At 42.8% G+C, this 136,600-nt stretch overlaps 1 protein-coding gene across 1 annotated transcript; it reads left to right on the forward strand.

The window, feature by feature from the left end:
• Positions 1–24,774: 24,774 nt before the first annotated feature.
• On the forward strand, positions 24,775–103,380 carry vps9d1 (VPS9 domain containing 1). Its single transcript, XM_033035753.1, has 15 exons — positions 24,775–24,891; positions 31,384–31,456; positions 33,497–33,589; positions 36,392–36,551; positions 37,847–37,958; positions 49,674–49,736; positions 50,539–50,591; positions 54,199–54,286; positions 55,439–55,524; positions 58,402–58,991; positions 66,603–66,732; positions 71,595–71,800; positions 74,233–74,317; positions 92,168–92,272; positions 102,781–103,380. Exons 1-15 carry the CDS (start codon positions 24,799–24,801, stop codon positions 102,860–102,862), a joined length of 2,019 nt encoding a protein of 672 aa, XP_032891644.1. The 5' UTR covers positions 24,775–24,798; the 3' UTR covers positions 102,863–103,380.
• The last annotated feature ends 33,220 nt before the right edge of the window (positions 103,381–136,600 follow it).

The following is a 136,600-nucleotide window of genomic DNA, read 5'->3' on the forward strand; positions in this document are numbered from 1 at the left end:
TGGACATTTCTTGTCCCATAAATATCAAACTAAACATTGAACATCAAATGAAGGATTTTCTATGGCTCTCCGAAAAATGATATATGAAAGCAAGTTTTCATGCAAGCTGTTTTGTTTGATTTTTCATTTATCTTCTTTACTATCAGTGCAGAATCTGGTAATTTAAACCTTCTTAACAAGAGATATGGATATAATGGGATCCATAAGATTTGTTTATCCGAACATCGTCTTCAATTAAGGTAACTTTCTATGCAAACTGGGTGTGAGGAGGAAACAGAGTTTTAAATCAAATCAGGTAACAATAGACAATAGACAATAGACAATAGGTTCAGGAGTAGGCCATTCGGTCCTTCGAGCCAACACCGCCATTCATTGTGATCATGGCTGATCATCCCCAACCAGCCATTCCTACCTTCTCCCCATTTCCCCTGGCTCCGCCATCTTTAAGAGCCCTATCTAGCTCTCTCTTGAAAGTATCCAGAGAACTGGCCTCCACCGCCCTCTGAGAGTAATTATTTTCTGTTTGGTAGCACTAAAATAGTAATTATTTTCTGTTTGGTAGCAAGCAGTCTTCAAAACTGAATAGTGACTGAAAATCAGAGTAGGAAAAATAATAATACTTTAAATTGAATACCCCCAACAAGTTTTGATTGAGATAGTAACTGTGGATACTGTTACATTCCCATTTGTACCAACCATACAATTAAAGGAGCAATAAAAGGAGGAATACTGTTTCTCCACATTTGTGTAATTCTGCATCTACTAAATGCTCATGAGCAGGTAGAGTTGTGGCTTCCAGACTGCAGGTCCACAGGCATTGAAATGTGATTTCTGCAACAAGAGCTATTCTCATCTACGCAAGAGTTGAAGCACCACATAATGTTATGTGATGGCACGACAGTAATGCCACACAGTAATGATTGCAAAGAGGCAGTGAAAACTATCCCTTCCCGACCTCAAAAATGTGAAATAAATCTGACAGCATGCATTCCCCCGGACTTTGCTGGAACTGTTGTACACTTTAATTTACATAAAGGATTTAAACACTCAGAAACATGAAGTAGCATTTAAAAGCTTTCAAAACTCAAAAAACTGAAACAATTGGTAATACAAATGTCCAGAATTAAGATACAAATATTAGATTTGAAAAAAAAGTGAAAGATTTTATAATGAGCAAAGGGGAAGTCTCCTTCCTTTAACAAAATATCACCATGTTCCCTAACAGGCATTTCTTCCTTATGTCTCGTCAGACACAGAGTAGGGTGTTTGAGAGAATTCTTTGTGTAAACAATAGCATTTAGCTGAGGATCTCACTCCTTTGTTGAACTCCATGTTCAGCCCATCTTCAGGCAAACATTAGATAGATACAAAAAGCTGGAGTAACTCAGCGGGTCAGACAGCATCTCTGGAGAAAAGGAATAGGTGACGTTTCGAGTCAAGACCCTTCTTCAGAAATGTGACCTTTTCCTTTTCTCCAGAGATGCTGTCTCACCCGCTGAGTAATTCCAGCTTGTTGTGTCTATCTTCGGGTTAAACCAGCATCTCCAGTTCCTTCCTACACATGAAAGTAAACATTGGTCACTTTTCTGGCCATGATATCCAGGTCATATGAGCGAATGTAATTTCTGGTCTTTAACAACCTCACACGAAAACATCCCGCATGGTTTGTAGGTTCTACATTGTTATCTGCATTAAGATAGTAGGTCCAAATTTAAAGTTGATACAAATATAATTAAATTAATAAATATGTTCAATATGGGTTGTAAGATAAGTCCAAAGCATGTTTACAGCATTGAAAGAGGTGATCATATCCGTGTCTGCTCTTCGATGGAGCAAATCAAAACTAATCTCCCTACTGCCCTGTTTCTTCAGCCATTTCAAGATTTTTCCTGACAGAACATTCTTTCTTCTGCTCAATCATGCTCTCTGGCAAAATATCCCAAAGCTCCAATAACTCCATGCAGAGAAATGTCTCCTAATCACTCTTCTTGTTACTGGTGTGGAACTTAAACTGATAACTCTTCATAAATGGTCTCCCTAGCCAGAGAAAATAGACAGTCTTCTAACTCTGCTTGCAACTGAGGGATTTGTTGATGAATGCACTCTCAATTCATTGGCAACTATGAAGAAGACATCGGCTCTGAAAGCAGATTTCTGCTTTCAGAGCCGATGTCTTTTTCACAGTTGCAACGATAACACCTCCTCTCAAACAATTTTAGTCCAGAAATTATTTCACACAGCTCCCAAACAAATTCCAGTGCCATGTACTTGAAAATTGGCTCAGCCCAGCCAGAAACAATGGTGTGTACATTTCTGAGTGCCTTATTATTTGTCAGGAAATTCAACACCTTCCGTTACTGCAGCTGTTTCTGTTTGGCCTTGCCATTTTTTTCTGGTGTAAATCTTCCTTGAATTGCACCAACAATCGTGCAACATGCACATTGCCGACAGTAGGATTTTCAACCTCACTGCTAGGAAAAAGTCCATCTCTTAATTACTCGCATAATAAACAGGTTTTCCTCACTACATTTTCCCTTAAAAATAAACGACGACTTGAAGCGAGAAGCTACGGAGGATATTCAGTAGAAGGTTTTACTCTCGGAGAAAGAGTAGGAAATAAAATAACTCAAAGCAAAATTTTAAGACCCAACAGGATTATGGCACGGTGGCACACCAGTAGAGTTGCTGCCTTTCAGCGCCAGAGACCCGGGTTTGATCCCGACTACTGGTGCTGTATGTGCAGAGTTTGCACGTTCTTCCCGTGGTTTTTCAGGTGCTCCAGTTTCCTCCCACATTCCAAAGACATGCAGGTTTGTAGGTTAATTGGCTTCTGTAAAATTTTCCTTTGTGTGTAGGATAGAACTGGTGTACGGGTGATCGCTGATCAGTATGGACGTGGGGTGGGCCGAAGGACCAGTTTCCACGCTGTATCTCTAAACTAAACTCAACTAAACATTCAAACTACATTCATTGTCTTCACTGAGATCTCTTTCCTCTAAATTTCAATATACGTGCTCCCTCAATTTGGAAAATGGAGGTAAGGCCATGGTGATCCTAAGATTCCTAACCACAGGGCCATTCCAGACTGCTGCTGCTGATCTATGCTACTTAGAACATACAACATTGCACAGGAACAGGCCCTTCGACCCACAATGCCTGTAAGGAATATGATGCCAAGATCATCCCCAATTTTCGTGCACATAACCAATATCCCTCCAAAGATAGACACAAAATGCTGGAGTAACTCAGCGGGGCAGACAGCATCTATGGAGAGAAGGAATGGGTGACGTTTTGGGTCAAGACTCTTTTTCAGACTTGGTTTCGACCCGAAACGTCATTCATTCCTTCTCGCCAGAGATGCTGCCTGTCCCGCTGAGTAACTCCAGCATTTTGTGTCTATCTTGGGTTTAAACCAGCATCTACAGTCCGTTCCTACACATCAATATTCCTCCATTCTCTGCATATCCATGTGCCTATTCAAATGTCTCTTAAATGCCACTATTGTATCTGCTTCCAGCATCACCCTGACAGCACGTTCCAGACACTCACCACCCTCTGCATAATACCTTGCCCTGCACATCTCCTTTAAGCTTTGCCCCTCTCACCTTAAAGCTATGCTTTCTTGTATTTGATATTTCCATCCTGGGGGAAAGGTTATGTCTGTCTACCCTGTCTATGCTTCTCATATTTTATATATGTCTATCAAGTCTCCTGTCAACTCCAGCATTCCAGAATTACATCTCGTACTTTGCTTCTCACTTTTACATTAGGGAGGTCACTGAACTCCATACTCAAGGATAGAAGACGTTGTCCACTTTCCATCACCTCATGGGAGCAGGCAGAATGGGACTGAGAGTCATAGAGAGTGGAAACAGGTCCTTCAGCCCAACTTGCCCACACGGACCAACATGTCCCAGCAACACTAGACCCACCTGTGTTTAGCTCATATCCCTCCAAACCTGTCCTATCCATGTACCTGTCTAACTGCTTCTTAAAGGTTGCGATAGTCTCAGCCTCAACTACCTCCTCTGGCAGCTTGCTCCATGCACCCACCACCCTTTGTGTGAAAACGTTACCCCTCAGATTCCTATTAAATCTTTTCCCCTTCAACATACTTATGTCCTCTGGTCCCCGATTCCCCTACTCTGGGAAAGAGACTCTGTGCATCTACCCGATCTATTCCTCTCATGATTTTATACATCTCAGTAAGATCACCCCTCATCCTCCTGTGCTCCAAGGAATAGAGTCCCAGACTATTTGCTGGTGGAAAATTCCTTAAAGATCCAGCTTCCATAGATGGCGCTCATAAGTGCTCAAAGACATCCCTGATAACCCTGTGCGAGGAACCTGACTATGGTCCTGGAGGATGGACATGGACCCTTTGTACAAATGTCACACCATATTATCCAAGATAATCTGAAAACACTCTTCATTCACCCCAATTCCAATCACTGTAGCAATGATTTACCCAGTAGCAACAGTTTCTTGTTGCTGGAAGAGTGTTGCGTCTATTGTTGGATTTCATTTCAAGGGCTTGCTATAGAGTTCACCCCTGCAAGGTTAAATCCTGACAGCAGAAATAGCTCACTATATATCAATAGAAAGCACCATGACATCAAATCTGAAATTTCACAGTTGAAATTCTGGTGTTTCACCACAAGGTCACAATTCAACAATACTGAGATACTCGTGGTAATGAATAACAATACTCATCAATCCAACAATACTCATTCCCCCTGAGAGGAACAGATCGGGTAGACGCACAAAGTCTCTTGCCCAGAGTAGGGGAATCAAGGATCTGAGAACATAGGTTTAAGGTGAAGGGTAAAAGATTTAATAGGAATCTGAGGGGTAACTTTTCCACACAAAGGGTGGTGGGTGTGTGGAACAAGCTGCCAGAGGAGGTAGTTGAGGCAGGGACAATCGCAACATTGAAGAAACAATTAGACAAGTAGATGGATAGGGCAGGCCTAGAGAGATATGAGCCAAATGCAGGCAGGTGGGACTAGTGTAGCTGGGACAGGTTGGTCGGTGTGGACTAGTTGGGCCAAAGGGCCTGTAAGACTCCACTGTTTCTGGAACCTTGTAATCTTTATGCTACCTTCACAAACAGTTGTCAGTAGTTTTAGTGACAGTAATCAGGAAACTACCGTATTGTTATAAAAACATCTCCGGTTCACTGATGTCCTTCTGGAAAGGAAAACTGTCATCCTGAATGGTATTGACTTGATACAAGGTCTACCAATGTCATTGACTCATTGACACTTAACTGCTCCCTGACTTCAATTAGAAATGTATAATAAACCTGTGAATAAATACATAAAAAACTTTCCTGACCAGCAATTGTCATTAACCATATGAATTCTATACTAGTGTTGCAATGAAAGGATATCAAATGATAGACTTGCAGTAAACACCTAAATTCCTAAAGGAATTTTGGTAAAGTACCACACAAGAAGCTTCTTTGCAAAATCAATGCATCCTAGATTTGTAACAATCAACTGGCTGAAAGCTATTATGAAGAAAGTAGTTGTAAATGAATTTGTATTGGCATGGAGATTAATTGCTGGTGACATCCTGTTGACGTTGACATTGCTACCATTGCTGTTTATTGGTTTTATTAATGGCAATGATGTAACTGTTAGGGAAATGATCTACAAGTTCAGACATGACGTGAAGGTGTGTGAGAAAGAGCTGTTCAAGTACCTGAGAACAGCAGGCAAGTACTTGGAAATTCAGTTAATTACTGGGAAATAAGGCTTCATTTAGAAAACGGTGGATGCAGATGGAAATTGAATATTCAGGGCAGTACATTAGGTTTACAACACTGAAATGCAGGCAGGTGCATCAATATATTAATGATCTGGATGAGGGAATTGAAGGCAATATCTCCAAGTTTGCGGATGACACTAAGCTGGGGGGCAGTGTTAGCTGTGAGGAGGATGCTAGGAGACTGCAAGGTGACTTGGATAGGCTGGGTGAGTGGGCAAATGTTTGGCAGATGCAGTATAATGTGGATAAATGTGAGGTTATCCATTTTGGTGGCAAAAACAGGAAAGCAGACTATTATCTAAATGGTGGCCGACTAGGAAAAGGGGAGATGCAGCGAGACCTGGGTGTCATGGTACACCAGTCATTGACAGTGGGCATGCAGGTGCAGCAGGCAGTGAAGAAAGCGAATGGTATGTTAGCTTTCATAGCAAAAGGATTTGAGTATAGGAGCAGGGAGGTTCTACTGCAGTTGTACAGGGTCTTGGTGAGACCACACCTGGAGTATTGCGTACAGTTTTGGTCTCCAAATCTGAGGAAGGACATTATTGCCATAGACGGAGTGCAGAGAAGGTTCACCAGACTGATTCCTGGGATGTCAGGACTGTCTTATGAAGAAAGACTGGATAGACTTGGTTTATACTCTCTAGAATTTAGGAGATTGAGAGGGGATCTTATAGAAACTTACAAAATTCTTAAGGGGTTGGACAGGCTAGATGCAGGAAGATTGCTCCCGATGTTGGGGAAGTCCAGGACAAGGGGTCACAGCTTAAGGATAAGGGGGAAATCCTTTAAAACCGAGATGAGAATAACTTTTTTCACACAGAGAGTGGTGAATCTCTGGAACTCCCTGCCACAGAGGGTAGTCGAGGCCAATTCATTGGCTATATTTAAGAGGGAGTTAGATGTGGCCCTTGTGGCTAAGGGGATCAGAGGGTATGGAGAGAAGGCAGGTACGGGATACTGAGTTGGATGATCAGCCATGATCATATTGAATGGCGGTGCAGGCTCGAAGGGCCGAATGGCCTACTCCTGCACCTAATTTCTATGTTTCTATGAAAGAAGGCATAGCTTTCTGATAGAGAATACCTAAGATTTCATTGCCCACGCATCATGTTTGAATGGAACACGTTTTTCTGTTCTGTTTTGCTCGTGTGCTTCTGATCAATAAAAAACATACAAGAATGGAGAAAAGATTAAATTAACAAGCTTGAACACATGCAGAACAATCTTTAATCCTCAAGTCTAGAACAACGTTCATGCCACCAATATGGAAAATCATTAGGAACATGAACCTTCGTTGTGCTTTTCAAGCTTCATCAACACTTCATGACAACCCTGCTCGACTAACCTTGAGAAGTTAGAAAAAAGATTTTTTTTCCCATTGGATCATGAAAATCAGGTTTAAAATAATGATGAACTGCTGAGAGTTAAAAATATTAATTTATTCTTGTTGTGTGGGTAAAACAGACAAGCCTTCAATTATTGACATTATCCTATGCCCAAATTGAGTTATCTTAGGACTCCTTGCACCACACTGCATGAAGAATTCTAGAGTATTAACACAACAGTGATGAAGGATCAGCAATTTATATTCAAGCCAAAAATGGTGGGAAATGTGTTCTCATGGCTCATTGCTCTGTCATGGAGTTTGAGACAGAAAGCTTTGTTTCTGTGCTAAGCCATGGCCGGTTGCATTAAAGCATCCTCCTGTTCATATAAACCCTTGATCATTCAACTGCAGGACTGTTCAGATATCAATATAACGTACATGGAAGATAAAATGGACAAACTAAATAGTGACTTGAGATGCAAGTTACGTCTCAGGAATAGTGGCATAGAAAGACAATTACCATCGAGACACAATAAGCTGCATGTGCTGGAAACTTGAACAAAACACAAAGTGTTGGAAGAACTCAGCAGGCTAGGCACTATCTTGAATGGGAATGGACAAGTGGCAGGTTCCTCATGGTCATCCATATTGTGCTGGCATGAGAGTTTACAAACCTGTTCCAGACTTGAAGGCTAAAGATCGTTCTGTATTATTTAAGCTTGTTCATTTAATCTTTTCTCCATTCTTACATGATTGTTTTGGATCCTTCATCAGACTAATAAAGGGTTGTAACTTAAAATGTTGTCTGCCTGACCCACTGAGTTCCTTTAGGGATGGTACGGTGGTGCAGCAGTAGAGTTGCTTCCTTAAGCGCCAGAGACTTGGGTTCGATCCCGATTATGGGTGCTGTCTGTACGGAGCTTGTATGTTCTCCCCGTGACCGTGTGGGTTTTCTCAGAGACCTTCGGTTTCCCCCCACACTCCAAAGACATGTAGGTTTGAAGGTTCATTGGCTTGGTATAAATGTAAATTATCCCTAGTGTGTGAAGGATAGTGTTAATGTTGGGGAATCGCTGGTCGGCGCTGACTCCGTGGGCCGCAGGGTCTGTTTCCACGCTGTATCTCTAAACTTTAAACTAAACACTTTGTGCTTTGCTTAAGCTCTTTATCATGATGCCTTTGCCGCTGGATGGCACTGCAAATTATTTTGTCCCTGGGTAGCTACAACACCTGCCATGTCTTTGTTCAAAACAACAACCTTCACCCAACACATCATCAGTGATTTCCCTTGGCTGTTATTGTCCAAGGGTTGAAGGAGAAAGTAAGATGGGAAACAAAAATGTTTACTTCCATTTAAATCAATGACAACTGCAGTGGAACAGACAGAAAATGTAAGTGGAGTTCATCCAGGCACAAAGCTAGCTGTTCTTTTTCTGTGATTTAATCTTGCCATTAAAACTGTTCACATCAGGGCAAGTCCTTCCATAATCAAATATTCCCTGCAAACGGCTGAGAATCCAGTTACAGAATGGCACAATTGTTGTTTGGACAGCAGCAATGAATAATGAGCAGTTCTAAAGCAAGCCCATCATAGTTATGAAAGGAGATATTCCCTTTGAGCTTTTCACAAATTGTTGTGTTCCTGGAATTCTTTCCTCTGCACACTCCTTTCCTGAAGTAATAATAAATGAACGTGGAACGCAAGGGGAACGTCCTGCTCCAGTGCACTAATCATTACTGAGGTTGCAACTTGGATATCATTAAGTGTTTCGGGGGATTCCAGGACCAGAGCAAGGAACTCGTTATTCCTTTTTTTGTAATGTTTATACTTGAGTCAATTTTAGTGGGATGCCTAAGCAAATTCATATATTCAACTAATCTTTCACATTTAACCTAAGAGAAACCAGTTGACTGACTTTGACTGACCAAATGAATAACAAGTTGTTAGCCCAAGCAAACCTTCCCATCTAGAAATGCTTTGGGTAGCTGTTAAGTTCACATACACTCCTATCAAATGCAAAACATTTGTTTTTAATTTGCAAGACAATCATGAGACAAACCATAATAGCAGATAGCATGTTGGCTCTGTGGCAGCACATTTCAGTCATGTTGACCAAATTTTAGGTTTTTATGGAACGTGCCCAGATTGAGAACACTCTGACTCACCATTCTCATAGATAAGATTAGCATTTTAGTTGAAACCAGAAGTGTGGGAATGTGGTAGACAAAAGAACATAATTCAAGCAGCAAACGGCAAAACATCATGGCCGCATAGATTCCTTGAAGGAAGTTTTGTTTGGGTTTTATCATTGAACAATAATGGCAGATACTGCTTACTGGGAGATAAATTGAGTTTAGTCCAATGTTTCCACAGCATCGACCAATCTGAGACCCCTCTGATTCTTCCTTCAAATGAGGCCTAACTAATCCACCTTACACCCCCTTCTCCCCCATTCACATGTCATAAATTGTTCTCACAATGAACCAGTTCCGCTTTCACTCCATGCACTTCCCCTGAATCATATGCGACCCCACAGTGTTTGTTTCTGTAGGATGTCTGCACACTGTTTTTCAGTCCCGTGCAGGCCTCCTCCATCACCAGTTTTCCTGGTTCCTGGTGTTGCTTCATGCTCTCCTACAGAATATGAAACCTCCATCAGCTTGGCTGCTAATCTCCACCCAGTTCTCATTTACTCACGGGTCCATCTTTGACTTTTCCCTTCCATCTCCATTTATATGATATCCAAAACAGATGCAAGGACTCCCACAGCTGTCTTGACCACATCTCCTCCTACCCACTTCCCGTCAGAACAGCACAGTGGTGTAGCGGTAGAGTTGCTGCCTTACAGCCAGAGACCCAGGTACGATCCTGACTACGGGTACTGTCTGTACGGAGTTTTTACGTTCTCCCTGTTACGTTTTCCTCCAGGTGCTCCGGTTTCCTCCCACCTTACAAAGACGTGCAGATTTATAAGTTAATTGGCTTCTGTAAAATTGTCCCTGGTGTGTAGGATAAAACTAGTGTATGGTTGATTGCTGGTTGACAAGGACTCTGTGGGCCAAAGGCCAGTTTCCACATTGTGTCTAAAACTAAAAACTAAAACTCTATTTCATTCAGCCAGTTTAGTTTAAAGATGTAGCATGGACATAGACCCTTCAGCCCATCAAGTCCACACTGACTATCAATCACCCATTCACACTAGTTCTATGTTATCCCACTTTCCATTCCACTCCCGACACATTATGGGCAATTAACAGACAGATCCGAACATCTTTAAGATATGGAAGGAAAAGGGAGCACCCAGAGGAAGCCCAACCAGTCACAGGAGAATGTGCAAATTATACACAGACAGCATCTTAAGCCAGGATCGAACCCCGGTCTCTGGTGCTGTAGGGCAGCAGCTCTACCAGCTGCGCTACTGTGCCGCCCTTATCCAGCTCCATCATGTAAGTTTTGATAACAATACTTCCAACACCAGTGCTCCTAAAATGTATACCTTTTTCTTCAATCTTGCTTTTCTTCCACCACAGACACTATCACAACTTCCCCCAGTAAACACAGGTGATATTTACAGGAACATCCTGATAATGGAGAACCATTAAAAACAAACTCAGTCACTTAGTGTGGAGAAGTCACCAAGTTTGATTTGCAAAGAATTCTCCAATCACATCGCAATCAGGGCAGCACGGTGGCACAGCGGTAGAAACCCAGGTTCAATCCTGACTGTGTGTGCTGTCTGTACGGAGTTTGTACGTTCTCCCCGTGACCCACGTGGGTTTTCTCCGGGAAACGCCGGTTTCCTCCTGCACTCCAAAGACATACAGGTTTGTAGGCTAATCGGTTTGATATAATTGTAAATTGTCCCTAGTGTATGTGCGGGGATTGCTGGTCGGTGCAGACTCGGTGGGCAGAAGGGCCTGCTTCCGCGCTGTATCTCGAAACTAAAAAATCTAAATCTACTTTTCCTATAAGGACACTATCAATATAAATTTAAAATTGAGATGCTCATGCACAAAAAATTAGCACAGCTGAGAAATAAATAACAATCTCCAACTATTTATCTCTGCGTTTATTGATTGCCGGAGCATATATTAAGTCAAGACCAAGCCTAAACAGTAATGAATAGCAGTGTAGTTCTCATATCCTACAACTTATAACCATTTTTCTCACAGAACCTCAGGTTACGTAAACAAACCCAGCAGTTACTTCCTCAGTTCATAATTTAGGTTCATTTTGGGGATGGTTTTTATCATTTTATTATCATCAACATAATCATCCATTTGTGGTTCTTAAAGAAGTTTGGTAAAAAGACGCAACAACATTCAGTCTCCAACAAGAAGATACCTTGATTGTAGAACTTTATTTAGAAGGAGATTAAAAAGGCTTCATTTTCTCTGCAGCATTGAGACTGAGGCTATATATAGAGATGTATTGTATCTACACTTCTTGTGGGAAGTGTAGATAGAGTAGATTTCGTTTCCCCCATGGTGGGAGTGTCAAAAACAAGAGAGCAATAGGTTTAAGGTGAGAGGCAGAAGATTAAAAGGGGATCTATGGGGATAGATTTTCACACAGAAAGTGGTTGATGTCTGAAAGTTGCTGTTAGAGGCAGGTACAATCACAATATTTAAAAAATGTCTTGCAAGGTATGGAGGGATCTGGACCTCCTGGGAATGGATGGGATTAGTAAAAATGGGCACAATAGTATGTAAGTATGTGGTGGCCGAAGGGCCCATTCTTATGCTGTATAACTCTCTGACTTAATGGCATTGCTGAATTTAACAATGTTTAGTTTAGAGATACAGCATTGAAACAGGCCCTACGGTTCACCGTACCCATAATGACCTTGGATCACACTAGTTCTATGTTATACCACTTTCTCGTCCACTCCCTATATATCAGTGGCAATCTTACAGAGGCCAATTAATCTACAAACCTGCACGTCTGTGGGATGTGAGAGGAAACGGGAGCACCCGGATAAAATCCCAGGAAGTCACAGGGAGAATGTGCAAACTCCACACAGACAACAGCAGAGGTCAGGATCAAATCCGGTCTCTAGCGCCATGAGGCTGCACCTCTACTAGCTGTGCCACTGCCCCCCACTCGGAACAAGGGCAGAGTCCCCCTAGTCCTCACCTTCCACCCCACTAGCCGTCACATACAACAAATAGTCCTCCGTCATTTTCGCCACCTCCAACGTGGCCCCACCACTTGCCACATCTTCCCATCTCCCCCTCTGTCTGCTTTCCGCAAAGACCGCTCCCTCTGTAACTCCTTGGTCAATTCTACCCTTCCTACCTGCACCACCCCCTCCCCGGAGACTTTCCCTTGCAACCGCAGGAGATGATCCACGTGTCGCTTCACCTCTCCCCTCGACTCCATTCTAGGGCCCAAGCAGTCGTTCCAGGTGCGGCAGAGGTTCACCTGTACCTCCTCCAACCTCATATATTGCATCCGCTGCTCTAGATGTCAGCTAATCTACATCGGTGAGACCAAGCACAGGTTTGGTGATCGTTTCGCTGAACACCTCCGCTCGGTCCGCATCAACTGACCTAATCTCCCTGTGGTTCAGCACTTCAACTCCCCCTCCCATTCCGAATCCGACCTTTCTGTCCTGGGCCTCCTCCACGGCCAGTGAGCACCACCAGAAATTGGAGGAGCAGCACCTCATATTCCGCTTGAGCAGTCTGCACCCCAGCGGTTTGAACATTGACTTCTCCAATTTCCGGTAGCCCTTGCTGTCTCCTCCCCTTCTCAGCTCTCCCTCAGCCCTCAGGCTCCTCCTCTTCCTTTCTCCTTCCCCTACCCTGCATCAGTTTGAAGAAGGGTTTCGGCCCGAAACATTGCCTATTTCCTTCGCTCCATAGATGCTGCCGCATCTGCTGAATTTCTCCAGCACTTTTATCTACCTCCCATCTAAAAATATGGGTATGAACATATAGTGTGTTTTCATGAAGATTTACCTATTTCCAGCAAACAATCAGATTGATCCAGAGTCCATGAGAGCATTTGAAAGCCATGCGTGCCATTCCCAAATCAAGATTAATGAAAATGAAAATTCTGTGCGGATGACAGTAATTGCCAGCATGGAATTTTATTGGGGAAAAAAATTTCTAAAACAATTTTTCCAACTATGCCTTTGAGGGTGTTAATTCAGTTATTATCAGTTTAACTGAGACATTCAGGGTCTCAATAACCACATTATTTGATGTAAATCTTCAACCACCTGTCAACTGAATGAAATTTTAAATTACAATACAGTATTTGAAACAATGGCTCACAAATTGCTTCAAATAAATAGTAAAGTGCATTTCTGATGTAGTGTCACTTTCAAGTTCATAATTTGAACCGAAAATCGAAAAATAGCCTCCCAATTCACATTTTGTTGTATAATTCTTCATACCTTTGACTTAAACCATCCATATTTGTTTTGCTTATAATACATCATATGATCAATATTTATGAAAATGCTTGGTTTATATACTGCAAACCACGATTTAATCTTCTTGGGCAGTCCCTCCGGTTCAGGTATAACTTGCTTTGCCTCATTCTGGGGTTTCTCAGGAGCTGAGGGATCAAGAGATTCTGCCTCATATGATTGTAGGAATGAGTGGGTTAACATATGATGAGCGTTTGACAGCACTGGGCCTCTACTCGCGAGAGTTTATAAGGTTGAGGGGGGACCTCATTGAAACTTACCGAATACTGAAAGACATAGAGTGGATGTGGAAATGATGTTTCCACTAGTGGGAGAGTCTAGGACCAGAGGTCATAGCCTCAGAATTAAAGGGCGCTCTTTTAGAAAGGAGGTGAGGAGGAACTTCTTTAGTCCGAGGGTAGTTAATCTGTGGAACTCACTGCCACAGAGGGCCGTGGAGGCCAAGTCAGTAGGTATTTTTATTGGAGAGATAGACAAATTCTTGATTAGAACGGGTGCCAAGGGTTTTGAGAGGAAGGCAGGAAATGGGATTAGGAGGCAGAGATCAGCTATGATTGAATGGCGGAGTAGACACGATGGGCCGAATGGCCTAATTATAACTTGTGAACTTGTGAGGCAGGTGGAGTGTGATAGGATGGGTGGATAAGGGTATTGATTGCTTCATTTATTGTGTTGCACATTGCCCGGATGTGCTCCCATTGTAGAGACTCGAGGAACTCTATGGCTTCCTGGATGCTCTTTCCTCATTTTGAACTGTCAATGGTCAGTGATTCTCATAAGGCACTGAGGATATATTTTTTTTTAATTCAGGAGACTTTGAGAACGTTGTTTTGGAAATTACTTCCCATAATGGACTTCTGTGTTGGTTAAATACTTCAGTTATAGAGTAGTCATCGGGTAGTCATGGAAACAGGTCCTTGGCCCAAGTTATCCATGCCAAGGAAGTTGGTATTCCAGGCTAGTCCTATTTGTCTGCATTTGGCCCATATCCCTCTTAACCTTTCCTATCCATGTATCTGTCCAGTCTCAAAGTAGTGTCAAATATATATGGGAGAATCTATTGATTTCAAACCACTACAAAATTGGTAAATTCCTGTTGGCACTGCAGAAATGCAATGAGAGGTAACTATTCTCCTCATCGTCACTGACTGGAACTATCTGCTTTTACAAGATTTGAGCCACCTCACTTACTTTCTTACCAGAATGAAGTCTAGGGGAGTCTAGGATCAGAGGTCATTGCCTCAGAATTAAAGGTTGTTCCTTGAGGAAGGAGATGAGGAGGAATTTATTTCGTCAGAGGGTGGTAAATCTGTGGAATTCATTGCCACAGAAGGCTCAGGAGGCCATCAATGGATATTTTTATGGCCAAGATAGATTCTTGATTAGAACGGGTGTCAGGGATTGTGGAGAGAAGGCAGGAGAATGGGGTTAGGAAGGAGAGATAGATCAGCCATGATTGAATGGCAGAGTAGACTTGATGGGCCAACTGACCTAATTCTGCTCCTATCAATTATGAACGTATGAAATGTTTTTTGTTTCATACATAACATTTAACATTCTGAGGATTGTAGAAATAAAAATGAAATTTCTCCTTTATGATAAGAACTTCGTACATTTTTTAAAAAGCAACGTTGCAGAGAAAGTTAAGGTTAATGATCGTGTTTATCTCATTGACTCTCATTTCAAGTCAAGACGAATTTATTGTCATATGCACATGTACAATGAGCTACAGGTACAATGAAAACCTTGCTTGTAGCAGCATCACAGGTACGTACTCAGATAACACACATAAAACATAAATTGTACATGAATTACGCATACAATCTCTAAGTCAGTAAAAAGGAAAAAAGATGCAGCAAAAGTGCATTAGCACAAAACACGATTTTAAAAAACCCGTGTCTATCGTAGTGCAAGTAAGTGGTTGCCCATAGTGTTCCATTGCTGAGATAAAGTTAGGGTTGTGTAGGTCGGTTCAAGAACCTAATGTTTGCAGGAAAGTAGCTGTTCCTGAACCTGGTATCTGTACCTCCTGCCCTAAGGTAGCAATGACTAAAGGGCATAACGGTTGTTAAAATTGATGCTATCTTCTTGAGGCAACACCTTATGTAGACGCATTCGATAGATGGGAGTGCTATGCCCATGATGGAACGTGCTGTCTTCACTAATCTTGGTAGCCTCTTGTGTTCCTATGTATTGGAATTGCTGTACAAAGCTATAATGCGCACAGTCAGAATACATTCTCCAGTGCATCTGTGGAAGTTTGAGAGATTACCCAGTGACATGCCAAATCCTTTTAAATTTCTGCAAAAGCAGAGGAGCTGGCGCACCTTCTTCATGATCACATCCAGGTGCTGGGCCCAGGAGAGGTAATCTGAGATGTTAATGTTAGAAATTTGAGGCTGCCAACCCTCTCCACCGCCGACCTACCAATGAAAACTGGTGACATAGACACAAAAGGCTGGAGTAACTCAGTGGGACAGGCAGCATCTCTGGAGAGAAGGAATGGGTGATGTTTCGGGTCGAGACCCTTCTTCAGACTGGTTAGGGATAAGAGAAACGAGAGATATAGACGGTGAGGTGGAGAGATAAAGAATAATGAATGATATGCAAAAAAATAATGATGATAAAGGAAACAAGCCATTGTTAGCTGTTTGTAGGGTGAAAATGAGATGCTTGTGCGACATGGGTGGGGGAGGGAGAGAGAGAGGGAATGCCGGGGCTACCTGAAGTGAGAGAAATCAATATTCATACCATTGGGCTGTAAACTGCTCAAGCGAAATATAGATGCTGTTCCTCCAATTTGCATTTAACCTCACTCTGACAATGGAGGAGACCTAGGACCGAAAGGTCTGTGGAGGAATGGGAAGGAGAGTAGGGAGGGGATAGAGTCTTTGCACGAAGCAGGGTGGGAAGAAGTGTAGTTGAGATAGTTGTGGGAGTCACTCGGTTTGTAATAGACATCAGTCACAAGTTGTCAAACTTCTGCAGTTGGAATAACTCAGGTCACACACAGTGATTAAGATCCAAAGACTTTATTAGCGTTTAAGCATAGGTAACTTCATCCTAATACGTAACTCAAGACTGAGGGAGAAAGGGCTGAGAAGCTTTCTGGTAAACTAGTGGGCATGGCTACAAAGTATGACTCATAACATGAGTGACACTGATTGTAGACCGAGCACGTCTGTGGGTGCTGGGAGCTCGTTGATGGCACTGGTTTTCGCCGTATCAGTTTTTAGGCCGTCCTTAGTGAACACATGGCCTATGTATTTCATCTCACACCCTGAATTTGCATTTTTGAGGGTTTCGCTTGAGGTTAATGGCCTTGGCGCGATCCAGGACCTTTGTCAGATTAGCATCGTGTTCTTCGACAGTTCGTCCAGCAACGAGGATGTCATCCACTACAATGGAGCATGGGTAACCCGTAAACAACTGCTCCATAGCTTGTTGAAATACTTCACTGGCAGAGCTTATGCCAAAAGGCATACGAAGAAATCTGTATCGCCCGAACGGTGTGCTGAAGTGGGTTAATATGCTGGAGTTGAGTTCCAGTGAAATCTGCCAGAATGAACTCTTGGCATCTAGTACAGTGAATAAAGTTGCCTCAGTCATCTTGATCTTGGAGTAGGAACCATCTTGGGGAACGGCTGCTAGCCAGCAGCCGTCCGTTTTAATTCGCTTTTTTTAAAGTTTTTAGTAAGTCCTGTGTTTCGTCCGTTGGAGATATGGACTTTTTAATGTGGGGGGTAGGGGTCAATTTTACTTCGAGGTCCCTACCTGGTCGGTGAGGCAGCTTTTTCTCCGGGCTGCCCGTCGACCCGTCCTCGTGGCCTACCAGCGGGCTTGGAGCGCCGTTTCCTGGCGGGGACCGCCCAGCACCTCGGCCTCGGCGGCAGCACAACGCTGGAGCGCTGTCACGGAGCGGAGCGGGCGATGCCTTGCCTGGGTCGCCGCGCTGGATCGACGCGCTGGAGCTCTGGTGAGCTGTGACCGCCGAGATCAACACCTCCGGGCTGCGGGTCTGCGGAGCGGAGCGGGCGGCGCCGATTTCAACATCGGGAGCCTGGGAGCTCCAACCCGGCGCGGCCTTGTCGGCTTCGGAGGTCTCCAGCTAGGAAGCGGCCGTTCCAGGTGGCCCAGCCGCTGAGACGACTCTCCCGACGCCGGGGCAAGACCACCCGGTGAGAACGGCCAGGAACATCGGTCCTCCGTAGAGGCCACTGCGGTGGCCTCAATAGGCCTGACTTTGGGGTGAACTTGGGGTGGGGACTGGACATTGTGCCTTCCCCCACAGTGGTATCCATTGTGGGGGGATGATTTTTTGTCTGTAAGGTAATCCTGTTAGTCTTTGTCCAAGATGGCTGCCGTGAAGAGAGAGTGGACGCTGGCGCGCTTTAGCTGCCGCTGCTCTCTCTTTACATTGTGTTTTTGATTTTTGTTTTTGGACTGAATTCTGTTTTTAATTTGTGTTTCTGTGATGTCTTTATTATTTATTTTATTCTGATTATATGTTTATATTCCTGTTAACCTATGTAAGGTGTCCTTGAGATGTCTGAAAGGTGCCCAATAAATAAAATTTATTATTATTATTATTATCTGCGCTGCAATCTCATCCACAGTGCGCATGGGATAGTGAGGTTGTTTAATGACTGGGTTTAAGTCCTTAGGGTTGATACAAATCCATGTTTCATCTTTATTCTTCTTCGTTGCCACAACCATGGTGGAGACACAATCTAAGGGGTCAGCAACGGGAGCAATCACACCTAGAAACACCATTCTGTTGAGTTCACTTTGAACATGGTCCCCCAGAGCATGGGGAATCTTGTGTGCTGGACAGACAACTAGGATTATCTCAGGGTTAATGGTAATTGTGTACTTATCAGGCAGCCTGCCCAGCTTGTCATCAAACAAAGTTTTGTATTGTGTCAGGATTTGTTGGCTAAAGTCACAGGTTGTAGTCAGATGACAAACATAAGGGCTGAAAGAGACAACTCCCAGGTCGTGACAAGCGTTGGCACCCAGCAGAGTTGGCACATCCGCACGAACAACATAGAAACTCAGGTTGTGGACACGTGAGTTAAGACAGCAACATAACTCGACTTGACCGATAGGATGCACTGGACCTCCTGCAAAAGGGAGAAGGGAGGCAGCCGGAGGAGTGACAGTCTCTGGTTTTCGTAACTTTTTCAACACAGCTAGACAGATCACATTACATCTGGCCCCTGTGTCAACTTTCAGATAAACGTTCTTGCCATTAAAGCGACCTTGGGGTCTAGTTGTTTGTGTATTGAGTCAGACAGGGAATGCACATCCAAGTCAAAACCTTTGCTAGCAGCCTGCAAATCCGTGGGAGCTGGTTGAGAGCATTCCGAGAGCAAGTTCTCATGGCCAAGTGAATTAACAGATTGCCTTGTTTGAAGTCTGTTGCTACGCAAGCGGCAGCATTTTAAGAAAAGATTCCTTTTGTTACAAAATCAACATAATTTTCCATACGCAGGGCAACAGTCATGAGCAGCAGCATGCGAACTCCCACAGTTAAAACAATTGTTTATTAGTCTCACAATAGAGTTGTCGGGCACTTGAGGAGAACGGCGAGAGATTTGATAAGCCATGCCGGCAGCATTACTTTCACGACCAGCAGAGTGCCCTAAAACTTTTGTATGAGCATCAGCCATTTCAGCAATGTGTCAGCGGTTTTCAGCAGTCTCTAGAGTAAGCTCAGCAGTCTCTAGAGTAATCCCGCAGTAACTCACCGTGTAATTTATCATTGCGGACACCATAGACCAAACATTCACGGACTAGGCTATCATATATATCCCTGAAATCGCATCGACTGGCAATGTGCTTCAAGGCACTGACATACATCTCCACAGGTTCACCCTGTCTCTGGCTTCGGGAAAAGAACAAATGTCTCTCCATGACCAAGTTATTGCGTAACTCACATAACTGTCGGAATTTGTGTAGTAGGCAGTCAGGGTCTCGGATACTCAGCGGGGGCGATCTGGACACCAGCTGGGTCAAACCTAGCCAGTTCACAATGAAATCCTCTGGCACGTCAGGCAGCTTCTGTGCCTGCTAGATTAAGAAGAATTGACGCTCGAACACCGGGAGCAGCAGTAGGGTGAGCTGCTTCAATGTAAATTGAGAAATCTTCTTCAAATATGCGCCGCCATTCTGCGAGGTCTTCGTCAAGCACCAGGATCTCCATCCTGTATGGAGACTGTGAGATCAAGAAAGGGGAGGGAGGTGGCGGAGATGGTCAAAGTAAGTTTGAGTGCAGGATGAAAATTGGTGGTGAAGTTGATGAAGTCAATGAGTTCTGGATGGGTGCTGGAGGTAGCACCGATGCAGTCATCAATGTAACCGAGATAGAGTTCGGGGATAGGGCCAGTGTACGCCTGGAACAGGGATTGTTCAACGTATCCTACAGAGGCAGACATAGCTGGGGCCCATGCGGGTGCCCATAGCTACGCCTTGGACTTGGAGGAAGTGGGAGGAGTCAAAGGAGAAGTTGTTGAGGGTGAGGACCAGCTCCGCTAGGTGGAGTTGAGTGTTAGTTGAGGAAAATTGGATGGTTCTGCGACCCAAGGAAGAAATGGAGGGCTTTAAGGCCTTCCTGGTGGGGGATGGAGATGTAGCAACTGAATCTCCATAGTAGAGATGAGAGAGTGGTGGCTCGGAAAGTGTTAGTTGTTAAAGAAGCGAAGGACATGTGAGGTATCATGGACATAGGTCGGGAGAGATTGGACCGGGGGGATAGGATGGAGTCGAGGTACGTGGAAATCATTTCAGTGGGACTGGAACAGGCAGAAACAATGGGTCTGCCAGGGCAGTTGTGTTTGTGGATTTTGGGGAGAAGGTAAAGCCGGGCTGTACAGGGCTGGGAAATGATAAGGTTGGAGGCTGTGGAAGGCAGACAGCCAGAAGTGATGAAATCAATAATGGTGTGTGATATAAGGCCTGGTGCTTGTCTGTGGGTTCATGGTCCAAGGATAAGTAGGAGGAGGTATCTGAGAGTTGTCGCCTGGCCTCAGCCCGGTAGAAGTCAGCTGAAAAAACTGGTCTCTTGTGAATACTCGTGAATCTCACAAGTCCTTAACAGTATATGTTGTAGGAAGACACGGTTGACATAGGTGAAGACCGATGCACCATATCTTTTTAATTGCCATAGCATTACAGGGCAAGAGACCTGGGCCATCATCGTGATATGCAGCAGATTCCGATTCCACCATGCCAAATCATGCAGTGGACCCTTGAAATGTGTAGCCATTTGCTACTGTAGAAAAACATTTGATTATAATAACAACACAGCCACTATGATTGTAATTATAATCCAAGAGTCCGTTGCCATGGGCAAGCTAGAGTATACTTACCAAGGACATTCGCAATTTCAAAATTGTTATCATACCTGCCTCAACCAAGTGGAGGCAAATACCGTAACAACATTGACAGGTCCATGTATAGGAATGATTTAGAGGGATATGGGCCAAACACAGGCAAATGGGTCTAGCTTAGGTGGGGTATCTTGGTCGACATGGACAAAGTGAGCTGAAGGTCCTGTTTCCGTGCTGTATGACCCTGGTAAAATAGCTAAAGATTGTAGGCTACGTGAGTAGGTATTTCACTTCATGCAACGGTAACACCATTTTCTGCAGAAGGAGGTGAAATTCCCGCAACTGTTGGCCTTGGATGTTTTGACCTGTAATGATGGGCTGCAGGAAACGTGCGGTTAAGTTGCAAGAGGTTCCTATTCAACAACTCCTGAGGGAAGACTGAAACAAAGCACGCATCTGGTGTGTTTAACCAACTGAGCATGGGATTTATGATTGGGGGCATCACATTAAAAATGCCAGCATCCCACAGTTTAATACTTGTACAATACTTGTACAATTCACCCTTCACAGGAAAGATATGATTGAACTGGAGAACGTGGGCACATGATCACACATGGCCAGCACCTTTGTCTGAGTTACTCCTGGTTTTTGTGTCTAATTTCCATTTAAACCAGCATCTGCAGTTCCTTCCCATCTACCAGCACCTTTATGGTCTCCACCATCCTGCTACATATAAAATATATCCCAGTTCTCACCTCAACACTGAGTGATAATCCTGGAACCTCATCCCAGTGACTTCTCCACAATGACAGAAATGAAGCTAGAGGCCTATGCTCGGATATTGAGGGACAATGAACAATGGACGGCTGAGACACCCAGATATTGTGAGTGAATTAAAACAAAAAAGCTCCCAATAAGCACCGGAGTTTCAGCTAAGTTTACAGGTACAACCTGAAACTATAGCTTGTCTATTCTGCAACCCATTCTTACAACTGATAAAAAGGGATGCGACAGGTTCACCAGACAGGTTGCTGGACCTTTGTATGAGGAGAGGTTGGATCAACTCAACCTGTATCCATGACAGCACAGAAGTGTGAGGAGAGATCTGGTTGAAATGTAGAAGATTTGGGTAATAATAACTAACAACTAAAACCCATTCAAAGTATTTTGTCCCACCCGAAAGCATCTACAAAACAAGCTCATCCTAGTGGGCCCTGTGGTCATGTTTAGTTTAGTTTAGTTTAGAGCTACAGCATGGAACCAGTCCCTTTGGCCCACCGAGTCCACACCGACCATTGATCAACCATTTCAACTAGTTCTATGTTATCGCACTTTCTCACTCACTTGCTGTACACACTGGGGACATTTTACAGAGGCCATTTAAACGACAAACCCGCACTTCTTTGGGATGTGGGAAGAAACCAGAGCACCCAGAGAAAACCCACGCGAGTCACAGAGAGAACGTGCAAACTCCACACTGACAGCAACTGAAGTCAGGATTGAAATCAGGACTCTGGCGCCGTGGGGCGTCTGCTCTACCAACTGTGCTACTGTGCTTGGTGTTTGAACTCCATATGTGGGGCAGATATTCCCCAAAGCTGAGCCAGGTCAAGAACGCACAGAATAATGGAAAACTGTTTTTTGGAAACAATTAAAGATGCACCTGAGGGCCAAACCATTCGAAGATAACAACAGGTCATAGGTTTGTTTGGTTTTCATCTCAAGACTAATCATCTGGTTTTTAACAGCTGCGGTAACACTGGTGGAATGTTTGTATAGCTGGATTTTACATTTTCGTTGACAACAGAATTTTCTATCCATTTTGCTGTCATTTGAGATAATGGCAGGCAATGAACTGAAATCTGATCCCAACAGCCTTGGAAGATTTAACTGCCCTCTTTATAACAATTTTCTGGCACATTTATTTTCTCTCTTTATTTTAGTGCATTCAACCTGTGGTTGTTTTTACTTCATAAGCCAAGCTGATTAGTTGCTTTCATTACATTCACATCGAAATATACTCCGAACTACTTAAAGAGGAAGTCTTACACATCATCTTTCATTGACGCATGATGCTACGATGACAGAGCTTTGTTTTTTGAAGCATAAAAGTGTGGTCATGTGACTGTGCTGCTGAAAGATTATCAACTCTTTGGTCAGCCCGAAACTTGTTGGTCTCCCAGTACAGTGGGATGTCTGTCAGGGAATGTTGCTGACTGGCTATTTCCAGACTGCAGGAGTACATGGTTAGGAATGCGTTGAAGCTTGGTGCAGCCAACGGCAAGGCTCTGAGGGGGAGGACCACAGTCTAGGGTTTGACGGTACTGGGCCTGTACTCGCTGGAGTTTAGAAGAATGAGGGTAGACCTCATTGAAACGTATAGAATAGTGAAAGGCTTGGATAGAATGTATGTGGAGAGGATATTTCCACTAGTGGGAGAGTCTAGGACCAGAGGTAATAGCCTCAAAATTAAAGGACATTCTTTTAGGAAGGAGATGAGGAGGAATTTCTTTAGTCAGAAGGTGGTGAATCTGTGGAATTCATTACCACATAAGGCTGTGGAGGTTGTCAGTTAAGGCAGAGATAGATAGATTCTTGATTAGTACAGGTGTCAGAGGTTATGGGGAGAAGACAGGAGAATTGGGTTAGGAGGGAGAGGTAGATCAGCCATTGTTCAATGGCAGAGTAGACTTGATGGGCCAAATAGCCTACTTTTGCTCCTATCACATGATCTTATGATCCACTGTTGGATATTGAGGGGCAGAGTCTGGTGGGGCCATCCCTTAAATGAGAAAGGGATATTACCCCAGGGGCCACATGTGCTGCAGTAAGTAAGAATGTCATTGTTCTATCTGGGATACATGACAATAAAACACTCTTGATATGAGTGGCCAGAGTATTTTGTTTAAAGACAGGTGCAAAAACTACTGAGTATGATACTATTGAATGTATAAACAATATATGAAGAGTTTGTGGAGATTCTGTTCTATATATATTTTTTATTCTGAACAAAGTTTAAAAAAAATATGGGAAATAAGTTATTTCTGTGAAGAATTTTTCTTCCTATAATCATTTTATCACTTTCTGAAAAGTTCTCTAATTTTCCACTGTTGGCATTTGTTTAGATCAGAACCATTGCACTTCAATTGTTTTAGAAAATGTAAACATTTCCTCTGCATCATTTCCTTTAGCATTGTATAACTCAAGTTTTGAACTGCAGTCAAAAACCACAAGATTAGGAGGAAATGGACTACATCACATTATCTTGGTTCATTAACAGCCTCAGAATGTTCTTTGAAATCAACTGCAGGGGGTTGGCATAAAAGTGGATTTTGAAGAATAATACGACTGAATGTAAAGTTTGATTAGAAAAGTCCTGCATCAGCTTCACTATATACAGTTAGATACAATAAAATTCTCCTCTCAATTCAGTTTAAGTTTTGAATGCAGCAAAATAACACGTCTTTAACATTTGGGACTGTAAAACGAGTTAAATGACACATGGGTTAGATGTAAAGGTGCAAAGTGGTGAGAACTGCTTATGGGGAACAAGAGGCTGTTAGTGATTTGGTTCCATCCCACACCTCAAGCTCTCCAAAATTGGTGGAGGAATTTAAAAAAAAGATCTACGAAGTGTTTCCAGCATTTTCTAAATGTATTCCATATTTCCAGCTTTTTCATGGTTTTATTTTACTCGCTTTTCGTTGCAAAATCATGAGCAAATGTACATGTTGATTGACTGCAGAACTGGGACTTGGTTCCCTCACCTGCCTGCAGGTTGGGGCCCGCTCCACCAGGTGGCGCGCCGGGTGCAGCCGCAGCGGGGTGTCCGCGGGTTAAAGTGTCCGGCGGTCCCTGGTCCCCGCGCGTCAGGTCGTCCGGGTGACGCCCAGGTCCCGCATCTAACGTTCCGCCAGGCGGCGCCATGGCGTTCCCGGAGCCGGCAGGGAATGCGCTGCAGAACGCCATGAAGATGGCGAGGGTGGCGATCCAGCTGGACACCGACTGCCGGCTGAAGGTACAACTTGGCCGGGGGCTTCTGTGGGGACACAGGCGGACTGACAGCGCGTACAGGGCCGGGAGCTGCTATGGAACCGGGCTCCCAGTGAGGGGGAGATGGAGAGATGGGGATAGAGGGGGAGAGGGGGAGAGAGGAGAGGAGAGGGGGAGAGAGGTAGAGATTGGGGGGGAAGGAGAAGGGGAGAGGGGGGGAGAGGGAGGAGAGAGGGGGAGAGATGGGAGAGGGATGAGGGGAGAGAGGAGAGGAGGATAGAGGGAGAGGGGGATAGATGGAAGAGAGGGGGAGAGAGGGGATGGGAGAGGGGAGAGGAGAGGGAAAGAGGATGGGAGAGGGAAGGAGAGAGGGATGAGGGGAGAGAGAATGGGGAGGGGGAGAGGGAGGGGAGAGAAGAGAGAGGAGAGAGGACGAGATGAGAGGGAATGAGGGAGGGAGGGAGAGAGGGATGAGGGGAGAGAGGGAATGAGGGAGGGAGAGAAGGAGAGGAGAAGGGGGAGAGAAGAGGGAGGAGAGAGGACGAGATGAGAGGGGAGAGGAAGATGAGAGGGAGAGAGGGAATGGGGAGGGAGAGTGTGGGGAGAGAGGGGGTTGGTGGGGTGAAGGGGGAGATAGAGGGGTAAGTCAGGGAGGATGGGGAGGAATAGCAAGGAAGAGGCGAGAGACGGGATGGACGGTGAAAGGGGGAGAGGGGAAGAGGAGATGGAGGGAATTGAGGATGGGGAGAAGAGAGGGAGGGTGAGGATGGTGAGGGCTGAGGGAGAGGATGAAGTGGGGAGGGTGAAACGAGAGAGAAGGGAGAAAATAGGGGGAGAGAGGAGGACTATGGTGGGAAAGGGAGGGAGAAGGGGGAGGAATGAGGGGGGGAGAGAAAGGGATGGAAAGAGACTGAGTGAGAGGGAAGGAATGAGGATAGTGGGAAAGAGTCGGGGAGGGCATGTTGGGGAAACGTAGGAGGGGCAGTGGAGGTGGAGGGAGGGAGGGGGAGTAAGAGGGAGAGAGCAGGATAGGGGATAGTATGGGTGTGCGGGTAAGGGAAGGGGAAGAGGAGGAAGGGGCAAGAATGGAGAAGGAAGGGATCAGAGGGAGGAGGTGAGAGAGGAGGGGGAAGGGGGAAGTGGCAAGAGAGGGAGTGGAAGAAGGAGAGAGGTGGAATATAGGGATGAGGCGATGGACAGTGATAGTGTGAGATGGAGAGATACATGGGGTCCAGGGGATGAGATGAAATAGAGAGCGGAGATTGAAGGAGACAGTGGGGAGGGTGTGAAGTGTGAAGATGCTGGTCTGAAGTAACAAGGTATTCTACTTGAATGTTCATGAACACCTGGAACAATAAGAACCAGGAAAAGTTCCCTAGTGTTTGCAAAGACGGCAAGGAGACTACACTTGAATCGGTTCCGCGTGTGTCCGATATTTAAAATTGTGACATATTGCAGTGCAGAATGAGGCTATCGGCAGCAGAGAAGGGAATAGGCTTCACTCAACTCTGAGTGTGTCTCATCCGAAATTCGTCATCTTTGTCCACCGGAGTATGGGCAGACAAGTTGCTACAGTCTCTCCTGCAGGATGTGGGAAGTCAGGGTCACTGCTGGTGCTTCTGACAAGTACACCTGTGGAAATTGTGTCCAGGTGCAGCTCCTGAATGAAGGTGTCAGGGAACTGGAGCAGCATCTGGATGGCCTCAGGGCCATCTGGGATAACGAGAGTTTCCTGGACCGGACCCACAGTGAGGTTGTCACACTGAGGGTACCGGAAGAGCGAAGGTGGGTGACAACAAGGAGGAGAAGTAAACATGGAGTGCAGGAGCCCCCGGTGGCTGTACCTATGAAACCAGGTACACTCCCTTGGGAGCTGTCGGAGTGGATGACACGACAAGATTGAGTGGTAGCCAGGTCTGTGATCCCAACCCTGGTGCCGAGGCTCAACGGGGAAGAGTGACGTCAGGCAGAGCCGTAGTGGGGGGGGGACTCCATCGTTAGAGGTGCGGACAGGAGATTCTGCGGCAGCAGGCGAGACTCCAGGATGGTGTGTTGCCTCCCTAGTGCCAGGGTCCAGGACGTCTTGGAGCGTCTGCACGGCATCCTCAAGAGTGAGGGGGAGCAGCCGGGGGTTGTTGTGCATGTTGGCACAAATGATATAGGTCGGAAGAGGGAGGAGGTTCTGCAACAAGAATTTACGGAATTGGGCAGTAGACTGAAAAGCAGGATCTGCAGGGTGGTGATCTCAGGATTGCTTCCAGTACCTCGTGCTGGTGAAGGTAAGAATAGGAAGACAGGGGAAATGAATGTGTGGCTGAGGAGTTGGTGCAGGGAGCAGGGATTCAGATTTCTAGATCATTGGGATCTCTTCCGGGGCAGGGGTGACCTGTATAAAAAGGACGGGTTGCACCTAAACTGGAGGGGGCCCAACATCCTAGCGGGAAGGTTTGCTAATGCTACATGGCAGGGTTTAAACTAGATTGGCAGGGGGGTGGGATCTCGTGCAGGACAGAGGTACGTGAGAGGCTAGAAGTTGGTATGGAGGGTGGTGTGGGAAAGGTTAGTGGACAGAATAGGCAGGTGAAAGGTGGAGAGCGAGGAAGGAGGGTTGTTTAAACTGCATGTATTTTAATGCAGAGGGCCTGACGGGTAGGGCAGATGAGCTTAGGGCATGGATAGGTACGAGCGACTGGGACGTTGTAGTCATGACTGAAGCCTGGTTAAAGGAGGGGCAGAACTGGCAGCTCAATGTTTCGGGGTACAGGAGCTTCAGAAGAGACAGGGGTGAGGGAAAAAGTGGAGGGGGGGTTGCATTGTTGGTGAAGGAGGATGTCACAGCTGTGTTCAGAGGTGACATTATGGACGATTTGTCTGGTGAGGCTATATGGGTGGAGTTGAAGAACAAGAAAGGGATGATCACCTTGTTGGGGGTGTACTACAGACCCCCAAATAGTCAACGGGAATTAGAAGGTCGAACCTTCTGCGGCGTTGAAGCCCCTGACTAGCCTCTCCCGAGACTGCGAGCCCTTGATGGTAAGTCCGCAGGCCACGGTGGGAGCGATCCCAGGCAAGGAATCCGCTCCGATGGTCATTCCGCGCTCCGGGGTGGGGCTCACGACAGTCCATGGAGGCCTCCAGCTCCAGCGATGGTAGGCCGCAGAGCCTGGAGAATGTTATCCGAAAATTAATCACATCTCCGGGAAGGCAAGTACCTGAAAAAAAGGTTTCCCCCGATTTCCCCCCTCCCCCCACATAAAACAAACCAAAGTACATTAAATCAAACTTTTAACAAATGCTAAAAATAACAAAAGGATGAAAAAAGCGAACAGACTGCCGGCAGGGCTGCCATCCCCCCCGGCGCCCCTGGTGGCTAGTCATGGGGTACCAATGCACCTACACTGTGGTCAACTGCTCTTGCGCTCTGCTACTCTGCTGCAGAGGATGCTTGTCCTGTTTGGGAGAGATCATCTCATGCGAAGAAAGTTGATGCCGCCCTTAATGACAGCTGCAGATGCATCACTGGCTGCATAAAACCAACGGATGTGGATAGCTTGCATGTCTTGGCCGGTATTGCTCCACCAGGAATCCGCAGATCAGTTGCTGATAGAACTAAATGTAGTAGGCAAGTTGGGGACACCCGCCATTCGCCATGTTCATTCCCATCACCCAGCCCCAAAATGGCTGAAGTCGAGGAAGAACTTCCTTCACACAGTCCAGCCACTGTCATAGTCTCCTCAAGCAAGAAATGCAGTGAAAACCACCACCACCACGTAAAGATGCCATTCCCAACCAAGGAACAGCTACCACCTGGTCACAGAAACAGACATACTAGCCTGGTAGACACGAGCTTGAACAGCACCTTGCGAGCCATCACTGGGTGCCTTCAACCTACTCCAGTCGAGCAGCTCCCTATCCTTGCAGGCCCTCCGTCTGCAGGGATCCAAAGGCGAGCAGCAAATCTGGCACTTTATCGTCCTGCCATGGACCTAGATCACCTCCTCCATCAGGCTATCAGCAGAGAGCAGAGGCCACCCCAATGGAAAACAACTCCTAGCATCCATCCAGCCAACCGAGACAAAAGCACACTGGATAGCCACCAAGTGGTCACAGGAGTGGAAGGCAACCTCATCCCCATTATACAGCTACATCTCTTCACCAGATAAAAGCTGTCCAGGGTCTGACCTCCCCAGAGGTACATGGGTGAAGCTCAACAGACTTCGTACTGGAGTTGGACGTTTCAATGCCAGCATATGGTGATGGGGGCTCCGCCAGAGCCCAGCCTGTGAATGTGGAGCAGAACAACAGACAGCCAACCATGTCATCTCTGAGTGCCCGCTCCACCACTCGCCCAGAGTAGGGGAATCGAGGACCAGAGAACATAGGTTCAAGGTGAAAGGGAAAAGATTTAACAGGAATCCGAGGGGTAACTTTTTCACACAAAGGTTGGTGGGTGTATGGAACAAGCTGCCAGAGGAGATAGTTGACGCTGAGACTATCCCATCGTTTAAGAAACTGTTAGACAGGTACATAGATAGGTCAGGTTTGGATGAATATAGACCAAGCGCAGGCAAGTGGGACTAGTGTAGCTGGGACTTTGTCGGCCGGCGTGGGCAATTTGGGCCGAAGGGCCTATGACTATAAATTATTCAAATATGTATAAAATTGGAGTGGAGTCTTAAATATTCACATATGATCACATATTTAATAGTACCAGAAGATAGACACAAAATGTTGGATTAACTCAGTAGGTCAGGCAGCTTCTCTGGAGAGGAATGAGTGATGTTTCAGGTCAAGACCCTTCCTCAGACAGGGGAGTGGGAAACTAGACATATGGGAGGTTAAGGTGTGTAAACAATAGATCAAAGCAGACGATGATCAAGGAAATGTAGAATGGTTAATTGTGGGCTGAAGGTAAGGTGACAGGGAGACATCCAAACATAGTTGGAGGACTAGGGTGGCGGAGAGAGAGCGAGAAAGAGTTGAGGAGAGAGAGAGAGACTTGAAGAGAGAGAGGAGAGAGAAAGAGACTTGAAGTTAGATAAATTAATATTCATAACATTGGGTTGTAAGCTGCCCAAGAAAGTTGCCTGGGGAATGTGCCTGGGGAGGGGGAGGTTTGGGTGGGAAGGGAGGAGTTAACCAGGGAATTGTGGAGGGAACGGTCTCAGCGGAAAAGGGTGGAGATGGGACTTGATGGGGATCCCGTTGGAGGTGGGGAAAATGTCAGAGGATTATGAGGTTAGCTTTGTAATTAGAGTTTGCTGTTGATGTAAGAATTCACATGAGTTCAATTAAGTGCATTTGTACTGGGTGAAGTGACTTATAAACAATGTTTTCTTGTAGCAGGCCAAAGACAAGACACTGGTGACCTCACCACATTTATAACATTGTTTTTTTTGCATCTCATTTGTGCCTTAACCACACATCAATTACTTTGGTCATTGCTGCTTGCAATCGGTGCATCATTTAATCTTTCCAGCATGTTTGTTCTATATCATATTTGCGTGGTGCAGCTGGCAGAGATGCTGCCTCACTGTGCCAGAGACTGGGTTTGATCCCGACCCCAGGTGCTGTCTGTGTGGAGTTTGCATGTGTTACCTGCGTCCACATGGGTTTCCTCCGGGTGTTCCTGTTTCCTGCCGCATCTCAAAGGCGTGCGTGTTGGTGGGTTTATTGGCCTCTGTAAATTGCGCCTAATGTGTAGGGAATGGATGAGAAAGTGAGATAACATAGGACGTGTGTGAACGGATGATCTTGGTGGGCCGAAGGGCCTGTTTCCATGCTGTATCTTTCAATCAATCAACCAAACATTGTATTTCAATGTTCAGTGAGTGTTGGCACATATCGAGTGCGCACGCACTGTTTTCCATTACTACTTGGTATCACAGTTTTTAAATAAAATCAGATTTGTGGGGAACAAAAAAGGGATTTTATCTGGTGCATGGTAGATAACAAGTTATCGTTGAATCAACAGAGTAGCCTGGGGTTTTATTTTGGACCCACTCTTATCGTTCTTGATCTCCTCTGCTACGTGTGATTAAATTTGTTGAATTGGGAACCAATCAAGATACATGAATCACAATGACTCAATGAGCAGAAGCATAAACTAATTTTCCGTCTTCCATTTTATTGCATGATAGCAGTCCTTCCCTAACTTGTTTTGTTTCCAATCTCTCCACTTCAGGTCAATGAGATGAGCAATGAAACCTGTTTCTCTTTCCACAGATACTGCCTGACCATTAACACTGCAACCATTTGCTCCTTTCAGTTGAGAATTCCAATATCCATACTATTTTGCTTGTGTCTGAAGAAGAGTCCCAACACAAAACATTGCCAGTCCATGTTCTCCAGAGATGCTGCCTGAGCTGCTGAATGATTATTGTTTATTTGCAAACCAGCACCCGTAATTCCTTGTTTCTCCATTCTAACATGGAAATTGTTACCTTTATCCATTCTGGCTGCATTCAACACCCGTAACAGCATAGATTATTGATCCATTCTCTTTTCTTATTGACAGGAAGCTTATTGCGAATACCTTAAGAGTATACACTTTATCACACAAGCTTTGATAGAAGATGCCCAAATAAAAGGTAAAATTGTCTTATTTGTTGTCATTTTCTATGTATAGTATATTTCATGGACATTTTTGGGTCTCGACCCGAAATGTCACCCATTCCTTCTCTCCAGAGATGCTGTCTGTCATGCTGAGTTACTCCAGCTTTAAGTGTCTATCTTTGGTTTAAACCAGCATCTACAATTCCTTCCTACAAACTCATGGGCATTTTTAAAAATGTAAAGCTTTGCCTCACAGTTAAGTTCAGTGCCACATTCCTGTGCTGTATAAGAGTAAAGACCAAGATTGACAAGGATTTTCAAGTGAATTTTGTGAAAATCACATCACGTTCACTTCCCCCAATCTAGTGAATTTGGTGTATGCATTATGGTCTCCACTTGTTGGAGAATCCAAACACAGATTGCATGGCCACTTTGTTGAGCACATGCATTCAGTCCTTAGGGGCAATCCTGAGGTGTCACATTAATTGTCCCATAGTTCGCACTTTGACCTATCAACCTGTAGCCTGCTGTACTATCACAGTGAGGCCTAACACAAGCTAGAAGAGCAGAACTTCATTTTCTCTCTGTGGCCTCTGGATCTAATACTGAATTCTACAATTTAAAACGTCTCTACTATTTATTTCATTCCGCTTACATGTTTTTCCTCTACTTGCTAAATTTTTGTAAGGTGTCCTTGAGACTCTTGAAAGGCGCCCATAAATAAAATGTATTATTATTATTACAAGTGCAGGTAACTTGCTTTCTGCCTACATCAATAATCCATCTGTGATATTAGCTTGTTTACTAGTAGTTATCTCCCATTTTGTTTCCTTCTGGGAGTGGAGAAGAGCCCAGACTGACCTTCCAGGCATGTCATTCTGTTCTGCATTTTGCAACTCCTGCATTCTTTTACTATGTCCATCCTCTCTAACTGCTTCCCTTCTCTCATTGACCAAGTTTATAGCTCATCGCCACGTCACCCCGTTTTACCCTATCTGAGACATCCCCATCCCTGCAGCTCAACAAGCTTCTTTTGACTCCTTCCCAGTCTGTCAAGCGATCTTTGACCTGACTGTTTCTTTTCTCATGGATGCTGCCTGACCTGCTGAATGTTTCCAGTGTTTTAAGACTTTAGGACAGGGGTCGGCAACCTTGTTCTACATAGGGGCTGGGACGCATGTCTGTGACCGGATGGTGGACCACATCTATCACGTGTACACATGGGTCCCTCCCCGGATGGCAGGCATCAAATCATGAGTTCACAGACAAAAATGCTGAGGTAACGCAGCGGATGAGGCAGCCTCATGCAATTCTTACATGTCTCACCCACTGAGTTTCTCCAGCATTTTTGTCTACCTTCGATTTTTCCAGTATCTGCAGTTCTTTCTTAAACGTGTCCACAGAAGGTGCGTGGCCGTGCCGGCAGGATGCGGTACAGCCAGACCTCGGCCGCGTTCGGGGCGGGCTCACGGCGGGCCAGATGATTACGGGGGAAAAAATCCGCCTGCGGGCCGGATTATTTCGGTTTACGGGCCGCATTCGGCCCAGGGGCCGTAGGTTGCCGATCCCTGCTTTAGGACATAGAGGCAGAAGTAGGTCAATCAGCCCATCAAGACTGCTCCACCTTTCAATCATGGCTGATCCAATTTTCCATCTCAACCCCATTCCCCCGCCTTCTCCCCTTAACCTTTGACACCCTTTCTAATCAATAGCCTATCAATCTGCACTTTAAAAATATCCAATAACTTGGCCTTCATTGTGTCTGTGGCAATGAATTCCACAGAATCACCACCCTTTGAGTAGGAAATTGCTCCTGATCTGCTTTCTAAAGGTACACATTTTTATTCTGAGGCAGTGTCCTCTAGTTCTAGACTCTCCCATTACTGAAAACATCCTCTATACATCCACTCTATCTAGTCCTTTCATTATTCGGTAGATTTCAATGAGATTTTCCCCTCACCTTTCTAAATCCCAGTGAGTACAGGCCCAGAGTGATCAAAAGTTTCTTGCACGTTAACCCAATCATCCCCGTGATTGTTCTGTTTTCATTAGTGTGCATTTTGTGTTGACTGCAGATGAGAGAGAGCTGGTAACACCTGAAGTGCAGAAAATGCTCAAATTGGCAGACCAGTGCTTAGAGAGGATTAAAACCACAGCTGCAAAACTTGGTGAGTAATGGAATACTTTGTAGTGGAACAATTATCTTTTCAGAACATCACAGTTTTACATGGAGTTATGCACATGATCTGGAAAAGTAAAATGATTAATGAAGCGGATTTTATTAGCAGTTTTTGATAAAAAGGTACTAATCTTACAATGACCGTCAGCGACTGAATTTAAATGCTCTTTTTGAGGAATTGCAAGCTGGATTTGGAGGCCAATGATATTTGCATTTTGCAAAGCTATGTTGGAAGGGCAGGCTGGTATTGGTTATTATTGTCACATATACTGAGGTACATTGAAAAAAACTCTGTTTTGCATGTCAATCATAACACACATCAGGTAAAGCACAAGAGAAAATAACCAGGGGACAGAATACAGTGTTACAGCTAAAGAGAAATGCAGACAAAAACAAGTGTAAGAGCCAATTAAGGTATAGGAAGAAACTGTAAATGCTGGTTTACATTGAAGATAGACTGGAGTAACTCAGCGGATCAGGCAGCATCTCTGGACAGGAGGAATCGGTAGTGTTTTAGGTCAAGATGTAGGGGGAGTCCAGGACCAGGGGCCACAGTTTAAGAATAAGGGGTAAGCCATTTAGAACGGAGACGAGGAAACACTTTTTCTCACAGAGAGTTGTGAGTCTGGAATTCTCTGCCTCAGGTGGATGCCGGTTCTCTGGATACTTTCAAGAGAGAGCTAGATAGGGCTCTTAAAGATAGTAGAGTCAGGGGATATGAGGAGAAGGCAGGAACGGGGTACTGATTGGCAATGATCAGCCATGATCACATTGAATGGCGGTGCTGGCCCAAAGGGGCGAATGGCCTACTCCTGCACCTATTGTCTATTGTCTAAGACCCTTCTTCAGACTAAGAGTCAGGAGAGGGAAACTAGAGATGTGGGCACGGTGTGAAAATGACAGATCAAAGCAGACGATAATCAAGGAAATGTAGAATGGTTCATTGATGGCTCATGGGAAGATGATATTGAGGCATACAAACAGGAAAATTAATCAGAAGGACAGTGAAATTAGTCAGAGAACTAGGATGGGGGAGGGATAGAGAGAGAGGGAAAGCAAGGGTTACTTGAAGTTAGAGAAATCAATTTTCATATAGCTGGGTTTAACCTGCCCAAGCGAAATATCAGGTGCTGTTCCTCCAATTGAGGATACAATACAATATACAATACAATTTTTATTACATGTCATTTGAACCTCAGTGAGGCTCAAACGAAACTCCGTTTCCACAGCCATACAAACAAAGACAATTTCCTACAAGACACACACACAATTCAATTTACAGAAACATCCATCACAGTGAACCTCCTCCTCACTCTGATGGAAGGCAAAGTCTTTTCTCTCCCCTGCACCATTTCTCTCCCGATGTCGAAGCCCCAGGCGGGCGATGGTAAGTCCCACGACCATTTTAGGCCGCGCCGGGCGATGTACGGCCCCGTTCCAGGTCTAAATGTCACGCAGTTGGAGCCCCCGGCGGGCGCTGGAATGTCCCGCGGCCATTAAAGCCGCGCCGGGCGATGTACTGCCCCGCTCCAGGTCGTTCCAACCCCGCGATACGGGCTGGAGAAGTTGCGTTGCGGGAGCTCCGGAAAGCGGTCTCTCACCCGGACCCGCGAGCTCCCGATATCACGGTCCACCGGACCTGCGGCTGCAGCTGGAGCCTCCGAGCTCCGGAGTCGGGCCGCAGCAGCGAGCCACCACAGCTCCCCACGCTCCGAGGGCGGCCTGCGCCATGATGGTAAATCCGCAAGCTCCGTGACTGGAGCCCCCAGGTCGTTCCGGCTGGAGGCCGCTCCACGGTGCTAGGCCCCAACAACAACGGAGACCCGACAGGGAAAAGGTCGGGTCTCCCGTGCAGGGAAGAGATTTTTTTAAGTTTCCCCCTCCCCCCCACATATACACAGTTAAAAACAGTATTAAAAAACACGAACAACTACATTTAACTAGACAAATTTTTTTTTTTAAAGACAGACAGGCTGTAGGGGCCGCTGCGACAGGTGAGTCGCGCCGCCATCTTACAAATATATTACAAATGCAGTGCCGCCATTATTGGCGCCATAATTCAAAGACCAACGTCTGCTCAGCCCGCGCGCTCGGAGTACTAGAGCAGTTCTAACCTGCTGAGTGATTCCAGCATTTTCTATTCATGTTATGGTTAACTAATTCTTTATTATACACAGGGGGAAATAAATCCTGCAGGGAACTGCAGACATGTTTCATTTGCTGTTGAGTTTCTTACCGAATACTCTAACCAACCTTTGCAGATGCACTGTAGAGAGTATCCTAACTGATTACATCATGGCCTGGTCTGGCAATTCACAGCAAAGCTACACAAGCGGTTTCAAATGTGGTGGACTCAGCCTGGTTGATCCCCACCACCTGCCTCAAGAAGGCGACATATCATCAATGATCCCCCTAGCATTCAGTCCATGCCTTTTTGCCACATCCATTGGGCAGGAGGTAGAGAAGCCTGGTCCCACACCACCAGGTTCAGGAACAGCTACTTTCATGCAACCATCTGGATCTTGGAACAAACCTGCACAACCCTAATCCTACTTCCACAGTGGAACACTATGGTCCACTTCCTACACTACCATCAACTCGTTTTCTAATTGTGTTTTTTCACTAATGTCATGTTTTTGCTCTGATTTTTTCTTTCTATTGTCATGTACAGTATATTCTATGTGCCTGTGATGCTGCTGCAAACAAGATCATTTTATGGTACCTGCACTTTACAGTACTTGTGCATATGACAATAAAGTAGACTTGACTTGACCTGGTGTGTGTCTCACAGGTGAAGTGGAAAGGCAGCCTGCAGCAAGCCAAGTCACCAAGCCCTCATATACTCCAAGTCATCGTAGAGTCGTCTCGGATGGGGGTGGCACCAGAACATCACTTTTGCCTCCTGAAGTCTTTGAAAAAAAGCAAATTCCAGAAACATTCATTACAAAAAGGTTAGAATCAAGAACGCCTGGAATAATTCCACCCTCTTATCATTGTTGTCATCCAAATGATGGAAGTAGACCAGGGAGGGGGATGGTGTTTGCTTTGTGCCACTGACTAAGCTCCGGTGATGCAGTGCTCCATTTGGCAACAAAGGAGAATTCCACCCATGCACTAGCGGCATTTTACAGAGGACATGCAACCGATAAATTCGCACGTCTTCGGGATGTGGGAGGGAAGCAGTCCCCGAGCAGCCGGAGGAAACTCACGTGCTCAGAGTGAGAACGTGCAAACTCCACACAGACAGCACCCGAGAGCAGGATCAAACCTGGGTCACCGGCGCTGTGAGACAGCAGCTCTACCTGCTGCGGCACTCCACCACCCAACAGTTATATGTTATTGATGTTTTCATGTTATTTTACAAGTCTGGATTTAACTCAATCCACACAATGCTAAAACACAGTATTTAAAAGAATACATTTCTTAATGAATACATTAAGCACCTTGTATATTGTACTAAATTCACCACTTCAAATTTACTGGAAAGAGTATCAGAATATCAGAATACCACCCGGCCAGAACGGCCAGGAACATCGGGCCTCCGTAGAGGCAATAGCGGTGGCCTCAATAGGCCTGACCTTGGGTGAACTGGGGATGGGGACTGGACATTGTGCCTTCCCCCACAGTGGTAACCACTGTGGGGGGATGATTTTTTCCTGTGTGTAAGTTAATATATTAGTCTGTGTCCAAGATGGCTGTCGGAAGGGAGAGTGGACGCTGGCGCGCTTTAGCTGCCGCTGCTCTCTCTTCACATTGTGTTTTTTGAATTTTCTGTCTTTGGAGCGATTTCTGTCTTTAATTTGTGTATTGGTGATGTCCTTATTATTTATTTTACTCCGACTATATGTTTTTTCTCTTCTGTTAATTTTCTGTAAGATGTCCTTGAGACTTTGAAAGGCGCCCGAAGATAAAATGTATTATTATTATTATTATTATTATTAGAATTGGATTTGAAGGCGGCTTTTCTGTTAACGATTTAAAGGCTGTTCATTCATGACAAATAAAACAGCTTTAGTAACTAGCAGGAAACAGAAAGCTAGAGTAACTGAGTGGGTCAGGCAGCATCTGGAGGGAATGGATAGATGACGTTTTGCGTCAGGGGAAGGGTCCCAACCTGAAACGTCAGTTATCCCTTCCCTCCACAGATGGTGTTTGACCAGCTGAGTTCCACCAGCCTTTTGTTTTTTGCTCGAGATTCAAGCATCTGCAGTTTCTTATGTCACCATTTATAACTACATCCATTTAGAGAACTTACGCCATTGGAAGAAGCTTCAAGACAGAACCAGAAGTTAAAAGCTGCTTATGAGGCACGGATGGCACGGTTAAACCCTAATCAGGGCATACAGAAAACATCACTGGTGAGTCGCACTCTATATGCTCTTCCAACAGTGTAACAGAAATATGGAAGCAATGAATCAACACAAAAATAGGATGCATTTCATCATTGATGTGTATGCAATGAAATGTTAGTGTACAAGGCTGATTTGATAAGGGCATAACCAGTAAATTGTGGTTTGCATAAAAGGTTCAGTTAGAACAGAAGCAACGGTTCTTTGGCTTGTATGGAGTGAGATTACCTGTTTCACTGCTGAACGTGCCAAAAATCATTCACGCGTTCAAGCTCAGCTTAAAAAAGGTAAAGATTTTTCTAAAGTCGGTGGTATCGTAGATGGTGAAAATTGTTAATAAAAATTGCTGCAAGCTGTTCATCGGCTGGGCAAGTGGGCTGAGGAATGACTAATGCAGTTTAATTCAGATAAGTGTGAGATTTTGCATTTTTGGAAGTCAAACTAGGGCAGGACCTTCACAGTGAATGGTAGGTCCCTGGGGAGTGTGGTAGAGCTGCGGGATCTAGGCGTAAACGTACATAGTTCCCTGAACTGGTGTCATAGCTCAAGAAGGCTTTTGGCACATTTACTTCATCAGACGGGGTATTAAGTATAGAAGTTGGGACATTATGTTACAGTTGTACAAGATGCCGCTCCGGCCATGCTTGGAGTACTTTGTTCAGTTTTGGTCACCCTGCTATGGGAACAATGTAATTAAGCTGGAAAGAACGTAGAGAAGGTTTACGAAGATGTTGCCAGGGCTTGAGAGGCTGAGCTCCAGGGAGAGGTTGGGCAGGCTTTCTTCCTTGGAATGCTGGAGGCTGAGGGGTGATCTTATAGAGGTAAATTAAAATAATTAGTGTGATTTGCCCAGATTAGGGGAATCAAAAACAAGAGGATATATGTTTAATGTAAGAGGGGCAAGATTTAATAGTAAGATTAAACGAGAACTTACCAGTTTGAAGTTTGATCGTTATTTTATGAGGAATAACATTGAGGGATTACGTGAAGAACCCCGCCAGGACGCATGCGTGTCATTCTTCAAAGCAGCGGTGTGAAATCACAGATAACGGTAATGACTAAACATAGTAAGATTAGAGAAGAGATACCAGTTGAGTATATGATCAAGGGTGGGAGCGGAGGGCACGTAATCCCTCAACGTTACTCCTCATAAAATAACGATCAAACTTCAAACTGGTAAGTTCTCGTTTAATCTTACTATTTTACTTCGGAGTCACGTGAGTGACTACGTGAAGATTTTAAAGCTCTGTGATTTCATGCCGTGGAAATGAGTCCATGCATCACATCTGCCTTGATTATGGGGAGAATAGTGTTAACATCATTAGACATCAATACGATATTGAAAACCCAACGATAAATATATTAACACCAATTATTGCCCCTATTTATGGGGTAAATTATATTACAGAACTTAAATTTGTTTCTGCAAATGTTCCAGGTTCAATGACTGGTTTGTTATAAAGTCGTTGGAAAGTTACCTCCGTTGACCATCCTGCTGTCTTGAGGATTTGGTCCATAGGAACGTCCAACTTCATAGCTGCCGGTGTAGCTGCAGCCCTGGTGGAGTGAGATTTAAAAATGCTAGTGTCTACTCCAGCCTTTACTAGGACCTTTTTTAGCCATCTAGAGATGGTCTGGACTGTCACTGTTTTGAGTGGCTGTTTGTAGCTGATTAAAGTGACATTTCTTTCCCTCTGATGATCTTAGTATACTCCATATATAATAGTAAGTGTGTTACAATACAGAGACGACCATCTGTCGGGTAGGCCCTGAATTCTGTTTTTTAGGCCTGCTGACCCCTCTCTGTTCTGTTTGACTATTTCATTGATGTGAAAAGTTAAATTTCCAGATGAAATAATCATGTTGTCCAGCCTTAGTTTCTGTAGTGACTGGACCCTTTGTGCCGTGACCAAGGCCATCAGCATGACTGTTTTCATAGTCAGTTTCTGTAGGGACAGAGCTGTAGCTGGAGACCAGTTTCTTAACATGGTCAGTACAATGCTCACATCCCATATTTGGGAGTACCTGGTTCTTGGGGGATTAACATTAAAATGCCCCTCATGAGTTTGGTTACCAGGGTGTGTCCCAACAGAATGCCGCTCTGTTCCTTGCTACAGGTATGTTGACAGAGCACTTCTGGCGCAGTTGATGGCACTATGACTGAGCCTCTCATCGTAATGGAGGCTTGCCAGGAATTGCAGAACAGACGGGATGTTCATAGATCTGTGGGTGATGTTTATTGTTGTGACAGTACTTCCCATTTCTTGATGACACCAAGTACTGTTTTTTGGTGGACTGTCTGTGGGCCGCTGAAATAATATCCACTGTTCGGTCCGTCAGTCCCAGGTGTAGTAGAGGTGCTTTCAACTCTATAAATTAATAGGTTTATATAATTATGACATGGGTAACTACCCCTTGTTGCGGGAAGAACCAGTAAATTAGGTCTATGATGGATGGTGATGCATGGTTCTAAAACTATGTCGTGTATCACCGGGACCCATGGTTGAGTAGGCCAATCGGGTACTATCAAAATACCAGACACGGAGTCTACTGTATATTCCTAAATACCCGACTGATGAGGCAGAAGGAGGGAATGCATAAATAAATAATCCCCCAATGCAGCGAAAATGCATCTGTACCACTGCCCCAGGTTCTGGTTCCCATGAACATAATTCGATAACTGGTGAGAGCATGGATGCGAATAGGTCGATATCTGGTGTTCCATACCGTGCTGTAATTTCAGCAAATACATTTTTTATCCAACATCCATTCAGTGTTTTCATAGAATTAGCGTGACCTGTTGTCTGCCACTAAATTCAGTTTACCTGGTAAGTAGGTAGCTGATATCCAAATATCTCTCACTGGATACACTATTGCCAAATTGTGTTGGCCAGATTGTCACATGATGTCAATATGTTTCCACCCATATGGTTGATATATGCTACCACGGTGGTGTTGTCAATTTGTAGTCTAACATGCTGGTGATATAACCCAGAACAATATGACTTAAAGTCATGGAATGCACTCAACATTCCCAGGTAGTTTATGCCCAGTGTTTGTAATAATGATGCCTCCTGTGCATTCCATCTCCCCCACAGCTGGAGATGGAATTGGTAGCATCCCATCCAAGTGCACTGGCATCAGTATGTAGTTCCATAGATGGGTAGCTGATAATGTTTGGATCGGAACAATGCCTAATGTTATGTTTCCACCATTTTAGTTCCATTGTGGCCTCTGTTGGTAGCTTCATTGGTCTGTCAGAATGACCCCCATAATTTTTGAGTGCACGAATGTGTGCCCTCTGTAATTTTTGATAATGTAAAGGTCCGATTTGTGTGGCTGGAAACGCAGCCACTATAATGCCAATTATTCTTGCTACCAGTCTGATGGATGGTTTTGTTTTGCTGCAAGCCTCCATTAAGGCTGTAACCTTTTCTTTCGGCAAAGTCACTGACATGTGCACTGTGTTAAGGGTGTACCGCAGATGATCCATTGTGTTAAATAACATCTGTGGTCATCTCTAATGGGTACTGTATAGTAAGCATCTTTTAATATGATGCTTGCCATGTAGTAACCTAGGAATCAATTGCTTAGCAGTAACAAAGGTTCCCATCTAGTAATGAATATATAGTACGAAAGTATTCAAATTAGTCAAATCTATGATGATGTGGTAACCACCATCTAGTTTATGATAAAGATTTTGGACACGAATTCCTGTGATTCGTGTTGGATATCCTCCATTACCCCTTTTTTATATGGGCACTGTAGTTCAGCATGCGCTATTGATTTTTTCTTTGCCTGTAAGCATGAACATTCGGTTCGGTACATGCTGAACTGGAGGATTGTGTTTTGTATAAATTCTATGGTATAACCCTATACTTCTGAAAATATAAGTGTCGGTAGTTAATTTATTCCATGCATCCAGATAGAATTGTAATCTCCCACCAACCTCGTAAGGAACCAGACCCACCTACCTCCATGGTTACTATTGGTAGGTTTGTTACTTTTTCGGCATCCTCCGTGGATGTTGAGGTGCCGGTGTCTGGATCTGTAGTTGGGTCGGTGTTGAGGGTTAGCGCATTCCCCAGGAAGTAGTTTTTAGACATTGCTTTAATGAGCCCCAGGGTTTTACCCTCTTTGTCAAGTTCTTTTACCTGTTTTGATAAGTTGCCTCCAAATAGTAATATTGGTGGTTTGGAGGTTCCAGGTTTGCAAAGGCCTGCAAATTAGGGTCTAAAGCCAGTTGGATGGCATTTCTTCTAATGCTGTTTACTCGTATTGGTAGTTGCAAAATAAAGCCAGTGCATCCTGGTGATCTTGTGTCATGTCTTTTTTGTTTATTGTGCGGGCGAAACCCGTAATTCCCGCTGTTAGGACTTTCAGAACTTTCTGTTGTTTCAAGTCCCTGGCTCTGCCATGTTTTCAAATACACTGGTTGACACTGGGAACATTCAGTGTTTTGCAGTTCCCTGATGGTAAGTGTCTTCCAATAGGTTTTCTTGCACCCCATGTGCACTAGGAGTATGTTCTGCACCCCTCTTCAGGTTCAGCCCAGAATTGACACCCTATACTCCCTTCTGATGAGGGAGAAACACTGTGCAGCCCTACAAGAGGTACTGCTGTAGGACTTACTAGCTGCCCCCTGTGACTAGTCTCCATCTCCCGGAGCCTGCCACTTACCTGCTCCAACAGCCGCTCCAGCTGGCTCCGATGCTCTCCGGCACTGGCCACTCGCTGCTGCTTCAGTTCCTGCAGCCGCTCCAACCGGCTCCAATACTCATGGTCACTGGCCGTCGTGGCTGCTCCTGAAGCCGCTACTCCTGAAGCCGCTCCTGCTCCAGTTCCTGCAGCCGCTCCAACCGGCTCCAATGCACATGGGCACTGGCCGTCGCGGCTGCTCCTGAAGCCGCTCCTGCTCCAGCTCCTGGAGTCAGCCCAGGATTGACCCTCCGTGCTCCCCTCTGATGAGGGAGAAACACTGTGCAGCCCCACAAGAGGTACTGCTGTGGGGCTTACTAACTGCCCACTGTGGCTAGCCTCCATCTCCCGGAGCCTGCCACTTTGGAGTATTTCCTCCAGCAGCCGCTCCAACCGGCTCCAATGCTCACGGGCACTGGCCGTTGCGGCTGCTGGTCATCCTGCAGCCGCTCCAACCGGCTCCAATGCTCACGGGCACTGGCCGCTCGCGGCTGCTCGTCATCCTGCAGCCGCTCCAACCGGCCCCGGTGCTCACGGGCACTGGCCGCTCGCGGCTGCTCAAAGTCAGACTCATCGGAGTCTGGCATTCGGTCCGTTTTTTGCTTCGCTTTCCCGCCCGGCTTCGCCAGTGCGGGAGCGAAGTCGGGCACAGCTGTTCCCATTTCGGGAGATTGGCGTGCCGTTGGCTGCTGCTGCCAGCTGCCCGCAACTCCGCGGTTCTCCCCCGCCAGCTTTTCCGCAGCCTTCGTGGATCTGGTCCATGTCTCCACCTGTAAGGTAAGTGGAAGGAACGCAGTCTCCTTACCTGCTGTTCTCGGCTTTCAAATTCTGCCGCTAAGGGAACGTCGTTCCCCCTGCTGTGACTCGTTGCAATGCGTGTAGCGATATGACACGCATGCGTCCTGGCGGGGTTCTTCACGTAGTCACTCACGTGACTCCGAAGTAAAATATGAATATGAGGGGCAATTGTATTAACAAGAGGGTGGTGGGAGCATGGAAAAAGCTGCCAGAGCAGGTTGTTGAGGAAGATATTATTACAAGATGTAAATACACTTGCACAGGTACATGGATAGTAAAGGTTCAGAGCAGGGTTGGGGAACCTGCAGCCTTAAGGCCGCATGTGGCCTTCTAGGCCATTAAGTGCGGCCTTTTGTATGAATCCAAATTTTGTAGAACAAATCCTTTTATTTTTATTTAAGAAGGAACTGCAGATGCTGGAACATCGAAGGTAGACAAAAATGTTGGAGAAACTCAGCGGGTGAGACAGCATCTATGGAGCGAAGGAAATAGATGCTGCCTCACTCGCTGAGTTTCTCCAGCATTTTTGTCTACCTTTTATTTATATTAATATGTTTTTGTTCATCTTTTATTATTTTAATTTTAATCTTGAAAAGAACGTATTTAAAATACCAAAGAGTAAAAGAAGATTCAACAAAATAATACCCCCCGACTGACGGCCACAATTAAAACATCAGTAAGTCATGAGGGCTATTTTAACAAAATAATGTACATTTTGAAGTATATCTAATTGAAGTTTCTTGGATGCGGCCTTATTAGATTACAGCTAACTTAATACGACATTCCAACACGGAAAGGTTCCCCACCCCTGGTTTAGAGGGATATGGGCCAAATGTGGGCAAATGGGACTAGCTTAGATTGTGGACCTTTGTTGCCATGAACGAGTTGAGCTGATGAGCCAGTCTCCATCCATTGTATGACTACGACTTTGCCTTTCTTGTTTGGTTCATGCACAGCTTTGTTTTATTCAACTCTCGGTTTGACAGAGCAACAATACAATTTGTGTCCATGCAACATTTTGTAAACAAATGCACTTCACTATTGTACCTGAAATTGCATTTTCTCTTTGGCATGAATGCTGAAGTTAACGCCAGTCTCTTGTAAAGAGTCGTCTGCAAAACATTTGCAAAACATTCTTGGCACATTTATACAGATGTTATCAATTCCTGTTGTGCAAGCAGAAGGCTGGAAATGGCATTTCTCAACCAAGTTGAGATTGATATAGATGGAAGGAGGAGGGTTGAAATGGGTGGGAGTTCAGGGGACCCAGGGAAGAAAGACAGAGGAAAGGAGGGGAGGGGAGATGAGGTTTATAGGTTTAGTTACCTATAATTGGAGAATTCAATGGAAACTGGAGGAACAGTATCTCATGTTCCACTTGGATAGCTGACAGCCTAACAGTGTGAACATGGAATTCTCCAATTCTAGGTAACTAACTACATTCCCCCCTCCCCTTTTCCCCCTCTTTCCACACTCCCTCGCTAGCCTGTACCCCACCTGAACTCCTACCCATTTCCCACCTCCCCTTCCACCTATACTCCTTCCTCTGGCTTCACAATTTGTACCTCTTCCATCCTTATCGCTCACCTTTTGACTTTGCATCTCGAACCATCTGCCTATCAAAAACCTCCCTCATCTGTATCCACCTATCACTTGTCAGGCTTTGTCCTGCTCCTCCTCTCCTCCAGCTTTCTTCCCCACCCCCATCACAGTCTCAGGAAGGGTCTCGACACGAAACGTCACCCGTCTATATTCTCCAGAGATGCTGCCTGACCTGCTGAGTTACTCCAGCACTTTGTGTCTGGTTTATAAACCAGCACCTGCAGTTTCTTGTTTCTCCAAGTACGCCATGTTCATTAATTTATCTTATTTAATCTGCCAGTTACAACTATAGATACATCCAACCGATTTGATCAACAGGATATCTCTTGCTCTCTATAATAAATCTTCATTGACTCTCTTTAAATTTGTGGCATATAAAATTGGTCAAAATAAATTTCTGAATATTTTACTTCACAGAATTACTAAATTTGTCGACTTTCATCTACTATTCGCTATCTCTACTCAAACAGTGTAGATTTTGTAAAGCTTAACTTAATGATTTTAGATGGATGTTCCTACAATTTGCACATTTGACAGTTAGATTTAAATATATTGGTTTGAGTCATAATGGTACAGAAAGAGAATATTTAGTCCAGAGAAGGTAGACAAAATGCTGGAGAAACTCAGCAGGTGAGGCAGCATCTATGGAGCGAAGGAAATAGGCGACGTTTCGGGTCTGTCTGAAGAAGGGTCTGTCTGAAGAAGTATTTCCTTCGCTCCATAGATGCTGCCTCACCCGCTGAGTTTCTCCAGCATTTTTGTCTACCTTCGATTTTCCAGCATCTGCAGTTCCTTCTTAAACGTTTAGTCCTTTGTAGAACAATTCAGTCAGTCCCAATTCCACTGCTCTACATCCATAGCCCTGCAAGTTCATTTCCAACAACTGCTTATTCCATTTCATTTGGACATCATTGATCAGGTCTACTTCCACCCATTATTGTTGACAGCAACTTCCAGTCAATAACATTTGCTGCATAAAATCACACATTTTTCCTCACATCACCTTAGGATTCTCTTATCCAAAACTTTACATATGTCATACCGTGTCCTTATAGTTCACTAATGGGAACTTGTCTGAATCTGTTGTGACCTTGTATAACTATGTTATTTGCAGATTTTCCCACCAGTAGATTGCTGTCAATATCTTAAGTAAAAGGCAAGTCCTGACAAGATGGTTTGTAATTTGCCTATGGTCAGCTGTTGTCATGCTGTGCTTGCTTTATAAAAGCTTATCTGATGAAAATCAAAACTGCTTAAATATGAGCTTCTCATCTCGTGTTGAGGCATGCAGTTTGTTTACCATTTCAATTTGCCAGCATTCCAGACCGGTAAATAAAATGCAGTTGGAGCATTTACAAGTCGCCATTTTATATCTGTGGGATATTTATATTCCACAGAATTCAGTACATTTGTAAGATTAAATTGATTGACTAATTGTTGCAGCATACCATTTACAGTATATTGCCAAAGGCAATGTTTGGTTACTATATGGATGGATGCTGTATATAGCCTTGTGTCGACTGTAACATTCAACCACTTTACTAGACAGAAGAGGGCCAAGCTCGAGTGAGTTTATGAACTCTGTATTGTAATTATCTGTCATTAGCATTCAATTGTGGCTTTTGAAATGTTTCCTTTCAATTAAAGAAACAATTATCATTAATATTTATCCATCCATTTGATATTTATGCAGTCATTCAATATTCTATCGCCTTTTTAATTTGTGGGATGTTTATAACATCTGATCTATTATGAAGATACCAACATTTAAAATTACACCATTATTTCACAATGTTAAGGGCATGTCCCACTAAGGCGATTTTTTTTGGAGACACCCGGAAAGTAGGCTGTCGCCACATGGTCGCAGGGTGACGCCTGTATTGTCATGAGTTGTCTCCTCAAGTGTCGTAACTTTTTTCTTGTCGCCGCTAGATTTTGAAATGTTCAAAACCTTTTGGTTGACCGTGGGCTTGATGTTGCCTGTCTTCTCCTGTCGTAGGTGCTATTGTAGGTTGTCGTAGGTTGTCGCCAGGATGACGCCCGGTGACGTTGGTTGTTGCCGGGTGATGACCTCGGTGAAGTCCACTGGCGACAACCTACGTCATCCTACGTCAACCGGCGACAGTACCGGTGACTGAATTGTCTTCAGTTGTCGCCAACAAGGTCGTTGCTTGTCATAGCTTGTCGCGGGTGGACGTAGGTTGACTTCGGTTGTCGTAGGTTGTCGCCTGTGTGGTCGTAGGTTGTTGTAGGTGTGGTCATAGGTGGATGTCCTAAGTCGCAACGATTGGGTTGCCGGTTGTCGGTAGTTTACCGTAGCTTGACGTTGACTAGGTGGTAGGTTCTGGTAGACATTGTCGTAGGGGCTTTTTCGGCGACCTGCTACGACTGTGACAGTCGCCATAACAGCTTCTCAACTAGCATTTGGTCTCACTCTGTCATTGCTGTTCCCTTTAATCCATATCCCAGTTCTGATGAGGAGACCCAAATGTGAAATGTTAATTGATTCTCTTTCCACTGATGCTGACTGACCTGCTGAGTGCTTCCTGTATTTTCCAATCAGGCTATTGAACGCTACGAACACCAACTAAACTATGAACTGTCCTGTCCTGTTTGCACTAGAGATTTTGTTTTGTTTTCCACTCCATTCGAGATTTTTATTTATTGCATTTTTTTGGTTAATTTCCACCTAGAGCAGTGTTTACAAAACGGTTATGATGCAGCAAGTTAGAAAATAATTATTCCTTTTCAGTACATATGACAATTAAACCATTTGGACTTTTGATTAAGAATCTTTAACATAAATATTAGCAACAAATTTAAGAGACCCCCCTAAAGATATTATTCACTCTTAATGCATTCATAAAAAGGATTTGCAAAACCACATTGTTGACTGAGTGGATCCCATTACAGTGCAGCAGCTTCCATTTGGTGCATTTGTCATGAATCTTAGTTTGACCTGACTAAGAAGAGTATTTGGTTCACTGAACAAATGCTATAGAAATAGAATGTCTCCTTCTCTGCTCCATCTTTATGTTTTTTTCTGATCTTTGAGAGCAGTTGAATATGTTCTTTCAGGTACAGTAACATTGGTGATAATGTGGTTATTTGCTAATCCGTCCTTTTTGGTAATTGTCTATAATTAGAACTGTTTGCTTTTTTCAGATTGCATTAAATGAATCTTAACATTTTGATATTTTCTAAAATTTGAACATGATATGTGGATCGTTGGATGTCTGGTTTAAAACAACATTTAAACTAGTAAATATGAACTAATCAGGCAAAGCATTTTAGACTGGTTACTGCAAGATGTCAATACTGATTAATTTTGTTGTAATTTGGTTATAAATGGTCTGGATGCTTTTTATGAAATAATTTTATGAATGGAAAATTTTAAATTGACTCAATGGTTCTTGAGAGCTTTCTTGTTTTTAACTGAAGGATGTGGATGAAGGATGTGGATGAATTTTAGTTGCCTTCTGAGGATAAAGCAAAAGCAAAAGACTATAGAAAAAAGTTGAGACTGTGAAGAAGATTCAAATATTGCACTGAGCTACGGATCTCTTAAAGCATGCGTTAGCAATTTATTATTAAAATAATGATCTATTAGAATATGGCCACCTTGATTCCCAAAACACCTGTAAGACCCAGCATTTTAATCTTCGCTAATCTGTGCCATCTTTTTTTACTTTGAGCAAGACCAGACCCTAGTTTCTGTTGAGCATAAATTCTGTCCGACGGCTATTGATTGTTCATTCACTTAACATAGACAGATGCTCGCCCTGAGTTGGAGTCTTTGATGGTGAACCATCTTTTTAATCGACAATGATGCTTGGTTAGATCGCTGTACTAAAATGCTGTCATTTACCGAGTTACATTAGTTAATAGATTTCATCACTTTACTGTATCTTGCTATTGCCTCTGTAATTGCAATTCCTTTCTTTGTTTCTGCAATTTCTTTCGACTTTGTTGATTCAACTTAAAGCATCATATCTCATTTGCTGTAAGATTACAAAAGGTCGCATACTCGATAGAAATATATTCAATACATTTTTGCTCAACCTCAGTCCATTCAATGCACGGTTTTGAATTGGCAGCAATATTCTTCCTCACTAAATATTAAAATAATTGTGTGTAATAGGCATTCTGAATTTGTGTCAACCTTTTGGACTGTAACTTCACAAGATTTTTATGCAAGATTTCAAAATAATGAATGATCAAGACAATGTCCAATGAAAAGTATATTGGGATAATTTTGTATCTTTCTGTCATGCTATTTTTAAAAGTGGATTTTAATCTTTTGGAACTCCAAGGCAAAAAGACAAAATAATGGAAAAAAATGTAATTGTTTTGTTTATGAATTTGGGCAGGGCAGTGGATCTAAGGTTGCACGACCTTTGAGAAAAACTTTTACTTCAAATTAGAATATGAAATAGAAGTGTAAAGAATCTGGAACTTAAAACAAGGTAGAAGTGTAACTGAAACCTGCAAACATAGTGAGATAGAAAGCTGATACCTCCTGACACCCTCACAGATACAATTACAGTTTGCTTTAAACTTTGTATAACCAACAAAGCAGAGATGTTTTTTAAGAGTTTTCTTGCCAAAACTTGTTCTTGTTTACAGACCTTATCTCTCCAGCGGCAGATGATGGAAAACCTGATCATTGGACAGGCAAGGCAGGCAGCGGTATCCTTTCATTGCAGAGACTCTCTTCAGAACAGACAATTACCAGAGATATTTTGGATAGGTCTGTTTAGTTTGTATCATCGTGCACGTTTTGATGTTATCACTGACAAATCTGCATGTAGAAATACCCTCTGAACATTGGTGCCCAAAACATGCTGCAAGGGGTTTAAGAGGCTTTTGGAGAGGCACATGGATATGCAGCGAATGGAAGGATTTAGATTGTCTACAGTCAAAGGATATTAGTTTCATTTGGCATTATGTTTGGCACAGACATTGTAGGCCATAGTGCCTGTTCCTGTTGCTGTACCGTCCTGTGTTCTACGTAGAACTATATTTGAATCATCTCCAATATTAAAATACACATTCTCCTGCTCAAATCAATTCATGGTCTTTCCCCTTCCTTTATCTGTACTTTACAGCCCCGAAGGAAAGAGGGAAAGATTCCTTAATGTAGAAATCCCTCTGAAGTGTAATTGAAAAGTCAGCATTGTATAAGAATCTATTTTTAATTTAGCATGTCAAATGTGCAAACATAGAATTTTACTTTGGATCTGCCTTTGGAAGGGCAAAATCATTGAAGAAAACAAACTTTATCAGATATGAAAATGTTCCGTTAATTTCTCAACTACTTTTAAAATTATTTTCCAGACTGAGTGATAGTGCTGTGATGTTTTAGGTTGTTTATTAAAGAATAGAAGGTGTTTTTCATTATTATGTTCTGTTGTATGCATTTAAAAGTTCTGGAAATGCAGTTGTAAAATCAAGGAAAGGAAGCAAATATCCATAACTAAACCATATACAGCTGCAAAGAAAGATGGAAGAACGACGGCTGAGACTTCAAGAAGAAGCCAACAGGTGACAAACAAAACAGATTGCTTATCTCACCTTCTCCACCTCCACGTGTGCTTGCTCAACTAAGTCTGCGTCCCTTCATTTTAGTCTGAAAAATCAGTTAACGTATCCTCTGAAATCCACAAATGCAGTTAAATCCTCGGCTCCAACACTAGGGAGGGAACAAATCCTCTATGAAACATGTCTGTGTCCATGTTCCCTAGGGGAACCCAAGCCAGGACAGTGGTAATAAATTTCTGTTCATCAATTCATGTCATAGGAGCCAAAGTAGGCCATTCAGCCCGTCGAGTCTACTCTGCCATTCAATCATGGCGGATCTATCTTTCCCCCTCTCGACCCCAATCTTCTGCCTTCTCCCCATACGCTTGACACCCATACTGATTAAGAATCTGCCAATCTCTGCCTTGAAAATGCCCAATCACTTGGCCTCCACTGACGACCATGGCAATGAATTCCACAGATTCACAAACGCACCAGAAAACCTTTCAGGCGAGTCCATTCCATCAAAATGAAACTTTTAACAGCAGACTTAATTATGTAGCACTGAATATACATTGGCTAGATTGCATAAACTGATTTTACCCTTACACTATTTTCAAAGTCACACTAATCTTTTCCAGCCCTGTGACTCAAATCAAGCTCCAAATCTCACTGTTGGAGGTTTCAAATCAGACCAGTTCTCTTGGTATCTACTGCTGTATCAGTGGATCTGAGGCCCTTCAATGAGAAACATAATAATATTTGAATTTGATTTGAATTTTTTTTTAAATTACTTTAAATAGTGAAAGAAGCATTTTAAAATAAATATATTTACTTCAAGAGTGCTTAATCATCATACGGATTGAAACACAACAGTGCAATTCTTACTTGCTGCAGCACAGCAGGTTTGTAAACACAGTACCTAATAGATGACATCATAAACAAACAAAAAAGAATCTCAATAAATAATAAAAACCCAAGATAGTACGGAACAAAATAAAGCTTAAAGTCCCCAGTGCAGCCAAGACAACTCATAGTTCGGAGTTCAGTTGGACTTTGTAGTGTTCAATATCCTGGTGGTTGTTGGGAAGAAGCAGTTCCTGATTCCTGACGTCACATTATTCAGACTCTGATACTTTCTTCCCGATGGTAGGAGTGAAATGAGAGTGTGGCCAGCGTGGTGTTGGTCTTTAATGCTGGCTGCCATTTTGACTAGTAGCAGTGTTCACCACTCTTTGTAATCTCCTGCGATACTGGGCATTCAATTTGCCGAACCAAGCTGTGATGCAACCAGCCTCTCTACTGTACCGTATTTGGAAACTGGCTTGTTAAAGAAATTAAGGTTGATTAAAACATAACAAAAACTAGCTTCAGAGACAAAATGACTTTAGTCCTCTCGCTCAAACCTGTATAAATGCTGAGAACAGTTACAGTGCAGGAGGACAGATGCGTTTGCATGTGATATTCCTGTTTGCTGCGTTGCAATGTACAGGCATGGAAACAGAAAAAATGCTGACGTTGCTCTACATTTGGTTGGCAGTTCTCCATAAAAATGTCGGCTTACTTTTAGCACAACCCAGCCCAACTATGCAAGGGCCGACTCTCTCCTTCACATTTTCAGCTTGGTGAATTTACATTTTTATACTCTCTGAACACTCTGGCTGACATCTGGGATGTCCTCTTTCCTTAGTCTTTCCATTCTAGGTCCTCCGAGATATCCCCTTTTCATATGTCACGTACACTGCCTCGAACCTTATCTACTGCATCCAGTGTACCAGATATGGCCTCCTGTACATCAGCAAGACCAAGCGTAGACTAGGCGATCGTTTTGCTGAACATTTGCGTTTGGTTTGACAAGGCCGACTGAATCTCCCAGATGCTAACCACTTTAACTCCATTTCCCATTCCCACGCTGACTTTTTTTATCCTGGGCCTCTTCCTTTGCCTTTTTGTGGCCACATGCAAGCTGGAGGAACAGCACCTCATATGCTGTTTGGGGAGCTTACAACCCAACAGTATGGACATTGAACACTCCAATTTTGGGTAACTCCTCCCCCACCTTTCGCTGCAACAACCTCTGGGTAACTCCTCTCCCCCCTTCTTTCCCCAACCTCTGTGTCCCCCTCCTGGACTCCTGCCAATTTCTCCCCTGCAACCCAACACCACTTTCCTAGCTCTGGATTTACAATCTGCATTTCTTCAAACCTGCTTCACACCATTCTTTCTTATCTCTGGCCTTTGTTCTGATCATCTGCTTTTCAAACCCTCCCCATTTGCCTATGTTGACCTATGATCTGCCACACTTTCTGCTTCTCCCGTTTTCTAGCTTTCCCCCTTTTCCAGCTTTCTTTCCCCCCCCTGCCTCCTGCAGTTAGCCTGAAGAAAGGTCTCAACCCAAAACGGCATCAATCCACGTTCTCCAGGGTTGCTGCTTAACCCGATGTGTTATTCCAGCACTTTGTGTCCTTTTGTGAACCCTTGCTTTCCTTTGTTAATTTTCCTTTGAACACAATTTGGCAGAATATTTTAACATACAGTCTTCTTCAGACTTCTACTCATTAATGATACTTCTGTTTATTTGGTAAAGGAGATGCACTGTTACTTGTCCATTTTATTCAAGCTCTAGTTTCCCAATTTCTTGTTGAAGTGCTGTGCACCTCACAATAAATTCTTGAGCAAATTCCTAAAATAAATTGCCCAAAGCTGTGTAAATATAATATATTATTCGTTTGCTACTGATGGTGAAATCCAACCGAATAACACGTTGGTTTAGTGATCCTTAAAGCTTAAGCGTCAAGATTGCAAAGTTGGCATTTGTTTTATCAAATCGTTTGATGATTTTTATTTTCAATGATAGGCCTTCAGATGGCATCTAAAACGTGGCAGATCATGTGTATGGACTCAGTGTGGTCTACCACCTTACACTCTTACACTTAGTATGACTGTGCCGAATGTGCAGCAGGATTGTCACTGAACTGTAGGCAAAACAGAATGCCACTGTAGGTGGTATACATAGAAACATAGAAACATAGAAATTAGGTGCAGGAGTAGGCCATTCGGCCCTTCGAGCCTGCACCGCCATTCAATATGATCATGGCTGATCATCCAACTCAGTATCCCGTACCTGCCTTCTCTCCATACCCTCTGATCCCCTTAGCCACAAGGGCCACATCTAACTCCCTCTTAAATATAGCCAATGAACTGGCCTCGACTACCCTCTGTGGCAGGGAGTTCCAGAGATTCACCACTCTCTGTGTGAAAAAAGTTCTTCTCATCTCGGTTTTAAAGGATTTCCCCCTTATCCTTAAGCTGTGACCCCTTGTCCTGGACTTCCCCAACATCGGGAGCAATCTTCCTGCATCTAGCCTGTCCAACCCCTTAAGAATTTTGTAAGTTTCTATAAGATCCCCTCTCAATCTCCTAAATTCTAGAGAGTATAAACCAAGTCTATCCAGTCTTTCTTCATAAGACAGTCCTGACATCCCAGGAATCAGTCTGGTTCCCAGGAATCAGTCAATGAACCATTGAATCAGTTTAGTTAAGTGGGATTTTTTGAACAAAAAATGATGGTTCTGTGTGCCATGTTGCGAATAGAGAGAGATCACTGCTCACGCTTTTGTTTGCTTTTAAGGAGGTTTTCAAACAGCACCATATTGACCCCGGAGAAGGAGGAGCAGAGAAATGTGTACGCGAGCATTTTAGAGTTTGAGCAGGACCATGTAAGTGTCAATAGAAAATAAATTGCCAATGTTTTAATGCATGTGTGTTTTAATGCACTAATACAAAATAAGTGTTGATGGTTCATGTTCCCCTAAACCTAGCAAAAATGACCATTTGAAAAGTGAGAGTCTCATGTCCTGCTTCTCCTTCTGGATCCCTTTTTAACATGACTATGCGTGTATCATTTCAGCAGTAGACAATAGACAATAGGTGCAGGAGTAGGCCAAACGGCCCTTCAAGCCAGCACCTTCATGGCTGATCATCCCCAATCAGAACCCCGTTCCTGCCTTCTCCCCATATCCCCTGACTCCGCTATCTTAAAGAGCCCTATCTAGCTCTCTCTTGAAAGTATCCAGAGAACCGGCCTCCACCGCCCTCTGAGGCAGAGAGTTCCACAGACTCACAACTTCCTGTGTGAAAAAGTGTTTCCTGATCTCCTTTCTAAATGGCTTACCCCTTATTCTTAATCTGTGGCCCCTGGTTCTGGATTCCCCCAACATCGGGAACCTGTTTACTGCCTCTAGAGTGTCCAAACCATTAATAATCGTATATGTTTCAATAAGATCTCCTCTCATCCTTCTAAATTCCAGAGTATACAAGCCCAGCCGTTCCATTCGCTCAGCATATGACAGTCCCGCCATCTCAGGAATTAGCCTTGTGAACCTACGCTGCACTCACTCAATAGCAAGAATGTCCTTCCTCAAATTTGGAGACCAAAACTGCACACAATACTCCAGGTGTGGTCTCACTAGGGCCCTGTACAACTCCAGAAGGACCTCTTTGCTCCTATACTCAACTCCTTGTTATGAAGGCCAAAATGCCATTTGCTTTCCTCACTGCCTGCTATACCCGCATGTTTACTTACATTGACTGATGAACAAGGAACTGTTTCATTGACTGATGAACATGAACAATCAGTGAACAAATATGGAATAAGTCTGTTTAAACGTGCACCTTGTAGGGCACCATGGTCTCCTTAAATATGTAACCTAAACACTTGATTTTAACCAAGACCTTGGGAAAGTAACTTTTCATACATTACATTATTTTTTTTCTCTGCACAATTATATGTTAATTGCAATGATTGTATTTTAAATAAACTATCCACAGCCATTGGCAATTGTATTAAAGATGTTTTATTTGTATTATAGGAGTGGCCCAAACAATGGAAAATGAGATTGAGATCACAACCTAATGATCTCGTGCTGGTGGCAGGTCTTGTATCGCAAATACTGAGGTTTGGAGAGATTTTTATTTTTTGTTTAACAAGTAATGGAAATATTGCAGACAGATAACTGTGATGTTATTCTCACTCCCATGGAAGATTAGGACCGTAATTTATTTCTATAAACAGTAAACATTTCCAAAGTTGCGAGTAGAAGGGAGCATTGCAGACTTGGTAAGATGAGTTCCGTGACTGTTCTTCTTTCCTGCAGTTTTCCGAAGGGACATGCTGTAAATGCTCAGCAATTTAAATCACAGAGAACACACAAAGTGCTGGAATAACTCAGTAGTTCAGGCAGCATCTCAGGAGAACATGGATGGGTCACTTTTCGGGTCACCTATCCATGTTCTCCGTGACGCTGCCTAACCCACTGAGTTACTCCAGCACTTTGTGTCTTAATTTGCAAAGCAGCATCTGCAGTTCCTTGTTTCTTCATGTTGGTTTAAAATCTGATCTGTGATGTGAAAATTGCTACTTTCTTTTTCTTTTTTGAATTGGTTTATTCTCATGCTTTTGAATGCTGATTGAAACACTTCATAAATTGCTGTAATCTTGAAAAAATACACTTATTTACTAATTCATTACTTTCAATTTGTAACATGGGGAGTTTGTGATGCATAATTGTTTGCAAACTCATTACAAATTTTGACCTAGCATGTCGCAAATATCATTCCTTGTAAAATTCCCATCAGTTGATTTAAAGATAACAATTCCGCCTTCCTACACCTATTCCCTGTATCCAATCATGCCCCCGCCACACACAAGCACATACACATGCCAAAACACAAATACAAGCATAAACATGCACACACACCAGATGTTTGATTGTTGAAGATTTCAAAGAACAGAAAAGTTTAGCATCATGACTACATAATCCACTGACAGAACTGTCAAATTTAATGCAATAAAAAAATCAGAGGAAGAATGCTTGGGGGAGTTTTTTAAACTTTATCCTAGCACGCTCCCACCATGCATTCTACTGTTTTGCATGAGGTTCGAGCAAGTTTTATCTTGCCCCATGAAGCTTGATTTCAGTTGAAAATTCTAGTGATTGGCTTTGCAGTTTTCCTGTGGAATACCAAGAAATTATGTCAATGGAAATTATCTAATATGTTGGTACTGTTTATACATATCCTTCAATTTAAGAAATTGTTACCACACCCTCTTAAAAATAAATATTTGCCTCCACTTCAACAATGGACTTATTTTTAGGGGATTATCCTTACCACAGGTTATTAATAATGGATCCTTCTTGCCTCACGGAAATCATTTATCATTTGTACGAAAGCTGGAAATTTATACTATTTGTTAGACTTGTTAGACATTTCAAACTGTTTAATTCTAACTTTTAAGACTGGTTATTTTTTGCCCTTTTATTCACCTGTAACTGTTCAAGTTTTCTCGTTTCAGTTGTCTTCAGTTTATTTATTGATAACAAAATAGCAGTAAGATGATCCCAAATAATTCACAGCCACACTTAAGGGAGGATTTGAATGTCTGACAGTGGATGCAGAAGGGATTTACAAGCATGATTACAGGAAAGAGGGACTTTCGTGCAAAAGGGAGATACATAACATTAGACTGGAGAATTAGGGGTTGCCCTCATTTGAGTAGATTAAAGGTATAATAAGGTATAATAAATGGAAGTGGTGTACGGCCATCCAACATGTTAACATTGCTTTGCCATTTAATAGGATCTTGTTGTTTCTGCTACTTGGCCCTATTTTCCTGCCCTATCCCATCTCACTTAATTCCTCTAATATCCCAAAATCTTGATCTTTGTTTTGAACGTAATCAATAACTGACCTCCTCAGCCAACTTGAACAGTGAATATTCAAGCTGCGAATAATGAAAGGTTTGGATAAAGTGGATGTGGAAAGGATGTTTCCACCAATGGGAGAGTCTAGGACCAGAGGTCATAGCCTCAGAATTAAAGGCCGTTCCTTTAGGAAGGAAATTAGGAATTTCTTTAGTTAGAAGGTGGTGAATCTGTGGTATTCTTTGCCACAGAAGGCTGTAGTGGCCAAGACAATGGATATTTTTAGATAAATAGATTGTTGATTAATATGGGTGTCGGGTTTTGGGGAGAAGACAGGAGAATGGGGTTAGCAGGGAGACATAGATCAGCCATGATTGAATGGCAGAGTAGACTTGATGGGCCGAATGGCCTAATTCTGCTCCAATCACATGACCTTATGAGTAAATAATTCAAAAGGTTAAGCATCCTGCGAGTGAAGAAATTTCTCCTTGTTTCATTTCTAAATGGCTTGCTTTATTTTGAGACACTGACCCTGACTTCTCGAATTCCCACCAAAGTGAAACATCCTCTCTGTTTCCACCCTGTCGAGCTCTATAATAATTTTGTATGTTTCAGTATGTTACACCTCACTCTTCTGAATTCTAGTGAATAGACACCTATTCCATTCAATCTCCTCATATGGCAATCACTTTTGTTTAAATTACTTCCAGACACTATTATTAATTTGATTATTTTTGTCTTTAGATATAGTTGCTTTTGAATAAAGATCTGCAGGGTTTTGAGATGTGGGATTTATATGGCAAAACATGGAACATAAATTAGTCATTTGTTCTGGGGTTTTTTTTTAAAGACACAAAGTGCTGGAGTAACTCAGTGGGTCAGGCAATATCCCTGGAGCACATGGATAGATGATGTTTCAGGCCAGGACTTTTCTTCAGACTGATTGTGGGGGAGGCATACATCTAGAAGACAGGAGGGGCAGGACAAGGCATGGTAGATAATAGGGGAACATAGGCAAGGGGGGGGGGGGGGGGGCTTGGAGGGAGTTGGAGTTGATAGGCAGATGGTTGGACAAAGGCCAGAGTTTTATTCTCCTTATGACGAGCTAAAAATTAAATTCCATTCTGCAGCTGTTCAGAGCATCCAATCACACAACTACTGAAGAAGCTACAGTGCAGGATTTACAGCAAGCTCTACCCTATTGTGAAGTCACAGTTTTCAGATCTGGCTGGCATTACTGAACTGTGTCCAGGTACTGCATTGTACTCCTTCCATGCCCAGTGTCCACTGAAGACGGATGTAGCATCCTCATTTAACAGAGGAAGCAGATTAAAGTCTTCGAAAAGTGCGTGTTGTTTGGGCTCTATTCAAGATCAGAATAAATTAAATTCTGGTGAATTAAGACACAGTTCCTCTGTCAGCACAGTGGCATTAATTGAACATAGTAACGCAACCTCAGATACTAGCAGTCAGAGTGGACAAGGAGAAGATGCTGCAGGTCGACAGATCAACCCAGCAGCGACTGATGGAACAGATCCAATGGTTGACAAAAATAGCCCTTTTGAAGATTTGGAACACTACATAACAAAGTTTGAGCCACAACCGGGAAATGATAAAGACAACTCAACACTACTGACAAATACTGAACATCATCAAATGGAAGATATTGAACTGCAAAATCACCTGAAGGATATTGTTACTGATGTGCATAATTCAATAGGTAATATACTCAATCATTTCTTGACTTTCACAATGTATTCCAGTGCATGCTTTAGAGAAGGGATTTGTGGGTCAGTTTGAGAAAAGTCACTTTGGGTTATGCTTCTGAATCATACAGGTATATATATAAAATCGCTTTGTTACCACACTGGGTTTACATCAGCACAGTATCAAAATATTGTTGGTTTGTAGCAAACCTTGGCAATGATTTTAAGCCCCACCCCCCCCTCCCCCAATCCCACAGAATTGGAATGTGCCTTATCATAAGGCCATAACTTAGTTGTGTTTTTAACCTACACCTTGAGCAAATAATTCCAGGAAATGTTGAGAGTGATTTAATCAAACTCCTATGTGAGGGAGCTGTATTGGTGCCACTATTGGGAAATAATATCATTAATTGTTTTCTGGAGCAGAAACAACCCAAGACTTATATTTCTTTAAACTTGCTCGAGGTGGAGTGTTCCTCCAGGCCTGTAAAGGAGATCTTCTCATCATTCTCCCAGGCTCCCATCCTGAACGTTTTTGACATTGTCACATCTCAAGGCACCACCCGTCTCCAGGCCTATCGTTGCCTGCAGGAGACTATTCCTACAGGTCAAACCCCACTCCAGGGCTCAGAACAGATTATCTAAAGTGATGCTGGAAGTGGCATTGTGACATGAAATAAAACTGAAGCTAATGAAAAAGATTAATTGGTGTTATTCCAGATGAGCAGCAATCGTTTCATGGGGCTTGTGGAGTCAAGGGATATGGGAAGAAGGCAGGCACGGGTTATTGATAGGGGACGATCAGCGATGATCATAATGAATGGCGGTGCTGGCTCGAAGGGCCGAATGGCCTCCTCCTGCACCTATGTTTCTATGTGTCCTGTCATTCACTCAAATCTGTCAGTTAACAATTCAATAGTTTCTTTTATTTTCACTTCTGAGGCATACCTTTATGACAAATATGTCGACTATAAGGGATTTTGTGGCATCCCAAAATTTGGAAAATTATAAGGGATTTTATACTTTTGGTTTCTCCTTCTCCTTCCTGTCCATTGTCTCATTTATATTCTCCACCTTTTCCCAGTCATTGCTGAAATTTTTGAGACTTCTGGTGCCATTGCAGCCATCTCATGCTGTAACTCTGCACAGCCAGTTATAAGCCACAAAAGCAATTATTCAGAAATTACCTGGAGCTATAACATTCTTCTGGCCACGTTTCCCCAAAAGAATGTGCATTTTAACGGGAGATAGACACAAAAAGTTGTAGCGGGTCAGACAGCATCTCTGGAGAAAAGGAATAGGTGACATTTCGGGTCAAGACCCTTCTTCAGATTGGACAGTCAATTTTATACCCCTGACTCTCCAGTCTGAAGAAGGGTCTCGACCCAAAACGTCACCGGGGGGGGGGGGGGGGTCAACATGGGGGGATCTTATAGAAACATATAAAATTATAAAAGGACTGGACAAGTTAGATGCAGGAAAAATGTTCCCAACGTTGGGCGAGTCCAGAACCAGGGTCCACAGTCTTAGAATGAATAAAGGGGAAGCCATTTAAGACTGAGGTGATAAAAAACTTTTTCATCCAGAGAGTTGTGAATATGTGGAATTCCCTGCCACAGAGGGCAGTGGAGGTCAAGTCACTGGATGGATTTAAGAGAGAGGTAGATAGAGCTCTAGGGGCTAGTGGAATCAAGGGATATGGGTAGAAGGCAGGCACGGGTTATTGATTGGGGACGATCAGCCATGATCACAATGAATGACGGTACTGGCTCAAAAGGCCGAATGGCCTCTTCCTGCACCTATTTTCTATGTTTCTATGTCACATATTCCTTTTCTCCAGAGATGCAGTCTGACCCGCTGATGTTAAGGGCCTGTCCCACTTGGCGACCTAATCCACGAGTTCTGGCGAGTTTGCCCTCGACTCATACTCGCAGCATGGTCTATATAGGAGGAGGTCTTCGTAACTCTCCTTCATGCTCGACAGTGGTCTCCGTATACTCAAGGCCTCAGCTAGGACGTGGCGTGTTTTTCAATGTGTTGAAAAATGTCCGCGAGTAAAAAAAGGTCGCCACGGAAAAGATCAATACTTTTTTTACTCATAGGTTTAGTAATAGTAGGTCGTAGTAGGTCGGCATGTTAATCGTAGGTAGTCGAGGGTAATCGAAGGTAGTCATAGATGGTCTTCATCATAGTCGAAGGGAGGTCGAAGGAGGTCGGCTTCACTCTCCACTATTCGGTGTCCAATTTTCCCGAAGTTAGTCGTAGCTAGTTGAAGCTGGTCTTCAACATAGTCGAAGGAACATGTCATTTTTTCAAACTCTACTAAACTCACCAATTAGGTCGCCCAAATGGGACAGCCCCTTTACTCCACCTTTTTGTGTCTCTTCGCTTTAAACCAGCATCTGCAGTTACTTGCTATGCATTTTAATGGGGTTCTAATTCATGTTTCATGTACTTAAAATACTAAATTTATAATTTAGCCAATTATATGTTTGTTTCAACTTACTATGTAAACATTGTTAAGTTAGTGGGTCTGATATTGCCATTCTTTAGAAACATGTAACTAACTAATATTACTTTTGGTTGAGATCCTGTTGGCAAGAAATGTTAATGATTTACATAAACTCAGTACATAGACATTGCATCTCTTTTGGTTTTATGCTGAAGTTTGAATAATGGGTGGTAATCTTGCATTAAAGGATAGATTAGAATGTAAACTAAATTATTTTATCTTCAAAGTAAACTTGGATTGCTCAGGGTGAGTTTGTTATGAGCAGTTTTATTAAAAGCCCCATTCGATAGTGTAGAGCGTATACCAAAGATCTCGCTCCGCTATAGGATCTTTGGCGTATACGAGGTAGCCTGAGGAACACGTAAATATGGGGAATAAGACAACCACTAGGTGTCAGTGCACTTTCGGGTTTGTAAATCAAAACAATTATATCTTCACCTGGTAAACTGAATGAAGAAGACTGTTAGCACCATTAATCTACTGTATATGGAGTGTTTAGTTATTCGTCCCTCACCTTGTCATCAATTATTTCTTAAATGATTCCAGTACTGTGCCGATTATACTCATATTCATCTCTCTATGATGTGGAGAACAACCTGCCCATACATGGGACCTGTATTCTGTTGCTGTACTCACCTTGTTTTTTAAAATAATTTTGTTTTTCTCTACTATTCACCATCATAATATCCTTCTCAAATCATAACTCAGTTGTCTTTATATCACGTTTATGTCTTTATATCACGTTTATTAATACCAACTTTATCCTGTCTTCACAAACTAGTCCTTCAATTTGGGGGTCTATCCCATCTCCAAGGATTGTGTAATTAGTCACCAACACTAGATAAAGTATCCAAATGATGTCTCCATTAGGACAGTTTGAGAATGATTCAGCATGGCTTGAACCCTGCCCTTTTGGTTAAACAGTTTAGAGTTCTTACCTATGTCACTGGGCACATGGAATCAATTGAAACTTATACTGTTTTTTAGTATGATCCCTGACCACTTCTCCAACATGCATTGAACATGCTACAGGCTGGGCATTTTATTTTTCTAGTTAGCATTACGCCACAATCCCCCTTGCCTTTTTTAATATTTAGTACCCGTTGGGTCCCAGTCACACAGGAGGCCTGGTCCCCCAATGCAACCCATTCCCCAACGCAATATTCTACCACTCATCCATAGCCCCTAACTGCGCAGGCGCGGCTCATTGGGGAAGGGGGGGAGGGAAATGGGGCGTGTGGCGGTGGGGAGGGGGTGTGGGGTCGGAAGGGAGGATGGGTGTGTGTGGACGGGGATGTGTAGGAGGGGAGGGTGGTGTAGGGGAGGGGGGTCGTGGGGGAGGGGGGTGTGTGGTGGTGGGAGGTGTGTATGTGGGTGGGAGGGGAGTTGTGGGGGGTATGTGGGCAAGAGGAGGGGTGTGTGGGGGAGGGGGCGTTGTGGGGGCCGGGGGGGGGGAGGGGGGTTGTGGAGGCGGGAGGGTTAGGCTGTGGGGGGGGGGGGGATTGTGGGGGAAGGGGGGTTGTGGGGGCGGAGGGGTGTGGGAGGGAGGTGTGTGGGGAGGGAAGGGTGCATGTGTGTGGGTGGGGGGGTGGGGGTGTGTGGGCAAGGGGGCTTGTGGGGGGAAGAAGTGTGAGGATGGTGGGGAGTTGTGGGGGGAGAGGGTTGTGCTGCCAAGGTGGGAAAGGGGTGTGAGCTCGGAGAAAAGACGGGGGAAGAGCCATGGGGAAAAGGGGGGCATCAAGGGGGAGGGGGGGAGGAGCCAGCGAGGGAGGACCAGAGGGGTAGTGGCTGGAATTGGCGTTGCGATGGGGACTCGCAGCGAGCACTGGTCGCTGGTCGTTCTCCTCCGCCGGGATCAGAATCTCTGCTTTCCGTTTGGTGACATTGGCGACATCTCCGACTCCAGGCTGGGCTGGGTCTCCGACGCTGGGCTGGGTCTCCAACGCTGGGCTGGGCTGGGTCGGGTCTCTGACGCTGGGCTGCTTGGGGCTAGGCTGCTTGGGGTTGGGCTGCTTGGGGCTGGACTTCTTGGGGTCCCTCCAAAAATTGTGTCCGGTTGGATACCTTCGCCGGCCATCCACCATTCAGTAAAGACGCGATGGCGTAGGAAGGGGCGGACCGTCCCGGGGAGTGACAGGGGAAGAGAGTAATCCCCAGGAGAAGAGAAGGATCTGTGCACGCACGGTTTTTAAGATTTTTAAACCTAACTAACTTTTACGAAATCCAACCGATCGGAACGAAATTTGGTGCACTTGCAGCACAAGAGAGCGGTGAGTGAACTGGCAAAAAATCCTAGCGCTATCGCGAACCATTTTTGCGCAAATAGAAAGGCCATGAAACCAGAAGACAACAAGATCAGAGTTTTAGTTATTTATAGATGAGTCAGTACATATAAGAGCTGAAAAGAACTTGGTGTCAGTTGTAACTTCAAAATACATTAAAAAATTTGCCACAGATACTTATGCCCAACAATATAACTGTGCAGTCTCTTTTGGTGATGTTGATGAAGAATAAAAATGAGCTATTACAACGGTTAACCCAGCGCTGAGCTAAAGGCCATTGAGAGAGCTGTGGAATGGTCCACCTGTAATATGTGGGAAATCCAATGTCACTGGTGATTATGTGCACAAGAAGTGTGTTCCACTGCAGCTCCTGACTGGCTGCATGCACAGTTGGAACTGCAGGTAGAATCACTGCAGAGCTATTGTTATGCTGAGGACATAGTGGATGTTACATTTAGCAAGTTGATCGCGCTGGAAGCAACGACTGCACATGTGGAAGAGCGGTGGATGAGTGGTAGGTGCAGACAAGTGGTGCAAAAGACTCCTGTGACCATCTGCCTCTCAAACAGATATATCCGATGGATTCTGTAAGGTGAAAAACATCAGCGACCAAGTTTGCAACAACGCAGTCCTGGTACAACTTTATATAAGATTGGTTTGGCCACAGATGGAATATTGTGTGCATTTCTGATCTCCCCACTATGGCAAACACATGACTGTGCTGGAGAGGGTGCAGAGTAGATTCACCAGCGTATTATTTGGAATGGAAGGTTTTATTTCTGATGAAAGACTGGACAGTCTGGGTTTGTTTTCCCGAGGGTGGAGGAGGCTGAGAGGGAGCCGATAAAGCGATAGCAAACTGCAAGAGGAATAGGTTGGTAGACATTGGAACACTTTATCCATGCCAGGGCTGTCCAAGACCTCAGTACATGGGTTTAAGGTGAGATCTGGGGACGGTTGCGTCTGGAACGTGTTGACTGGGAACGTGATGGTGGCAGGTACTCTCACAACAGTTAAGCATTTGGAAAGCTCATAATTTCTGAGGTACAAAGGACCACAGACAAGTGCTGATAAATTAAATTGGTTTAGATAGGAGTCAGCTTAGAGATGGTGGGCCGAAGGGTCTGTTTCTGTGCTGAATGATACTATGACTTGATGAAGAACTTACCCATGCCCCAGACAATCCAAGGGGCCAACGTACATGAACCCAAAAATACAGGTTTTGGATTAATTGCTCACTAATAATAGCTCTCCTTCATTGTTATATTGGAATTCCAAAGATTGACTACTCTCTGAGGTAAGAAATGTCTCCTTATTTTAGTCCTAAATAGGTTATCTTTCTTTTTGAGACTGTGACTCCCCAGTTGTAAACTTCTCCACGGAAACGTCCTTCCCATATCCTCCTGTACACCCTGTCTAAGGTAATTTTCAATCAGGTCATCTCCCGATTCTCCTGAATTGGAGAATAGAGGCCCAATTGTTTTCATTTGACCAACCTGCCATTCCAGAAGCCAGCCAAGTCAATCTGCATTGTACTCCTCTCAAGCAAATATATCTTTCTCGAGGAAAGGAAGTCAAAATTGTTTACATTTCTCCAGGTGAGCTCTATAACTGAAGAAAACTATTTTTATTCTTGTACTAAAATCCCTATCAAGAAATGCCAAATTCCTCATTCCCAGCTGCATCGGCACTTTAGATTTCAGTGACTTGCGCTCACTGAGTTCCAAGCTATCAATAAATTTGGTATTGTTATACTTGATCCTCTTGCCCAATTTGTTAATTAAGATTGTGATTAGTTGGGGCCCAAGCACTGATCCCTATGATGTACCATCAGACACAGCTTGCCAAACTAACTCATTTATTCTTCCTCTCTGTTACAGGTGTTAAACCACTATCCACCAAAAGCTAATATTTTTATGCCTGAATACCTGTGTTCTCATCCTCTTTGCCAACTTTCTGTGTGAAACACTTATCAAAAAACCTTGAAAATCCAAACACCCCACATCCACAGATGTTCCTCTTCTTCAGTTCTAAACTAAATAAGTCCTCAGAAATCTCCTTTAGATTCATCTACCATGATTTCCCTTTCATAAATCCATCTTAACTCTGCTCCATCATATTCTTTTCAAAACATCTTGACATTGCACCCTTCGTTAGAGATTCCAGTATTTTCCCAATTACCAGCCAAACAGATTGGTGATTCATGTTTTTTGGTTTCTCCCCTTAACTATTGGAGTCTCTTTGCTTACCTTCAATCTGCAGGAGCTATTTCAGAATCTGGAATTTTGAAGATGATAACCAGAGCCAACATTATCTACTATGTCAAAGTTTCCAGAAAGATTGGAGTCAATTATACATTCTCACTGAATAAAATAGCAAACAGAAACGGGATGGCCAAGAAAACAGGAGTGCAAGAAGTCAAGAGTCAAGTCAAGAGTGTTTTATTGTCATATGTCCCAGATAGGACAATGAAATTCTTGCTTGCTGCAGCACAACAGAATATGTAAACATAATACATAACGGGAGGGAAAAAAAAGCTCAGTGTGTATATATACACATTCACACATACTCAATAAATAAACAAATATAGTGCAATAATAATATAGTCTGTTATAGTTCAGAGCATATTTGCTGTTGTGTTTAATAGCCTGATGGCTGTAGGGAAGAAGCTGTTCCTGAACCTGGTCGTTACAGTTTTCCGACTCCTGTACCTTTTTGTCAGCAGAGCAACAGAACAGAATCAGAACAAATCATATGTAAGTCAGATAATGTATTTTCAGGTAGTTGTGCACTATTTTAGTTTAACACTTTTGTCCATGTTTTTCTAACAGACAAATTACTGTCCTTGTGTATTCTGGCTTTTGAACCTCTCAACACTGCGACAGGCAAAGACCAGTGTCTGGCCAGCATCGAGGAGACTTTGTTCCAGCCTATCTGGGTGTTCCTTTTGGCTCTCTTTAGGTATTGCAATGAGAAGAATGAGAATCTGTTTGTTTGTTTTTTAATTTCAAACAGTTTAATGCTTTAGAGATTAAATTAATTTGGTTATGAACATTGTTGTTTAAAAAAAAGTGTTTGAATATTTGCTGTATAAGTTATATACAGTCATACAGCGTGGAAACAGGCCCTTCGGCCCAACTTGCCCACACCGGCCAACATGTCCCAGCTACACTAGTCCCACCTGCCTGCGTTTGGCTTGTATTACTCCAAACCTGTCCTATCCATGTATCTATCTAACTGTTTCTTAAACGTTTGTATAGTCCCTGCCTCAACTACCTCCTCTGGCAGATCATTCCATACACACGCCACCCTTTGTGTGAAAAAGTTATCCCTTAGATTCCTATTAAATCTTTTCTAAATCTAAACACATGTCCTCTGGACCTTGATTCCCCTAATTTGGGCAATATCTACACTTTTTTCTATTTCCAACAAAGAACATGATGCACAGGCAGCTACCAAATTGGAAGCATTTGATCGTGTAATTCCATTTAACAAGAGTCAAAGCAATGTGTTTCCCCACCATTGATCATGTTACCAATAGCTTCATCCCCAGTTTTCAAAGGTTCTTTCCCACACCACTTCATCTCACAGGTAGACTTCAGACTATTGTAGTCTTCAGACTAGTCTGACGAAGAGTCTCGACCCGAAACGTCACCCATTCCTTCTCTCCAGAGATGCTGCCTGTCCCGCTGAGTTACTCCAGCTTTGTGTCACCAGCATCTGCAGTTCCTTCCTACACAATTTGTCTGCCCCCACATCTCCTCAAGGTATGTCTATTTTGAAGAAGTTTCCCTTCTCACTCATACGAGAGTTCTGCAACATCTTCTAGTTCGAAGAAGGATCTCGATCCGAAACGTCACCCATTCCTTCTCTCCAGAGATGCTGTCTGTCCCGCTGAGTTAACCAGCTTTGTGTCGATCTTCGGTTTAAACCACCATCTGCAGTTCCTTCCTACCCACTTCATCTCACTGTTCTTCAGCACATGTTTCAAAATCTGCCTTAATTAAGACTCATTGGTCATCATCCCTGGTGTTCAGTTGTGATCAGTCAGAGCTCCTGCCTCGCAGCGCCAGGGACCTGGGTTCAATCTTGGCTTTGGGTTTAATCGAGTGGATTCAGCAGGTCATGTGGCAATCGTGGCAAGATTAGAAGAATCAGTGTTTTAGATCATAACACGACTATTATGATCTCAGATCCAGACATTCTGTAAAGAGTATTGATAAAAATTCACCTTCATAATTGTCTTTAGTATCTCCAGGGGTGTGTGATATTTGGATCAGATGTCTAAATTTCTCAAATCTGTCTTCATCTTGCTCATGTTTGAGTTAAACCGAGGAGCAAGCAGACAATCCATTTTCAGTTTCAAATATTTTAAAGAGGCTGATGGTATTTTTTATTTAATGATGGCAGGCTAGGTTTTCCTCAATTCTGGGGTCCTCTGACTAAACAGAGATAAAGAAGATTCATTCCTTTACAGCACTGACTGTGTGTTAGGACGTCAAGGAAGAGTTCAATTTCTCTTCTTGTCATCATCCCCCAACCCCATGGGACAGGCAGCATCTCTGGAGAGAAGGAATGGGTGACGTTTCTCTCCTTCTTTCCAGAAACGCTGAATTACTCCAGCTTTTTTGTGTCCCTATCTTCGGTTTCTAAGGTCTGTTTATTGTCACGTGTACCAATTGAGGTACAGTGAAACTCGAATTACGATACAGCCATACTAAGCAACAAGACATACAACAGCATACAGTGCATTCAGAAAGTATTCAGACCCCTTCACCTTTTCCACATTTTGTTACGTTACAGCATTCTATTTTTTTTGTAATCATCAATCTATACACAATACCCCATAATAAAACAAAGCGAAAACAGGTGGTTAGAAATTTTTGCAAAGTAATTAAAAATAAATAACTGAAATATCACATTTACATAAGTATTCAGACCCTTCACTCAGTATTTTGTTGAGGCACCTTTGGCAGCAAATACAGCCTCAAGTCTTCTTGGGTATGACGCCACAAGCTTAACACACCTGTATTTGGGTAATTTCTCCCATTCTTCTCTGGAGATCCTCTCAAGCTCTGTCAGGTTGGATGGGGAGCGTCAATGTACAGCTATTTTCAGGTCCCTCCAGAGATATTCACTCGGGTTCAAGTCCGGAATCTGGCTGGGCCACTCAAGGACATCCACAGACTTGTCATGAAGCCACTACTGCGTTGCCTTGGCTGTGTGCTTCAGATCGTTGCCCTGATGGAAGGTGAACCTCCGCCCCAGTCTGAGGTCCTGAACGCTCTGGAGCAGGTTTTCAACAAGGATCTATCTGTAATTTGCTCCGTTCATCTTTCCCTCGATCCTGACTAGCCTCCCAGTTCCTGCCGCTGAAAAACATCCCCACAGCATGATGCTGCCACCATCATGCTTCACCGTAGATATGGTATTGGGCAGGTGATGAGCGGTGCCTGGTTTCCTCCAGACGTGACACTTGTCATTCAGGCAAAGAGTTCAATCTTGGTTTCATCAGACCAGAGAATCTTGTTTAGGTTCCTTTTGGCAAACTCCAAGCAGCTGTCATGCGCCTTTTACTGAGGAGTGGCTTCCGTCTGGCCACTCTACCATAAAGGCCTGATTGGTGGAGTGCTGCAGATATAGTTGTCCTTCTGGAAGTTTCTCCCATCTCCACAAAGGAACTCTGGAGCTCTGTCAGAGTGACCATCGGGTTCTTGGTCACCTCCCTGACCAAGGCCCTTCTGCCCCGATTGCTCAGTTTGGCCGGGTCACCAGCTCAATGAAGATTCCTGGTGGTTTCAAAGTTCTTCCATTTAAGAATGACGAAGACCACTGTGCTCTTTGGGACTTGCAATGCTGCAACACAATCCTGTCTCAGAGGTCTACGGACAATTTCTTCGTCCTCATGGCTTGGTTTTTGCTCTGACATGCACTGTCAACTGCAGGACCTGGTGTGTGCCTTTCCAAATCATGTACAATCAATTTAATTTACCACAGGTAGATTCCAATCAGGTTGTTGAAACATCTCAAGGATAATCAATGGAAACAGGGTGCACCTAAGCTCAATTTTTAGTGTCATAGCAAAGGGTCTGAATACTTATGTATATGTAATATTTCAGTTATTTGTTTTTAATTACTGTGCAAATATTTCTAAACACCTACTGTCGCGTTTATATTATGAGGTATTGTGTGTTGATTGATGATAAAAAAAATAATTTAATCCATTTTAGAAAGGGCCTGTTCCACTTTCACGACCTAATTCACGACCTTTTTTACTCATGGGCATTTTTCATCGGGCTAGAAAAAAAATGCCCCAACCTACTTGATGCCACGAGTACCTACGACTAGCATCACGACCTACCTACGACCTCGTGACAACCATACTGCAAGTATGAGTCAAGGGCAAACTCGGCAGAGGTCATGAATTAGGTCGTGAAAATGGGACAGGCCCTTAAAGCTGTAACGTAATAAAATTAGAAAAAAAAGTGAATGTGTCTGAATACTTTCTGAATGCACTGTAAAAGTTAACATAAACATCCACCACAGTGGATTCCCAACATTCCTCACTGATGGAAGGCAATAAACTCTAAGCTTCTTCCTCTTCCTCCTTCTGAAGTTCCTTCCGACACATCCCCCAACTCCAATCAGTTTGTATATTAGATCTGTCAAATCTGGTGTCTGAAGGAAAGAAACAAAATATCAGCATGGGTTCTTTTCAGAGATCCCAGAATTTTTTTTAAAAAAGCAAGCCTGAACATGAGGAAAATAAAGAATTTTGGGACCCTATCCAAAACATTACCTCCTGGACTGACCCATTAATGTCAATAAACAATAGGCCATAGGTGCAGGAGTAGGCTGTTCGGCCCTTTGAGCCAGCACCACCATTCACTGTGATCATGGCTGATCATCCACATTCAGTACCCCATTCCTGCCTTCTCACCATATCCCCTAACTCCGCTTTCTTTAAGAGCTCTATCTATATCTCTTGAAAGCATCCAGAGAATTGGCCTCCACTGCCTTCTGATGCAGCGAATTCCACAGATTCACAACTCTCTGGGTGAAATGTTTTTCCTCATCTCCGTTCTAAATGGCCTACCACTTATTCTTAAACTGTGGCCCCTGGTTCTGGACTCCCCCACATCGGGAACATGTTTCCTGCCTCTAGCGTATCCAATCCTTTAATCCCGGGAATTATCCTTGTGAACCTACGCTGCACTCCCTCAATATCAAGAATGTCCTTCCTCAAATTTGGAGACCAAAATTGCACACAACACTCCAGGTGTGGTCTCACTAGGGCCCTGTACACCTGCAGAAGGACCTCTTTGCTCCTATACTCAACTCCTCTTGTTATGAAGGCCAACATGCTATTAGATTTCTTCATTGCTTGCTGTACCTGCATGCTTACTTTCAGTAAGTGATGAACAGGTACCCCCAGATCTCTTTGCACTTCCCTTTTTCCCAACTTGACACCATTCAGATAATAATCTGCCTTCCTGTTGTTGCCACAAAAGTGGATAACCTCACATTTATCCACATTAAACTGCATCTGCCATGCATCCGCCCACTCACCCAACCTGTCCAAGTCAACCTGCATCCTCATAGCATCCTCCTCACAGTTCACACTGCCACCCAGCTTTGTGTCATCTGCAAATTTGCCTATGTTACTTTGAATCCCTTCATCTAAATCCTTGATGTATATTGTAACCTGTTTTGTCAGAATTGCTCCGCTCTAAATGAATTGTCATCCTGCCTGAAATAATGCAGGGACCTAAGGTGGTGGAGAATGTTAAATTTGTTGAAACTTTCATTCTTTATTCTTTTAGAAGAGTGAATACACAGAGAGAAATGGCACTCGACAAAAGCATGCAGTTGTACATGTCAGCTGGGCCAGCAGATATTGGGGTTACGGCTAAACTCTTCCCCAAGGAATCCGCCTCCTCAAATGATTCCTATCCATATGAAGTAGCGGTAAAAGAATTGAGGTTAATAACCAAAGAATATTGTCCACAAAAAAAACTTGAATGTATTGGTAAGCATTAAAAAGAAATTGCTGCAATTTTTTTAATCTATTTCTTTAACAGATGGTGAGAATTGTTTTCGAAATAATTCAGCGTCCTAACTGTCTCTGCTATTTATTTTCACTCTTAAGTTACAATTTAACTGCTTATAAAAATCTGTGTAAATGCATGAAATATTCAGCAGTTAGGTCAACATCTTTGACGAGACCAACTTAAAATTTCAGCTATATGCCTAATGTAAACTAGAAGAGCTTATGGATGACAAAAGTATCATGAAATCTGCAAATTTATAGAACAAATACAAATCCTACAATTAGCATAGCTGAAGTGGGAAACAAGAATGGCAGAGGTCAGATATGCATATTGACATTGAAGAACCATGTTGAGAGAAATGAAATAAAAGTATAATTTACAGTGAAGCATTTATAGGTATGGGTGCAAAACAGCTGAAAGAGGGTAGACACAAAATGCTGGAGTAACTCAGCGGGACAGGCAGCATCTCTGGAATGAAGGAATGGGTGACATTTCGGGTCGAGACCCTTCTTCAGAGGGTAACAGCAAAAATAATGTTCAGTGGCTTTGGAGCCAGGTAGAAGTAAAGATCAAAATAGCTCCACTGCATATAAAAGTCAAAAGCATGGTTTTCCTGGTGCTGTGTCGAGGGTGGTTCCTGTTTGAAATGCAAATCTACCCTTGGTCCTCTCCCTGACTAATTTGTTTGCACAGATGTTGTGTAATGCAGAATGTTTCCAATATTTTCTATTTCAGTTATGAAATTCCAATTATACAAACGTGCTGCTTGTTCTTTTGATAATTGATGTTGTATCCATATTATTCTCAGCAGTTTATTTTTCCATCCCTGCTCTAGTGTCAGTTAAAGAAGATAGACACAAAATGCTGAAGTAACTTAGCGGGACAGGCAGCATCTCTGGAGAGAAGGAACGAGTGACGTTTCGGGTCGAGTCCGACTTCTTCAGACTAGATAAACATGATATAGTACAATATGAATTAGCGTCCATTCTTCAGTCTTGAGCAGCACTGTTGAATAATTTAACCATTTTTAAAAATTAAATTACTAGTGAATTATATACCAAATCTACTTATTTAAAACCAAGCCTGGTCACCATTAGAATTTGTTCAGTCCTGATGCCTGAAAATAGCATTGTTCAAAAACATTAAGTGGGATGATTGGTAACACCCAAAAATGGATGTGTAGGGGATTAAACAAATTAATATCTTTACATTTTTTTAAACTACTGCAATTTATCCAGTTTTAACTTCAAGGAATCAAGAAATGCACAGCCTATCTACACTGAAGTGGCAGATTGGTAGCTTGTATATTTGGATGAGGTTGTCTGCCTCTGACCAATGGTGATTTTGAGGTCTAAAGGGCCTGTCCCACTTGGGCGACTTAATCCACGAGTTCTGGCGAGTTTGCCCTCGACATACTTACAGCATGGTCGACACGAGGTCATAGGAGGTCTTCGTAACTCTTCTTCATGATCAAGAGTAGTCTCCGCGTACTCGAGGCCTCAGCTAGGTCGCAGGGTTTTTTTCAATATATAAAAAAATGCCCACGAGTAAAAAAAGGTCGCCATGGAAAAAATCGTTACTTTTTTTACTCATTGGTTTAGTCGTAGTAGGTTGGCATGTTAGTCGTAGGTAATCAAGGGTAGTCAAAGGTAGTCGTAGATAGTCATCATAGTCGAAGGGAGGTCGAAGGAGATCGAAGGAGGTCGTCTTCACTCTCCACTATTCGGTGTCCAATTTTCCCGACGTTAGTCGTTGCTAGTCGAAGCTGGTCTTCAACATAGTCGAAGGAGGTGGAAGGAGGTCTTCTCCATAGTCGAAGGAGGTCTTCAACATGACATTTTTTTCAAACTCTTCCAAACTCGCCAATTAGGTCGCCCAAGTGGAACAGCCCCTTAATAATCACTAGCTAGGTTTCTTAGGACATTGGAATCCCAAAAGCAGAGAGGGGACGAGGAAACCTTGAGATAAAGGTTAAATGCCATTACAGGAAAGATGCAATCTCCAACCATGTGCCCACCCCTCCTCTCAGACCTACTTTTCATCGGGGCAGTATCAGTTAATGGTCATAACAATCCAGTGACTGCTTCAATTTTTTTTATTCTGATATGATTCAATATATGATTCTGCAACAATTTTTGCAATACTGTTCGTGTGATTGCTGTTCTGCAAACAGTAAACCTTTTCCAGATATTGTTCATCAACATAATACTTCTTAAAGGACAGCTTCTTAATGACGGAAAAATAATTCTTGCTGCATGACATAAGATTGATAAATGAAAAATAAATTAGCTGGTTTCGCACATTTCCTTAGTTATTTAAAGGTTTGGGCTGTACAATTTATTTTAATGTTAATGCTTAGTGCAAAATGTATGAATAATTTAACTTTAACAATATTATCTTTTTGCTACAGTGCGAACACTTCGTCTTATCTGTGAATGTGCTGAATATTATTGCAACTCTAATGAAGCTGGTGCAATCCATGTTACTTCTGCAATGTAAGTGTAGTATATTTGCAGATTACAAAACTTAAATGCTTGTCATTCTATCAACAAACCTTTGGACAATCTTCCAAGGGTAATATAATTTCTTGCACGTTGCTAATCAGATCTGGATTTATTCTGATGATGGTCAGCTTGGCCATCTCAAGTTATAATCTTTATGTCCTTTTGTGTCCTCAGTCCCAGAAACTTCTCTCGACTCTAGAAATACTTTATGTTACTAACTTTGTTCACCATATATTTTTCTCAGTCGTCCTATGCTTACAACAGATTTAGCTGTCAATCTACTGTCTGAACGTGACATGTAAACATTTTGGCGCTCATCGCCACTGAAGTCCCGGAAAACCTACATGTTTTTTTCAATAAACTTTCCAGCGCTCCCTGTCATTTAAATTAGTGGGCCAAATTGTCAATGAAACCTCAATGCAAATTGCAAGTATGTGTGTTGAATAATCCCCATGAAAAATAAGAAATAGTGAATTTGTAAAACAAAACAGAAAATGGTGGAAAAACTCAGTAAATCAGGCAGCTGTTGGAGGAATTCAGTGGGCAAGGCAGTAAAATGGACAGACAGCGCTTCAGTCTGAAGATGAATTTCGACCCGAAACGTTGACTATCCATTTCCCTCCTTGGATGCTGCCTGAGCTACTGAGTTCCTCCAATAGTCTGTTTTTTGCTCTAGCCATCGATAAATAGCATACAAGATTTTCTCATTAGAATTTTTAACACAATCTGTATTGGCCATACAGCTACAGGAAGTATTTTTTTTTCTGAAATGCAATTGAATTTCTTTTCTGGGCACCTTGACTAGTATGTTAATCATCAGTTAACTCACACGTTTGATTATACTTTAAGTTAGTATACTTAATGCAGGTGCATTGTTAACCATTTGGGGTAATTGTTTCAAATTGTTTGGAGTTCTAAACCTTTACTAATAATGCATGATATATTTGGAATTCATTTATTTATTTTTCTATATACTGTATATATCTCTATATTTGTTGCCTGGTTTCTTCTCTGAAGACGTATCTTGCTAAGGTCCTATTCATGCTCCATCCATCCACATTTTTGCAGCCATCTCTTGCCCTACAATGTCAGAACTGAGCTGTGTGCATCCTTGATTTTAATCAGTCCATCGGTTGGTAACTGGACCTTGAAGTACTTGGTCCTAAACTACTGAAATATCTCCAAAGGGATGGAGATGGGAAGATGTAGCTAGTGGTGGGATCCCGTTGGAGGTGGCGAAAATGTTGGAGGATAATGTGCTGCATGCGATGGCTGATGGGGTGAAAGGTGAGGACTTTAGTGCAGATGCGGCTTAGACGGAGGAATTGGGAGTAGGGAATAGAGTTGCAGGAGACTGTGGAAAGAAGTGTAGTCTAAATAGCTGTGGGAGTCAGTTGATTAAGATGGTCAACGTCTTTTTTTGGCTAAATTATATGTGATAACTAATGTGAAGCAAATTGTTGACTGTGTTAGACATATATAATGGACGGTCGTTGTGTGAGCTGTGGTGATGGGTTTTGGGTGATTCTTTGGCGAACGAAGAATATTAATCCATGGCATATTTCCACCAGGGGTCACTGGATACCAATACAGATTGAGGCCTGAAGCAGTGTTACTCCTTGTTGAGTCAGGTCTTTGTGGCCAATTGTAACATTACAGTTTCCTAAATTGATGCAATAATAGAAGCTCAGGTTTTATTGAAGCTAACTTATTTTATAGCTATAAATACCACAGCTTGCTTAACTGTTAAAATTAAAGCCTGGAAATAAAATCTTGGCTTTTATTATTTTTGGGGTAAACATCTTTATGACTCAAAAGATTCATTTTTTAAATTTATACATTGATGCTTTTCCAGCAACGTCACCTGATTTTTCTCAAATTTTCAACTTAGTCTTTTGCATATTTTGGTTTCAGATAACCCTCCAAGTTTTCCTTAAACTCTGTTTATATCATAAAAGTCCACCCTGCAACTACTGGAGTTTACAATTTCTTAAACTCAGTGCCTTTTTTAATCTAATTACAATAATGGCTGGAAGAATAGTAAGACCGTATACAGACTAGGAATGTATCTACAAAATGAGTGGCATTGTAACACAGCAGTAGATTTGCTGCCTTACAGCGCCTGCAGCGCTAGAGACCTAGGTTTGATCCTGACTACGGGTGTTGTCTGTACAGAGTTTGTACGTTCTCTATGTGACCGCATAGGTTGTCTCCGAGGTCTTTGGTTTCCTCCTACATCCAAAAATGTATAGGTTTATAGATTAATTGGCTTGGTATAATGTAAATTGTACCTAGTGTATGTTAGTGTGCGGGGATCGCTGGTCGGCGCGGACTCGGTGGGTCGAAGAACCTGTTTCTGCGCTGTATCTCTAAACTAAATTAAAAAACAAGCCCGGCAAAATAGCCTCATTATTTAGTTCCATATTGACCTTCATTTAAAAAATAATTTTTTACAATATTAAGATTGCTTTGTCTGTATTTTTAGTGGGGGTTTTTTCACAGGTGGAGGTCTGTTGTACGTAGAGTTATCAGCTACGTGTAGGTTGTAAATGGTGAAATGGAAGGCAGAATAAAGTCTTGAAGCGTTCCTTCTCTGAGACAATGGTATGTCACATCTTCACAGTGAATGGTAGGGCCCTGTGGAGCGTTGTAGAGCAGAGGGGTCAAGTGTGTTTTATTGTCATATGTCCCAGATAGAACAATTACATTATTTTTCATTGTAAAAGTTCAGAGTATAAGTACATAGTTCCCTAAAAGAGGCATTACAGATAGACATGGTGGTGAAGAAAGCCTTTTTTTTTTTTTATCATGCTGGCCTTTATCAGTTAGGAAATTGAATACAGAAGTTGGAATGGAATGTTACAGTTATACAAGATGTTGGTGAGGCTGCACTTGTAATATTGTGTTTAGTTTTGGCTATCCATTTGCTATAGAAAAATGCAATTAAGCTGGAAAGGATGCAGAGAAGTTTTGTGAGGTTTTTGCCAAGACTCAAAGGCATGAGTGTTGGACGAAACAAGACTTTATTCCTTGGAACGCATGAGGCGGAGGAGTGATCTTCTAGAGGTCTTTAAAATCATGGGGGGAATACACAAGGTGAATGCATAGAGTCTTTTTCTCAGCATAGGAGAATCAAGAACCAGAGGGCATTGGTTTAAGATGAGAGAGGAAAGATTTAATAGAAACCTGATGGCGACTTTTTCACACAGTTGGTTGTGAATTATTGGATGAGCTGTCAGGAAGTAGTTGAGGCAGATACTATATAACATTTAAAAGACATTTGGATGGGTACATAAATAAGAAAGGTTTAGAGGGATTTCACCATATGTGGATGTATGGGATTAGCAAGGATGAAGCATCCTGGTCAGCTTGGACAAGTTGGGCCAAAGGGCTTATTTCTGTGCTTCATGATTCTACTCTGGGACTCCAATCTGTATTTTAATGTAAGAAAGACACAAAATGCTGGAGTAACTCAGCGGAACAGGCAGCATCTCTGGTTAGAAGGAATGGGTGACATTTCGGATCGAGACCCTTCTTCAGAAGTGGCCTTTCTCCAGAAATCTGTTTTTTCACGCCACTGGTATTAACTTCATTCATAGCCTGAAATGCCTTTTTCATTACTTCAATAGCCAGTTATTGCATTGGTCCAATATTTGTTATTTAAATGAACATTTGGATCATACAATATGCATCCTTGGCAATGCCATGTGGCCATGGTCCCTAGTCAGGAAGTTAATTCCAGTATAGAGTAGCTTTCTTTTGATGGACGACCAAAATAATGATTTAGTTTTGCACTGTCATGCCAAGTAGAACTATTAGCTATCAACAATGTGAAGGAAGATTTATTAGTAAATTTAAAATGCTTTGTTATTCAGATGAGATAGACAGCTCTATCTGCCTGTCAAACATATAATGGCACCGCTGGGATTTTACAAATTTTTAATTGATTTTTAATGGGATTATAAATTGAAGATAATCCCATTGTTGTCTTTGTCTTTCACTTGAATGACATTTGGCATTGACACTTTCCATGACTTTGCTGTTTGTGAATAGACTGATGAGATGATAATTGGCCTCACTGGGTGTGTTTCTGATGTTTGCACCAAGATAATTCACCACTGATCGGTCAGGTCTTGATGCTTCAGCTGCACTTGAACTATTTACCGAGTGGCACAGCTAGTTCTGAGGCGCACTTATTTTGCACCACATCAGCGATATTGTTTATCCACTGCTTTGCTGCGTCCAGTGCACTCTGCCGTTTTATCTTAATTTAGAGAAGTTTGACAGCATAAAACATAGGAGGGTGGCACAGTGGCACAGCGTTAGAGTTGTTTCCCTACGGTGCCAGAGACCCGGGTTCAATCCTGACTACGGGTGCTGCCTGTATGAAGTTTGCACGTTCTCCCTATGACCGCATGGGTTTTCTCCGGGTACTCCAGTTTCCTCCCACACTCCAAAGACGTACAGGTTTATAGGTTAATCGGCTTCTGTAAAATGTAAATTGTCCCCGGAGTGTAGGATAGTGCTAGTGTGCGGGGTGATAGTAGTCGGTGCACTCAGTGGGATGAAGGGCCTGTTTCCACACCATATCTCTGAAGTCTAAGCATGATGGAGTATGACCACATTGTGACCCCATTATATTGTGGAAACTCCTAACAATTCTGTCACCAAATGTAATTTATTCCTCATTTTGCCATCAGCTGCCACAGACCCTTCAGTACACGGCCATCCTGATCACTCAGACATGATTGTTGATGAACACTGAGCATTACTTCATCCCCCAAAGGGCAATCTGTGTCTTTTCTTGGAGGCTTCTCGCACCACATTCTATTCTTCATTAGAAAATGGCGTTTGCTCTATTCCTTTCCAGTTACATTTTCTGTGAAGTCTATTCTTGTTTTTTGAAGAGGAAAGATGTCCAGTGAGATAAATATAACCACATGCATCTTATGAAGAAATAAATCTGATTTATTACCATATTAAATGGTTCAACAATATTAACAAACTATAACAAGGTATAGGTGGGATGCATTAGAGTCATAGAGTGATACAGTGTGGAAACAGGCCCTTCAGACCAACTTGCCCACACCAGCCAACATATCCCAACTACACTAGTCCGACCTGTTTGCTCTTGGTCCATATCCCTCCAAACCCGTCCTATCCATGTACCTGTATATATGTTTCTTAAACGTTGGGATGGTCCCAGCCTCAACTACCTCCTCCGGCAGCTGGTTCCATACACCCACCACCCTTTATGTGAAAATTTTAGCCCTCAGATTCCTTTTAAATCTTTTCCCCTTCAGCTGAAACCTCTGTCCTCTGGTCCTCGATTCCCCTACTCTGGGCAAGAGATTCTGTGCATCTACCCGATCTATTCCTCTCATGATTTTGTACACCTTCTTGTACACCATTCTCTGAGGATATATTCACATACTGGGAATTCTGAATATAATATACACCCATTGTTGGATTCATTGTAAGGTGGTCTTTAGTTTACATTAGTACAATAAAACTGTTGTCAGTCCATCATTTTCTTAGTGTGTTTTCACTCTGGTGGCCAGACAGGAAAAGCACTAATGAATTGCAGGAAAATACGCCTGATCCTTAGGGAAAGTCCTCTAGTGAATCGAGTAGCATGGGCTTCCACTTTAGACATGCAATCTTTTGTGTCAAGGAGAAACACAGTGAAGATATCCACACCCACCTTTGCACCATACATGTGCTTCGACTGTGAGCCTTGGAAAGGCAAATAGTTCATCCCACCAATATTTTCCAATGCTGCAAATGTGGAAAGATTTTTTATCAGGCAGTCACTGACATCTGAAACAAATCAGGATAAAGCATAACAAGTCGCTAATTTGTTTCTGTTAAAGTGGTTCTATTTATTTTCAGAGTCAAGTTTGTCAAAATGTTTGACTTTTAATTCCTCATAATCCAAATTATTGTTTCTATGCTGCTACTAATTTAATTTGACAACATTTAGTTGTAAGTTTCTGGCGAGTATTAGTATGGAGTGAGCTCAGATCATGGAAGAAAAGGCAACCTCAGTTGTATGTGCTGCTGAATGAAAATATCAGTTTGATCTATATATAAATGTAAAGGTATTTACAATATCCACCGCCGCAAGGGCGGCCACGGTGGCGCAGCGGTAGAGCTACTACCTTACAGCGCTTACAGCGCCAGAGACCCGGGTTCGATCCCGACTGTGCTGTCTGTACGGAGTTTGTACATTCTCCTTGTGATAGTGTGGGTTTTCTCCAAGATCTTCGGTTTCCTCCCACATTCCAAAGATGTACAGGTATGCAGGTTAATTGGCTTGGTGTATATGTAAATTGTCCCTAGTGTGTGTAGGATAGTGTTAATGCACGTGGATTGCTGGTCGGTGCGGACTCGGTGGGCCGAAAGGCCTCTTTCCACGCTGTATTTCTAAACTAAACTAAAAATATAGCGCGCATAAAGCTTAACAGTTTGGGTTTTCCAGCTCTGATTGCATTGTTGAAGATCTGCATTTGCAGAAAGTTACTCAATTTGTAAGGGAAATTGTCATAATTATAGCATCATTGGTTCCTCTCAGCTTGTCATCCATACATTACTTTTGAATATTGTCAACCTTTGTACATGCTTTCCACTATGTACCACTGCACAGTTATAAGCCATGTGCCTCCTTAAACGCGTGGATTAGATCTCTATTTCTATTTCCAATGAATAAGGTTAAGGTTTGGGATCACTCTTCCAGTAGCTCTTGAATAAAATGCTTAACTTGGTCTCTGCTGCAAACGGAGGTCCAGGGATAATCATTGTCAAATATAATTTCACCTGAAAAGGAGGGGACATATTCTTATCAGCAGTAGAAACTTGTCTCATAAGTGCTCCCACAAGAAGTGGTGCTTACACGCCAGCTAATGTAGCAGTGTTAATGGATCTCATACTGGTGCAGATATAAATTGGGTGTGAATTAAAGGTAGAATTATGAATGCTGTTAATTAATACTTGTGTTCCGTTTTCAAACCTAAAGATCGCCACACCAATTTTTGGCATTAAAGTGGCATGATGGGTCAGCCTGATGCGGTCGGTTCCATAAAAAGCAAGGACTACATTTGTGAGAGTTGTTGGTTGTCCCAATGCAATGACACACTGAAAAAGATGTCAGCATGTCGCCCAACAGTTGCAATCTTTGTTGAAGTACAGTATCTCGCAAGGGAGTGCCCATGTCTGCTTTGGTGGGCTGCAGAAAAAGCGAATGATGAGCATGGAGACATGGAGTAATGTCGCAGGAAAGATCAGGGTGGATTTCCAAATGCATTTCTGTAAAAGTTCTCAGGAATTTCCTTTAATGTAATTCCATATTCAACGAAAGTAATCATTATGAAATGGCTGCCATTATGAAATATTTCTCCCCATCTGGACCAGGATTCAAATCAAGTACAGCTGATGGGAGTAAACTTCAGATTCATTTTTGTATGCTGCATTTACCTTTTTATAGTTTTTTTTTTCATGTTATGAAATTTCCCAAGTGCCAGCATCTCATCATTTTTGGCAATGTTATTATTTGTCAGAGATCCAGACAGTCAGGATAAGCAAGGTACACAAAATTGCTGGGGAAACTCAGCGGGTGCAGCAGCATCTATGGAGCGAAGGAAATAGGCGACGTTTCGGGCCGAAAGGATAAGCAGACAATTTGAACATGCTAAACAATATAATTGCTCTTTCCCAATATGCATAATTTTCAACAGTGATTACTTATTTTAGTGAAGAACAATAATGCAATCACATTTCTCCACATGTGCCCTAAGACTAGTTGTAGCGTAATGTTGTGTACAAACCTCACTTGGGAAAAGCTCAGGCTGGAAGTAACCTGCAAAATAATTTGCTGAAACTGGGTATTTTCAGTAAAATAAGGCACTGGGAACAGTCCTGTTGATTTTGTGGAGAGCCTCAGTATTCCTGCACTATGTATCCTTGGATGTTTTGAGTTTCTATTAAGTAAGATATATAAGTTGATTTCTCAATGTATAAAACGTGATTTGGTCTTGCTCCAGGCTACAAACAAACCTCTGCTTGCAAGGAACGGTGAGAATGGGAGTGTGCGTGAGTAACTAGCTAACCACAACTTTAAATAGAAATGTAAAACCTTCACCCACAGTCACGCAAAGCTATTGTTTTCATCAATTTCAATGTTTGCTTATCGAGCATCTGTGCTTGTAAGTCTAAATACTTTGGCTGCAGTGAATGTAGTGAGAAGCTATTGGATTACTTGGCACGGTTTATTATGCACTAGGGAATCCTATCTATCTTAAATAGACCTCAATTATGCAACGATACATTTTCAACTATACCTTTGAAAGTCTAAAGATTGCATCTGTCTGGCTCATTAAACACTTTTTTTTTTTTGGATTAATCTTCTGGAATTTTTTGAGTTTGTGACAAGTAAAATGGATGAAGGGGAGCCAGTGGATGTAGTGTATCCAGACTTTCAGAAAGCCTTTGATAAGGTCCCGCAAGGGAGACTGATGACTAAAATTAGAGCACTTGGTATTGGGGGTAGGGTGTTGACGTGGATACAAAATTGGTTGGCAGACAGGAAGCAAAGAGTAGGAGTGAACGGGTCTTTTTCAGAATGGCAGGCAGTGGCGAGTGGAGTGCCGCAAGGCTCGGTGTTGGGGCCGCAACTGTTTACCATATATATTAATGATTTGGAAGAGAGAGTTATGAGCAACACTAGCAAGTTTGTGGATGACAGTGTGGCAGTGTGAACTGTGAAGAGGATGTTAGGAGGTTGCAGGGTGATCGGGACAGGTTGAGTGATTGGGCAGATGAGTGCCAGGTGCAGTATAATCGCGATAAATGTGAGGTTATCCACATGGTGGCAAAAACAAGGAGGCAGATTATTATCTCAATGGGGTTAGGTTAGGTAAGGGGGAGGTACAGCGAGACCTGGGTGTCCTTGTACACCGGTCACTGAAAGTAAGCGTGCAGGTACAGCAGGCAGTGAAGAAAGCTAATGGAATGTTGGCCTTCATAACAAGAGGATTTAAGTATAGGGGTAAAGAGGTTCTTCTGCAGTCGTATAGGGCTCTGGTGAAACCACATCTGGAGTATTGTGTACAGTTTTAGTCTCCTAATTTGAGGAAGGACATCCTTGTGATTGAGGCGGTGCTGCGTAGGTTCACGAGATTGATCCCTGGGTTGGCGGGACTGTCATATGAGGAAAGATTGAAAAGACTAGGCTTGTATTCACTGGAGTTTAGAAGGATGATGGGGATCTTAGAAAAACATATAAAATTATAAAAGGACTGGACAAGCTAGATGCAGGAAAAATGTTCCCAATATTGGGCGAGTCCAGAACCAGGGGCCACAGTCTTAGATTTAAGACTGAGGTGAGAAAAACTTTTTCACCCAGAGAGTTGTGAATTTGTGGAATTCCCTTCCACAAATGGCAGTGGAGGCCAAATCACTGGATGGATTTAAAAGAGAGATAGATAGAGCTCTAGGGGCTGGTGGATTCAAGGGATATGGGGAGAAGGCAGGCACGGGTTATTGATTGGGGACGAACAGCCATGATCACAATGAATGCTGGTGCTGGCTCGAAGGGCCGAATGGCCTCCTCCTGCACCTATTTTCTATGTATCTGTGTTTCTATGTTTTGCAACAACTCTTCTATAATGAAATGGCAAGTGTCATTATGAAGAAACTCATAACAATCAACTTATATTCTGCATTTTGGCCTCCATGTTATTTTCTTAATTTGCTAAGAGGCAGTATTTATATGGCATTTCTTTCTGTTACCTTTGCGTGGGAGAGTTCTGCAAAAGAGTAGGATCAGGGATAGCACCCACATGGCAATAAACTAAACATGTAGGGAGGAACTGCAGGTTTAAACTGAAGATAGACCAAAAAATCTGGAGTAACTCAGCAGGAATGACAGCATCTCTGGAGAAAAGGAATAGGTGATGTTTCGGTAAGGTCACGTCACATCATCTATTCCTCTTCTCCAGAGATGCCGTCTGACCCACTGAGTTACTCCACCTTTTTGTGTCTGTCTTTGGCAATAAACTAATGTTGGTTCAGGAAAGCTTTATCTTCTATCTATCTTTCTCACACAATTCTTCAAAGTTCACACCTATATCGATGCTGGTGTCAGTCTAAACAAAACAAGTATCAAAGCGACATCATAACTTTGAATTTGCTGGCAACTATAGCAATGACTATCAGTGGTAGATTGATTATTCTGGCCCATTGCCAGCTCACATGAGGTGCCTGAATACTGAGTACCTCATCCAGATTGAGTAGAAATTTTGGCTCTTGTAATACAAGGTTAATTCCCGGGATGGCGGGACTGTCATATGCTGAGAGAATGGAGCAGCTAGGCTTGTACACTCTGGAGTTTAGAAGAATGAGAGGAGATCTCATTGAAACATAAGATTGTTAAGGGCTTGGACACGCTAGAGGCAGGAAACATGTTCCCGATGTTAGGGAGTCCAGAACCAGGGGCCACAGTTTAAGAATAAGGAGTAAGCCATTTAGAACGGAGACGAGGAAACACCTTTTCTCACAGAGAGTGGTAAGTCTGTGGAATTCTCGGCCTCAGAGGGCAGTGGAGGCAGGTTCTCTGGATGCTTAAAATTAGGGCTCTTAAAAATAGCGGAGTCAGGGGATATGGGGAGAAGGCATGAATGGGGTACTGATTGGGGATGATCAGCCATGATCACATTGAATGGCGGTGCTGGCTCGAAGGGCTGAATGGCCTACTCCTGCACCTATTGTCTATTGTCTCTCCATGTTGAACCCCATTGAGATAATAATCTCGTAATGTCAGGTGCAACGTCATAGCCTTTGGTTATAATTATGTGCTTTTGAAATGGATCCATTGTCCACTTTTATGAACATCAACGGGCAAAGGATAATATTCATGTAGATTCCAGTGAAGCGTTTGACAACATTGCTTTTGGTAGCTAATCCAGAAGATTAAGGTATATGGGACACATGGAGATATAGCAGATTGGATTCAAAATTGGCTTGGCCATAGAAGACATAGGGTATTATTCTGACTGATTTTCTGTGACCAGTAGCAATCCACGAGGACCATTGTTGGGATCTCTGTTGTTTGTGATATAATAATGACTTGAATGAAAATGTTCGTCTTGAATGAACTGCTTAGTAAGTTCGCAGATAACACAGAAATTAGCAGTTAGACACAAAATGGTAGAGTAACTCAAGTCAAGTCAAGAGTCAAGTCAAGAGAGTTTATTGTCATGTGTCCCAGATAGGACCATTAAATTCTTGCTTGCTGCAGCACAACAGAATATTGTAGGCTATTATATATATATATTGTAGAATATTATATATATATATTCTATGGTATATGGACACACTGATCTGATCTTTATTTATGCCTACAATATTCTGTTGTGCTGCAGCAAGCAAGAATTTCATGGTCCTATCTGGGACACATGACAATAAACTCTCTTGACTTGACTCTTGACTTGACTTGAGTTACTCTACCATTTTGTGTCTAACTGCTAATTTCTGTGTTATCTGCGAACTTACTAAGCAGTTCATTCAAGACGAACATTTTCATTCAAGTCATTATTATATCCTGACTCTGTTTGAGCTGTGAATCAACCGAACACACTGAATGTCTACTGAACTGTGAGTGTAGTGTTTATGTGGTGTTTTGTGTGGTTTTATGGTGGTTTCACCCTGCTTGAAATGGTATGAAACTGCATTTGAATGTGGTGGCCTTGCACACTGCTTGAAATGGTATGAAACTGCACTTGAATTTGGTGGCCTTGCACCCTGCTTGAAGTGGTATGGAACTGCACTTGAATTTGGTGGCCTTGCACCCTGCTTGAAATGGCATGAAACTGCACCTGAATTTGGTGGCCTTGCACCCTGCCTGAAGTGGCATGAAACTGCATTTGAATTTGGTGGCCTTGCACCCTGCTTGAAATGGAATTTCAAGGAATAGCCATGAGTCAACTGTCAGCCCACCAGCTGTGAGTGAGCTGCCAGCACATCAGGCTTGAGTGGCTGAGCTGCCACCCCTAGAATCCATTTGGCCCACAATCTCCACATTAGCCCTCTGGAAGCCAGTCCCTTCAGCCCACAACACCCATTCCAGCGCTCCAGAAAGCCCCCCCCCCCCCCCCCCCCCCCTGGCCACCAATATTGGAATTGGTGGAGAGGTGGAATATTAAGTTGGGGGACCAGCCCTCCCGTGTGAACATGGCACCCAACGGGTCCCACTTAGTCGAGTAGGTTGTTATAGTTCAGAGTTTGTTTGAAGTTGTATTTAATAGTCTGATGGCTGTGGGGAAGAACCTGTTCCTGAACCTGGATGTTGCAGATTTCAGGCTCCTGTACCTTCTACCTGATGGCAGTGGAGAGATGAGTGTGTGGCCAGGATGGTGTGGGTCCTTGATGATGTTGGCAGCCTTTTTGAGGCAGCGACTGCGATAGATCCCTCGATAGTAGGGAGGTCAGAGCCGATGATGGACTCGGCAGTGTTTACAACTTTTTGCAACCTTCTGCTCCTGGATGCTCAGGTTGCCATACCAAGCCATGATGCAACCGGCCAGCATGCTCTCTACTGTGCACCTGTAGAAGTTCGAGAGAGTCCTCCTTGACATACCGACTCTCCGTAATCTTCTCAGGAGGTAGAGGCGCTGATGTGCTTTCTTTATGATTGCATCAGTGTTCTGGGAACAGGAGAGATCTTCGGAAATATGCACTCCCAGGAATTTGAAGTTCTTGACCCTTTCCACCATCGACCCATTGATATAAACGGGACTGTGGGTCCCTAGCCTACCCCTTCCGAAGTCCAAAATCAATTCCTTGGTTTTGCTGGTTTTGAGAGCAAGGTTATTGTGCTGGCACCATTTGGTCAGTCGGTCGATCTCACTTCTATACTCTGACTCGTCCCCATCAGTGATACGTCCCACAACAGTGGTGTCGTCGGCGAACTTGATGATGGAGTTCGCACTATGTCCGGCTACGCAGTCATGAATATAGAGTGAGTACAGCAGGGGGCTGAGCACACAGCCTTGAGGTGCTCCCATGCTGATTGTTATCGAGGATGACACATTTCCACCAATACGGACAGACTGTGGTCTGTGAATGATGAAGTCGAGGATCCAATTGCAGAAGGATGCACAGAGACCCAGATCTGAGAGCTTGGTAACCAGCTTGGAGGGGATGATGGTATTGAATGCCGAGCTGTAGTCAATGAATAACAGCCTGATATATGAGTTTTTGCTGTCCAAATGGTCCAAAGTGGAGTGGAGAGGCAGTGAGATCACATCCACCGTTGATCTGTTATGGCGGTAAGCGAACTGCGGTGGGTCCAGGTTTTTATCGAGGTATGAGGTGATTTACGCCATGATCAGCCACACTTATCACCACAGACATTAGTGCCACTGGTCGATAGTTATAGAGGCACGTCATCTTGCTCTTCTTGGGCACCGGTATTATTGATGCCCTTTTAAAGCAGGTGGGAACCTCAGAAGTGAGAGGTTGAAAATGTCCGTAAAAACTCCAGCCAGTTGGTCCGCACAGGTTTTTAAAACATGCCCGGGTATACCATCAGGTCCGAGGGATCACTCCTCTGAAGGATCTTCTGACGTCGGCCTCTGTGACTGTGACCGAAATACCATCACGGCGAATGGGGGTTCGGGAAGGCACATCATTGTTCTCCCTATCAAAGCGTGCATAAAACGCATTGAGCTCGTCAGGGAGTGATGCTTCACTGACATTTGAGCTGCCTCCTGATTTCACCTTGTAAGAGGTGATGGCATTCAAGCCCCACCACAGCTGCCGAACATCCGTCTCATCCTTCAGCTTGGAGCAGAAGTCCCTTTGTGGCCGTTTTGATGGCCTTACCAAGGTCGTATCTGGACTTCTTGTAGACCTCTATCTCCAGACCTGAATGCCAGGGATCTGGTCTTCAGAAGAATGCGGATCTCATGGTTCATCCAAGGCTTCTGGTTAGGAAACACTCAGAAGGTTTGTGTTGGGATGCAGTCCCCTACACATTTCTTTATGAAGTCTGTAACGACTGAGGGGTATTCATTCAGGTCCGTTGCTGAGTCCTTGAACATTGTCCAGTCTACAGACTCCAAACAGTCCTGGAGATTATTGATTAGTACGGGTGTCAGGGGTTATGGGGAGAAGGCAGGAGAATGGGGTTGAGAGGGAAAGATGGATCCGCCATGATTGAATGGCAGAGTAGACTTGCTGGGCTGAATGGCCTAATTCTACTCATAGAAACATAGAAACATAGAAATTAGGTGCAGGAGTAGGCCATTCGGCCCTTCGAGCCTGCACCGCCATTCAATATGATCATGGTTGATCATCCAACTCAGTATCCCGTACCTGCCTTCTCTCCATACCCTCTGATCCCCTTAGCCACAAGGGCCACATCTAACTCCCTCTTAAATATAGCCAATGAACTGGCCTCGACTACCCTCTGTGGCAGGGAGTTCCAGAGATTCACCACTCTCTGTGTGAAAAAAGTTCTTCTCATCTCGGTTTTAAAGGATTTCCCCCTTATCCTTAAGCTGTGATCCCTTGTCCTGGACTTCCCCAACATCGGGAGCAATCTTCCTGCATCTAGCCTGTCCAACCCCTTAAGAATTTTGTAAGTTTCTATAAGATCCCCTCTCAATCTCCTAAATTCTAGAGAGTATAAACCAAGTCTATCCAGTCTTTCTTCATAAGACAGTCCTGACATCCCAGGAATCAGTCTGGTGTCCTGTCACTTATGAACTTATGATTGATGGTACTCCCACAATGTTACTGAGGAGGCAGTTTGAGGATGAAGTTCCATCGTTTAAGCCTGGCTATATGTACAAATGATGTGTCTAGTCTTGATTTGGAGGAAAGCTTGCAGGTGACGTTTCCATGCATGTTTTGTTCTTGTCTTCACGGATGGTAGAGGCTGCAGGCTTGGGAGATGCAATTGGAGAAGCCATGATAAGTAACTTGGGACACAATGCACCGATGACCCATGCTTGAGTAAATTAATGTTCACAGTGGTAGATGAGGAACCAAGCAAAATGCTGTGTTTTCTGGATGGTGTCTCACATATGAAGTATTCTCTTTCCATGACTTTGCAGTCACTCAGACATGTAAAGAGAGTTTCAGTACATTGCCTTGTAGAATTTGGAGGACCTCGAGTTGAGACACTCGTCATAAGATGCCGAGCGCCTGATCTGCTCTTGTACAGAGTGGCTCGATAGATTGAGTATGTGGTGAATGGTCACCTTTCCACCTCTTGTGTATTGATATTGGGGGAATCTTAATGATATTGGCTTTGAATCCCGATAGCTGGTAGTTAAATTCTCGGTCGGTGTTGATCCTTACTCAGCAGTTGCCGAACTAAGTTGTTATCTACCACTATGAAGCACATGTTGTCTTGATCTTGTCCAGATTGTTTCAAAATCAGCTTGTCTTTGATCAGATTTAAAGTTATCCCTTGCTCTCTCCAGAGCCATGTAACTATTTCACAACATGCAGCTGGAAAGCTGTCCATGTCTGGCTTGGGTTCTTAACATTCACCATGCATTTCAACAATGTTTAATAATTTCCACAAAAGCATCTGCAGTCTCTTGTGTCTCCACAAAGTTGTTTTCCCATTTGAAAGCAATTATTTTTCCACATTTTTATACTGTCCCTCGTGTCACGCCACACACATCATTTAATGCAAACCAGCCTTCGCTTATCATGTGAACGCCTAAGCAGTCTGGAGGTCTTGGCTTCACTCTTGATGTCTCAGGTTACGTTATCAAATGTAGTTCCTTTAAATTGTAAATAGACAATGACACAAGAGTGTTCACAAACAGCCTGCTAGAAAGACACAGCGGGTCGAACAGTGATCTGTGAGGTGAAACGGTCGATCTGTGAGGTGAAAGGGATGCATCATCTTCAGGTCAGATCCTGTAACGGGACTGAGCGTGGAGGTCAAAAGGTCATGAGAGGAGCAGAATTAGGCCATTCAGCCCATCAAGTCTACTCCGCCATTCAACCATTCAATCATGCATGATCTATCTCTCCCTCCTAACCCCATTCTCCTTGCTTCTCCCCTCTGACACCTGCACTAATCATATGGAGAGGGAAGGTAGCCCGTGTGAAAACTTAACAATAAGGCTTAACTATAGCCTTCCTGGTATTTAACTTTAAAATCAAAACAATATCAGTTTGTGAATGTTATCTAAGCGCTTTAATTCCATTAATTAATAATGCTGGAAAATGCCCCAATGAATTTATCAATTTATGATCGTGCATATATACAAATGAAATTACTGTTTCATCTTGTATGGCAGCTTAAAATGACCCGTCATTTTACGTGTACAGTTCTTGATATGGATTAGCATGCTAATCTTTGAAATGTTTAATTTGAGAAATGTGTATGAAATGGATGGCTTTTAGTATCAAAAGCTAATCAGCTAAACTATGAAATGTTGCACTTGAAGAGAGCAAAATGAAAAAGACATATTTTAAAATTGTATAAATTCAGAGCTTGTGTTCGAGAGCAACATATTAGAAACAAATCTCCAGAAGCTAGAGCAACTTTTAGTGTCCATCTTCGATGTTACTCTTTTTGTTACAGCATTTTGTGTCTATCTTCAGTTTAAACCAGCATCTGCAGTTCCATCCGACACAAACACTAATGTTTGTGTATTAACCCGTACACACCACTATATTGATATCTACATGTAAGGAACTATCAAACAATTATGAAACTAATATAGCCTTAGGTTATTCTAGTGCTACTGGATGTTTATGTTCCTGTTATCCACATATCTTTTGCCTACTACAATGTTGGTTAATTCCCTGGCTGCATCCATCAATAAACTTCAGGGGTTTGTGCCGGGCTCACTGTACACCAGCAGGCATCGTGTGGAGATGTGTTTCTTAAAGTACAGACAGAGAGATACATACTTTAGTTTAGTTTAGTTTAGAGATACAGCGTGGAAATAGGGCCTTCGGCCCACTGAGTCCGCGGCAACCAGCGATCCCCACATATTAACACCATCCTATACGCAACAGGGACAATTTACAATTTTTAATCAAAGCCAATTAGCCTGCAAAGCTGTACGTCTTTGGAGTGTGGGAGGAAACCGGAGCACCCAGAGAAAACCCACGCAGGTCACAGGGAGAACGTACAAACTATACAGCCAAGCATCCATAGTCAGGATCGAACTGGGGTCTCTGGCGCTGTAAGGCAGCAACTCTACCGCTGCACCACTTGTGGATGGTTGAACTGAAGATCATTAGACGGAATCAGTGCTCTCCTCACTCTGCAAGTGAGAGACAAGTGTATATGGACCCTCAATCCCCAAACTTCAAACGGTAAAACACATGATAATGATGCAGGGTGAAAAGTAAAAGTTGATGGATAAATATGTTTGCAGCTGGAGATCGACTGCTGTGTTTCAAATTTCAACAGTTTTCATTTATTTGTCTTTGCTCTTCTTCCCACTTTTAGCCTGGTAATAAATTGAATTGCTCACTCCTTTAAATAAATTATCTCTGTGGGTGGCGTCAGATTGTGGGCAGAAGGCAGGAGAATGGGTTTGCGAGGGAAAATAGATCAGCCATGATTGAATGGCGGAGCAGACGCGATGGGCCAAATGGCCTCATTCTGCTCCTATGTCTTATGGTGTGTGGAAGGTTAGTTTTAATCACGACTGAATTGCTTGTTTATGATACTTGTAGGGAAGGGCTCACTCACGGCTATGTTGTGAGAATAATTTAAATTAATTTGAATTGATATACGGGAAAATAATTCTGATTAACCTGCTTCATGTTCTGTACAACTGACCAACGTGTCTCCTCTTACAGTGGGGCCGATGATCTGCTGCCCATTTTATCGTACGTGGTGCTGAAGTGCGACATAACGCAGCTTGTGTCAGAGTGTGCGGCATTGGAAGAGTTTATTCATGAGGGGTAAGGCCCAAGTATAGAAACCACAATACATATTAAAACACTGTTGATTCTAAGAAATCGAATGTCTATGAGCAAATCATCGCAGCTTTTCTTCCTCATGTTCAAATGAGAATTTCACGCCTCTGCATTTGTCCAAGCTGAGACTAAGTCATTTGGTACTTTGTGGGTATCATCTCTAGGTCATCATTAGTCTATGTGGCTGAAATCCACAGCTAACATTCAAGTAAGGAAACTTTTGATCAACTTGTGTTTTATGAGAAAGTAAGATGGTAATTGTCCCAGAAAACATTTAAATTTTTAAGCTTGGATAGGACAAAAGTATGAATAGAGCATTCTCCAGCCAATGGTTAAAGCAAGAGCAAGGATGGATGAACAATGTCTTATCACGTTATGGGTGGTGCTGATGGTCTGGAATGTTTGATGTCGTTATGCAAACATATTAAATGGCAATGCTTTTCAAGTCAAAAGATGGTACTGTTACTGTTTTAAAGTGTTTCCATGGTCTGAGTAGCCAACAATTACTTCCCTGTGACCACACTGAAATAAATTAGAAAGGAGTCAGTCTGAAGAAAGGTCTCGACCCAAAACATTGCCTATTCCTTCGCTCCATAGATGCTGTGGCTGCCTCACCCGCTGTGTTTCTCCAGCTTTTTTGTCTACCTTCACTGAAATAGATTGTGTGTTCACTGCTCAAGCACAAGTTGAGCCACTTCGGAAAGACATTAACAAGATTGTTAAGCACCTCAAAAAATTCTGAAATCACAAAAAGAACATTGTTTTCCATTCTTCCTTGAATACAATGGGTCTGATCAGCCTTGTTTTATATTTTTTATTTATATTTATATTTTAAACAAATGGTTTCTCCACCTGGCCAAAATGCCAGCAACGTCAGCTTATCACCACAACCTGTGGTGACAACCTGAGGTCGGAACATGGCCATCAGGAATACAGGTATCACCTGTTTTGTCACAAGCACCCCCACAATTACAGCCACAAACCTTAGAACGTTTTGTAAAGCTGTATAAAGGGCGGCACAGTGGCACAGCGGTAGAGTTGCTGCCCTACAGCGCCAGAGGGCTGGGTTCGATCCTTGGGTGCTGCCTGAATGGAGTTTTTACGTTCGTCCTGTGACCACGTGGGTTTTCTCTGTGTTCCGGTTTCCTCTCACACTAAAGACGTACAGATTTGTAGGTCAATTGGCTTCTATAAATTATAAATCATCCCTAGTGTGTAGGGTAGTGCTAGTGTACGGGGTGATCGCTGGTCAGCATGAACTCGGTGGGACAACAGGCCTGTTTCCGCACTGTATCTCTAAAGTCTAAAGTCTGACCAAGAATATACATAATAGGACAAGGCTGCGATATGAATAACAAATACAAATCTGATCATATTCACTTTATTCAATCTGTACCACTAATCTGCATATAATAAAACAAATATAATGAGCTTGTTACACCTCTTTGCCAGATGTCTGAGGAAGGACATTATAGCCATAGAGGGAGTGCAGAGAAGGTTCACCAGACTGATTCCTGGGATGTCAGGACTTTCATATGAAGAAAGACTGGATAGACTTGGTTTATACTCGCTAGAATTTAGGAGATTGAGAGGGGATCTTATAGAAACATACAAAATTCTTATGGGGTTGGACAGGCTAGATGCAGGAAGATTGTTCCCGATGTTGGGGAAGTCCAGGACAAAGGGTCACAGCTTAAGGATAAGGGGGAAATCCTTTAGGACCGAGATGAGAAGAAACTTTTTCACACAGAGAGTGGGAAATCTCTGGAACTCTCTGCCACAGAGGGTAGTTGAGGCCAGTTCATTGGCTATATTTAAGAGGGAGTTAGATGTGGCCCTTGTGGCTAAAGGGATCAGGGGGTATGGAGAGAAGGCAGGTACGGGATACTGAGTTGGATGATCAGCCATTATCATATTGAATGGCGGTGCAGGCTCGAAGGGCCGAATGGCCTACTCCTGCACCTATTTTCTATGTATCTATGTATCTATGTATGTTAAGTGTGTTTGCCTTTTTGAACAAAATGATTTTTTGCTATCCACCTTGGTTTTCTTTCAGAGCCCATCTTTCATTTAAAAACCAGTTCCCACCCCATATTGTCTCATTTTCTGAAACTAGATAAATAGTATTTATATATAGTAAATTTATATGAGAATGATTGCAAGAATACTTCTGAAGAGTACCACATTTTTTTTGCTGTATTTATAAGCATTTTAAAGAAAACAACATACCACTGGCACCAAGACTGAATGTTTGGCCTATTATCACTTAATGCTTTTCAATTGTAGAAAAACTGTAGATATATATTTAATGAACTGATTTAGAAATTGCCTATCCTAAAAAAGGGTAATGTGTAGAAGGAACTGAAGTCTGAAGAAAGGCCTTGACCCGAAACATCACCCATTTCTTCTCTCCAGAGATGCTGCCTGGCCCACTGAGCTATTCCAGCATTTTGTGTCCAAACAAGGGTAAATTAGCTGAGTTGTCATTAATAATAATAATAATGGATGGGATTTATATGGCGCCTTTCTAATACTCAAGGCGCTTTACATCGCATTTTTCATTCACTCCTCAGTCACACTCGGTGGTGGTAAGCTACTTATGTAGCCACAGCTGCCCTGGGGCAGACTGACGGAAGCGTGGCTGCCAATCTGCACCTACGGCCCCTCCGACCACCACCAATCACTCACACACATTCACACACAGGCAAAGGTGGGTGAAGTGTCTTGCCCAAGGACACAACGACAGTATGCACTCCAAGCAGGATTCGAACCGGCTACCTTCCGGTTGCCAGCCGAACGTTTAGCCCATTGTGCCATCTGTCGTCCCATTAAGGCCCCATAGGCTAATTTCCATCTCATTTCATTAATCTTTTTTTTAAATCTTTGAGAATTTTTGTTCCCTATCTCAGATTGAGTTGATACATGCTTTAAGACAACAGAGAGAGGCATTTTTTAGTGTGTTTTAAGGTAAATAATATCTTCAAAGTGTAAGATAAATGCACACCTAACCTGGCAGTGAGAGATTAGGAAAGAACTAGGGTCATGGACTGAGATAAGAATCAGTCAAGTAATACTGATAGTACAAAACCTTTGGGATTTTCCCTTCCCAGTTTGCTGTGGATATTTGGTGCTGATACTGATACTAAAGGAATCTGAGGAAGAGGCAAGATACAGGATTAATCATAACCTTATCGCACAATGGTACAATTTCAGGAGGCCAAATTACCTCCTTCTCTAGATCAAAGAGAAGATAGGCACGAAAAGCTGGTGTAACAGCGGTCGGACAGCATTTCTGGAGAAAGGGAATAGGTGACGTTTCGAGTCGAGACCTTTCTTCAGGCTATGAGTCAAGAGATGTCTTTTTAAAAGTGTGTTTATATATGTAAGAGACAGCAGTGAAGAGGATGAGGCATAATTCTTCAAAGTACAGGAAGTATGAAATAATAAAACTGGAATCATGTAGTAAATACTTAAATGCAGTAAATGCTTTGTCTCCAGTAAAGGGTTACACGCAAAAGACCAAAGAATAAAACGTGTTGGCTTTGAGCGGATGATGTGGATGGAGGAAGATACAAATCTGACCTCTGCAAATCCACAGGAGAATTTAAACTTGAAGGCAAATATTTATAATGGAATGTATTAGAGGATACTGATTCAATATAGCAAGGAGAGGAATTAACTTAACTTGGTATACTTGTGCTCAGTCCGCCAAGGCCAACTGGATCTCTTGGTTGCTAACCATTTTAACTCACCTTCCCATTCCCATACTGACCTTTCTATCCAGGGGCCTCCTCCATTGCCAGAATGAGACCACATGTAAACTGGAGGAACAGCACCTCGTATTCCGCTTGGGTAGCTTACATCCCAACTGCGTGAACATTAAATTCTCCAATTTTAAGTAACCTCTAACAATCTCCCTTCCCCTCCCGTTTTTCTCCCACGCCCCCTTCCCCTTTCTTCCATCCACCCCCCACAACTGTGCCCCATCCAGACTTGTACCTATTCTTCCCCTCCCCATCCACCGACATTCCTTCCTCTGCTTCACAACTCACAACTTTTCAATCCTTTTGTCTCTTTTCTTTCCAAGCCTTTGTTCAACCATCTGCCTATCAAAAAGCCCCCTTGCCTGTGTTCACCTATTCCCTGGCATGCTTTATCTTTCCCCTCCTCACTTCGCGCTTTCATACTCTCCCCTTACAACCAGTCTAAAGTAGGGTCCCGACCCGAAAAGTCACTTATTAATGTCCTCCAGGGACGCTGCCTGAACCACTGAGTTACTCCAGTACTTATTGTCTTTTTTTTGGTACAAGACAAGTTGTGTGCAGTAAGGTTTCAGCATTTTGATTCCTCCAAGGAGACTAGGTTGTGATTGCAGTGGAGATTCACTGGAATATTGCCTGGATTGGAGGACTTTAGTTATAGGAAGAGATTGGATAGACTTGGCTTGTCTTCCCTGGAGCAAAGAAGTAGAGAGGAGTATGAGAGTAGTGTAGATTGGTCAAAATTGTTTTCTTCTGGTTTGGGTATCTGAACGAGGCAAGTATTAAAGCAGTAAATTTAAAGGGATTGTAACGGTACAAAATTAGTTGAGATCTGCAACAGACTGTTACAAGAGATGGTGGAATAAGGTATCCTTACTACATTTAAGATGCATTTAGCCACTTAAATAACGGGACATGAAAACAAAAGGTTCTAGTGCAGGCAAATGAGATTAGTGTGAAGGTCCAATGAGCCTGTGCTGTACAACACTATGACTCTATGTTGAAGTGGATGTTGTGGAAATAAGGCAACTGGAGGAAACTCGCAAACTGGAAGAACTCCTCACATTCCACGGTTAGTTTGCAACCCACTCCAATGGTATGAACATTGAATTCTCCAATTTTAGGTAATGTACCAAGCCTCCCCCAATCTGCCTTTCCAAAAAAAAAACTCACCTGTGTCCACCTATCACTTCCCAGCCTTTGGCCTGCCCCACTTTTTCTTTCCACCACAATCAGTCTGAAGAAGGGTCTCAACACGAAACTTCACCTGTTCACATTCTGGTGAGATGTCATTCGAAAAATTACAGAATGACTAATATTCAGCACAATAATTATTTATTGAACATGTTAACAAAAAAGCATAGTGGGTTCATTCTTTAAACCAAGTGTGAAGGATATTGAAGGAATTGAGGGATATGAGGATAGTGCTGAAAAATGACACTGAGAAATAAGATCAACCACAATCCTAATGAATGCCAGAGGCTGGAAATGCAATGCAATCTGCAACTTCTGGCTATACAATCTAAATAATTGTAAGCCTGTACTGAGGGGAACCAAAGTGCATTTAGAAGGTGTTTCATAAAATAAGGGAAAAATAGTTATTCCAACCACCACCACAGGAAATAGATGAATAAATGTTACCACACTGGCATTTGTGGACTTTCTTGTTCTAACTAGGGTCCACAATGTACAGTTGTCATGGTGTTGAAATTGTTAGCATTCACTGCCATTACTCTGAAACCTGGCATCAGGGTTAAACTTACAGAATTCAGAGTCTGTTCCCACAGACGCCCTGCTTCAGAGGGTATGTTGGGGATCTCTTCTCCATGAGCATCTATGTAGGATCAGTACATTGATGAGAGCTTTTTGCACACTTTCTTCCCTGCGAAAACAACCAAACGTCTTATCCCTTGTTGAATTAAGTGTAACCGAAGTTTTAACTGTGAATTGCAAATTAGAAACATTGAAAATAGGTACAGGAGTAGCCATTCGGCCCTTCAAGCCAGCACTATCATTCAATATGATCGTGACTGATCATCCAAAATTAGTAGCCCGTTCCTGCTTTCTCCTCATAGCCCTTGATTCTGTTAGCCCTAAGAGCTACATCTAACTCTCTCTTGAATACATCAACTTCTAAATTGATCAACTTCTCTGGCCATGAAGAATTAATTATAATGTTCTTATGATATTACAACTTAATCCATGCATAATTCTAAATATATATTTCACCACTTTTGAAAATACAAAGTTGTAAATAAAAATTGCAAGTTTTACTTCCTGATATGTTCACCGTTGGAATTGTTTATGAAACTTGCTGTACAGCCACTCGGGAGATCCTAGTATTGCTGGTTCTCACAGGTGCCCTGCAGAAGGTACTTGACACAACAGGGGTCAAAAGAAGGGATCGTGTCACCTTGCCACTGACTGCAAACTGCGGATGATATAAAGGACAAATTATATAATCTTCTCAAATTCCATGTCTTCAATCCAATAAATCTTAGATGGGTAAAACACTGTCTGTCTAACCACAGAATAATTCCTCTACATAGATATATTCCCGTAGTAACTTGTGCCTGTTCCAAAGGTATATGAAGGAAATGAACAAAACAAAATCATGCTTGAGAAAATGAATTAAATAACAACACTTGCCAGATGGTAAAATGGGTTCTTGAGTCTTGAACCCATTATTTCATAAGATCACGCAAAGACAGAATTTCATTACTGTTTGAATATTGGCATATCTATAATTCATCCAGTTCCAATGTAGACAAATGTATTTTAGGGATCCTTACTCGAGACACTTCCACGATCTATTTGGGTATGGTTGCTTTAGTGTGGATTTAATTTTTCTTTTTTTTTATTCACCCACTTCATTGAGTCACACTGCACGGAAACAGGCTCTTCCGCCCAATTTGTTCATGCCAACCAAAATATCTCATCTAACAATAGTCCCACTTGCCTGCATTTGGCCCACATCCCTTTCCTATTGACATAGCTGTCCAAATATATATTAATTGTTGCTATAGTGTCAGTCTCAACTACCTCCTCTGGCACCTCGTTCCATACACCCATCATCGTCCATATGAAAAAGTTGTCCCTAAGGTTCCCATTAAATCTTTCCCCTCTATCTTAAAACTGTGCCCCCTGGTTCTTGTTTCCCCCACTCTGCACAAGAGGGTCTGTGCATTTATAAATTCCCCTCTTGATGTTAGTCACCTCGATAAGATCACTTTTCATCCTCCTGCGCTCCAAAGAATAAATTCCTAGCCTGCCCAACTTCAACCTTTAGCTCAGGCCTACAAGTCCTGGCAATATCCTCGTAAAGCTTCTCTGTATATACTTTTCACTGTTCTCCAAATGTCACAAATGTTTGACGATTATCATATATGTACAGCCAATGTTTAAACATTTTGGTTTGGAAATTCATCAGTGGCCTCAGAGGTGTGCATATTGGTTGTTACAAGCATGCCAACAACCCTTTGTTTGTGGGTCCAGGTCTTGAAGTTTCAGTAGCACCGGATCCCAGGGAATTATTATTGAATGGGCCTTATAAACTTCCCGGTTGCTGTTACAAAGTATGCTAAGTAGAAATAGGGAAGCCCAAAAGCATGGTCAGGTCCAGAGGAGGCCGTATTTGCAGGGGGAGAGGCAAGTGGCGGAGTGTGATGAATAGGTCTGAGGGTGGTGGGTGGTGACCAGGAGGAAGGTATTGAGTGAGAATGGTGGGCTGGAGGGGGTGGGGGGGGGGGGGGCTTGGAAAGCTTCAATCAGAGACTCAGCAGCATGAGGCCAATGATCAGGACTCCAAATATCAGGTTGTGTCATAAAATAGTCACAAGGAATGTGGAGAATTAATGACAAAAGATCATGGCCTAGATGTTGGGTCCTATTAGATGACTGGGGCCAGCAGAGTCCATAATGCTGAAACATTAGGACTTGGGGTCTAAGACTAGTTCTTGGTGTTCAGCTGGGATCTGCTCAGGGATGCCAACGTTGAAACACACAGTAGAAAATCTAGCAATACCGCCAATGTTAGCTTTTAGGGCTAAAGCAATCAAGGGATATGGGGAGAAAGCAGGAACTGATTTTGGATGATCAGCCATGATCATATTGAATGGCAGTGCTGGCTCGAAGATATGTTTCTATACCCTTGTATAGGGTCTCTCAAATCAATCGGGTGATGAAATTGTCCAGCACACCTGGGGAATTGGTGGCTTTGCATCTGAGACTGAGGTGGACAACACGATTCTGGGACCAGTGTGATCTGTAACTGCATTTCTAGAGTGTCCTAGAAGTTTACTTGGCCGTATTCAACTACAGATGAAAATACCTATTGTCTTACACGCTCTGCAGAATGCAGCTGTGCTCTGCTTCTGAATTTATGGGTCATAGACATTTAAGATGAACATTATTTCCCTTGTCCCTCCATTCTCATAATATAGAAATTACATTTTGATAGCCGTGGGCTCAAGTTCCTCCCTGTTATTTGAAATTAGCCCATCTGTGAGCAAACATTGAAATGTTACATTGGGTTCTCGCATCTAAATTATTGATGCTTAATATGTATAGCTCTGGAATTTGGTGGTGAAGGACCAGCAGATTTTCTGGGCTATTGAGTGTTATTCCTATTAATACCCCGACACATTTTAATGATAATATATTGCCCAGAGAACGCACTAGGTTTAAAGGGAACACAGGTACTGAAGCAATAGTGGATTGGAGGGAGTAACATGGGGCCTGATGGGTCAGAAGGGAGCTGGGCAGCATTATCCACGGAAGCAGGTACCAAACCATCGAATATCCCAATGGACAGACAGTAAACTATCAACATTTTACTGGTTGTGTGACTTTATCGAACGCCTTCTAAGAAATTTTCTATAAAGATATTTTCCATGTTAAGTGATAGATTTCCTATTTTATGATTCTGAAGATATTACATTATTGATACTTATTATGAATAGCTCTGGAATTTGTCAGTGATGGACTAATCAGTAGAACATTTATCCTCTATCTCCTGGATAACATTTGAACTTAAGCTTGAATGTTTCAAAGCATAGATACCCATTACTGTGTAACACAATAGGAAAGATAACACAGACTTAATTTTTCTGAACTAAATTATTTACAGATATAAATCTACCTTTAAACCTTCCTGGTCAGCAGTAAAACACGTATATAATCCTGCAGCATTTGTCTATATCAAGTAATTTTGTTTTAAGACGAATTTTGCACATCTCATTAACTTCCTCTCAAATGGACTAATCCGAGCCTCAAGTTGTGATTTCCTAAAATGTAACCATCACCACAATAAAGTAGGACAGAGTTTGCCCTCAGGAGCAGTCTGGCACTAACTCCATACCCCACAGCTTCTTGTAACGCAACTAGCATTTTAATCGCTGTCAGTTTTGGAAGGAAAATATATCATCAAAAGATTGATGAAAAAGGATTTTGTTTGTGAGCATTATCTAATTTTTATTGAGCTTTCTAATTACTTACTATTGATCTTCTTCTTGCGTTTGGTTGTAGGACAACTTGTTCTAATTGATCTTATTTGATTGTGCACGCCGGGTTGATTGAATTGGTTGAAACAGAGCGGACCACGTGAAGGTTGCAATCTCCCACCCCACTTACAGTTGATCAAAACCTTTGTACTTAAAACATTTATTTCTAAGATTTCCATCTTTGCAAGACATTTAATTGCATACAACACCACCCCATGTACAAAATTCAAATCAAGATATATTTTCACATATCTTAATGGACTCTTACTTTCCACTAGTTAATAAACTTTATTGGAAAAAAAGATATCCACGCTGGTTGAAGTCATCATAATCACTTATTTGGAAACTGCATTATATGTAGTATTTTCCAGTAGAGAGGAAGAGTTTGTTTCAAGCCGCAGTCCTCATACATTTTATCTTTCAATTGTTGCAGAATGCAAGTAATAAAATCCACTTGAGTATTATTGGGAGTAATTGGACTGTGTGGACTTATTTCTTCTTATGAAGCATTGAAATGATGAAGTTAATAATAATGAAGTCTTACCTTCTCCATCATGGTCTGGTTTGGCTCAGCCACCAAGCACGACACCTGGAGGCTGCAGCAAATTGTCCGATCAGCAGAGAAGGTTATTGGCTGCAACCTTCCCTCCATTGATGAACTGTACACTCCATGGGGCCAGGAAGCGAGCGGGCAAGAACATCTCTGACCCCTCTCACCCTGGCCACAAACTCTTTGAATCACTTCCCTCTGGAAGGTGACTCCGGATTGTCAAAGCTACCACAGCCAGACATAAAAACAGCTTTTATCCACGAGTAGTTGCTCTACTCAACAGCCAAAAATCTGTAGCCTTCCTTTGATCTGGTATTTTGACGGTTCACATGCTTGATCAATGGTGTTTTATCATTAATGTTTTATTATTATTAATGTTTAGTGTTTTCTGAGTCATTCGTAACTGTCACTGTATGTCATGTTGTTACTTGTGGGTGGAGCACCAAGGCAAATTCCTTGTATGTGAATACTTGGCCAATAAACTTACTTACTTACTTATAATGACAAAATATTTACCTAAGCATCGAAGATGAGTGTAATATATATTATATTACAGGGGGCTCCATTATAAGACTGACTGATCCATTAATATAACAATATGGCATTTACATGTACATTTCCTAATGCACTGATATATTTAATGTAGTTTGGAAAGCTAATGCAAAGTATTTTTTTCTTTAGGTATTTAATTGGTGAAGAAGGATACTGCTTGACATCGATGCAGAGTGCTCTATCATATGTGGAATCTTTATCCAAAGCCTGAATCCTGTCGATTACGTCCATATATTTGCAGAGAATCTTCAAGATGGCTTCTTGTTCCGCTCCTTAAAGACTATTTTTATATTTAATTCTCAGGTGGAATGTAGTTTTCAATTGAAATATAAAATGGTATGATATTTGGGACAAACATTTTGATGTTGTCCAGACATTGTAAAATTATCTATTTGTGTGAGCATGTATTGAAATAGTATGACTGGTTGAAGGTAATAATAAGGGATCGCACAGATATAAAAGTTGTATATTCTATGCTAATGTTGGAGAAGACTACTACCCACTGCACTAGAACTGGTCAACTATACACCCAATCCTTCACTAGTATGAGTATTGCAATTTCTGTTCATTATTTTGGATGTTGGACCTTTTCCTCGACATATAATATATTGAAATCAAATCTTTAGAATGTTGTTGATTTTATATTGGTTGAAGTTTTAAGTCAATAGATTTTCTTCTATTGTATATAATATTTCTTTTAATTTAAAAATAAAAGGAGTTGTAAATCCATCTTTCAATGCTAATTTACAATTTTTTTTGGTGAAGACCTAAGAAAGTAAGATTTGCCAGTCTTACTAACTTGGAAATGTTGTCCCTATACATAATGAATGTTCTAAGTTTCTGATCATTTTAAATATTATTTTTTTTTTTTTTCCTCTATTTTCTTCTGTAAATGTGTATATGCATACATGCAAAAATCCAATGTAAAGCATCGATTGTTGCCATTGTAAAAATTATTTATTGTAATTTGGCTAGAAATGTAAAGGTAAGCCAAGGATAGAGGAGAAAAGTAATTGCTAAATATCTTTGGACTGTATTTTGTGCAATTTTATGTCTTGGATCGTACAATTTTTTGAAAAGTTGTCAAAACATAGTGCCGCTTACGTGGAACAGTTATATTGAGGTGACACAGTGCTGAGGCTTCTGTTTTCTCTTACTTTGCTGTTCGTTACATGATGGGATATTGTTGCATGAAGTAACTACTTGATTGTTGACCATTTTTCTATTAACATTTTACAAAATGTTAGATTTCAAAATGAAATACACAGCAGGAATTTCAGCATGTAAAAAAATATATATAGGATGACGATAATGTTCAGCACAATCATTATTTATTGGATCTGATAAAAAAGCATAACAGGTCCATTTATTTAAACTGAGTGTTAAGGATATTGAAAGAAGTGAGGGACATGCTGCAAAATGACACTGAGGAATAAGAGCAACCACGACCCAAATGAATGGCAGTGGCTGGGAAAGCGTCAAACGTTACGGGACATATATCAGAAAAAATAATGCTAACCCCTTCACCATCCTTTGTACATCATTGACTACACACTACAGCATTCGTATTCAGATTCAGCAATGCCAGATTTACACTTTAACCAGTCATGGTGATCTGATTGTGTAATGAGGTTGGATATACCAAAGTAAAACACAATTGTGATGGAGTAAGCTCAGTGGATCAAGCAGCATTTGAGTAGGAAATGGATAGGTGACACTTGGGTCGGGACCCTTTTTCAAATGTACAAAGTTTTTGATGGCATAATTTGATGGCAGCATAGTGGCGCAGCAATAGACCTGCTGCCTCACAGTGTCGGAGACCCGGGTTCCATACTGACTATGGGTGCTGTCAGTGTGAAATTTGTGCGTTCTCCCTGTGACCACGTATGTTTTCACAGGGTGCTTCGGTTACCTCCCACGTTCCAAAGACATGCAGGTTAATTGCCCGTTGTGTATAGCATGTGAAAGTGGAATAATATAGAGTTTGTGTCCAGGTGATTGTTAGTCGGAGTGGACTCAGTGGGCTGATATAAACTCATTTTTAGAGCTTTTAGATATTGTGCGTGCTTTATTTTAATGCTTAATTATTTCAGGTAACGACCAGAGTAAAATAACTATTGGGTTAAAGGCTCCTCTGCCTTGATTCACTCAATGCATAAGTAAGATAAAATGAAGGGAGGTTGTTTAGGAATCTATTAATGAGCGACCCCATAAGATGGGATTCTTAATGTATCTCAAAGGACCAGCTTCCTGGAAAATAGAAATGCAGACTGAACTGCCAGGACAAGCCTTAGACTACCAGTGCCTCCTTATTGAGGCCAAGACTGAGCTCCTGGCACGTCTGAGATCCTCTTTGTGGCTAATACAGCCACCGAGATAAGTCCAAAACAGCCAGCTCCTCCTTCTTTGCCAAGACTGAGCTGCCAGGACAAGCCCAAGACTGCCAGTTCGTCCTCACCTGATGACGCGTCCCCACATGGAACCGGACCTTCTTGTCACTATCATCCTTCATAATGAATAAACCTTTTCACGTGAGTTCACCCGACCACCAGTGTGTCGGTGTAGTCATTGTCGACCCGGCATCATCTGCGAGCCCACACCAATGAATAATGTAAAATCATAGATATTATAAATGCTGTAATGAATAGGTTTGAGACAGAAGAAATGTCCTGATGTAGGATTTGTCCCAATACGTCAACATTTCCTTTCCCCTGACAGATGCTGCTCAACCTGCTGGGTTTCTTCAGCAGATTGTTTGTTGCTTAAGGAACATATTTCCTATTCTGCCAATAATTTGGCAAAAAATGATGACAGCTCTGCTGGGTAAGTGACAACCAAATATTGATAACCTTTAAACAGTAATTAAAATCAGTTGCGCTCTGGTCAAGAGTCAAGAGTCTTTTGTGTGCTGACCACAGAACAATGAAATTGTTACTTAGTTGCTGAAGTTAGTGTTGTCTAGTGTTCATGAAGCTGATAGTTGCAGTGAAGCAACTGTTTTCAGGCTCCTGTACCACATTTCCAGTGGTAATGGTGAAATGAGAGCGTGGCCAGGGTGGTGCGTGATATTAGGGGTATTGGCTGCCTTTATGAGGCAGCGCTTTCTTTAGACCAATCCAATGGTGGGAAGGTCACTACTCTCGACACTTGGAACAGAAAATGATACTATTTTCTGAAGTCCAAAGAATTTAATTTTAATTGTAAACATTTACAGTCAGAATATGTATCATTGATCCAAAGTCAACGTGGCCTCGGAGACTTGTAAGATGAGGAAGAGTTATTGTTGATTTCCCATTATTCCCCAACTAATAATTATGTTTGAACTATCTTCAGAGTGGGCTGCATTCAAGGTCATAGAACCCTGCCTGCTCTTTGCACGGGGGACCAGGCGTCTTTCCTGCTGTACATCAATTGTATCTGAGCTGGTAATCCACTATTTGCTGACTGAGGTTGTCTGGTGTTGAGCCCAATCCCAATCCCTCAGACTGTGATAGAATTATTATCGCTGTGGATGCTACAATTGAGCAAGTTTATCTGCTGCCAGGTCATGTGTACCCTGATGGTCATCAACCACGTATTGGACGCTGAGCCTTTGTTCAGAGAGCCTTTCTGCAATAACTCGAGAATCTTATATCTTTCTACCCCGAGACGAGATACCTAAAGCAGCATGCCTTCTTGCGCTAAAATAATTAGTGCTCATCTTCATTTTTTGTAACATGAGTTAGCTATGTCAAGAAAATTATTTTAACAAAACCAAGTATAACTCCAGTAAAATGTTACTGGATATCACTCAGCTGAACCTGGGAAGGTTGTGCTTCAATTAAATTGTTTTTTTTTTTGTATTCTGAAGAATAAACAGAATTTAAATGACCTCCCACTTGAAAAATAAATTGATAAATTAAATTCTAAATGAGGCAATTATCATTTCTAAATGTAAGCTAAAAGTGAGTGGATGATATGAAGTGATGTTTTTGAATGTGTGAAATATTTTTGATAATTAACATGAATGGTAATTTAATTACATATACTCGTTATATTATTGAAAGGGCCAGGGGGATAATAAAAGGCAAGTGCAGCCCTTGTGGAAGTCTAAAGTAAAATTATGCTGCATGTAATAGCATTGACATTAGTTGGTTAGTCACTTGAGGTGGCCGTGGGTTTGTAGATGTGCAATGTTGTTGTTTAAGTAGTTACATTCCAGATCGATCAGTTTTAACTTTTATCTGACCAAGTAAAACCAGCAAGGACTATATTTACCATTTTTTTGTACTTCATTGATAAAAGGGGTTGGATGTTAAGTGTGATTTATTAATTACATGGAACATGCTTGCAGATCATTTTTTAAAACCGCACCATAAAGGAGCGATCCTTATCTTTTGTTGGTTACTTACAGAATCATGTGTTTGGATGATTTATATTAAAATGGGATCTGTTTTTGCATTTTTCTCCTGTCTTTGGTCACTGAAAATGATTGTTTAGTTCAGTTTAGTTTAGAGATACAGAGTGGAAATAGGCCCTTCGGCCCACCGAGTCCGCACCGACTAGTGATCCCTGCACATTAGCGCTATCCTACACACACTAGGGACAATTTTACATTTATACCAAGCCAATTAACCTGCAAACCTGTACGTCTTTGGAGGGTGGGAGGAAACTGAAGATCTCGTAGAAAACCCACGCGGTCACGGGGAGAACGTACAAACCCCGTACAGGCGGCACCCGTAGTCGGGATCGAACGCAGGTATCTGGCGCTGTGAGTGCTGTAATGCAGCAACTCTACCGCTGTGCCATCATGCCGCCCAGTTTCTTTTCAGTTCTCTATTCAATTTCCAGTGATGAAGAAGAACCTGCTTCTGTTCAGATCAATTTACTTTACATAGTCCTGGAATTTCATGATAATGCTCCAGGAACCTTCATACATTTAGAAATGTAACTTCAGTGATTACTGTTTGAGTTTGTTGAAATTGTGCTCACTATTGAATTAAAGTTGCTATTGTTTTCTGTATAAATAAAATGGTTTAAATTATAATTGCTTCGTTTTAATGAAATCATGTGAACATTTTAGCATAAATAGGCCCATTACTATGAACTATATTTTAGAAGTAAAAATAAAATAAATATTTTTGGAAAGCTTGTACCATTGAATAATGAGTTACAATATTTTAAACAATCTTCAAAATTGAGGTTTTGTATTAAAATCCAAACTGCTTGAAAAGAAAATGTCTTGTTGAACCATTGATGACATTGTTAGTTTAGTCTCATTAAAATCTCTCTCTAAGTTGTTTGTTATCATGGTTTGAGAATCCATATTTGCTTTCAACATGGGAGGAATCTGTTTGGCCCAGCAAGTTAATGCCAGTTCAGGGCAATCCTGTTCGCCCGCTATTTTTCTCTGGAATCTATAATTTCTCATCAATGCCGCACACTACGGCAACCAATTTACCTCCTTATAGAGAAGGGGGTGATAGGGGACGAGAAAGAATGCTGGAAGAGAGGAGGGGAAGGACAAAAACTGGCAGGTAGTAGGTTAGTACAGGTGAGGAAGGATTTTTGATCAGCAGGTGGTTGGACAAAGGCCAGACTTGAAAAAGACTGAAGATGTGAGAAAGGGATTGAAGGGTTGAAAATTGTGACGGTAGAAGCGGGAATTTAAGTGGAAGGGGGGTTGGCAAAGGTGCGAGTCCAGGTTGAGCAGGGAAAAGACTTGTGAGGGGGGGTGGTGGAAGAAGAGGGGGTCGTTACCTAAAATTGGAAAACTCAATGTTCATACATCTGGATTGTAAGCTACCCAAGAAGAATTCAAGGTCCTATCCCTCCAATTAGTGTGTGGCCTCACTCTGGCAATGGATGAGGCCCAGGACACAAAGATCAGTATGGGAAGGGGAGTTAAGGTGGTTTGCAACTGGAAGTTCCAGAGGCTTTGTCGGACCGAGCGTAATTGTTCGACAACATGGTTGCCGAGTCTATGCTTTGCCTCACCAATTTACAGGAGGCCACATTGGGAACACTGGATGCAGTAGATGAGGTTAGATGAGTTGCATGTGAACCTCTGACTCTCCTGGAAGGACTGTTGGGGTCCCTGGATGAAAGTGAGGAAAGAGGTAAAGGGACAGGTGTTACATTTCCTGCATTTGCAGGGGAAAGTATCTAGGGAGGGGGTGGTTTTGGTGGGAAGGGATGAGTGAACCAAGGAGTTGTGGAGGGAGCGGTCCCTGTCTCTGCCACATCTCCCAGATGAGGCTTTCCATTCGAGGACATCCGAGATTATCTCATTCTTTAGTAAACGTGGTCTTCCCCCTGGTGTCTCCTGTGTGTCCCATATTCAGCTCTCGCTTCCTCTCCCCCCAGACGGAACAAAGATAAAGTTCTCCTAGTCCTCATCCTTCGCCCTACCAGCTGTCGCAGCAAACACAATATTCAACATTTCCACCACCGCAAACAAGATCCCACCACCAGTTACATCTTCCCATCCCCACCCCTTTCAGCCTTCTGCAGAGACCTCTCTCTCCGCAACTTCTTGGTTCACTCATTCCTTTTCACCCAAACCACCCCCTCCGCAGGTACTTTCCCCTGCAACTGCAGGAGATGCAACATCCGTCCCTATACCTCCATATCTGTAGGTACCTCTCTCCCCTGACTCTCAGTCTGAAGAAGGGTCTTGACCTGAAATGTCACCCAATCCTTCTCTCCAAAGATGCTGTCTGTCCCGCTGAGTTACTCCAGCATTTTGTGTCTCTCTTCGTGTAAACCAACTTCTTGAGTTCCTTCCTAAACATAGAACTAGTGTATAGGTGGTTGTTGGTCAGCATGGACTCAGTGGGCTGAAGGGCCTGTTTTCACGCTGTATCTCTCAAGTAAACTACTTGTTTACTCCTCTCGTACATGACCAAGGCAGATAACAAACCAAGTTTGAAACAAAGCGATCCTTCCAAATACCAAACCTGCCACCTTATCCAAGTGACATTCTGTTTCACATTATTCATAGAGATTAATGAAAATGCATTAAAATTTATGCATGATGTATGGATTTTACCTTTGAGAAGTCTTTTTACCAAACACATCTTAGTGCAGCAAAAAAATAAACTGCTAGAGAAACTCGGAGGATCAGGCAACATCTGAGGTGGAAAATGGACAGACGACGTTTCAGGTCGGGGCTCTTCTTGAGAACAGTCCATTCCCACATATGTCATCTATCCACTCCCTCCACAGGTCCTACCTGGCCCACTAAGTTCCTCCAGCAGCTTGTTCTTTGCTCAAGATTCCAGCCTCAACAGTCTCGTGTTTATATGTCCATGTGCAGCTTGGAACATCTTAATTTTTCTATTGTTAAAACTGAATACAGTTTAAAAATAATATTGAAAGCAACGCAATTGAAGTGCATTTTTATTCATTACAAGCACTGATTGTCCACTTGTGATCATTTATTGTTAATTTAAATTGAAATATATTTTCCTTTTCCACATTTTACTTTGAATTGGAATGTGTCTGCTCAACTGGTCTGGGCTGACACAATTTTCTTTCCCCAAATACAGAGCAAATGTAAACATTATGCACATACGACTGAAAGTATAACCAAGATTCATGTTTTAAAATATTGTGTCTGGCAATAGAACTACATTCTTATGGGGTTAGGGTAGTTAGACTTACCACAGCTGAACAATTTGATTTACTGGAGGGTCTTAGCTTGAAGCCTAAATTAAGGACTTTCTTACGCCAAGATGTTGACCAGATCTGATGGCTATGGAAATGTGTAGAACCCCTGATAATTGTAACCATGGCAAGTGACAGGCAGACAAGCAATGCACCCAGCTGGATCCCCAATATGTCTTCAAAAATGGAGTAAACATGCCACAGTGCATCATGTCCAGAAGACTGAATTAAAAACAAAATTCCCATTGCAATTTAGTACAGACATTTCAGTCTCTTCTCAACTATTTATACAACAGACTCGTTTAATTAAATCACTTGTTATTTGGATGTTGCAGACAACTTAGAAATGTTCTTAACCTTCAAAATATTTCCTCAATACAGGAATAAAATGATCCAATTATCATGCCCAAAAGTCGATATCTGTATATCCCTCATTGTAACATCTTAGATTGTGATTATTACTATTTTTGAATTGCATCTTTTATGATTAGAAACATTTAACACTTCCACAGCCAGATTGCACAGAGAATTTATATTGAATTTGTGATATTGAATTTGCATCTTTGTTGAAGAGTTTTATAAAAAAAACATTAATTATAAAGAAGAATTGCTATTATTCGAATATATGTCCTTTTAGGAAAGTACAGTATGCAAATTACCTAGTTTGAAATTATTATGAAATAAAACTATAAATTACATGACACACTTGCATCCTATCATTGAATTTCTAAATCTTTGTCACCTGTTTATATTTTAACTATAATTTTGTGGTAAAAGTACAAACTAAACATGATCTTAAGATATGATATAGAAGCCAAGAAGGCTGTGCATCGATGACTATCATCTGTGGTTTATAAATTGTTTTTCTTCTCTGAAAGAATTATAGGCAACATTGTACTGCCTTGGCCAGACCTGCCTCATGCATAACACACTTTTGTGCTAAATTATTGCACGTCTCCAAGCATTCACCTGATGCTTATATAGTTTCACGTGTGATCATCACACTTAGCGATAACTGATATGTCAATTTAGGTAGATAATTGTAAGATGTATGAATTACTATTTTATGTGAAAGGAATAGCGAATGACCCTGTTAAAGGAACAGACAAATGTATCATGTATCTCATGAGAAGTGAACTAACAACTAACAATAATTCCTGGAGACACAAGAAACTGCAGTTGCTAGAATCTTGAGCAAAAGCCAAAGTGTTGGAGGAACTCAACAGGTCAGGCAGCATATGTGGAGACAATGGAAAGATGATGTTTCAGGTCGGAACCCTTCTTCAGATTAGCATAAATCTTGATGTTTTTAAAATGTCAGATTGAATCAGAATAGTTCATTCAGCCCTTCAGTTTGTTCCAAGATTTTTTAAGATCATAGTTGGCCAGTGTCTTAACTCTATCTCTCTGCTTTAGATAAACCCTGAGTTTTAAAAACATCAGCTGACATAGGACAAGGGTATTCCCATTTTCCAGTATACTTTGTGCGAAATATGATTTCCTAATCTAATGAATGACCCTGCTCTACCTTAAGAAGAATTGGAATTAATTCTCGGGTGCCTCAAGTATCTTCCACATCTACATAGAACTATACTGTTGTATAGTACATGAACAGGCCCTTCAGCCCACATAATGCCAAATTAAACTAATCCCTTCCGCCTGCAAGTGATCCATATCCTCCATTCCCTGTATGTTCACATTCCTAATTAAAAGCCTATTAAACTCCATGAGTGGAAGCAAATTGTTGAGTCTTCCGTTCACTATCTGCTCAGTTAGAACTTGTGCTTCTGCAACAGTGGATTCATCCGTCCATAGACTGTTGCAGCGCTTGGATTAACCCGCGCCAGTGCAGGTGATGTTTGTGGTTGGCCCATATAAATGAGAAAATGTGGGGAGAATAAAAAGAAAATGAATGTAGGATTATGTAAATGGTTGGGTGATGGTTAAGATGGACTCAATTGGCCAAAGGGCTTGTTTCCTTGCCATATCTCTATAGTTCAGTTTAGTTTATTGTCACGTGTACCGAGGTACAGTTGCTGCGTGCTAACCAGTCAGCAGAAAGGCAATACATGATTACAATCGAGCCATTCGCAGTGTACAGATGCATGATAAGGGAAAAGTGTTTCATGCAATACAAAGTCAGTAAAGTCCGATCAAAGTCCAGATGGGCACAATGGTTGATATAGATGTGGTTGATCGAAGAGCCTATTTCAATGCTGCACAACTCTATAACTGAGCAAAAAAACAAAGTGATAGAGTGTGGCGGTCCAGGCGGCTACAAGAGGAACTTTGTGGGTCAGACAGCATGTGTGATGAGAACGGACGGTTCAGGTTGGGACCTTTCTTCCGATTGATCGGAGAAGAGGGGAGAAAGCTGGAAATGAGAGGTGGGGGTGGGACAAGCCTGCCAAGTGATAAGTGAACACAGATGAGGAGGGTTTGATTAACGGATGGTGGAGTAAGTGACAAAAGTGAGAGGTGAAAAGGAGACAAGAGAGTATAGATAAGGAGAGAAGAAGGGTGGGATGTAATGCCAGAGGGAGGGAGATGGATGCAAGAGGACAGTTGAAGGGGATAAAAGAGGAAATTGGATGGGAGATGAGTGTCCAAAGGAGGACAAAAGAGCAGGGTATTCGGGGCTTAGGAGGTATTTGGAAAAATGGGAGCGCATAGATGGGGGTGGATTTGGGGGGGAGGGTATTACTTGAAATTGGAAAATTCAATGTTGATGCTGTTGGGTTGTAAACTAGCCACGAGGTGCTGTTGCTCCAGTGTGCATGTGGAGGAACAGCGCCTCATATTCCACTTGAGTAGTTTACAACCCAATGGTATGAATGTTAAATTCTCCAATTTCAAGTAATATCCCCCCTCCACCAGTATCACCTCCAGCCTTTGTCTGACGAAGGGTCCTATCCCAAAACATCTGTCCATTTTCCTTCCCAGATGCTGCCCTAAATGCCTCCTACATTTTTCTTCTGGCTCAAATGCCAGCATCTGCAGTTTCTTGTGTCTCCCTGTAACTCAATGACAATAATTAGCAAAGTTACAAAATTTTGAGATTTTAAAAATCAAGTCTGCAATTTATCCCGATAAAGCATTAAAAGAAGTTTAATTTGACACCTAATTCACTTTCATGTCTTCAGTATTAAAAAGGTTATGGCCATTTTCATACTCAGAAATTAGCATCTTGTTTCCTATTGATTTTCCATTGACTTAACACAAAGGTTGTGATCAAGGACAGTGAAATGGCCATAACTTTATTAAAAATTAAGAGAACTGAAAGACATTTTCAGTTATTATAGATAGAAGCATTCTGAAACAAATATTAAAAATCTTACTTGGATGACCTGAAATTAAAGCATATAATTAGTTAGTTACCCAATTGTAGCTAATTCCAAAATTCAATTACTAGATCTAAACATCTATCCATTTCTTAAGTAAAGATTAACATTTTTTAATATCCTAAGTGTCCAAAGAACATTCACACAAGAATTCACAATAAAACATGATTTTTAAATCTCATTGACATTAATTTATAGAGCAGCTTGGCGAGTAAAGTCTTCCATCTCCTGCTACCCACCCCTCCCTAAACACGACTGTGAACAAACAAGTCATACTTTCTGTTGCCAACTGTCCCGTATTAGCCGGGACATCCCGTATATTGGGCTAAATTGGTTTCAACCATACGGGATGGCCCTTGTCCTGTATTTGACTGCTACTACTCGGATCGAGGGAACTGTCAATTCGGAGCGCCACGTCGGGCCCCGCCTCAACCGTCCTGACGTAGTGCAGCCCATAGAGTGCAGCAGCAGCGCCTCGCCCGTGGCGCCGTCGGACAGTGGCCCCATCAGTCTGCAGCTGTCCGACCTTCAGACCTTCGCTTACAGCCGACACCACCCCCCCCTTACTGTCCCTTATTTTGACCTTTTGTCCCTTATTTGGGAGTGAGAAAGTTGGCGACCCTAGTTGTAGGGGTTGTAACCAATAGTGAGGGCTATAATTAGTGAATAGGGATTTGGATTGTACTAATGTGGTAGCAGGAAACTACAGACAATGCCCAACAGGAATGTTATTGGTGATGTGTGTACCTACCATTGTATCCAAAGTTTGGATCCACCGTTCACAAATTTAAACTTGTGGACAATTATCTCATTCTGTTTGTGACCTAAGTAAGTCTTTCTGAGTTCCATTCTGTAATTAAGACTTTGTTGTGTTGTTAATCAAGTCTCTGCAAAATCTCTTTACAGTTAATCAAGTTTCTGAGTAACCTCGTCATCTGATAATATAAAAATGTACCAGAGTCACACTTGACAGGTTAGCTTTGGCTAGCCTCCCGGTGTACATCAGTTTAATAAATCGCCCGTTACTTCAAACATCAACTCTGCGTAGACTTTCCATTTTGCTCCTACACTTTACATATGCAAAGTGGCGGGGTGGCACAGTGGCGCAGCGGTAGAGTTGCTGCCTTGCAGCACCAGAGACCCGGATTCAATCCGGACCACGTGTGCTGTCTGGACGGAATTTGTACGTTCTCTCTGAGACCGCGTGGGTTTTCTCAGAGATATTTGGTTTCCTCCCACACTCCAAAGACGTACAGGCTTGTAGATTAATTGACTTGGTATAAATGAAAATTGGCCTGAGTGTGTGTAGGGTAGTGTTAATGTGCAGAAATCGCTGGTCGGTGCGGACTCGGTGGGCCGAAGGGCCTGTTTCTGTACTGTATTGCTAAATTAAACTAAACTTTCTTTCCATGCCAGAGAAGGTCTGTTTCCACAGAGAACAGATCACCCCTAATGGCGGCGCGGCTCTGGCTGCAGCGGCTCTCCGGCAGTCCTGTTTGTTTTGTGTTTTTTGGGTTGTTTATTTTCGTTTTGGTTAGTCTAGTTTTGGTTTTTAGTTTCTGTTTGGGGGGGGGGGGGGGGGTTGAAACGGGGCTTGCTGTCTCTCCCTGCGGGGGAATGCGACTTTTATGTCGTATTCCCCTTCTCTGCCTCCGTCTGCGCTGAGGCCTAATGGCGGAGCTGGCGGAGCTGGCGACCTCGAGGCTCAGGAGGCAGAGCCCGCAAGGACTCGCACTGAGCTCGCTCCCGTGAGGACGGCCCGGCTCGGGGCTGGAACAGGGCTTCCGTGAGGGGCTGTGACGCTACCGTGAGGACGGCCGGCCCGAGGAAGGAACGGTGCTCCCGTCGGAGTGGCAGAGCTCGGGGAGGTACGGCGTTCCCAGCCCGAGGGAGAAGCGGCGCCCAGTCGGGGCGGCCCAGCCCGAGGGAGGAGCGGTGCCCGGTCGGGGCGGCCCAGCCCGAGGGAGGAGCGGCGCCCAGTCGGGGCGGCCCAGCCCGAGGGAGGAGCGGCGCCCAGTCGGGGCGGCCCAGCCCGAGGGAGGAGCGGTGCCCGGTCGGGGCGGCCCAGCCCGAGGGAGGAGCGGCGCCCAGTCGGGGCGGCCCAGCCCGAGGGAGGAGCGGCGCCCGGTCGGGGCGGCCCAGCCCGAGGCTGAGACGGTAACGGCACTCACGTGAGGGCGATCCGGCTCGGGGCTGGAACGATGCTCCGGTGGCTTGCACGGTGGTCTGGCGGCGGTGACCTGAGTTTGGGGTTCAGCCGCGGGCCAGCGGCTGCGTCAGCAGGACTGGTGAGCGGCAGCTTCGACCACCCCGGGCCGCGGTGTTTGAGCCGCGGGACAGTCGTAACATCGCCCGGGGGGTATCGCCTCAGCGCAGAAGGAGAAGAGGAGGGAAGAGACTGGAGACCTAAGACTTTTGCCTCCATCACAGTGAGGAGATGTTGGGTGGACTCACTGTGGTGGATGTTAATATGTGTTTATTGTTGTTTTTTATTGTATTGTATTGTATGTATGACTGCTTCAATTTCGTTCAGACTTCGGTCTGAATGACAATAAAAGGCTATCTAATCTAATCTAATCTATCTAATCTAATCTAATCTAATAAACCAGAACTTCAGATTAATTCAAAAACAATTGGGTGGAATGAAAGGAAACTCATTTGTTAGACTTGTCATGCAATCCCCTACGACATCTGTGACATATTTAAGGTGGTATTTCAGGTTGAGACCCTTCTTCAGACCCGAAACGTCACCCATTCCTTCTCTCCGGTGATGCTGCTTGTCCCGCTGAGTTACTCCAGCTTTTTGTGTCTATCTTCGGTTTAAACCAGCATCTGCAGTTCCTTCTTACATATTTAAGGTGGTGTCTGCCAATTCTCTTCATAATGTAGCTTGAAAAGTCTATTCATAGTGGGAATCCTATTGTTTGATGCAATAGGCATTTGTTCTCTGGCCCTGTGTTTGTTTCGTGACCTTTTATTAGTTGTGGTCGTCTCAAGGCAGAGACGTTTTTTTGCTGAGGTTGCGGAAATAGGCCCCTCAGGCCATCAAGTTAATGCCTATCATCGAGGGCCCATTTACAGGAGTTCCCTTTTTATTGTTGAGGGCAGAGTTAACAAAGGCGGTGATATTTCCCGCAGTCAAATTGTGCGGAATGCATTGTGTGGGCATGCAAATGAAGAAATGCAAGTTCAAACGAAAACCAAAGGTAGTTTTAGCACCGTGAAAATAGACTTCACCCTGTTTTCAACAAGGATCTAAAATAGGCAAAGGCCAAAAAAGTATCAATAGCTTAAAATTCATATCTCAGAAATAGCCATTTCTAAAAATTCCAGAGAGAAGCCATTTCAGAAATAGCACTGGAAAATTGTGCTTACAAGCCAGTCAGGATCAAGTTGTCAAACATGAGTTAAGAGGCATCTTACAAACCATTAAAATGTAAATAGGTGCAGGATTTAAACTTGTGACCTCTGGAGCCTTTCAATACATTCATGGTCAATGTTCTCCCTCAGCTCCAATTTCCCATCCCATTATTTTATCCCTTCATTCCAGCGTCCCAGGCGCCTGGGGGATATCCGGGACCGCTGGGCAGCGCAGGGGGTGGCATGATATGGCACCCAGAGAAAATTCACACGGTCACAGGGAGAATGTGCAAACTTCGTACAGGCAGCACCTGTAGCCAGGATCGAACAACTCTACCTCTCCACCACCCTATATATTTCTCTCCATGTCATTACATTAAAGACCATCAAAGTGTTTCCGATTCCTGTTTATTAGTCATCTGTAAGTTCATGATTGTGTACAAAGACAACCAAATCTCATCAAAACCCAGCAATAACTCATTCTTTTTTAAGATTTAAAAACACATTTTGGTGATTCTACCCGAAAGTCATGAAAGTATCCACTTCCGAATAACTATTGGGCAGTGGGTCACTGGGGTGCATCGCAAGTGCCCGCATGCTTTATTGTGAGAAGCAAGGTTCTTTAATGTCCATTCACCAAGCTGCCCTTTCCAAATGGACCGGTCGGTGTCTCACTGCATCTGACTCTGCCGGATGGGACAATCTGGAGGACAACTGGTCTCAGCATCTCCCAAAGCCACCGCCTCGACTACAGAGAAGAACCAGGGCAGCGAGTACATGGGATCACCATCACATGCATGTTTCTCTCTGGCCCCACACTGTGTACTCATGTTGACAATATTATACCAGTATACTCAGTGCTTTTATTATACATAAAAAGGCGCTGGTACGCACAACACGTGGCCAAAAAACAAAATAAGGACATTTAACTTTTTAAAGGTGCCTATAAACCATACCAATGAGTACGGTCACAAAAAAGCCCCACGAGTACTAATCAAGGTCCCTCTAGTATGCACAGGGATGACCTCCAGTATGGCTTTCTCCAATTTATTTTCTCTGCAGGTGCCAATATCAGATTTACGTAATGATTAGCTTGATTATTGTTGCTCAGCTGCACTGCGATTTATAGCTTTTAATAAATGGATCATAAAAAGAGATACTGTGATGTCAATATTTTATTGACTACGCATGGTTTGATAATCTTCTATCAGATTGTTCTTTTGTATGCTTGTATATTTAAGATCGATTTTGCTGCAATTTTAAACGATTTGTCGGATGTCTAGCTGAGCCTGTCTCTGGACGACTTGGTTCCTCAGCTCTGCGTAACATAATTCTCGCACTGTGCACTGTGTATTTATGCATCAGCCAGACCTAAACAGCCTTCCGTGACTAGCCACAACTGTGTGCAACACTTAAATTGGCACAAAGCCAACTTCCTCATTCTTCTGGAGCCATTTCTGCAGTTCAACCAAGATCAAATAGTAACCAATGTAGCCTCAAGTCGCGTTTCTGAACCCGATCCAAAATATTTTGCCTTTTGTTCTATTGTCCCATAGCAACTGCACAGCACAGCTAATGCCATCAAAACAGATCTTCTTCTCTTCTTCTTCTTCTTCTTCTTCTTCTTCTTGCGTATGTCGTGCACAGCCTAAAGTTGTAGAACACCTTGTTCTATTTGATCTTATTTGATTGTGCACACCAGGTTGATTGCATTCGTCAAAACAGGGCGGACCACGTGAAGGTTGCAATCTATCAAAACAGATAACATTCGTTCAAAATAGAAAAAAAAATCAAATGATTCCCTAGATAGACACAAAATGCTGGAGTAACTCAGCAGGACAGGCAGCATCTCTGGAGAGATGTTTTGGGTCGAGACCCTTATTCAGACTGATGTCAGGGGAAAAGGAGATACATAAATAAGGAAGTGTAACTTGTGAAAACATGACAAAGGGGTTGGAGATGAAGGAAAAAGTAGAATAGGTCATTGTTAGCTGGGAGAAGTTTATAACAAAGAAATAAAATGTAGTCGGGGACAATTAGACTGGTGGGAAAACTGGGAAGGGAAAGGGATGGAGAGAGAGGGAAAGCAAGGGCTATTGAATTTAGAGAAGTCAATGATCATATGTTGCCTAGTTGGCAAGGATGAAAGTGAACTTCCAGTTGCTCGTCATTAACATTCTATTCCACTTCACTCTGACATCTCTGCCTTTGGCCATCCATGCCTTCCAATGAAGCCTAATGCAAGTCCAAGCAACACACCTTATCTTCCAGCAAGGCACAGTACAGCCTTGGGACTCAATATTAAATTCAACATTTTCAGATACCCAGCCTTTCCTGTTAGTCAGTATTAAGGGGATTTCTGTCACCTGGACAATCTTGGTTTCCACCCAATTATTGACATTCCCCTTGTCACTACCCTCACACACTGCAATTTAAAACACTCTTTTCTCCTCGCTATTTAAGTTATGATAAGTGGGTCATTGACCTGAAACATTATCTCTTGTTTCCTCTCTCCACAGCTGCTGACTGACTTCCCAGGTATTGTAGCACTTTTTTGTTTGTATGTCATTTCATTCCATTTGCACCTTTTTTTGTTCTCAGATGATTGATTATTGACTGGATGGCACAAAGTAAGCTTTGTAGTTACAATCATTATCTTGTTGTAAGTTCCTCTAGCGCACACAATCTGTGCTCCAGTCATGTCAGATTGCAACTTATTGCCTGGTACAATTGAATTATATATTCTGCACCATTTAGTATTCTACAAGCTACTGTAATAAAAGGCAAGAGTTACCTGAATGATTTAAATTAAGTACAACTCTTGTAATTTATTTTTAGGAGCATGACAATAAATATCATTGCTGGGCCCAAGAAATTTGTCTTGAACAGCAATTAGTTACATTTGTTTTCTTAAAGCAAATTCTCTGAGAATTTATAACATGCTATTTTTGGACCAAGCTTTAAATATATTTTTTTAACGTTCTAAATCTTCTTGTGATCAAAGGTGGAAAATGAATGATTTAAATATTACAGAGTTCTTCAGCAGCAAAATTGTTAAAGGGTTTTGTTAAAGGCTTTCATGAATGTAAATTCTGTTTGTTTGCCAGTGAATCACTAGACTGGTTACCATTCTTTATGCTTCATGGTATTCCTTCAACATATGTTTCCGGAACAAAGTGGGCTGGTGAGTTCTGTTATACAGCATTACCCATACATGAATTCACCTCTTCCTGCTCAGGGATATATTATTTGACATTGCCTTCCTAAATTTGTGATTCCAATGCTGGAGTACAAGTTCATAGAATGTGTATATCAAACATATTTTATTATATATATATACATATCCAGTCATATCAAACTGAAGGAACAACACCTCATATTCAACTTGGGTTTACATTCCAATTTTAGGTAACTGCAACCCACAACCCTTCTTCCAACATCTTTTCTTTCCCCTCCCCTTCCCTGTGCCCCACCTGGACATGCCTATTTTGGCCCCTCCCCATCCCCTTCTACCTACATTCCTTCCTCTAGCTGCACAATTTGCAACACTTCAATCCTTCACCTTCTTTCTTTTCATCTATGCCCTTTGTCCAACCATTCGCCTATCCAAAACCTCCCTCGCCTGTATCCAGTCTGAGGAAGGGTGTCGACCCGAAATGTCAGCCATATCTTCTCTCCAGAGATGCTGCCTGCCCGCTGAGTTGCTCCAGCATTTTGTGTTTATCAAGCATTTCGGCCCACCAAGTCCGTACCGACCAGCAATCCTCGCACATTAACACTATCCTACACACACTGGGGACAATTTACACATACACCAAGCCAATTAACCTACATACCTGTACGTCTTTGGAGTGTGGGAGGAAACCAAAGATCTTGGAGAAAACCCACGCGGTCACGGGGAGAACGTACAAACTCCGTACAGACAGCACCCGTAGTCGGGATCGAACCCGAATCTCTGGCGCTGGAAGCGCTGTAGGGCAGCAACTCTACCGCTGTGACAGTTGTTAAATCAATGGCAGTGCTTTACTGCCCACCAAATTTCTTTAGATTCTTCAGCCACTGTAAAATATTTTGTCTCTATTGGGAAATAAAAATGTGACCATTACGTCCAAAACGATTTATAAACTCCTGAAACAGAGTGCTCCCTGTTGCTAACGACTCGTAAATGTAAAGCCTTAATCAATAGCCTCTGAATAATCAAAGTTGGGTCCTCTGTCTACAATCCCTGTGGGGATGGTAACAATGATTGCAGCCTCCCTGAATAAGCAGGTCAGGGCCAGTCTGACAGCCATAGCCTATCCCTGTTAATGTGGGTAATCATTGCCTTCCATCTTCTCAGGCTGCCTGTCCCGCTGAGTTACTCCAGCATTTTGTGTCGACATTCTCATTCCATTTAACAGCTTGACATTTAAGTTTCACCTACTGGCTGCATGACAAAGTAGACTGAGGTTGGATCTAAAGCTTCACAATTGCTGACAATAACAGTCAAGGCTTTGTAAAGCATCTGACCAGGTCTGCCTTTTCTCCCCGACTGTGACTACATTGACTATTATTATTGCTCCATATCGGTACGGCTGATTTGGCTGTTCAAACTCTCTTAGGTCTTTCTGTTTTATATTTTTGACTGGAATCCGACTTTTGTATGAAATGGTAATTCTCCAAATTATATTTGGTATTCTTCCTGTTGTTTTCATCATGACACCAAGGACCGTCGAGAGGGAGGGGGGGGGGGGGGGGCAAGAACAAGGGGACCAGTGAGAGTGCAGGGGAACCCGTGCAGCCGAGAGCGAGGAGGGACCTGGCGGGGAGCCACAGAGAATGACAGGGGACCCAGTGTAGAGCCGCCGAGACAAAGGGGGGGACCCGGCAGGGGGGCCATTGAGATTGAAGGGGGACCCAGCAAGAAGCCGCCAAGAATGAAGGGAGGACCCGACGAAGGCCCGTCTGCTGCCATCTTGGTGAACGGCTGCTAACCAGCAGCCGTCCGTTTTAAATCCGTTTTTTTAATAGTTTTTAGTGAGTCCTGTTTTTTGTTTGTAGGGGATATGGTCTTTTTAATGTGGGGGGTAGGTGTAAACTTTATTTCTAGGTCCCTACCTGGTCGGTGTGGCAGCCTTTTCTCCGGGCTGCCCGTCGACCCGTCCTCGTGGCCTACCTGCGGGCTTGGAGCGCCGTTTCCTGGCGGGGACAGCCCAGCACCTCGGCCTCGGCGGCGGCACAGTGTTGGAGCGCTGGAGCGGAGCGGAGTGGAGCGGGCGATGCCTTGCCTGGGTCGCCGCGCTGGAGTGACGCGCTGGAGCTCTGGCGAGCTGGACCGCCGAGAGCAACATCTCCGGGCTGCGGGTCTGCGGAGCGGAGAGGCGGCGAGGCGGCAGTGCGGAGAGGCGGCAGTGCGGAGAGGCGGCGCCGACTTTTTCATCGGGAGCCTGGGAGCTCCAAACAGGCGCGGCCTTGTCGGCTTCGGCAGCCGCGGGCTCCAACCAGGAAGCGGCCGTTCCAGGTGGCCCAGCCGCCGAAAGGACTCTCCCGACGCCGGGGCAAGACCACCCGGTGAGAACGGCCAGGGACATCGGGCCTCCGTAGAGGCAATTGCGGTGGCCTCAATAGGCCTGACTTTGGGGTGAACATGGGGTGGGGACTGGACATTGTGCCTTCCTCCACAGTGCTATCCACTGTGGGGGGATGATTTTTTTGTCTAATTGTAGTCCTGTAGGTCTGTGTCCAAGATGGCTGCCGTGAAGAGAGAGTGGATGCTGGCGCGCTTTGGCTGCCGCTGCTCCCTCTTCACACTGTGTTTTTGATTTTCTGTTTTTGGATTGAATTCTGTTTTTAATTTGTGTCTCTGTGATGTCTTTATTACTTGTTATATTCCGATTATATGTTATTCCGATTACTATGTAAGGTGTCCTTGAGATGTCTGAAAGGCGCCCATTAAATAAAATTTATTATTATTATTATTAGAAGATAGAACTGTTGTCTGTTGTCTGATTTTACCGGGTTGTATGCAAAACAAAGCATTTCACTGTACCTAGATACTTGTGACAATAAAGTGTAATTGAATTAATAAATTATTATGTAGGTTGGGTTTCAGTGAAAATGTTTTGAATTCAAGCCCTCTCCTAAATCTGAGTCCAATTTGTGCTGACTCTTCTAGACAATGTTATATGAATGCTGCACTGTCCGAAGTGCTGTTTTTAAGATGAGACGTTGGCATTGGTATATTATTGTCACGTATACTGAGATACAGTAAATAAACATTTGCATGCTATCCAGGCAAATTATATCATGCATGTGTACAAGCAATCCATTGTTGTGCAAAGAGAAAAATAACCAGAGTGCAAAATATGGCGTTACAGCATTACAGTATTCCAGCTTCCAGAAAGTGTAGACAAAGAATGTGCAAGAGCTGCAATGACGTAGGTTGGAAGATGGTAGGATAGTCGTCCATTCAATAGTCTGGTAACAGCGGGGTAGAAGCCGTTGCTGAATCTGGTGGTATGTGCTTTCAAGCTTTCGTATCTTTGTATCATCTGCTCAGCTGGAGAGGGGTGCAGAGGGAATGGGTGGGGACCTTGTTTCTGCTGGCTGCTTTCCTGAGGTGACATGAACTGTAGATAATGTCCAATTAGTTGGGGAGAGGAGGGGAGGCTGGCTGGCTGAGGGACCCGGGTACATCCATAACTCTCTGCGATTTCTTGTTGTCTTGGACAGATCAGAAGCCAAACCAAGCTGCGATGCATGCCCAGATGATGCTTCTGTGGAAAATGGCAAGAGTCATGAGGATCAGGCCAAACTTTATTGGTCTTCAAAGGAAATAGAGGCATTGGCGTGCTTTCTTGGCTGTGGCATCACTGTGGTTGGACCAGTTGGTAATATTCATGCCAAAGTTAAAGTGTTTTTCTGCCTAATTATAAAATAGTTAAAATATAAAGTATTTGAGAAAAGAAAGAATCTATTTCCGTAGTGTTTTGGTCAACATTTATCTTACAACCTACATTTAAAACAATTCATTATTTCAATGCTGTTTGTGGGAGATGCACAATTTAGTGGTACGTTGTTTTGCACTATAACAGTGACTGGCTGTAAAGCAGGCTCCAATGTTGTAAGAATTGCTATGAAACTGCCCGTCTATTACCCCCTGGCTTGAATTACTTGTTAACGTTGCAACCTTTAAATGAAACGTTTTTGTTCCAGGTTGCACAAAAATGGCTGAAAGTTATGAAGTTGTTATTAACGTGATATATTGGCATATTTGTAATATTCCCCAAGTCCTGCAATATAATAATAATAATAATAATAATAATGGATGGGATTTATATAGCGCCTTTCTAATACTCAAGGCGCTTTACATCGCATTATTCATTCACTCCTCAGTCACACTCGGTGGTGGTAAGCTACTTCTGTAGCCACAGCTGCCCTGGGGCAGACTGATGGAAGCGTGGCTGCCAATCTGCGCCTACGGCCCCTCCGACCACCACCAATCACTCACACACATTCACACACAGGCAAAGGTGGGTGAAGTGTCTTGCCCAAGGACACAACGACAGTATGCACTCCAAGCGGGATTCGAACCGGCTACCTTCCGGTTGCCAGCCGAACACTTAGCCCATTGTGCCATCTGTCGTCCCAATATGATTGCAGGGTTATTTTGTACCATTTGTGGTACGTTATATGATACGATGTGATCAACTTTATCCATCCTAGGAGGGAAATTGATCTGCCAACAGTCATAAAACACAAGATTCATGCACCATGAAATTAAAGTGATGAGTGGGAAGGATTGGGGATGTGCAAAGATTGGGGGGTGGGGGGTGGGGGGAAGTCAGTCTACCCCATGGCAGAAGGGGGAGCAGCTGTACACTTCGATAGCCATAGGGAAAAAGGATCTCCTGTGGCGTTCTGTACTGCATCTTGGTGGAACCAGTCTGTTGCTGAAGGTGCTCCTCAGGTTGACCAGTGTGTCATGAAGGGGGTGAGCTGTATTGTCCAGGATGCTCCGCAGTTTGAGGAGCATCCTCCCCTCCAAGACCACCTCCCATGAATCCAACTCCTCCCCCAGGACAGAGCCAGCCCTCCTGATGAGCTTGCTAATCCTGTTGGCATCCGTGGCCTGCAGTATAATTTTGCAATAGTAATGAATTTCCCATCTTGACATATCGTTACTGGACTTCAATACCGTGTGAGAACTTGGATACGGTTCTGGGATGTATGGTTGACAGTGCACGTGGCAAAGGTTAGTAGCAGTCTAGATAGCGTATCCAAGAATTTTAATATACTGCAGATGCCCCGTCTTCCACGCATGCACAGGGCATGTTACAACTATTTTCGCAACCACAAAAGTGTTTTTTTACAGAATAATTAACATCAGCTTCGATGTCAAATCAGGGCAATTCAATCCAAGATATATAAATCATTATTTTGTTAATTGCAATTATTCTCATAATGCAAAACTGGTGGCTCATTTCTATGAGTAAAAGTTAAAGATACCATTTAGACATAAAATGGTACGACTTTATGCTGCCATTATTTTTTTTTAATATAAATGTCCTGTCTGGAAACCATACTAAAATAAGATTAGAAAAAAAATGAGATTATGTGGCGTTAATCTTATTCATAGAGCATCATACCTCATCTTGAATGTTTTTTTTACTTAAATTAATCTGCACTAACTTGATCTGGTAGTTTTTCTTTATTGATATCCTTATGCTCAATGATTCACAATAAATCTTATACTCTATGTTCATATCATCACAACCAGTAAATACTATATGTAACCATTTGGTGTTACTATGTGTTGTGATAACAGAGACTTTTCATGCCCACTCCAGTTGTGGGAAATAACAATCCGTTGGACAGAAGTAAAAAATATTCATCGTCTAATCCCACCTGAGAAAGAGATTCTTATAAACCATGAGGCAATTGGAGATTGTGGGACGAGTAAGTGTGTTTCTATCCTGTTTAAGAAGGAACTGCAGATGCTGGAAAATCGAAGGTACACAAAAATGCTGGAGAAACTCAGCGGGTGCAGCAGCGTCTATGGAGCGAAGGAAATAGGCAACGTTTCGGGCCGAAACCCTTCTCCCTGAGTGCCAAACCTTCGTGGGCCAGATGCGGAAATTTCCCCGAAAATTTCCCAAACTTATTCCATTTCCCTAAAATTACCCGAAGACAACCAGAATTTTACGAATTTCGAGTAATTTCCTTCAAAGTGGAAACACTGAGTCCCACTGTCCCATAATCTCATTCACCCAGCTTGATATGTTATTATACCAAATAACTTCTCTTCTTCATCAATACTTCATAAATCACTCGCCTTCATAAATTCATAGAGTTAAGATAGCATGGAAACAAGCTCTTCGTAGCAAATCATCCGTTGCCACCGCTCGGTCCATATCTCTCTCAACCTTTCTATCCATGTATCTATCCAAATATCTCTTATATGTTATAGTTGCATCTATCTCTGCCACCTCCTCTGCCAGCTTGTTCTATATACCCATCACCCTCTGTGTGGGAAAACCTGTCCTTCAGATCCCCTTTAAATCTTGCCCCTCAGATCTTCCTCAAATCTTTCCCATCTCATCTTAAACCTATGTCCTCTTGTTTTTGAATCCACTATCCTCGGAAAAAGACTGTGACTACCTCCCCTATCAATGACCCTCATAATGTTATGTCACCATATAGACCTCTGAGGTAGTGTCTCGACCCGAAACATCACCCATGCCTTCCCTCCAGAGATACTGCCTGTCCCGCTGAGTTACTCCAGCATTTTGTGTCTATCTTCACCATAAAGACTTTCTCGAAATCAGCTCTGGGAAGTCACAGCCATCAGTGATAAAACATAGTCTGAGTGAATATTCAGTGCTTTTTTTCGTTGAAGCAGAACGGACACTGTAAATATAAAACTGAAGTCTAATGCAGTAAGTTGCTTGCGCCAGTTTCCAATTTGGTTTTATGGAGTCCTTAACGTTTGCTTTTGTAGGTCAGATTCAAACAGCATGATGCTAAATTATTCAGATAATCCCCATAATGTCAGCATGGCCAGGCTCCTGTCACACGCAACGTTGCTTCTTGTAAAAGACCATAATTTGTCAGAACCTACATTTGGTTTTAATGTAGATTTCATTATCCCGTGGTAGGGTTGAGAGTCAGAGTACAAATATTATAAACAGCTTATCCTTAACCAGAAGTTAAAGGGAAATGCAGCTCAAGCATGCAGTAGCATAATTTGCATGAGAGATTTGTTAAAAGAATCACATCTGAATGAATCAATTAATATCATTGTCGTTTTGTGCCAAGATTTGAGATGGCACAGTTTGACCATTACATTTGTGTTTCCCCATATATAAATCCATTTTAACTGCAAGGAATCTTCAAGCAACTTTTATTGTTTGATTTTAATGCTGAAAAGTTAAGAGATTTAATTATTTTTCTCTGCCGTCTCATTTCAAGGGCTCGCAGCCTCGGGTGAGACCGAGTCGGGAGCTCCAAAACCGCACGATGTGCGACAAGCCTCGACCCGGGGTCCGATCGCCCGGCGCGGGGAACTGACATCCCCCCGATGCAGGAGCTTGATCGCCCCGACGCAGAGGGCCCGCCTCCGGCTACGGGAGTCAAGATCGTCCCGTCAACGAAAGGCTCAAGGCCCCCGCCCATGGGAGAGCAAAGAAGGGAAGAGATTGAACTTTATTTCACCTTCCATCACAGTAAGGAATGTGGAGGAGTCACTGTGGTGGATGTTTATGTTAAAATGTATTTTGTGTGTTCTGTTGCTTTTTATTAGTATGACTGTATGGCAAATCAACTTCCTCGTATGTTGCAAAACATACTTGACCAATAAAGTAAGTATGAGTGTTTCCAACATTTTCTGTTTTTTATTCTGTATTAGACAATCTGGCCGGTGGTTCAAAAATAAGTATGAGAGAAAAAGGTTCTAACTCATGGGGCATTGACACAGGCATAGGGAGCAGAGAGAACTGAACTGTGGGATGGGTTTCATTTGAACTATGCAGGGATCAGTGTTCTGATGAATGGTGTAACTAGGGTTATACACCAAGGCTTAAGCTATGCAGAGGTGGAGAGGTTTCAAGTGTCAAGTGTCAAGAAGTTTAAAGGAAATGAGGGAGCAGTGATACAGGATGGTGAAGGGGTGAACGAAAATCAAATAGTTGACAGGAAAAAACAGCAAAAGTATGCAGCAGAAATTAGAACTGGAGTAATAATTGTAAAATGTCAAAGTTCAAGTCTCAGTGCATGCAGCGTTTATAACAGGATGGAGGAATGAATTGCACAAAGACAACATCTCTGGAGAACAGGGATAAACGTCACCCTTTTCTCCGGATATAAACCAGCAGTTCCTTCCTACACAGATAAATGGTTGTAAGGTGATCAGGATTGGGCACTCAATATTCAGTAATCCAAAAGAATAAATCAAAAGGAAAATGTGGGTGAGAATTGCTAATCGAGGAAGGCCTCAGTGCAAAGGAGAGTAGGAGTAAAGATGCATTGGAATGCAATTTGTGTGGCTGGTAAAAGGGGAAAGCAGAGGAAATAAGGTACAGATGGAAGTAGTCCAATGGTGCACAAGGTATAAATGGAGAAAGATTGACAGTTGTGTAGAAAGGGAGATGCAATAGGCTTTTTCAGATATAGTCACGTGTAATGGGGAGGTGTTAATATGACTTCTGGTCATAAAGGATCGTCTGGGGAATAGTGATCAAACATGGTAGAGTTCCAGGTAGAGCTAATCTAATGGTATATTTATTTTATTAGTGTGACTGCAGTATGACAAAGCTGGTTGTTAATAGAGCAATATGATGGATTCAGTTTATTCAGTTCAGTTTAATTTATTGTCATGTGTACCGAGGTACAGTAAAAAGCTTTTGTTGTGTGCTAACCAGTTAGCGGAAAGACTATACATTATTACAATCGAGCCATTTACATGATATGTCTTGAATAGGGAATAACGTTTAGTGGCAAGGTAAAGACAGTAAGGGGTGAATATAGACACAAAATGCTGGAGTAACTCAGCGGGATAGGCAGCATCTGTGGAGAGAAGGAATGAGTGACGTTTCGGGTCAAGACCATTCTTTAGACTAGTCAGGGGAAAGGGAAACGAGAGATATAAATGGTGATGTAGAGAGATATAGAACAAATGAATAAAAGATATGCAAAGAAGTAACGATAACAAAGGAAACAGGCCATTGTTAGCTGTTTGCTAGGTGAGAACGGGAACCTGGTGCGACTTGGGTGGGGGAGGCATGGAGAGGGAGGTAGTGCAGGGGTTACTTGAAGTTAGATAAATCAATTTTCACACCACTGGGCTATCAGCTGCCCAAGCAAAATATGAGATGCTGTTCCTCTAATTTGTGATTAGCCTCACTCTGACAATGGAGGAGGCCTAGAACAGAAAGGTCAGTGTGGGAGTGGGAAGGCGAATTAAAGTGTTTGGCAATCGGAAGATCAGGTAGGTCCAGGTGGACTGAGGGAGGGTGTTCTGCGAAACAATTGCCCACGTTTGGTCTCGCCGATGTATAAGCGTCCATATCTTGAACAATGAATACAGTAGATGACGTTGGAGGAGGTGCAAGTGAACCTCTGCCTAATCTGAAAGGACTGTCTGGGTCCCTGGACAGAGTCGAGGGAGGAGGTATAGGGACAGTTGTTGCTTCTTCTGTGGATTGCAGGCGAAGGTACCTGTTCAGTATATCTTTCATTCATTTGTTCTATATCTCTCTATATCACAGTCTATATCTGTTCAGATTGAGACCCTTCTTCATTTTGTAGTTTTGCTCTACTCAAATAAGTCTCAGGCTTCCATGTAGGTGTTTTCAAATGTCGACCCTGACACCGGCCGTGTGAGAAAATGTTGGTGTAGCTATCATTTGGTTCTGTCTCTGGAGTTCTTGTGGAATTCAATGGCTGGGCCAATTCTTACGGGATCACCACATCAATACCCAGATACCAAGTGATAAATAAATTCAAGCTGAAATACGATAAATTGCATTGCCGTCCGATACTTACTGAGACATATTTTTTCACGATATGCAGTATGTATTTAGCGTCTAAATATTTCAAACCAAAATAATAGATATAAAAGCGAAATAATGTGATGGAAAGTATGAATATAGCTCATGGTAGAGGACTCCACTCATTAAGGTTCGTAAGGACTGCTTTCCAGTGTGACCCTCTGTTTTTTTAATTGGAGACCATCTTTTGACTAAACAGTATTTAAACAGCAGGGTGTGGAAATGTTACTGGTGGGGTGAAATGTTAGTGGCTTGAATGCACACAGTCAGACACCGTCTGACATCACCGTCCCACCCAAAACATCAAGACAAGCCTATTAGTGTCGGTTCCCACCCCAATCACTAGATCAATTTAGAAGCTGCAAATATCAAAGATGGCCATCCCCTGCTGTTGTTTTGTTATTCTGCATTGAACAATTTTTCTAACAATTCTACAAAACAAGCTTGCTCACTGTGTCCATTTTGGATTCAGCCTTTAATTAATCTGGACGGTAAAGCTGACATTGATGAAAATGAAAGCATTGTTGGTCTCGGCCATTAAATGAATTTGCTCACAGAATGTCAGAGCATGATTAGGATAGCAAATGATTCCCAAATGAACCAAATATGTCCCAGAATATTTCAGCATTTTACTCAACTTTAAAATTCTAGAGGCGATGAGAGTCTAAAAGCTGAAGTTGTGATCAAGCTGAGAAAAGGGGACTGCAGATGTTGGTTTACAATAAAAGTACACCAAGTACTGGAGTAACTCAGTGGAGCAGGCAGCATCTCTGGAAGACATGGATGGGTAACATTTCAGGTTAGGACTCTTCTTCAGACTGAAGAAGTGTCCCAACCTAAAATGTTGCCTATTCATGTCTTCCAGAGATGCTGCCTATCCCAATAAGATCTTGCTGATCACGTGAGTTCTGAAGAAGCTAATGGCTATATTTTCTTCCAGACTTTTTAATCAGTATTTCAATTAATATAATTTGCTTCGGGGAGTGACTGTGACTGACACATTTTCTTATTTCAAAATAGTTCCATATGAATCCATTTGTAACAAATTATTTTCCATTTGTCCACATGAACTACATTCTACATGTGCAGTTAAGATGCTTACAGGTTGCTAGAATTATGTTTAGTTAGTTTAGATTAGTTTATTGTCTTGTGTACCGAGATACAGTGAAAAGCTTTTGTTGCGTGTTAACCAGCCAGTGGAAAGACTATACATGATTACAAATGAGCCATCCCCAGTGTACAAATAAATGATGGAGGAAATGACATTTAGTGCAAGATAAAGTCCAGTAATAGACACAATCTGGAGAACATATCAACTATAACCAGAATGTACATAAAACCCTTTGCTGTGGGCATATGTACAAAATCAATTTGCAAATTCTCAGAAGGAGTTTCATGTTGTGGTAGGTGATCAAATTTTGCACGCATCTTCCCTCTATCATTTTGTTGACGCACCAGACATGTTCTTGCAACTTTATCAATTATGACTATGCATACCATTGTTGGGACAATGCATGTGCCATCCCCCCTTTTCCCATGTGAGCCTGTCCATGGGCCAAAAATAGGCTCCTGGGATAAACTACCCAACCATCAGGGTGGACCCAGGGTCTTGATAACACCTGCTTTGCTCCCAGAATTATTTTCCTGGAGTGATGCTAGGCTCTGGGCAACCTGTAACTGTGTTACATCAATGCTAACCTGGGGCTTTCTTTGTGCTGCAGATTTAATTTTAACCGCTTTGTAATTGCAGTGTTTGCTGAGGGCAATCTATTTAGCTACATAATCAGCTGTTCTGTTTTCCTTGGATACATCATCATCCGATGATGTATGAGCCTCGCATTTAATAACTGCAATTTGCCGTGGCAATTGGATAGCATCCTGTAACTTTAAGACCAGTTTATCATGTTTAATAGTCTTTCCTGTTGATGTGATGAATCATCTATTTTTCCTATAACTGCACAAAGTCATGTACAACCCCAAATGCATGGCGAGAATCGGTGTGGATATTAGCACTTTTATCTTTTGCCAATATGCAGGCACGAGTCAGCGTTTACAACTCAGCTGCCTGAGCAGTGGTTCCGGATGGTAAAACATATGCTTCCAACACTTGGTGTGGCGTGACCCACGCATATCCTGCTAATAGCCTGTCATCGCTAGGTTGGTGTGACGAGCCACCAGTAAATAGGACCAGGTCAGGGTTATCAACTGGATGACTCTGTAAGTCCAGCCTGCGAGTGGCAGTGGCTTCTACAAGAAATAGGCAATCATGGTCACATAGTTCTTCTGGCAGTGGTGCAATGGTAGCTGGGTTTATAGCAGGTGATATTTGGTAAGTAGAGTTCAGATGTGATAAAAGGATAACTTCATATCCTATTCTTCTAGTGGCTGTGGCTGCAGAGTACAATAATAACATCACGGCATGAGGAACAGTCACTACACATGGGTGATCAAGAATGATGGGGATTGATTTTTCTATCATTGTAGACATCGCTGCTGCAGCTCACAAGCAGGCTGGCATGCCATTTACTACAGCTGGTAAAGTCACGGGATAATGGGCTACCGGTCTTTTTCCCCCTCCATGTTCTTGAGCCAGGACCCCAGCAGCAAACCCCTTTGATTCATTTACATAGAATTGAAAGGGCATTTTATAATTTGGCAATCCCACCGCCAGAGCAGTAACCATAGCGTTCTTTAGATCTCTAAATGCCTGGTCCCTTTCTGCAGTCCATTCTACTCTGGAGGGCTCAGTCGATACTGTTTTAAACATGGCAAGACAGTGCCCTTTTTTAAAGTCAGTTTATGTTCAGGGGCTGAATGCACTCGCCCCACATGATTCTTATGCTTTGTCCATAGTTCAGAGGGTACTTGGACAAGAGCCATTGGTAACCTTGGCGGATCTTCAATTTCTCCTATTTCCTTCGCTGTTGCTGGAGGTCTAGTAGCTACGGTCAAGTGTGACTCAGAAGTGTCTCCGGTTTCAAATCAATCCCTTTGACTTTGAGAGAGGTGGACCATTATTCCTAATCCCGGGACCCCAAAAAACAAATAAGGGGTCCCTGTTAATTGTTTGAGTTTTTCAACCAGAGGGAGACTTTTTACTGGTATCCAGGATTAGGGAGGCGCGTATATAATGCCGTGCAAAGCGTTCGCTTATGTTCTTGGCTGGTTTCAACAAGATACTGTAAATACTGGCATATTGAATCCTGCACTCTTTGCAGAGCACAATGGATGTGATTAATTAATTAACTGTACGGATTGCTACTCAATTGCCAACAATATAGGATGGACATCTTTTTCCCTTGTTCTTCCTCCTTAATTAAATTTATCAATTGATGTGCCTGCATTTGAGGGAGTTCCATAAAGATGCCGTCTGCAGTACAGTGTAAGACTTCTCCCAGTTTGCACAGAGCCTGCCTTCCCAGTAACGGGAGTGGGGCCATTCTAGAGATTATAAAAGTATCAGTAAGGGGCTTGCCATTTACCTGAATCCCAGTGGGTTCAGATAAAGGTTCTATCACGGGGACACTGGCAATGCCAATAGTATTAATATTTGACTGACTTATGGGGATGTCCACGGAGGGGGGCACAGCAGACATAGTGGCTAATTCGTAATCTTGAGCCTGTCGGGGCATCAAACAATTGACTACAGTTTGAACAGCCAGAGGCCCATTTTCAGCTAAGGGCACTCCGGCATATTCCTCCCACTTACTCTTAAATCAAGCTATAAAATCCGGGATCGTCCCGTCTTTGTGTTGCAAACGTCACACCACCACCCCCCCTATATGGCTATGTTTTCCCGCTCCCCACATTATAGCCTCCTTTCCACTGTGGGCTAACCAGTGAGTGGAGGACTCATTTCCCTGAGCCTGCTGATCATCATTTCCTCTCCAGTCTTCATTTTCTCCGGGAGGAACTGCAAACCCATCTTTTAGGGGAGCCCATGAGGTTCCATATGCACATTTCAGCAGCATCTGCCCATCCCCCAGGTGGTGCACATCTGATTTAACCAATCAAGAAATGCATTGGGCTTTCTTAAAGGATTTGGAGCTTCGGCAACCATGGTTCTAGCTTCAGCTGGGGTCCAGGGTTTCAACACGGGGACATCTCCTATCATAATACGGGGGGATTGTATCAGTGACTCGGGCTTAGACTCCTCCTCAACATTCATCATCTGGAGCTTTGTTTGCTCATCCTTCTCTTGATATCTTTTTAATCGTGTATCAGGTCCTCTCTCAATGGTACTATCTGCTTCTGCCAGACTTGTCGAAGGAGCTGTGGCTCCTTTACCGTAAACTGATCCACCCGTAATGCCAGAGTAGAAACAGAGCCTCAGCACCTGACAGGGCAGCAGCCTGTTCTCCTTCTATATACGCTGGGTAAAATGGAGGTTGTTGCTGGTATAATGCTGGTATAAATAGCCGCCATCATCAACGGATCATCAAATTCATCCTCTACCGGGGGTTCCTTTTCCACAGGGAGTCGGGGATATATTGCTGCCACTTGCTTTGGTATTGTAGGCACAGTTCCCTCATTTCCCTCTTTCTGCTTAACCCCTTTCTCCTCCTCTAGGGGCTGGTGTCTTTTCTCCATCCCCGCCCATTTCCTTATTGTTTCTATCAATTTTAAAGTTATACACAGCACTCCAACTATAACTAATAACACCACCACTGCAAATATTAATTGTGGCTCCCATCTCGCCAAACCAGTTCTTTTTTAGATGTAAGTAGGACAGAGGTAGCTTATAACTTCCCCCATCCAGCCAATCTCCATTTGATCGATCAGGTAGATTACCACAAAAATTGACCACACAATGGTAACTATCACACCGAGTTACTCCAGCTTTTTGAGTCTATATTCAGTTTAAACCAGCATCTACAGTTCCTTCTTACACATAAAGTCCAGTTGAGTCCAATTAGAGAATGCCCGAGGGTCTACTATCCATCTCATTGGAGGCCCTAGGACAACATTTAATCGGACTTAAATCTCTGTCAATTGTTCTTAATTTCTGATATTTCAGCTTCTTTTGTAATTGAGACTATGTTCATTAACAGTAAAATATTGAAGGTTAAAGACCTTAGGGCAGTCACGGTGGCGCAGCGATAGAGTTGCTGCCTTACAGCGAGTGCAGCGCCGGAGACGCGGCTTCGATCCCGACTACGGGTGCTGTCTGTACGGAGTTTGTACGTTCTCCCCGTGACCTTCGTAGGTTTTCTCCGAGATCTTCAGTTTCCTCCCACACTCCAAAGACGTACAGTTTTGTAGGTTAATTGGCTTGGTGTATGTGTAAATTGTCCCTAGTGGGTGTAGGATGGTGTTAAAGTGCGGGGATCACTGGTCGGGCGCGAACCTGGTGGGCCGAAGGACCTGTTCCCACGCTGTATCTCTAAACGAAACTTAAAAAATACATTAATGCTTTACATTTATTGGTAGTCTGGTTGTGAAAATACTTAATCAGAGTGGCTACCCATCTGGTTTGACATTACAGACGGATAGTCAAGATCATGTACTGTTGTACACCAGCCACACGACTGAGAATGGGATTCTCAGTGTTTAAAATGCAAGATTTACACCTGAGGGCTGATTTTTCTCATGCCATCAATGCTATTATGCATCTACACTAGGCCTGACTCTGAACCATAACAATGTCGTCTGAATTATACTTTATGGCTAATTGAGAATAAATGATTAAATCAACAATGAATGAGTAAATGCTAAATGAGGCTAAGAATGATAACATTTAAAACCCGAACGTAGAAATACAAAATTAAATGTTAATACACACCCATTTTACATAATCTTAGGTTACTGTGGCATAGCAAAAATGGGTGTTGGCAACCTAATTAAAAATGTGCATACATAATGGAGTATAAAGCAGGTGCCAAATTGTTTATTTCTATTTTTAAAAGTAGTTGGGGCAGATATTATGAAACCCCAAAATGTCAATACCTAATTACTACCTTGTATAATCTTGCCTTGCCTTACATGTCTTTCATTGCACTGACCCACATTGAGAAGGGTGGATTATTGATTATAAATAATACACTGCTCAATCTGAATATGAATTATCAATCTGGATACTTTGTTGAAATCAAGATTTTGTGTTCTAAATGAAATTACACATCATTTTCAAGTAAACACTATGCCTATGCAAACTAAATAATGCATTTCAGATATAGAAAAAACCCATGTCATCTACACGCAAGTTAATTGATTTATTCAGATTATATTCAAGCCATCACCCAGCCGTTCAACAGGGAATTGTCAGACCGATGAAAATTAATTCAAATAAGACAAGAGTACAACATGGAACATGGTAAATTATTCAAATGCATGATTATTTGGTAACTAACTTTGTCTCGGCTCGCTTTGATTAAATAAGATAAATTCACGTCCACATTTCTCAATCAATTTTTTTAATATTCCAGATGGTTCATCCATCTGAGATTTCAACTCCATCCCTTAGACATTAATAAACAATTTGTTTGTAACCAGTTCCAGCAGTGTTCAATTTTTCGGTACCTTGGATGAACTTCAGCGAGTGCAGATACACTCTAGACCAGTGGTTCTCAACCTTTT

The sequence above is a fragment of the Amblyraja radiata genome, chromosome 17 (assembly GCF_010909765.2).
Source record: "Amblyraja radiata isolate CabotCenter1 chromosome 17, sAmbRad1.1.pri, whole genome shotgun sequence".
Classification (NCBI taxonomy): Eukaryota; Metazoa; Chordata; class Chondrichthyes; order Rajiformes; family Rajidae; genus Amblyraja; species Amblyraja radiata.

Excerpts from the sequence above, each read along its gene's own strand:
- vps9d1 (XM_033035753.1), top strand. The coding sequence starts at position 24,799 with ATGGCGTTCCCGGAGCCGGCAGGGAATGCGCTGCAGAACGCCATGAAG. Across the intron at positions 58,992-66,602 it reads TGATGTGCATAATTCAATAG|ACAAATTACTGTCCTTGTGT; the intron begins GTAATATACTCA and ends TTTTTCTAACAG. Across the intron at positions 92,273-102,780 it reads GAAGAGTTTATTCATGAGGG|GTATTTAATTGGTGAAGAAG; the intron begins GTAAGGCCCAAG and ends TTTTTTCTTTAG.